Below are 143,350 nucleotides of genomic sequence, written 5' to 3'. Positions count from 1 at the left end.
AAGGGAGGGAGGAAGGAAGGAAGGAGGGAAGGAAGGAAAGGAGGAAGGAAGGAAACCCATAATCCATTGCATTTCCCATCTGGTCCAGTCAGGGGCAAGCATACATCCTGAAGTATTTCCTGCCTGTGTACCTCCCACTCACACGTGATCAAGCACAGCTGGTGCAGAAGGGTCAAACAAACTTGTTTAGGGGAGTGAACACATGTGGCTTGTTATCTCCCATAAACAATAGCCTTTAGCATTTCAGGAACTATCTGTGCTTGGGAAAGAGCTTTGCAGATCAGAGGCATTTTTGTTTCATGGGTCTCTAAAGCATGGTAATTAAAACTTAAAATGTAACTTTGGCTCTCACAGAAAGAGAATCTTAATTGAGAAAATACCTCAACAAAATTTGCCTATAAGCAAGTCTGAGGGCATTTTCTTCATTGATGATTACCATGGTGGGATCCAGCACACTGTGGACAGAGCCACCCTGGGTGGTATAAGAAAGCAGGCTGAGCAAGCCATGATGAAAAAGCCAGTAAGCAGCACTCCATGACCTGTTTCAGGTCCTGCCTCCAGGTTCATGCTTCCACAGAGCTTGAAGGGCTCAAGTAACATGGAGGCTGTATTGTGCCAAGTGAGAGACCTTCATTAGGATCAAGTCCTGCACACTGTCCTGCTAAAAGGAATAGTAGTGGTTCCTCCAAAATGGGCTTAACTTGAGCTCTCACTATTATACTTAAACTTATGGTGCTGTCATAGAACAGGAATTAAAAGTTAAAAATCTGGACTATCTTAATTGTCCTCATAGAACCTTCGTCCAGTAACTGATGGAAGCAGATGTAGAGATCCACAACTAACCACTGGGCTGAGCTCCCAGAGACCAGTCGAAGAGAGGGAGGAGCGATAATATGAGCATAGGGGTCAAGACTGTGATGGGGAAACCAATAAAAACAGCTGGCCTAAGCTAGTGGGAGCTCACTGACTCTGAATAAACAGCTGGGGAACCTGCATAGGACCCAACTGGGCCTCCTGAATGCAGGTGACAGCAGTTTGTGGGCCACTGGCAGTGGGACCAGGATCTATCCCTAATACATGAATTGGCTTTTTGGAGCACATTCCTTATGGTGAGATACCTTGCTCAGCCTAGACACAGGGAGGAGGGCCTTGGCCCTGCCTCAACACTGTGATGGGACAGACTTGGTTGACTCCCTGTAGGAGGCCTTACCCTTTCTGAGGAGCAGATGAGGGGTGGGATGGAGGAAGTAGAAGGGGAGGTAGGGCGAACTGGGATTAGTATGTTAAAAAAAAAAAAGATAATTAAAAAAAAAAGTTAAAAATCTGGGTATGGGCCAGTGAGATGCCTCATTGGGTAAAAACTAAGCACTTGAGTTAGTTCCTGGGAATCTATGTGAGGAGAGAATGAACTCCAGAGAGCTGTCCTCTTACATATACATGCTGTGACACACAGAGCCCCTCCACATGCACAATAAATAATGAATTGCTTTAAAAATTATGAGTGCTCTATATGAGAGTTCACTTATGTTGAGTTAAGGTCTTGCTATGTGTCTTTGGCTGGCCTGAAACTCACTCTGTAGATCAGGCTGGCCTGGAACTCACAGCAATCAACCTGCCTCTGTTTCCCAAGGGCTGGAATTCAACACCCAAATTGTGCAGATTTTAAATTTATCTAAAGCTTAACCAGATGTTACAGAGCCTGCTTTTGTAAGTAATATATGCTTTAAGAGTAGACTATGATTTGTTACTGAACCATACCACACACATGAAGAATTAAAGAATCTTTTAACTTGGTTGATTAAACCAAAAATTAAAGCAGTCTTTAGACTCTAACATATTAACTAATTAACTCTAGTATATTAATCAATTAATTGATTCTAATATGCTAATAATTAATGAAAATATAAAAAAGAGGGAGTTTCTTCACTGTTGACCTATCCTTTCCTTGCTCCAAAGTATTATTTGCCTCAAAGAAGCCTTCCAAATCTTTGTATCTCTTATCCTTCTTGCTGCCCTTGTATATGGCATTCTCTGATGTGTTCCCCTTGCTGCAAAAGAATCCCTATTGCCAAGAAGCTGCATTAACAGCTGACTTGATTTACAGCAGCAAGAAACTAGCTTCCATAAGAAAGAGCTGTTAAGGATACAAGGGTAATTCCTAACAGTGAGGGGTATGGGGACACTTTATAGTGTGTGTTAGAAGAACAAACCTGTACTTCATTTTGCAAAAGGGAATCTGCACATGCACAGTGGTAAGTAGCCCAGAACACACACAGTGTACACACTGCTAACAGTTTCTATGTTCTGAGTTAAAGTTTGATTTAGACGTAATCCAAAGGGTGACTCATGAGGAATTCAAGATTGGGTGGCCTTGATGTAAGAGACAACCCAATACACAAAGAGAGGAGGTGATATGAACAATACCATAACTCTCTGAGCCAACACTGACCTCCTTGCCCACAAGGGCAAGAGTAAACTCCCAAATCACTCACTGACTTTCTTTCCCTGCCCTATATAACCTGCTGGGAAGACAGATCTTTGGGATGTTAATCGGCTGTCTTCTCAGATTCCTGGCTCTCTGAATAAGATATCCTTTTAGGATTCAATTCCTAGCTATGTTCACTGGTTCCTAAAAGTGATGGGTAGCATAGACTTGTTTCCCAGTTCATTTTATCTTCCACTATACACACAAGAGGTTAAAGCAAAGAATCCACAACTCAAAAGCACACAAGTTTCAACCTTATACTAGTGTTGAATAAAGGGCAATATTAACTCGCTCAAAATTCAAAGAGGATAATATTCTACTTAGTGATAAACACACAGGAAAGCAAAATGGATTGTGCACGAGTACACACACACACACACACACACACACACACACACACACACACACACACACTCCACTCTGTGGTCCTATGGATGCAGACCCAAAGGAGATGAGGACATACAACAGACCCCAGCGCAGCCACTCTCCTGCCTGTCACTCCTCTGCTCTGCACCTGCACAATGAATTTTAGTGTGAAACAACGGTGTATTATAACCTATCTCTTGGCTTTCCGCAGGCCTCGTCATTCTAGCCACTCAGCTACAAACCACAACTGCTATCACCTCCTTAGTCATGAAAGAAAATTCTAAAACGTTTAAGTAAACCAGTATTTTATTTAAAGAAATTCTACAATAAGGGAAGAAACCAGGCAAAGCAGCTTGCTTTGCTCACAATTACAGAAAGAAACCCTCAATCAGAAAGTTAAATACTGGGGCTGGAGAGATGGCTCAGTGATCAAGAGTACTGGGTGCTCTTGCTGAGGACCAGGGTTCAATTCCCAGAACCTACAAGACAGCTCCACTCTAAGGGGCTAATGCCATATTCTAGACTCCACAACCACCAGCCACTCATGTGGTACACAGACACAGGCAGGCAAAACTTCCATACACATTAATAGAAAAAAAGTTAAATATTAAGCTTATTAAGTACATGCTCGTCCACCAACAGAAATTCAGACATTGCCTGAAAGGGGCTTATGAGACACAAAGATACTCCACTGCACAGGAACTTCTGAGAGTTCTTGCGGTTCTGTGCCAAAATACGAGACAAAGACCACATACTCCATTACACTGCACCCTCATATGAACCACAAATACTTAAGCCTTTATTTACACTATATTCCAAATAGAACAACACTGTAGGTACAAAATCGAGCACATGAAAAGGTTGATTTAGACCCAAATGCTGCAATCCTGGTTAAGGGCTCTATTCACATAACTTTACTCATTAGTATTATCATTGTGATTACTGCTATTATGATTATTACTGCGTGACCAGTTGTGCTCGTGATCGAGGGAACTACATTACTGGAAATACCCCTCTTAAATTTTAACTCCAATCAGGCCTTCAAAACTCCCACTTTTTGCCTCGGCACTGAACACCTGAATTTGTCAGTAGAAACATCTGGGTAGATTTTCCTTCAGTGTATCTCCTTGCTCTAGGCCTGTGATCACTGAGCCACCTCACAGCAGTTCCTGATTCTAACCCTAAAGGCACGATGACCTCAGAGAACAACTTTTCTCTAGTAGCTGACTGTGGAACCCTCCATTTCCCATTCCCCAGGTTCTCCTACCTTCCATTTGCTCCTGTTTGTCCTTATGCACCACTATTTTTAACTCCCCACAAGAGACACTCCTCTTTAGCCCAACCATCTGGAAGCTTGTGGACCTACCACACAGGGCTTTATCCTATTGCAATTCTCCATTCACACACAATCACAGCCTAACCCGATGAGGATTCTTCATGTTAAAACAATGTTTAGAGGGGCTGGAGAGATGGCTCAGAGGTTAAGAGCACTGGCTGCTCTTCCAGAGGGCCTGAGTTCAATTCCCAGCAACCACAAGGTGGCTCACAGCTATCGATAATGAGATCTGGTGCCCTCTTTTGGAGTGCAGGCATACATGCTGGCAGAACACTGTACACATAATAAATAAAATCTTCAACAACAAAAAAACAATGTTTAGAAACAACCCAAGGCCAATAACAATTATGGTAGGAATCCATCCAAGCCACCTATGCTCAGATCTGTGAATTTCCCTTTCGAGTGAGTCTAGCAATGTCAGAAGGACTTGGAAAACTGGGCATTTGATTCGAGTTACAAGAATCCTTAGGCCAAGGACAGAGGTCATAGAATTTAGAGGAAGCTGAGACTCATGGGAAAAGCAGATACCACTGAAATGAAAGAGACAGGGTACAGAAAACAGGGTGGGGCCGTTCTGAGTTACTGTGGGGACTATCAGCTTTCTGGCTACGCCAAGCCTACAGTGACTCTATTTTGTTAGGTGACAACTCTGCACTGATTTATTCTGAGTACCCATGTCAACAAAACACATAAGGCACAAATTAATAACTTATCTCAATAATGACACCCAAAAATATATCAAATTATAGAAAAGCCCCACCCAAACGAATTCATCAACATATTCAGATGTAGCCCTGCCTGAGACTACAGAAAGTGTTAACTGGCCTATAAAGTGATCACAGGATCAATGCCAAGTGACAAGTCACAGGGAACGACTCTGTCTTTGCTCCAGGACTCCAGATTCTGTGCAGTTTCTCCTGCCACAGACGTCAGCTGGCTTCCAACAGCCTGCGCTCGGGACCTGAGTGTAATGGACATCTCTGAATCCTCGCCGCTAAGTCTTCAGTTCTCTGCCTCCAACTCTCATACCTTCAGCCTCTTCAACCATTTCCTAGACATTCGGTAACCTGCACATGTGTACGCCATTGTGTGAAATGTTCGTGTGTAACCTAACTGCCCAGTGACATTAGTGGTTAAGACTGAGATAAAAGAGTCGTGGTTGCCCATGGCCAGCTCCCAAGGATAATCAGGTGTACTCGTCAGATGATTGCCAAAGAAACCGACAAAGACTGTGAAGTGATTGGCTATCGTGGAAACATAATGATATTCTGCTTCTCTGACAACCTGCACAGAACCCGGGATCACCACACCCCTCCTCACCCTCCACCGCCCACCGCTCCCCTCCGCACCAAGTATCCCCAGGACTCTCCACCTACACCGCCCAGGCTGCAAAGACCCGGGCACCCAGTTGACCCGAGACGCAGCAGCACTGGGTGCTCAGCGAGGGACCGGACCGCGACTCTGCCCGCAGACCCAGCTCCACCCAGCGGGACCAGAGCAGCGTTTGGCTCCTGGAGCAAGAAGCGACTCAGCTGCCCGAGGAGGCCGCGTCCCCAATGTCGCCTCCGCTTGCAGCAGCCTCCTCCTCACGCCCTGCGGCACGCACCATTTCCGGAGACTGGGAGTTCTGATGTCCTCCTGAGACTCTTGCAGTCTGTGGAGAGGACGCAGATACCGAGGGGAGAGATCTGGGGGCCTCAACCAAGACACAGAACGACAATATGGCGGGGCACACAATGGCACCCCAAATGTTGTGCAGCCTCCGTCACCAAAAAGCAAAACTCCTCATTGGACAGTTCACACAGTCACCAAACGTTCTCCCTGATTGGCCAAAAATCCGCGGGCCCGCCTCCTGGACCCTGAGTGACAGGGGAAGCATCTTCTGGCAGGTTAAAGTCATTGATGGAGTCCTGCAGAAGACTTCACAGCCGCCCTGCTTCCTACTCTGGAGAGCATCTGGCCCCACCTGGGAAAAGTGCATTTACAGCGCAGGTTATCCTGGCTTTGCAGATGCTTATTCGGTGGGGGAATTTCTGCCGCTTTTCCCTCAAAGTGAGGATGCCGGGGGTTCTTAGAGAATCTCACATTGTTTCTGGAGACAACTCATGTACTCAGAGAAGACTGCCTAAGGTAGTCCAGAAATCTCGGAAATGGCTTTCTTACAAATAATTTCTCAATCTGTTTTCAAATAATAACTACTAACAAAAGAATGAGATTATTCACCTGGAGGTGTTGGCGCACACTACTCTAATCGCTCCCAGGCAGGCAGGCAGGTGAAATATGAAATATGAATTATGGATTATGAAAAATGAATGGACCATGAATTATGGATTATGAATTATAAAATGTGAAATGTGAAGTATGAGTCATGAATTATGGAAAATAAAATGTGGGTTATGAAATATGAATTATGAATGATAAAATCTGAGTTATGAACTATAGAATATGAATTATGGATTATGAAATATGGATTATGACTATGGACTATGATTTATGGATTGAGTTATGGATCATGAATTATGAAATATGAATTATGAAATGAGTTATTTGTCATGGGATGTGAAATATGAGTCATTAATTATGGAATATGAATTATGGATCATGAAATGTGGATTATGAATTAAGGGTTTATGAATTATAGATTGTGGATTATTAAATATGAAATGTGTGAACTATGAATTATGGAGTATGGATTGTGAAATATTCATTATGAATTCTGGAATATAAAATGTGGATTATGAATTATGGAATGTGAATTATGGATTATGGGTTATGAATTATGGGATATGGATTATTAATTATGAATTATGAAATATGAATTGTGAAATATGAGCTATGGAAGATAAATTATGGATTATGAAATATGGGTTGTGAATTATGAACTATGAACTATGAGTTATGAATTATGGAATATGAAAGATGAAACATGAAATATGAAATATGAATTGTGAAATATAAATTGGGGAATATGAATTATAGAACATGAATTATAGATTATGAATTATGAAATATGGATTTGAAATATTGAATATGTGTTATGATTGAGTTATGAATTATTGAATATGAAATATGGAAATGTTTTATGAATTATGGGATTGAATTATGGAATATGAGTTATGGATCATTTATTATGGATTATGAATTACGGAATCATAATTCTATGACTCAGGCAAACTTGCTATCTCTTAATTTGGTGTTTCTCCTTAGATTTTTATTTTATTAAAAACAAAAACAAAAAATTTTATCTTTTTTTTGTGGATGTGCATGATACTTGTTTGTACTTGTGCATACTCTAGCATGTATGTGGAGGTCAGATGCTGGCTCTGTTAGTATTCAGACATCTGTACTGGCCTGCCCTTGGGGTCCTGTCAGGATATGTCCTCAACTGCAACCACTAAGACCACCTCCTGTGCTTATTCACTACATTCCCTTTTAAAAGGTGGGACACTTTCCCTCTCCCATCTCTCTCTCCCTTTCTCCCTTCCTCTCTGTCTCTTTCCTACACCCCCCCTTCCCCCTTTTCCCATTCCCTTCCCCCAATAAAAACTCTAAACTCTCCACATGAGTTCTGTAGCATGATGCTTTCTCTCCCCCCCCCTCTCTCTTTCTCTCTCAACATTTTTTTAAACAACACTCTCCTTCCACCTTCATGTGAGTTCCAGAGACCAAAGTCAAGTCATCAGACTTTATACCAATTGCTTTACCCTCTGAGCTTTTCATCAGACCCTTTGGTGCTTTAAAAAAATTTTTTTTTAAAAAAAAATAGAGTTCACTTAGAAAGCCCAGAGATAGAAAGGTTTTGTTTTTTTTTTTTCTCTAGTTTTTATTTAATGTGCATTGGTATTTTGCCTGTGCTTGAGTGTCCTGGAACTCGTTTTATACACTAGGCTGAGTTGGAACTCACAGAGATCCATCTGTCTCCACCTCCCCAGTATTGGGCTTAAAGGTGTGCCACCACCGCCCAGCTTTTTGTTATTATTATTTTTTTTTTAAACACTGAGTGTGTGCATGTAGGTTTGTGCATTAAGTACAGGAGGCCAGAGGCATCACCTTGCTGGGGACTCTGAGCTGTCCAATGTGGGTTCTGGGAGCTAAATTCAGGACTTCTGCAAGAGCAGCAATCACTTTTCACTGCCAAGGCGTCCCTTATCCCTCCTCACCCCATTTGTTTTGGAACACCCTCTGTAGAGCAGATTGGCCTTGATCTCCTCTGCCTCCCAACTGCTATGTTTAAAGGTGTGAGGTACTACACCCTGTCTCATTTGGGTTTTTGTTTGTTTGTTTTAATTCTGTTTTGGATCTTCTTTTCAATGACCGGACTCACAAAGGTAAACCTTACAGATAGGAGATTGGCAAACAATATATTGTAGGATACATGCCACAAGAAAAATGTCATGACATAATACATGGAGACACATCTACACAGAGAAAATTAGATTCCTCCAGCCCATTACAGAAAAACAAAAACAAACAAACAAACAAACAAACAAACCAAACACATACAGCAAACTCCCTCCAGACAGCACAGAGGGTACCCTCTGATCTCTCCGGGTTTCTTTGATTCCTGAAGCAGCAGTAAGGTTCCCCAAACTATGCAAGATGCAGAAGCCTTCCATTTCCCTCCATGACCTTTCTGAAGCAATAAAATAAAACAAAATCTACAGGACTTAAATGCTCAGAGTCGTTAGAACAGAAAGAGATGATCTGTCTGTCTCCAGTCTCTGGCAGCAGGGATGGAGAAGATGGGATCACAACCCACAGCCGCAGCCCCAATAAACAGGGCAAGACAATGGAATTAAAATCCACCATGCCAGTGGCTTGCATAAAAAGGAGTCCCGAGTCTTCAGCTTCTCCTTGCTGGGAACCTAAGCTACAAACCGGCATTTCTCTTCATCTTTCTTAACCTGGAATGTGTTTATGAAAACTTCTACTTTCCATTCCTCTCTCCAACATGCCAGGCAGTTGCACACACCGGACAATCAAATGTTCGACTGAACTCAGGCGGCGGATGCTTGGAGCTTGCTTGTGGTTTTCTGCGCCTGCCTCTGTGTTGGGGGTGGGGGTGGAGTGGGGGGGGCATCATAGTCTTTTGATGACTGCTCTCTGTTTGTGTGGCCAGTGCTTGTTCGCTCCTGCCACCTGCAGGCGCCTGTGGTCCCTTCCCCACTCCAGAGACAAGTGCCTCTATCCTTTAGCAGAACCGGAAGTGGGGGGTGGGAGTAGCGGGGCGGTGACTTGTGGCCAGCGTTTGCAGGCGGCGCCTGCAGCTTCCAGTGGTTACTACACTCTTTACGGTCAGAGTCTGGACCACTAATCCTCGGTAGGCCCGTTAAAGAGACAGGTAATAGTGAAAAGCAGAAAAAGGAGATTTTTTCCCCCTCAGCGTTACTATGAAGACTGAAACATCAATATTAACATAAAAAAGCATCTAGTTGGCAGAGAAAAGAGTGAAATTCCTTCCTCCACCTAGGCAACGTACAAACAATGGAACATGCACAGGACAGTTTGCAGAGAAAGACTGTGTCCTATTTAGCGTTGTCAACTCTTTACAGCCTAGGGTCATCTGTGAGGAAAGCCTCCACTGAGGAGTTGTCTACATCAGACTGGCCTGTGGGTAGGTAGACTTGGAGTCTTGATTATTAATTTATAGAGGAGTGACTGGTCCATATCCTGGGCTGTATAAAGCCAGGCAGTGGTGGCACATGCCTTCAATCTCAGCGCCCAGGAGGATCTCTGTGAGTTTGAGGTCAGATCTCTAGACAGCGAAACAGTGAACAAAGAAATTGTAGGCAAATGCTCAGAAAAAGAGGAAGGGAAAATTCTGCCCAGGAGAGGACATGGATCATTTACAGGAGGTGGGAGAAGTTACCTGCTTTGCCTCACGTGGTCCATGATACCTCTGTAAGGACTCAGGCATTATGCTGGACTGCCCCTGTCACCTGGCAGAATGCACTCAGGCAGTATCCTGGTCAGCCCAGGGTTCCATGATTGCATAGTCTGCATGCAGGTGCAAAGGACCCCTTTAAAAGACAGACACCCCACACACACTTATGCCCTCTTTCCCCCTATCTTTTCCGCTGTTCCCCTGGGGCAGACAGGACTAACAACGTCCCAATACTTGACTAGAGCAAAAGAAAGGGGCCTAGCCCTGAGGGAATAAATTTACAATGACACTTCTTTCCCCTCAGAATGTGAACTGAGGTAAGGGCTGTAGGAGCGAGGCACTAATTGCTTATAAGATATCATGGCACACACCTTTGATCCCAGAGCTTGGGAGGCAGAGACAAAAAAACAACGACCACACAACAAAAAGTTATCACCAACTAACTGCTGGATCAGCCTCCAAGCCCTTAGGACCTGTCTGCTGCCAAAAGGGAAAAATTGTTGCTTGGCCTTTTAAATCTTGGAACTTTTTATCTCTGTGTAAGTGTCCGTGTGTAGAACGTGAGTGGGAAGTAGGGACACAGGAAACTGGGGTACAGATGTGACCAAAGTAGTGGCTATTGGGGTGGTGGTATTTTCTGGACAGTGTTTTGATTTGAAATGCTCAGTTTCTGTGAAGGCCGGGCATAGGTGAAGTCTTCAGCAGTGTGGGTCTTGTGGAGAAAGGGTTTCTGGATCCTGAGTTTAGGTGAGAATGTTTAAAGGGAACCCCCACCCCAACCAGGGCCATTTGATAGGCCCAAGGCTTCAAGAAATGTGCTGCCCATGGAGTTCCTGGGAAGCAACCAGCCTGCAAGATGTACCTGGAGCCGGGAGGTTCAAAACCCCAAAATATGGTTTAAAAAAAAAATAAAAAAGCAGTTTGTGTGTCTGGTGAAACCAGGCCTTTTCCCTCCCTACTTTCCACCACAAACACTGATTCTCAGGCCCAGCTCGGCTCACTCTCCAGTACCCTGGGATACTGAGTCCTAGGTTTTCCAGATGCCATTTGTAACAGGGCCCCAGACCTCAGTAGGTCTCCAGACCTCAGTACAACTGACACTATGATGGAAGTATCATCCACCTGTAAAACTCATCACATAGACAACACCACTAGCAAAAACAAAAACAAAGACCAAACCATCAAAGTCCAACATTCTGGGAAAGTCTTGAAATATGCTAACAGGAGTCAGAGAAGCTGGGGGAAGGAAGGCCCAGCCCATTCCTTGAACTATAGTTTAGCAGGGCAGGTGGGTATGCTGGCAAGGATGACTGTAACAGCTACTCAGAGATGCTGGCAAAACCTGGCAGACAGTCACTGTTTTGATATGTTAATAGGTACCTAAGTTAGCCATTTGTTCTGGGTTTTTTAGCTAACAGGGATTTTTTTTTTTCAATAATTTGGGGCAGCTTTTCCACTATAAATTCAACTTTCTCCCTGACTAGAATAATTGTCATCACTTGTTTGTGTGTTTTTATGTTATTGGTTGAATATGGGGTTGAGAAAGCCTTGGGAACCTCCCTCATTCCAAATTCCGAGGTGAGAAAATTCCAGTGCAATTAGAAATAAGTCTGCAAAGGAAAATGAAAGAATAGACCCAGCATGACCTCAAAACAGCCAAGGCATACTTAAAGGCTGTGCTGCCACTGCCTGGCTCAGAGCAGACTTTTTATCAGTCTAAGAAACCGAGGCCTCCAACCCTGGTGCCAGCAGGGGCTTAGAATCAATTTTTGCAGTGGAGAGCAGGGAGGGTGCGGTCCTGGCTTCGACAGGCCCAGAAAGTGGTTTTCTGAGCAAGGTCATCTCCCCCCCCCACCCCGGCCCCCTGTCATGGAAATTGCAGGGTGAAAGGTAAACCAGATTGCCTATATTGTAAATTCCGTGGGCGGAAGGTCTTGGGCAGGTTGGTGCTGGGTGTGTGGGCTGTGGAGTGATGGGGGCAGGGAATTTCCTTAATGAGGCTCTCCCTCCTTATTCAATGGGACCAGTCTGTTCAAGGCAGCCCTTTGAATTGTTTCCATGGCTACCAAGTCTGGAATTCTCTAAACTCTTGATGTCACCCCACTCTGAGGAGGAAGAAGTAGGAATTGTTTGTTACCAGCAAGTGAAGGCCAGGACAAATTATATTTAGAGCACCCCCCTTCCCCCAGACACGGATAGAAAGCTAGGGCCTAGAGTATTTAATTTGCTCACTACTTGTCCTAGGAAAACTTGTGTCTCCTGTCACTAGAGCTCCAGGACCTGAGCCAAGGGCTCGCTGGCCTATCAGAAAATTATTTCAGTACATGAACTGGCCAATGAGGAGTGTGCGTCTAAGGTGCAGGAAGCTGCCTGACCTAGGTCTGTTAGGTCCCTCGTCCCCTACCTCATCCCCATTAGATGTGTTTGTTCTTTGTAAGTAGATCCTAGATCTCCAGCCTAGAAATCAAAGTCGCTCTCACCGACAGCAGGAGCAGCAACAGGACATCAGGACACTCATGCTGGAAATGGTACGTTCGGCCTGCATCTTGGATGTGGCGAGGAGGGATGCTGCATTCGGAGACCTCCTCAATGGGGCCCGGCCTTCCAAGGCAGCTAAGTCTGCAGCTGAGACTCATCTGGCTCCAGTGGGAGCGCCCCAGTTGGGTGGTGCTGGGTCAGCAGGCAGAGCTGCGTTCTTATCCCTTGTTGAGAGCTCAGTGCAGCAGCGTGTAGGGTCAGCTGGGCACCCGCAGCCCGGGATTCTGCAGTCTGGACCGTGTGGGCATAGGGTCGTAGGTACCTTGGGATTCGGACTGGGGCTCATGTGTAGGGTGTGTGTGGGGGGTGGTGGTTGTGGTCTTGCGTGGATGGTGAAGGTTAGGACACTAGGTCTGTAACTATTGTGCCCTTCCTAATATCTCGCCACACCCCTTTAGTGTCTCAGGACACAGCTACCCAGAGCACCTCTGAGTCCCAGTGTAAAAAAATGAGGCAGACACGATCTCAATGGACTGAGACCGATTTATTGGAACAGTGAAGAACCTTTCCAGTAGGAAGCTTGAGTGCCCTAGGGTCTGAGGGATATGCATATACACATAGGCAGCCACCAGACAGTACACCTACTTTTTTGTGGTTTGACTGAGACTGTGTGTCCCTGTGTCTGTGCGTGTGTGTGTAGGGGGTGGTGTTTTTAATACACGGACATATTTTTTTTTTCTGCATGTGAAGCAAAGCACATGGCCTCTCCAGAGGCTTACTTATTCTCAAGCAACTTAACTGATACTTTAGAGAATTCTGGTTTGTTTGTTTGTTTTTTGCTATGTTTTTTGTTTTTGTTTCTTTTTACAGGCACTTAGGAAATTTGTTAAAAGAATCCTTTCATATTGTGGGGACTCCCAACTGTAAAATTATTTTTGGTGCTACTTTGGAAGTGTAATTTTGCTACTGTTATGAATCGGAATATAAATATCTGATATTCATGATATCTGATGTGCTAAACCCCCCCCTCCCCCCCGTGAAAGGGTCGTTGGATCCACAGGTTGAGAACCATCGCAGAAGCTCAGGCACCCAGACAAGGAAGATTTACAACTACCCACTTTTCAGAATGGTTCCAAGGAGTGCAGTGTTTGCCTTTGTTCTTTCTGCCTCTGCTGAGCAAGCTTTCACAGTCAATGCTTTGGGCATTCCTCCCGATAATTGGGCTTCCCGATTCTTTCTCTAAAGCCGCCATCTCCATTATGTAGCTGATTGTCCTCCATGTGGGGGACCTCCTTGACAGTTTAGAATGGTGGCATAGCCTTCCCTCCTCCTCTCTTCTGTCCTCTGGGCAGCTGCTGGTCTTTTACAGCTTGCTTGTCCTGCAGTTTTTCACTTAAATCTAATAAAATTGTGCTTGAGCTTTAAAAACTTAATGGCAACACAAAACGCCACCTTTTCCTTTTGATTTGGAAGACAGCAAAAGCACACAGCATTGAGAGTCTATCTTGTCAGTGCTGTGGTTTCTTCCTTCCGGGAAGTTGAAAGCATGGAGTCCATGTGGTAAATCTGTTGCTTTTGCCATGCAGGGATAGTGGGGCCTCACAGAAACACCCCAGATCCGGCTTAGAGTTGTTGTGTGACAGAATTTTCCTGGGAAGACTCAGCACAATGCACACCTGTTCGCCCCAGGAAGGAGTCCAGAATATTCCAAAATACTATTAAACCAGAGTCCAGTTGCTGGACCAACTTGTGTTTATCTGGAGGCTACTAACAGGGTTATGGAGGGGGCTTACAAACAGCAGAGATAACTCAAAAGCCAGCTGTCTCAGCAGAAAGCCCATCCCAACGTGGGTAAAGACTCCTGGCCTCTGCCCCTGATCTCTTCTACTCAGCTTCCATGCAGCTACGGTACCAACATCTCTTTCAGCAGGTTGGCTGGAAGAGACTCCATCCCAATAGCTGTTTACTCCCTTTTATCCTGCTGGTAGGGATGCTCAACAGTCTTCAAATTTCTATGCTTTCTGGATATGTGACCTTTTGTTTACCTGCTTGGAGCAAACATTTGAATTTGAAGGCACATGCCCATGCAACAGCTAGTTTATTTATATTTTTAATAATAAGGATTTGTTTTGACCTTTTCATAGCATCAACACTAAGACAAGGACCAATGTGATAATGATCATAAAAGATACCACTCCATCAGGAATATACAAATATGTATACTACTTCTGTTTTAATTTTAAAATGTGAGCACTGTAGCATGAATTCTAGTTGGTTTTAGTAATAAAAACCCAGAGATAGATATTGGGATTAATGCTGAAGATCAGAGAGGCAAAGCAGCCAGCCACTAGAGAATTCCCACCTCTACCAATGCTCAGACTGAAGGGACGATCCTGTCCTCAGACTGTTCCCAACTGCACTGCTCCTCAGACTCCTTGAGCTCCTGTCTCCTCCCGCCTTATATTCCTCTCTAGTGCTGGGATTAAAGGCATGGGATCCCAAGTGCTGAGATCACTTTTGTGTGAGCTCTGTTCTCTTTTAGACCGGATCAATTTCGTGTAAGCCAGTGTGGCCTTGAACTAACAGATTCATCTGCCTCTGCCTCCCGAGTGCTGGGGTTAAAGGCGTGTGCCACAACCTCCTGACTCATTTATTTTAAACTACTGGTTTTTTTTTTTTATTTATGCTTTTAGAATTACATACAGGTAGAGATTATGTCTGAGCATATTAACACAAACCTCACATGCCTAACTTCTCCATCTCCTTATGCTTCACTAAACATTTTATCTTGTTTTTTTTTTTAAGTCTAATGTCCAGTTTTTGCTGCTCTTCTATGTATGGAAGCATAGTTGATTTACGAAGGGCCAGGCCTTTAAAGCAAACTGATTCTCCCTCTCCTGGTGGTCATTAACTGACAAGAGCCCCTCAAATAATGGTGAAGGGCTTGGCTTATCAGCCCTTCTCCCATCCTTGTTGGAATGTTGACCGACTTGATCTTGTGCAGACAAACACAAATGCTGTATTTATACTGTAGTCCTGTCATGTCCGGTAGATACCGTTTTACTCCAACCTCTGGCTTTTACAGTCATTCTGCCCTCTCCTCCTCGATGTGCCCTGGGCCTGGGGGGACCAGGTGGAGGATAGAGGTGTGATGTAGCGTCCCGTTCATGCCTGAGCACTCCATACACAGTTGCTCACTTCACATTGACAAGTTGTGGGTTCCTGCATTAAGCACTGTCCACTGTGCACAGAAACATCCCTCATGAGGCTAAGCCCTGTGCTTATGACTATAGAGATAGGTATTTTGAAAGTGCTACCATGCAGTAAAATAGTAGATTCATTTCTCAGACTTGTGACCTCTCCAGCTCTCTGTCAGATTTACAGGACCTGACATGTTTTTCCTTGTGTGGAGTGTGGCTTAAGTCCAGTCAAGAATGTTATCTGTTACCCCTTAGTTGACAGCCTGTGGCTTCTGGGAGAGAGCACAGTGCCATGTGGAGGGGGCTGGTTTTAGACATCTATTCTAGGCATTCATTGCCGTTAATAGCTTTGGTCACGTACTTTAAAATGTGTTTAAGGAATCATAGAGGTGTCTTGTTGGTGAATGAGAGCTCTGTCTATGAGCATGTGCCATCTTTGGATTGTTTTATTATCCAGTGACTCTATTGAATAAAAATGGTGGGATGGGCCAGTGAGATGGCACACTTGAGAAGAGGGAATCTCTGTTGAGGAATTGGCTCCACCAATTTGGCATGTGCACATGTCTTTGGGGCATTTCATTGATTGCTAATTGATATAGGATGGCCTAATCCAATGTGGGTGTTGCCATCCCAGGTCTTGGGGGCTTGGGCTTGTACAGGGCAGATAGCACAGCGAGTCTGTGGAATCAAGCCAGTGAGCAGTGTTCATCTCCACTGTCTGCTTCAGTCTTTATCTGCAAGTGCTTCCTTGAGTCTCCTGCCTTGGCTTCTTGTAATGATGGACTATGACCTGTAATCCATATGAACACTTTGCTGCCCAAGTTACATTTGGTCATGGTGATATAGCAACAGAAAGCAAAATAGGACACAAATAAAATAAATCACTTGTCATGAGTCCTCTTTGATGTTTGACTAAGGACAGACCAAAGAACCCAGCTATATACTCGGTAACACTGGCCTTTGGTGTAAAGACAGAACATGTATTCAGGTTCCTAACAAGTTGTAAGAGGAAGTATTAACTAGAGGCCTGCTAAGATGGCTCAGCAAGTAAAAGAACTTCCTGTGCAACCTGATGGTCTGAAGTCAATTTCTAGAACCCTTGTTAAGTTAAAAAGGGAGACCCCAATCCCATAAGTTGTCTCTGACCTCCACTAAAGCTCTGTGGTATGCTCACACTCTCCACACACAATATACACTAAATCAAGGTTTTAGAAAGATGTACAAATACTGTCTAACAAGTAGTTAGACTTATCAAGTAGAGAATATGTTGGGCTCTACCCAGATTGCACACCTGTGATGACCATGTAAAATTATTGCAAGGATTCTTAGGGAGAACAGATGTTGATATTTTTAACTTAGGGTATAGTTGTCTTCAAATATTTGTGAAATGCAACTCACTCTTTAGAGCTATAGGGGGAAGGAATCACTCTAGATCTCATTTCCCAGATAGCAGGAGACCTGTTTTGTCCAGCATTCCTAAGCACAAACATTCTAGAGACAGCTGATATTGACTCCCTTGTGGGTATTAGACAATCAGAATTTATGATGAGAGTTGTTAGAAATGTGCAGTACAGAAAGAGAAACTGGCACAATTATGTGCACAAGAGCTCATCTTATTTAGATGTTTCTTTCCCAGAAAGCATAAATTTTTGTGTTTGGGGGAATCTTAGTCTACAGGAGTGGTAGAGTGTGGTGACCAAGACAACCTGAACACTTGTAGAACATAGTGTCATGTCAACTTCTTATTAATTCTGTGCACATCTCCAGTGACATGAGGCTGACCTTCCTGGAAATATGTGTGTGTGCTTTTAGGAGTCAGTGAGCTTTGAGGATGTGGCTGTGAAGTTCACCCAGAAGGAGTGGGCTATGCTGGATCCATCCCAGAAGAAGCTGTACAAGGATGTGATGCAGGAAACCTTGAGGAACCTGGCTTTTATAGGTACACACGAGCATTGCCTTTTTAGTCCATCACAGGACAAGTGTTTCTACCTTGTCAGAGTCGATGTATGAATTGGAATATGGGAAGGGGGAATGGGGTGAATATGTCAGATGGAATCACACCATGAATCTAGCTGGCATGCAATATTTTCTCTATAATTAATAATTGGTAATTTTTTCTGGGTCTGCATTTTAGGAAAGAAGTTGGGCAAACAGAAGGTTGTAACTAAGTATGAAAATCTCTGGAGAAAACTAAGGTAATTTGTTTCCCAGGAGACAGCCATATTCCAGACTGCTGGTGGTCCAGGAGAACATTTTTACTAGGAAGTAAAAGAAGTATTTTATCTACTGCATCAAACTAATTTCATCTCAAGAAAATTTCTCCCAAAATTTGTGTCTTAAACAACAGCACTCGAAGATGCCAAATATTTCTATGTTGAAAACAACTTGAATGACTAGAATGTGATGTTTTCATAGTTCATTATGCAAACGTTATGCCACAGAGTGTTTGCCTTTGTATTGCTGTGCTGAAGACCATGAGCCAGAGCAATATGGGGAAGAAAGGGTTAATAACACCCTGTAGTTTGCAGTCCATGATCAAGAGAAGTCAGGTCATGAACTCAAGCAGGAGCCTATAGGTGTGAACTCAAGGCAGAGGCTGTAGACGAATTCTGTTTACTATCTTGCTCCCCTTGGCTTGTTCAGTTTGCTTTCTTATATATCACATGACCACCAACCCCAGAATGGTGTTGTAGGCTGGACATGTCCACATCAATCATCCATTAAGAAAATCTGCTCAGGCTTCTCTGCAAGTCAATCTGGTGGGTCACTTTGTCAACTGAAGTTTACTCTGATGATTCTACATTTCATCTAGCTGACAAAATACAAACCAATACTATTGGCCCACAAACATATCACTACTAAACCATAAAATTTCCTATTTGTTTGTCCCCAGGATGTCCTGTTAATATCTATACCACAGTTTAAAATATTAGAAACAGTCTTAAGAAATTTCAACAGTTTAAAAGTCTAAGTTCTCCTTCAAAACCAAATGTGTCTTTAAAACGTTAGAAAATCTCTGATGTGTGGGCTCCTGCAATAATAATAATAATAAAAGTTGCCTCATTTCTTATTCTAAAAGGGAAGCAACAGGGCAGAGTCATAATCAAAGCAAACAAAAACAACCTTCTGCAGTATCAGTAACTCAATGTCCCATGTCTGAAATGAACACACTATCTCCTGGGCTCCCAAGGTCTTGGATGGCTCCACTTTCCCAGTTCTGCTACCAGCAGCACACAGATTGTCTTCTGCTGTATGGCCCATACTTTACCACATTGGCTACTGTTCCGGGTGCTTCTTCCACCTTACTGGTATTGCCAGTATGCTGTGGTGTCCACTGTAACTGAGGCTCCACATCCTTCTATATAATAGAGGGAAAGGTTTATTTGACTTAAATGTCCTGGTCACAATCCATCATTAAGGGAAGCCAAAGCAGGAACTCAAGGCAGGGCAGGGACCCAGACACAGGGGCCCAGACAGAGACCCATGGAGGAAACTACTGATTTACCCTCCAAGGCTTGCTCAGACTGCTTTCTTATATAATCAGGACCACCTGGTGCCTAGGGGCAATACCACCCCCAGTTGGCTAGTCTCTCCCACAGTGATGGTTGATAACAAAAATGCCTCCACAGATTTCCCTAAAGACAATCTAATGGAGACATTTTCTCAGCTGAGATTACTCATCGAAGATGATTCTACATTGTGTTAAGTTGACAGCAAACCAACCAGGGAACACCTCAGCATTTCAAATGGTGTACGGGGAACCAAAAGATTGCCTAGCCAGTAGTAGGGCTGGCCTTGCCATTGTAACAGCCTGAGTTCAATTCCCAGAACCCACATAAAATGACACATCTCTGTAATCCCTTGTTCTTGTAAGAGAGACCCTGCTTCACTGACATGGAAGGAAACACTACTCCTGAAAGCTGTCCTGAGCTCCTCCCATGTGCCATAGCACACATGCATAACCACATTTTAAAAACTTAATGTGGCATTGATTTATCCACAAGCCATGGGGACAAGTTGAGAATGAAAAGAAGATAGAACATCCTAATTGGGACTGTCAGTTTATTTCACAGATATGCATGCATTTAAAAATTGAAGAATGATTGGGTGGTGGTGGTGGTGCATTCCTTTAATCCCAGCACTCTGGAGACAGAGGCAAGTGGATCTCTGTGAGTTCAAGTTAAGCCTTGACTACAGAGTGAGTTCCAGGACAGTCAGGGTTAGGGTTACACAATGAATAAGCAAAAAAAAAATCATCATTTTAATTGATACCATTGCACATCCAAAATATGTATAAGATGTGGATTGAGATTTGTGTTGAGATGCTTGTGCATATTGAATGCTCTCAAAGAGACACACTCCACCATTCATGAACACCAATGTTTCTATTATAGCTGGCCTCATAGTCTTGAAGAGCATGTAGTCTAAACATGTTACAAACTTTTCCCAGCATGAAATCAACATTTTTTTCTTCAATCATGATAAAGAAAGTCTCAGCTATGTACTCTTCATTTGTTTTGCAGCAGCCAACTGGTAGAGAAATTCTGTGAATATAAAGAAAGTCTTCAGTGTACAGAAATCTGCAGCCAGATTCCAGAGCCTTCTGTGAACCTAAAATCTTGTCCAGAACTTACTACATCTCTAGGTGTGCCCCTGAACCATAAGATGGGACACAAACCTCATGAAGACCAGGAATATGGACAGAAGTTGTGTAAACATAAGGAGTTTGGGGGTAGCTCCAGTTCTCCTCTGTCCCTTCAGATGCATAAAAGTGCTCACCCTGGAAAGAAATCTTCTAAAAATAAAGCCTGCAAAGAAGACCTATGTATCCAATCTGGTCAAAAGAATGAAGAACAGGACCATGCAAAAAAATCTTACATTTGCAAGCAGTGTGGGGAAGGCTTCCCCCATCGCATTTCTCTAAAAAGACATGAAAAGAGTCACAGTGTTAAGAAGCCCAACGTGTGTGAACTGTGTGGGAAAGGCTTTGCTCGGTTGGGTAACCTTTTAAGACATAAGATGAATCCAAATTGTGAGAAGGCCTTTCTGTGCAGTCACTGTGGGAAAACTTTTTCTCGCTCTGCTTGCCTTCGGAGACATGCAAGAATTCACAGTGGTGAGAAACCCTATGTGTGTGAGCAGTGTGGGAAAACCTTCCTTCATTCCGTTTACTTTCAAATTCATAGAAGAACTCACACCGGAGAGAAACCGTATGTGTGTAAGCAGTGTGGGAAAGCCTTCACTGCCTCTCGTTACCTTCATATACACGAACAAAATCACGCTGGGGAAAAACGTTATGTGTGTAAGCAGTGTGGGAATGCCTTCTCATTTTGGAATCAATTTCAAAAGCATAAAGTAATTCACAGTGGTGTGAATCCCTTTGTTTGTAAGCAATGTGGCAAAGCCTTCACTTGTTCCGGTTCTTTAAAAGCACATGAAAGAATTCACTCTGGTGAGAAGCCCTACACGTGTAAGCACTGTGGGAAAGCTTTTGCTCATTTTGGTAACCATAAAAGACACGAAAGAATTCACACTGGATAGAGAGCCTCTGTATGGAAGTCATGTGGGAAAACTTTCAATGACTACAGTTCCTTTCAATTCCATAATAGAATGCATACTGGAGAGAAAACCTGTAAGTGTAAGCAGTGTGTGAAGCCTTTTGCTTGTTCTTCCTCCATTTTGGAACCACGAATGGAATCACTATGGAGAGAAGCCCTGTGTGTGTTTGCAACATGAGGAAGCTTTCAGTTGTGACAGTTGTCTTTGAAAATAGAAAACAATTCTTACTGTAGCAAAATGCTATGAATGTAAGCAACCGGGGAAAGCCTATCTGAAACTCAAGAGTGTGAAGGAATCCACAGAAGCAAAAGAACCTACGGAAGTAAGACATGTGGGAGAGGCTATTTGAGGTCATCTCGTGTGACACTAACTCATTGTAGAACTAATAAGTTGTTTGTAAATAATGTGAGAATATCTTCTCTCTATAGCTCTCACAGAAATCAAACAATGAGAGAGTGAAACAGCTTATGCCAGCCATTTGGAGAAGTGTCAAAGGAATATTAATAGAGAGAAGTTATTCTTTTGAATCAATATAGCTTTTAGTACTAGAAGATCCCTTCAAATACAAGGGAATAGATACACTGGAGGAAACCCCTTTGAAGAAAAGCTACAAGTAACATGATAAAGTCTTCTATATTTTTTTCATTGTGGAGAAGATAGGAAATAGCTTAGACTGGAGAGAAGCCTTATGCACACAATGCGGAAAGCCACTTGTTCTTAGGGGCCCTCAAAAGACATTGTAGTAGTCATTTATAAGGAATCTTAGAAATCTTTGTTATCCCAAGTTCTTTTATAGACATGAAAGAACGCACTGAGGGTAGCCTAAAGTACAGAATTGTCACGTCTCCGTTTTCATATTGGCAGCACTTAAAAGAATGTATCGAAAGAACTGCTGATATTGAAAAGTATGGGAACATTTCTTGGTTCATTTCAAAAATTAAGAAATAGCAAGGTTTGGGAAACAAGTTCATTAAAGGAGAGATGTGATTTTAATCAAACAATCTCACCCACTGACGTCTATGTGCCTTCTCTCCCTTTCTTTGTGTGTGTGTGTGTGTGTGTGTGTGTGTGTGTGTGTGTGTGTGTGTGTCTTTCTTTTCTCAATTTTTAATTTTTGAAAATTTATTTCATGAATGGGTGCTTTGCCTGCATCTGTGTCTGTGCTACATATGTGTACCTGATGCCCGAGGAGGCCGGAAGAAGGCATTGGAAACCTTGGACTGGAGTTACAGATGATTTTGAGCCTTCATGTTGGGCTGCCAGGAATTAAGTCCAGGTTCTCTAAACTGCAGCCTGTGCTCCCAACCAGTGAACCGTTTCCCCAGCATCTCCTTCGGCTTCTTTGAAGCAGGGACCAGCTTGGAAGACACTGCTAGCTACCTTGATACTTACGATGTAGCCTCAAGCTCACTATAACCCTCCCGTCTTCTCCTATCATAACATGTTTAAGTAGGATTTTGACCGCAAATGTGTGTGCATGTGTGTGTGTATAAAATAAAAAAAAATAAAATAAAATTGTTTAAAATAATACACAGAAAAAATAGTTATTCTTCACTTGAACATTCATTTTAAGCAAGCACCTTTTCTCTTTATCCTTTTCTAGTTTACTCAGGAAAACATGTAAATACAATCACCTTTTGCTCCACCCTAATATTATATTTAGATTTTAAAATTTTTCTGATTTTAGTTTTTATTGAAAATTCATTTTTATATATTATATTCTGATCATGTTTTCCCTTCCTCTTCTCTTCCTAGATCATCTCCTCATCAAACATCCTGCTTACCTTCTCTCTCTATTTAGAAAACAAGGAGTCAAATAAAACAAACAAGAATAAAGCAAAATAGTCAAAAATGTACAAGAAAATCATACACAAGGAGACACACATAGTCTCAAACAATACCCATCAAAACCTAAAATTTGAAAGCATGCAATAGAAGCAAAAGACCAGTAAGATAAAAATTATCCTAAACAATACAAGTTTCCAGAACAATCATTGGGTTAATTCTATTTGGCCATCTATTCATGGGCATTGGCCTATACCTAAGTGTGGTTTGCATGCTCAGTGCAACTCCATTGGGGAAACTAATTTTTCCCTAGCAAGTGGCTGTCAATTGGACATAGCTTCTTTTTTGTTTGTTTATTTGTTTTTTTTGAGACAGGGTTTCTCTGTATTGCTTTGGAGCCTGTCCTGGAATTCGCTCTGTAGACCAGGTTGGCCTCCAACTCACAGAGATCTGCCTGCCTCTGCCTCTGCCTCCCGAGTGCTGGGATTAAAGGTGTGAACCACCAACGCCTGGCAAAGTAGAAAAATAATTTTATGGTTGGGGTCATCACAACATGATGAACTGTGTTAGAGGGTCACAGCATGAGAACCACTTCTGCAGAAAGAGTTAACTGTGAGCGTGTCTCCAGACTTACCAGGTTTTGACCTGGGAGGAGTGACAAACTCAGCTAGTTGGTTGTGAGTATGAATTGGAATATGGGAAGGGGGAATGGGGTGAATATGTCAGATGGAATCACTTCAATTTACCTATTAACTATTTTTTCTATTTCTTTTTTGAGACAGGGTTTCTCTGTAGCTTAGGAGCCTGTCCTGAACTCACTGTGTAAACCAGGCTGGCCTCGAACCTGTTATTAATTCTTAACTGTTTCTCTGGTTCTACATTTTAGGAAACAAGTTAGAAAACAGAAGGTTGTAAATGAGTATGAAAATCTCTGCAGAAAATTAAGGTGATTTGTTTCCAAAGCCACATTCTATAGTGCTGTTGTGTTAGGACATTTTTACAAAGAAGTAAAAGATATATTTGATATCCATTGCCCCGACCTGCGGGGTACCATGTGAGCTCACACCCCAATGTGCTGCAGTCACCAAAGAAGCTAGAACGATATGGTCAGGGAGAACAAGGAACAGCAAGACAGGTTTCTGATCAAACTGCAAATTTTTATTTTTCATAGGGACCTTACATAGGGGTGCCTAGAGGGGAGCTTGGCAGGAAGGGAGAGGTCGTTTGAGGCTGCTTGCCTGATAACCAGGCTGAGGAATGCCCCTGTTTGTGAGTCCTTGAGAGTGCAGGAGGTTACCAAGGTCACAGGGTTCAGGTGTTAGATAGTGGGTTAGAAGGGGAGAAGGGTTGCTAGGTAACCTGACCATGAAATGTATCTTTCCTTCTATAAGCTACTTCATGAGCCCAGATGTTATGTATCAGAGAGGAAAGGATTGAAGGCAGCTATTCTTCTAATAATAGTGTGTTTATACTGGCAGCTTCTGCCCAAGTCTCTTACAGGTCCAAGGTTACTTTTGTCATGGCCCCCAACAATCCATCACCAAACTAAGTTCATCTCAGGAAATATTCTCCTAAAACTCATGTGTTAAGCATCAATAGTAGGACATCCCAAACATTTCAATTTTGAGAACAACTAAAATATGAAGATGTCAAATGTGATATGTTGTCATAGTTCATATATACAAACTTTATGCCATACAGAGTGTCTTAGTTTGGTTTTGTATTGCTGGGATGAATTACAATGAGCCAAAGCAACTTGGAGTGGGAAGGGTTCATTTCACCTTGCACTTTGAAGTCCATGATCAAAGGAAGTCAGGGAATGAACTCAAGAAGGAATCTCTGGGCATGACCTGACGACAGAGACCATGGAGGAATGCTGCTTACTGTCTTGCTCCCCATGGCTTGCTCAGTTTGTTTGCTTATACACCTCATGAGCTGCCTTTGAATGGGGCTGCTCACAGAGAACTAAACACTTCCCCATTGCCTATCAATCAAGAAAAACTCCACAGGCTTGCTTACAGGTCAAGGTAATGGGGACATTTTCTCAATTGAAGTTCCCTTTGATGACTCCAGGTTTTGTTAAGTTGACAAAATACCAGCACAATTGACTAGTTGTCAATGTAGGACACAACCCAGTATTAAATTATAATCTGTCCTTTTTGTTTATCTCCAAGATGTCATGTTACTATTAATACTGCCTGGCCTACAAAGTAAGTTCCAGGACTATGCAGAGAAACCCTGTCTCAAAACAACAACAACAACAACAACAATAATAATAATAATGCCATTTAAAAAGAAGAAGCAGTCTTAAGAAATCTCAGTACTGAAGAGTCTTTGAAGTGTAGGCTCCTGAAAGGTACAAAAAGTTAGTTACATAATTTTGTATTCTGAGAGGGAAGAACCAGGGCTTAGCAATAATCAAATCAAGGCAAACTCAGCATCCAACAATGTAAATAATCCAGTGTCCCATGTCTGGTGTGGGCTCACCTTTTCTGGGCTCCCAAGATCTTAGTCAACTCCACTTCTCCAGCTCTGCCAGTGGGAGCACACATAAATTTTTTCCTAGGCTCAGGCGACCATCACACCACATCTGTGACTGTCCCCAGTAGTTATTCCACTCTGCTGGTATCTCCAACATGCTGGTGGATCCACTGTGTTTGAAGCACATCCAGAATATTGTGGATTCAAATTTGTGTTGAAATACTGTGGGGATATTTCATGATCTCAAGGAGACATACCCCACCATTCATGAATACCATTATTTCTGTTGTAGCTGTCCTCAAGTGGTCTTGGAAAGCATTCAGTCCAAACATGTTACAAACTGTTTCCCAGCAGAAAACCAGCATTTCTTTTGTTCATTTATTAATAAACAAAGTCTCAGCCATTACTCTTCATTTGTTTTGCAGCAGCCAACTCGTACAGCAATTCTGTGAATATAAAGAAAGTCTTCAGTGTACAGAAATCTGCAGCTGGATTCCAGAGCCTTCTGTGAACCTGAAATCTTGCCCAGGATTTTCCCCATGTGAAAAGCATGTGTGTGGAGAAGGGAGCATTGGCCATTCATCTCTGGGTGTGCCCCGAACCATCAGGTAGGACACAAACCTCATGAAGACCAGGAATATGGACAGAAGTTGTGTAAACATAAGGAGTTTGAGGACAGCTCCAGTTCTCCTCTATCCCTTTAGATGCTTAAAGTGCTCACCCTGGAGAGAAACCTTCTAAATAAAGAAACCTTCTAAATTTAGAAACCTTCTAAACCAAATAAAACCTGCAAAGAAGATCTTCTATGTGTCGGATCTGGTCAGAGGAATGAAGAACACGACTATGCACAGAAGTCTTACATGTGCAAGCAATGTGGGAAAGGCTTCTCCTATCTTGATTTCTTAAAAACACATGAGGAGAGTCACTGTGGTAAAAATACCTATGTGTGTGAACTGTGTGGGAAAGGATTTGCTAGGTCAGGTTAGCTTATAAGACAAAATAACTCACACTACTGAGAAATCTTTAGGATGTAATCGTGGTTCGAAGCCCTATGCATGTAATCATTGTGGAAAAAGTTTTTGTTGTTCTGCTTCCCTTCGAAGACATACAGGATTCATACCAGAGAGAAACCCTATGTATGTAAACAATGTGGGAAAGCCTTCATTACTTCTAGTAACCTTCAAGTCCATGAAGAAACTCACACTGGGGAAAAACCCTTATGTAAGTAAAGATTGTGGGAATGCCTTTAGGCTTTTGATTCAACTGCAAAAGCATGAAGTAATTCTCAGTGGGGTGAATCCCTTTGTTTGTAAGCAATGTGGGAAAAGCTTTACTTGTTCCAGTTTCCTAAAAACACACGAAAGAATTCACACTGGTCAGAAGCCCTATGTATGTGAGCACTGTGGGAAAACCTTTGGTTATTCCAGTACCCTTAAAACACATGAAAGAATTCATACTGGAGAGAGGCTGTATGTGTGCAAGCAATGTGGGAAAACTTTCAAAGACATGAACAAATCCACAAGTGAGAGAGACCCTATGAATGTAAGCAGTGTGGAAAAGCCTTTCGTTATGCTTTTTATGTTTAAATACATGAATGTATCCACAGCAGCAAGAGACCCTATGAAAGTAAGAAGTGTGGGAAAGGCTTTGTATCTTTTAATGGACTGGAAATACATGAAAGAACTCATACTGGAGAGAGACCTTATGTATGTAAGCAGTGTGGGAAAGGCTTTTTTGACATCACGCCATTTGGGAAGACATGCACTAATTCATACTAGAACAAATAAAGATGTTTGTAAGTAACATGAGAAAATCTTCTCTTGCTTATCTCTCACAGAAATCAAACCTCCTGAGAGTGAAAGTTTATGCTTAAAATGTAGGAAAATGTCACAGTGGAGAAAAAGTAGCTTTCCTTTTTTTTTTTTTTTTTTTTTTTTTTCTGAGACAGGGTTTCTCTGTGGCTTTGGAGGCTGTCCTGGAACTAGCTCTTGTAGACCAGGCTGGTCTTGAACTCACAGAGATCTGCCTGCCTCTGCCTCCCGAGTGCTGGGATTAAAGGCCTGCGCCACCACTGCCCATCTTGACACAGGGTTTCACTGTGTAACCCTGGATATCCTGGAACTCACTCTGCAGGCCAGGCTGGCCTTGAACGAAAAGAGATATGCCTGCCTCTTCCTCCTGAGTGCTGGGACTAAAGGCATGCGCCACCACTGCCTGGCAGGTGTGTTGTTGTTATTTTTAAGCAATGTGGCCTTTAGTATTAGTAGTTGCATTCAAATACGTGGAAGCGGTCACATTGGAGGAAAACTGCAAGCAATGAGAGACAGTGATCTGCCTTCTTTTCACTATTCACACTGGAGAGAAACTTTGTGCATGCAGCGTAAATAGCGTTTAGTTCTCTGGGGCCCTCAAAAGCCATTGAAGTTAAAATGTGGGAGAGAAATTTTTCATACATGGGAAATCTTCCAAATTTTTCAATGATCCCAGGTTCCTTTTTTCAGACATGAATATATACTCGCTGTGAGTTAATTCTAAAATAGAGAATTGGTGACATTTCATTACCACTTTCATAGCATTTAAAATAATATATCTCGAGAACTCATCATTGGGAAACATGTGGGAACATTTCTTGGTTCAGCTCAAAAATTAAGAAATAAGGTTTTGGAAACAAGTTTGGTTCAAAGACATAACTGGGCTGGAGAGATGGCTCAGAGGTTAAGAGCACTGACTGCTCTTCCAGAGGTCCTGAGTTCAATTCCCAGCAACCACATGATGGCTCACAACCATCTATAATGAGATCTGGTGCCCTCTTCTGGCATGTAGGTAGAACAGTGTATATGTAATAAATAAATCTTTTTAAAAAGTACTTTAAAAAATAAATAAAAAAATAAAAATAAAAAACACAACTGTGGTGGGGGACAGTGACAATGGTCTTTAATCTCAGCACTCAGGAGGCAGAGGCAGGCAGATCTCCAGGATAGCCAGGACTCCACAGTGAAACCCTGGCTTTTAAAACCGAGTCAGGCAGATCTCTATGAGTTCAAGACCAGCCTGGTCTACAAGAGCTAGTTCCAGGACAGCCTCCAAAGCCACAGAAAAACCTGTCTCAAAACTCCTCCCTCCAAACCCTCCACATCTAAATTTCTGCTACAAAAATAACACAAAGCAGTAACAAATCAAGTGTAGGAGCAAATACTGAAGAAGTAAGTCCCTTGAGAATTCCCCAGGCTCATTCTGATAAATGCCAGCAATATAAAGAATTGGACACTGGGGTCTTTTTGTTTGTTTGCATTATCCAGAAAATACACATTGTGAATGAAATGCCGTATTTTGCTCTTCCCAGTTGGCCCTGACTTGGTAATCCCCTGGCTGTAGCCTTCTCAGTGTTGCCATGTGTCTCCCTCTACATCCCGCATCAGTAGCTCATTTTTAAAGATGCATCTCTGGGCTCCAGACTTCTAATTTTTATCTTAGAAAGAAGTTAGCACTAATTCATGTAGGCGAAGTGGAATGATCAGTTACTCCCAGGAAGCGAAACCTTCATCTCAAAAGAAAATCGTGAGAATAAAGGAAAGTATAATGAAATAATTTTGTCAATTTGCTCAAGAACTAGTGTATAAGCTGGGCGTTGGTGGTGCACGCCTTTAATCCCAGCACTCGGGAGGCAGAGGCAGGCAGATCTCTGTGAGTTCGAGGCCAGCCTGGTCTACAGAGTGAGTTCCAGGACAGCCAGGACTGTTACACAGAGAAACCCTGTGTCAAAAAGAAAGAAAGAAAGAAAAAAAAAGAACTAGAGTATAAATTTCATGAATGATGTGTTTTTATCAATGAGTTAGTTTTATCTTTCATTTGATTCTGTGTTCTATTTAGCATCCCATTGAGATTTTAATATGAAAGTGTTCATTAATAGTATTTTGTTAGGCCGGGCAGTGATGGCATGTGGTGATAAATTGTTAATGACCTCATAAAGACACTGGAGATGAGTTTGCAAAGCCAGCTGCACTAGTTAGTTATAGAAACTAGGTGGTGTGAACCTTTAATCTCAGGATTTAGGAAGAAGCAGATGAATCTAAGTCCAAGACCACACTGGGCTATGGGAGAGTGAATCAGATCTCATGCCTTTAATCCCAGGATCTGAGAGGTATAAAAGGCAGAGGCATTCAGTCTGAGAGTGAGGCTCTAGCCACGCTGAGGAGATCATAACATCTGAGTGAATCTGAGAAGCAGTGAAGTCAGGAGCAGTCCGAGGATGGCCCCTTGGTCTGGGCTGAGGAAGAAGTAAGAGCTAGCGGCTGGCTGCTTTGCTTTTCTGATCTACAGCTTGAAACTTGAACCCTAATATCACTCTCTGGGTCTTTTATTTATCATGCTACAAAGACATGTGATTTTAATCCCAGCACTATGGAGGCAGAAGCAAGTTCATCTCTGTGAGTTCAAGGCCAACCTGATCTACAGAACAAGTTTTAGGACAGCCAGAGTTACATAGAAAAACCTTGCTTCAAAAGCCAAACAAAAAGAGAGAGAGGGAGCGGGAAGGAGGGAGGGAGGGAGGGAAAAAAGAAAAGTATTTTGTTCCATCACTGTGATTAATGGACCATTGATTTTTTTTTTTACACAGGTTTCAAAGGACAGGGTCTAGCAGTCTTGGCTATAGTTTCATTCCTTTTTGCTTTTGATGGTGTTAGGGTTTGTTGTTTTTTGAGACAGGCTATCTCAGTATAGTGCAAGATGACCTAAAATTCACAATGTAGAGCAGGCTGGCCTTGACCTTCCAGAGATCCATCTACCTTGTGAATGACTAACTCACTGTTTTTCATAAATAAACTGTTTAAAAATCATGTGTGGTGTATGTGTTAATAACTAATGGCCATGTTTGCTCACTCTATCACACTAGTTTTCTCCCTTGAATCAGGGTCTTAGCTTAGAGCTGGGCTGGCAGTCAGGAAAAAGTGGTCTATCACCTATCTGTACCTTCTATATCTCTGAGGGTAAAAGCAGGCTTGTGATGAAACTCTGCCTTTTATGTAGGTACTAGGGATTCAGGCTCAGTTCCTCATGCTTGCACAGAAAATTCTCTTAACCCACTGAGTCATCTTCCCAGCCCCAAACCACTTTTGTTTCTGTATTGACTGATATCCACTCTTTTACGTGTATGATTATTTTTCCCTTGGTGGGTTTGATGTTTTCTTCTATTTTCCTGTCTGTCTTCAGTTTTGAATGATTTTCCAGTCGCCTTTAGATATAATAGATATATATTAGATGATATAATTAGATGATAGGCTTAAATATGTATGCATATACATTTGGGGGATTATTTTTGTTTTGTTTTGTTTTGTTTTTGAATTTAGCAATAGGATCTTTCTTTTATGTAGCCATGGCTCTCCTGGAACTTGCTCTGTAGACCAGACTGAATTCAAACTCAGAGAAATTCACCTGTCTCTTCCTCCCAAGTGCTAAGATTAAAGGTAGACACCACCAAGCTAAGCCATAAATCAGATCACGTTTACAAGTTTGTTAATTTTCTTTCTTTTACGTGGCTAGATATTTGTAATATTTCCTTCTCCTAGAGCACACTTGATATTTGCTATCTTTGTATATAGTTTTGTATGAAGCCTAAATCTTTTTTTTTTTTTAGAGTAAAAGGGGAATTGTAGTGAGAAATTCACCCTACCCCACACCTCATCCCTGAATCTGTAGTACTGACCACACCCATTTAGGCATGGTCACAGGTGCAGACTGGGAGAGTAGGCTTAGGTCTGGGGTCCTGTGTGGAGCCTTAGAGTGGGAACTTGCAGCAGCCATCTGTTTCTTGTGTAAGTGACTTTTCCCCAAATAAAATTATATTAAACTAAATTGAGCCAAGTCTGGTGAATCTCATCCACACATTTACAGAGTCATGTCTCCTCAGTAGCATTATAGTGTTTCTGGCAGAATTGATATTTGGTTCAGGAAGACTTACAGGAGTGAGTCAGTGTAGAATATAATTCTGTATTTGTGAAATCATAGCAGTTAATTGCATGGAAGGCTACAATAATGGAGCAAAGAGAAATTTAGGTTTTTAGAAATAATAGATTAGTAAAGAAAGGGGACTTATTATTAATTATAAATGTTTGGCTGATAGCTCAGGCTTATTACTAACTAGCTCTTACAATTTAAATTAACCCATTTCTATTCATCTATGTGCTGCCCCAGGGCTTGTGGCTTTTACCTCTCCTGCATGTCCTACTTCCTTTCCATCTGCCTGGTGACTCCTCTCACTCTGCCCTTCTTCCTAGCATTCTCTCCACCCCCCCCAAAATCCTGCCTACCTATCAGCCAATCAGCTTTTTATTAACAATGACAACAACACATTTTCACTGTGTACAGAAGGATTAGTTCACAGCACATCATGGAGTCATTTGTGCTACAGTCTAGTCTCTTGCTAGGGCAAGATTAATTTTCCTCACTAGGTATGCAAACCACACTTAAGAGCAGGCCATAGGCCCAGCAATTGATGTTATTACTGGAGAGTGTTGTCTCATATTGCTTTGGACATTTTTTATCTTTACTGGTCTTCTGTTTCTACTTTGTTTTCCAATTTTATATTTTTATGGGTATTTAAGTCTGTGGGAGTCTGCATGTGTATGTATTTCTCATACTAGTTCATTTGTTTATTTCATTCTGGTTTGTTTTATCTAGTTGTTTGTTTTCTACAGAAAGAAAGGAGGAGTGGTGTTGGATAGGGGAGGGAAATCTAGGAAGAGATGAGGGAAGGGTGACTATGATCCACATATATTGTATGAAAGATTATTTCAATAAAAAATAAAATCAATGAAAAATAAGAAAATTTAAATTTAGGGTGGAACAAAAGGTGACTATATTTACATATTTTCTTAAGTAGACAAGACAAAGATATAATGGGAAAGGGTTTAAATTTTAAATGAAGGAATGGACAAGTGGTGAATACTTATTTTTCTCTGTATTTTATTTCTGATGAGGACATATATGTTTCCCCATCAAAACACTACTTAAACATGTTAAAACAGGAGAAGACAGGATGGTTGTAGTGAGCTTGAGGCCAGCCTGGGCTAATAATAAGTATCAAGGTAGCTAGCAGTGATTTCCTGACTAGATGCTTCAAAGAAGCAGAAATAGGTGCTGGAGAGATGGCTCAGTGGTTAGGAGCACACAGACTCAGTGGATCAGATTGTCAGATTAAAATCAAATATCTCTTTTAATCAAACTTGTTCCCCAAACCTTACTAATTTTTCTCTTTTGGTTTTTCAAGACAAGACTTCTCTGTGTAGCCCTGGCTATCCTGGAACTAGCTCTATAGATCAGGGTAGCCAAGAGGTAAAGAGCAGTTGTTGCTTTTGCAGAGGACCTGGGTTCAATTCCCAATACCCACATAGTGAGTCACAACCATCTGTAACTCCACTTCTAGGGTATCCAATACTCTCTTCTGACTTCCTGAACACCAGGAACACATGTGGTACACATAGATATATTAGCAAAACACTCATACACAAAAGATAAAATAAATGAATCATAAAAGAAAAAAGACAAAACAATAGAAACATGGAAGACTGTTGAGCATCCCTACCAGTAGTATAAAAAAAAAAAGTGAGCAGCTGCTGGGGATGGAGCCTTTGTCCAGTCAAACTGCTAGAAGAGATGATGGGACTGTGGCTCATGGAAGCTGAGTAGAAGAGATCAATGGGCAGAGGCCAGGAGTCTTCACCCACGCTGGGATGGGCTTTCTGCTCATACAGCTGGTTTTTGAGTTATCTCTGCTGTTTGTAAGCCCCCTCCATAACTTTGTTAGTAGCCCCCAAATAAACACGAATTGGTCCAGCAACTGGACTCTGGTTTAATAATATTTTGGACTATTCTGGGCTCCTTCCTGGGGTGAATAGACATGTGTTTTGTTGTGTTTCCCAGTGAAGCTTTGTCATACACAACAGCTCTAAGCCTGATCTGGGGTGGTTCTGTGTGGCCTCACTACCCCTACATTGCAAGACAGAGATAGATTTGACAAATGGACTCTGGGATTTCAACTTTGCACCTCCATCACCTGTTTACCCATATTTGGCTCTGTTTTCTCCTCTCTAAGAGAGAACAACCTTCTTCAGCTAAACTCTAGAGAAGCTTGAGGACCTACCACTAGGGGCTTATTGCAACACTCCTTTCACAAATAGTCATGGCCTAGCTCTATCACAAATTTGCTTTAAAAAAAAAAAAAAACATTTGGAAAAACTTCAAGGACGGTGACAACTATGACAGAGGCCAAGTCCACTCACCCATCCCTTTTCAGTAAGTTTGACAATATCAGAAACACTTAGAATGTTAGAGATTTGTTCCTAGTCCTAAGAATTCTGGGCTCAAGGGAAAAGATCATAGAATTTAGAGGAAACTCTGTGACACTCCCAGAGACAATGTGGGGAAAGTGGGCAGGGACTGCTCTCATGCAGAATATCACCTTTGTACAGAGCCTAGCCTACAATCTTGACCTGATTTGTACACACAGAGTATCAGGACCAGGAAAAGGGGACTATTTACAGAAGAACAGCTTGTTTACCTGAGTAAACACCCACCATCTGCCTGCACACCAAGAGCCATTAACTATACCAGTAAGTAACAACACCTGAAAATATACCAAATCATACTAGACCCGCCAGACATGGGAGCTTTTGATCCACAACAGATGGAAACCCCCTTAACTGAGACTGTAAAAGACCAAAGTGTGGCCAGCATGAGTTATGACAGGATTATGTCATATATGTCAAGGCCACCTTTCTCAACTCCTTGTTAACCATGTCCATGCCAACCTTGCTCCAGAAGTTTCTTCATGGCCTGTGGGGGTCCACAATGTGGTTCTGTTCCATCTTGGCTTAAGGTCAGAGAGTTCAAACCTATTCTTGCTCCTCCAAGGTTAAAGAACAGGATGTTTGGCCAAAGATGTGGCTATTGGATGTCTTGACCCTCAAGACCTAATAACAGGATGTTCAGCTTAGGGTATAGATGCTTGATGTTTTGGATATTAAGGAGGTAATTATGGTTGTTTGTTACTTGAATCCTGGCAAGGAAGTCTTTTGCCCGCCCCTTTTGATTGGGGTATATAAGAACCATGAGTAATAAACTTGGGGCTTTTGTTACAGTTTTCATCAGAAGCTCTGCCAAATCTATTGTCTGCTCTTGTCTATTTCTTTCCTCACTCCTCATTCCCCTTTTTAGAACATACAGACAAGTCAGCCGGACCTGACAATGGCCAAACACTGAGCCTACTTCAAACTCACCATCCAACAGCCTGACCTCCCGACAGGTATTTGGCATCTGACACCTACAGTGCTGGGACTGGACTCATCTGGTCCCTCCAGACTTCACCTTAGGCCCTCCCCAGCTCTCTGCCTGTGACTTCAGGACAGACTCTGATCTCTGTGGCCTCTTTAACCATTTCCCGGCCATCCTGTGACCTGAGCTGTCTGTCATTGTGTGACATGTCGATGTGTGATCTGCTGGTTAATGCTGGGGATTCAAACTGGGATCAAAGGGCCAGGTGTGGTTGTGCTCATCGTTCATCCCAGTACCTGGGAGGCAGAGCCAGGCAGCTCTATGAGTTCAATGCCAGCCTTCTCCACCTACATAAGGAGTTGCAACCAGCCAGTACTAAATAGTATGAGCCTGTCTCAAAAAACAAACAACAAAATTGGGACAAAAAGCCAAACAAGTGGCACATAAATTTTAGTACCAGCACCTGGAGGCCAGGCAGGCAGATCCATGTGAGTTCCAAGCCAGGCAGGACTACATATAAGACTATCTCAAAACACAAAAAAGTAAGTCAAAAGATTGGAATTTAAAGAAAAAAAAAAACTGGATAGCCACTGCCTGGGTAGAAAGCAAAGTCAGGCTTATTTGAACAATTATCACAACCACCACCAATGCTGGTAAATTTGCGTAGTCAATAAATTGTGACACTGTGACGTGCCTGGCAGAAAGGAAGACATTCTAAAGACACTGCAGCAATGGACCACAAAGAAATAGGAATTTCCTCAGGAATCTCATGCTGAAAGAAGGAAAAGGTGCCAATCAGAGGGGGCAGCTTGTCTCTCAGAAAGGGATTTCACACCCTTCCAGCAACACCTTGTCAGGTCACCTGCAGGGAAGACTCAAGGCCCACAGTGACTGGTCAGTGGAGGTGGGACCACACCTTCACCTGCACACCTTGCATGTGCATGTCCTTGTCTTCTTTAGACTGCCTCACTTCAGGGCCCTGAAGACAGACTTACCCCCCCCCCCTCAGACCTCTCTGTCCCACTTTCCAGTGTGCATCCTGACTGCCCTGGAGACATTCATTTCCCCAAAGCTTGGTATGTAGACAAAAGCCAGTATTCCCCCAGGAACTTGAGAAAATAGTTCCTATCTGCTAACAGTTGTCTTCCTCATTTTCTCTGGCAACAGGGACCTGTGGCTTTTCCACTAACATATATTTGCCTTTGCTGTCTACTTGGATAGTGAGGTCTATGCTAGCCTCTAGGCTCCTCAATCCCTACTTACAAGTTATATACACTTCAAACCCTAGCTCAAAGGCTCCCCTCTTTCCCAAGTACCTGTTACCTGTGAAAGGTTCAGGCATCATGCTGGCCTGCCCCAGTTACCTGACAGAATGCACTCAGGCAGTACCCTGGTCAGTCCAGGGTTCCATGAGAACCAGTCTGCAGGCAGGTGTAAAGGACCCCTTCAAGGGCCGAGAGGTAGTCGCGCACCCCTCTAGTCCCAGCACTAAGGAGGCAGAGGCAGGTGGGTCTCTGTGAGTTCGAGAGACCAGCCTGGTCTATAAGAGCTCATTCCAGGACAGCCTCCAAAGCCACAGAGAAACCCTGTCCCGAAAAAACAAAACAAAACAAAACAAAAAACCAACCAATCAAACAAACAAACAAAAGGACCACTTTAAAAAACACTTTTTCTTACTCTCTTGCTCTCTTACCTTCCTCTTCTTCTCTCTCTCTCTCTCCCCCTCCCCCACCTGGAATAAACTCTATGATTAATGTACTCTTTGGTTCGTGCTCCATCTTTTGCCTTCTAATTTTAAACTTAAAAAAGAACAACAACCTGAAAATCCCAGAAAATTATCTCCCTTAGGTTCTCTGCTTTTAAACTTGTATTAATTTTAATTTTTAGTCCCTCAACCTAAGCACTGGCAGTGTGAAAAAGGAATGGAGAAGGAACTGATAAAGACTAGGGAGCTATGACTCTCAGCCATCCAGCATCCAGACATTAGAGGAGTTGGTTCTTCCCATCTCCAAGGCAGCTGATCCTAGTGGCCAGAAAAAGCCTTAGGTCAGGAGGAACTGTCAAGTCCTGCAGGACAATAGCTCCTAGTCATAAAGCCTTGCACAACTCCAGGTTGATCATTCCACAGATTCACCTGCACAAACAATATATCCAAGTGTGAAAAACAACCCTCCCTGCTTCCAGTCGAAGCACACACACACACACACACACACACACACACACACACACACACACACACTAGCGAGCACAAACACGCACACATGCGTGTATATATGTATGTATATATCTCCCAGCCCCATAAGTGCACTCACTCAGCCTTCATCCGGGACAGGTTGGGGTCCCTCACTGTTCCAATAAAATGGTCTCAGCCTGTTGACACCGAATCTGGCTGTTTCTCTGCCTCATTTTCTTTTACGTGTAAAGTCACAGGTGCTCTGCTGAAACCCTTCATTGGGTGCAGCGAGGTTTTAGGGCGAGAGCGGGACAGTGACCTAATGGTCGCTGTCCATGCAGATTCCATTCCCCAAATTCGCATATATGAGCCCCACTTATTTTTAAGGTTCCCCAGGACCCTCAGCCGACACTGCCCAGAATGCACAGACTTGGGCTGTCAGCAGCTGCCCAGAGGCGCTTCGGCACCAAGAGGAGAGGACCACTGCTCTGCCTGCAGGCCCCGCTGCACCCATGCCAGGTCACAAGCACCATTTCCAACCTCCGGGTGTCCCGGTGTCCGCCTGCCATACCTGTAGTCAGCGAAGGACTGCTCTGGATGGACTTCCAAAGAACACACACTTGCCTAATGTCCAGGGAAAGAAAGAAATAGAACTGGTAGCAGCAAATTCCCTCCCCTGGGGAGCAAACTTCTGGTTGGGCAGTCCATGCATTCAATTAAAACTGAGATAGGTCAGAGAATCTCAGCCCACCTCCTGGAGCCCAGGGGACAGGAGAAGCAACTTTTGCTAGGCAAGGTAAACATCAAGTCATAGACTCTAGGCCTCTCCAGATCCCAGGATCCTGCTGTCACCCATGCCTGAGCCCCATGGTGGGCTAGTGCTGGGTGCTGAAGAAAGCTCGAGGGTGTGAAGGCAATTGTAGACCTTGGGGTTGGGTGGAAAACTCTTTCAGAACTATAATCAGAGGCTGTATCTGCCTTTCTGCTCTGTGGCTGTTGTGGTCTCCCTCAAAGACCAAGTCCCTTCCAGGAAGAGCACAGGGCTAGATAGGTATCTTAGTGGTAAAACCTTTGCTGAGCATATTCTAAGGCAGGCCCAGCCCTCCACCCCACCACTCCTGCATTCAAAACAAGACAAGGGTAAAACTAAAAACAAAATAAACAAATACTTAGTTTTTAATTATGTTCAGTGTGCAGGGCAGGGGGGGGTGGGTGGGTATGAGCATGTGAGCACAGTGCCCCCAGAGGCTATTGTCTGTCTTCCATGCTGTTGTACAAAATGGTGCTCTTGATTGTAGTGAAACCAAATGTTAGGGTTACGATGAATGTTAAGATGTTGGTTGAGGAGCTGGGAAGACAGCGGAGTGACTAAGAGCACCTGCTGCTCTTGAGCAGGTCCAGACTTCTGTTCCCAGCTCCCACCCCAGCAGCTCACAGCTAACTCTCTCTGCTGCAGTGGTTCTCAGCCTTCCTAATGCTGTGACCCCCTAACACAGTTTATCATGTTGTGGTGACTCCAAGCATAAAATGATTTTTCTACTTCATAACGGTAATCTTGGTGTTATGAATCATAATGTAAATATTTTTGGAGATAGAGGTCTGTCAAACCCACAGAATGAGAATCACTGCTCTAAGGCATCTACTACCCTCTTCTGGCCTCTGAGGGTACCTCCACACACATGTCCATACTCACACATATACATAAATACATGTAAAAGGATAAAAAATTCATTACACCTATACATAATATGTAAAAATAAAAAATTTAAATGTTATATCGAAAATGGTGAGGTTGGGGACACTGGAAAAATAACTTGGGAGGCTTGCTTCTGGATATGAGGTTGCCAAGCTAACCTCACTAAGAAATCTTAGTGAGGCATTTTCTAAGCTGATTGTGGCAGTCTCTGACTGGCATGTTTGGAGCTCACCCCACCTGGGAGGTACACACAGGCCCTGTTGTTCTTCTACAGGTTCTTGCACTATTCTAATTTTTTTTTAAAGATTTTATTTTATTCTGCTTCCATGTATATCTGCACACCAGAAAAGGGCACCAGATCTCATCATGGATGGTTGTGAGCCACCATGTGGTTGCTGGGAATTGAACTCAGGACCTCTGGAAGAGCAGTCGGTGCTCCTAACCACTGAGCCATCTCTCCAGCCCCCAGCCCTATTCTAATTTTTATGTTGACAAGAGCTAGTCATCTGAGAGGAGGGAACCAAAATTGAGAAAATACCTCCATAAAAGATGGGCTGTAAGGCATTTTCTAAGTGATTGATGGGGGAGGGCCCAGCCCATGGTGGGTGTGGCCATCCCTGGGCTGATGGTCCTGGGTTCTCTAAGAAAGCAGGCTGAGCAAGCCATGGGGAGCAAGCCAGTAAGCAGCACCCCTCCATGGCCTCTGCGACAGCTCCTGTCTCCAGGACCCTGTCCCATTTGAGTTCCTGTGCTGACTTCTTTTGATGATGAGCAGTGATGTGGAAGTGTAAGCTGAGGTAATTCTTTCTTCCCCAAGTTATTTGGCTTACGGTGTTTCACCACAGCCGTACTCACCCACTAAGTCATGCACCTAATGCATCTAACTGCAACCGACTAAATAGTGGGAATGGACGGCTTTGAAAAGCTTCTACCTTTCCAGGAAGGAGAACACCCAGACAAACCAATAGGCAAGGAGGTAACCAAGTCAAACTGCAGCAGTATCCTTACAGTTGAATGCCTATTTGTGGCTGATAAAGTTGAAGGTGTACTTAGGTATTTCCACTACCAGAAACTAATAAAATGTGTGTTATAGGGTAGAACAAAAGGCTACTATATTCACAATAGACTAGACAATAATATAGGGGGGAAATGTTTGCTTAAAATGAAGTAACGGGCACTCGGGAGACAGAAGCAGGCGGATCTCTGTGAGTTCGAGGCCAGCCTGGTCTCCTGAGAGAGTGCCAGGATAGGCTCCAAAGCTACACAGAGAAACCCTGTCTCAAAAAAAAAAAAAAAAAAAAAAAAGAAGAAGAATTAGAATTAGAAGAAGAAGAAGAATTAGAAGAAGAATTAGAAGAATTAGAATTAGAAGAAGAAGAAGAAGAAGAAGAAGAAGAAGAAGAAGAAGAAGAAGAAGAAGAAGAAGAGAAGAAGAAGAAAGAAGAAGTAGTAGTAGTAGTAGTAGTAGTAGTAGTAGTAGTAGTAATGGGAAAATGAGTAATTTTTTTGCTGTGTATTTTTAAGGAGGACACATACCACTTCAAAATGTGAATATAGAATAAGATAGGGCGGGGTAGTGGTGGCACACGCCTTTAATCCTAACACTCTCGAGGCAGACGGATCTCTATGAGTTCGAGACCAGCCTGGTCTACAAAAGCAAGTTCCAGGACAGCCTCCAAAGCCACAGAGAAACCCTGTCTCAACCCCCCCCCCCCGCCAGAAAAAACAGAGTAAGATAGGAATGCTATAGTGAATTTGAGGTCACCCTGTACTATATAACAATCAAGTTAGCAGCTATTACCTAGCATTTCAAAGAAGCCAAGAGGGGCTGGAGAGATGGCTCAGTGGTTAGGAGCACAGGCTCCTCTCTAGAGGATCCAGGTTTAATTACATCACCTCAACATGAAGGCTCAAAACCCCCTGCAACTCCAGCTCCAGGGGGCCCAATGTCCTCTTCCAGCCTCATCAGGCATCGCATAACATATGTAGCAGATATAGAAGTACGAAAAACACCACTCATGCAATAAATGGGTAAAAGGCAGTGTGTGTGTGTGTGTGTGTGTGTGTGTGTGTGTGTGTGTGTGTGTGTGTGTGTGTGTGTGAGACAGACAGAGAGAGAGAGAGAGAGAGAGAGAGAGAGAGAGAGAGAGAGAGAGAAATATGCAGAGGCAGAGATGGGAAGACAGTATAATATAACCACCTTCTGAGACCTATAGCTTGTTATTCACTCAAACTTTATTAAAGTAGTCCTTGAGATTTCTCCTATGTTCAACTGTTAAAAGTCTATGATTAACAAGACATAATCCCCAAAAGGGGAACCCAGTTTCCTTGAGAATACCAGGAACTCAATATATCATCCAGAGAGTTCTGGAAACTTGGGATCCTTCTCACTAGCTTCCCAAGTAGGATTACATGGTATTCATAGCCCAGTGCGTGACTGATCACACAAGACAGCATAGATTCAGTGAGTGAGATTGGCACATTAAAATCAAGTATCTCCTTTAATGAAACTTATTTCCCAAACTTTGCTATTTCTTAAATTTCCAGTTGAACGAAGAAATGTTCCCTCAAGCCTCCCAATGCCAGGAGTTCTCTCAATACATTCTTCTAAGTGTTCCCAAAGTGATAATGGAGACCTCACAAATTCTATACATTAGGTTTCCCTCAGTGGGTTCTTTCATTTCTACAAAAGGATGACTGAAAGATTTTTTAAGATTCCCTGAATGTCAGCTCTTTCCATGTCTTTCAGTTGGGTTTCATTCCTGTAATAACACTCATCCAATTTTGTGTGGCTTTTGTACAAATGTGTTTCTAAGTGTGGGGTATATTTTGGTTTGGTTTTTGATTTGTTGTTTTCTTGTTTCTAAATGAAGGAAGGGAATTTTGAGAGTTTGGGGGAAAATGAATGAAAGTGGCAAAACTTCCCTCATTTTCTTTGAATGATATACCATTTATGAAAAAAAAAAAAAAAGATTCCCTACATGTCTTAGTCACTGTTCAATTGCTGTGAAGAGACATCACGACAAGGGCAGCTCTTATAAGACAAATCATTTAATTGGGGGCTTTCTTACAGTTTCAGAGACTTAGTCCATTATTGCATGGCTGGGACCATGGTGCTTGAACAGTAGCTGAGAGCTACATCCTGAACTATAAGCACTGACAGAGAAAGAGTGACTGGATCTGCACAGGCTTTTGAAACCTCGAAGTCCACCCCCAGTGTCACACTTCTAAGAAGTTCACATCTACTCCATCAAGGCCACGCCTTCTAATTCTTACATTCTTCCCAACACTTCCATTTCCTGGTAACTGAGCATTCAAATATATTAACACATTTGGAACATTTTTATTCAAACCACCAAATTAGATTTGAAGGGTTTCTCCTCAAAATGACTACCACAATATCTTTTGAGGGCCCCTAAGAACTAAAGGCTATCTACACTGTGTGCATAGCATCTTCTCCACAATGAAAAGAACTCAGAAGCAACTCATGTTGCTTGCAGCTTTTCTCTGGTGTGTCTACTTTCATGTAGTTGAAGGGAACTTCTAGTGCTAAAAGCCACATTGATTCAAAGGAATAGTTTCTCTACAAATTGTTTGACATTTTCCCACATGGATAGCATAAGCTGTTCTGTGTTGTTTGATTTCTGTGAGAAGTACACAAGAGACTTTCTCATGTTATTTGCAAACATCCTTATTTGCTCTACCGTGAACTGGTGCATGTCTTCGTAAATGAGTTGAACTGGAAAAGCCTCTCCCACACGTCTTACACTGATAGGGTCTCTCGCTGTTGTGGATTCGTTCATGGACTCGGACCTCAAAAAAGCGACGAAAAGCTTTCCCACATTGCTTGCATTCATAGGGTTTTTCTTCACTGTGCATTATTTTATGTTTTCGAAGGGAACTGTCAGAACTAAAAGCCTTCCCACATTGCAAACACACATAGGGCTTCTCTCCAGAGTGATTCCTTTCATGGCTCTGAAGGGAGGAAGAAGAAGCTAAATCCTTCCCACACTGCTTACACTTGTAGGGGTTCTCTCCAGTGTGCATTCTTTTGTGGAACTGAAATGAACTGTGATTATTAAAAGATTTCCCACATTGTTTGCATACATAGAGTCTCTCTCCAGTGTGAGTACTTCCATGTCTTTTAAGGTTACCAGAACTACCAAAGGTTTTCCCACAGTGCTTACACACATAGGGCTTCTGACCAGTGTGAATTCTTTCATGTGTTTTTAGGGAACTGGAGTAAGTAAAGCCTTTCCCACATTGCTTACAAACATAGGGATTCACGCCACTGTGAATTACTTTGTGCTTCTGAAACTGATACCAAAACGTGAAGGAATTCCCACATTGCTTACATACATAAGATTTTTCCCGAGTGTGAGTTAGTTCATGTGATTTAAGGTAACGAGAAGCGGTGAAGGCTTTCCCACATTGCTTACACACATACGGTTTCACACCAGTGTGAATCCTTCTATGTATTCGGAAGTAAGTAGAATCAAGGAAAGTTTTCCCACACTGCTCACACACATAGGGTTTCTCACCACTGTGAATTCCCATACGTCTTCGAAGGCAAGCAGAACGAGAAAAAGTTTTCCCATAATGATTAGGCAGAAAAGGATTCTCACCCCTGTCAGCTGCCTGATGTCTTAAGAGGTTACCAAACCGAGCAAAGCCTTTCCCACACAGTTCACAAACATAGGGCTTCTTAACACTGTGACCTTTTTCATGTCTTTGTAAAGGACTGGGATGCGTGAAGCCTTTCCCACATTGCTTGCAAATGTAAGATTTTTTTGCATGGTCGTGTTCTTCATTCCTCTGACCAGATCCGACACATAGAAGATCTTCTTTGAACGCTTTATTTTCAGAAGGTTTCTCTCCAGGGTGAGCACTTTTATGCATCTGAAGGGACAGAAGAGAACTGGAGCTACCCCCAAACTCCTTATGTTCACACAACTTCTGTCCATATTCCTGGTCTTCATGAGGTTTGTGTCCTACCTGATGGTTCAGGGGCACACCCAGCGATGAACAGCCAATGCTCCCTTCTCCACACACATGCTTTTCACATGGGGCAAGTCCTGGACAAGATTTCAGGTTCACAGAAGGCTCTGGAATCCAGCTGCAGATTTCTGTACACTGAAAGCTTTCTTTATATTCATAGAATTGCTCTACCAGTTGGCTGCTGCAAAACAAATGAAGAGTACATGGCTGTGACTTTGTTTATTAATGATTGAACAAAAGAAATGCTGGGAAAAGGTTTGTAACATGACTGGACTGTTGTGTTTTCCAAGACCATTTGAGGCCAGCTATAATAGAAACAACCGTATTCATGAATAGTGGGGTGTGTCTCTTTGAGATCATGAAATATTCACAAGCATCTCAACACAAATTTGAATCCACAATCTTATGTGGATGTGCAATGGTATCAATCAAAATAATCTAGTTATTTTTATTTTTTTTTGTTTTTGTAAATGCTTACATGTCCATGAAATAAACTGACAACTTCCAACTTGTCCCCATGGCTTGTGGATAAATCAATGCCACATTAAGTTTTAAAAACATGCTTATTTACTGTGTTTGTGGTTATGCATGTGTGCTATGGTACATGGGAGGAGCTCAGGACAGCTTTCAGGAGTACTGTTTCCTTCCATGTCAGTGAAGCAGGGTCTCTCTTACAAGAACAGGGATTACAGAGATGTGTCATTTTATGTGGGTTCTGGAAATTGAACTCAGGCCATTATGATCACAAGGCCAGCCCTACTACTGGCTAGGCAATCTTTTGGTCCCCTATATAACTCGTGGTTAGTTTTCTGTCAGCTTGAAATGATGTAGAATCATCTTCGAGGAGTAATCTCAGCTGAGAAAATGTCTCCATTAGATTGTCTTTAGGGAAATCTGTGGAGGCATTTTTGTTATCAATCATCACTGTGGGAGAGACCAGGGGTAGTATTGCCCCCAGGCACCAGATGGTTCTGATTACACAAGAAAACAGTCTGAGCAAGTCCTGGAGAGCAAGTCAGTAAGGAGTTTCCTCCACAGTCTTTGTTACAGTCCTTGTCTCTGGGCCCCTGCCATGCCTTGAGTTTCCCTTAATGATGGACTGTGACCAGGACATTTAAGTCAAATAAAGTCTTAGCTCTGTCTATATAGAAGAAGGTGGAGCCTCAGTTACAGTGGACACCACAGCATATTGGTGATAGCAGTAGGGTAGGACAACCACCCAGGACAGTACATGATGATGTGGAACTGGCCTGACCTGGGAGACTGTGTGCTGCCAGTAACAGACTTGGGGAAGTGGAGCTCCCAAGAACCTGGGAGCCCAGGAGATGGTGTTTCAGTTCCCGATGTGGCACACCCATATTTATACTACTGGAAATTGGCTTTGATTGGCTTTGATTTTGACTATGCCTGGTTCTTCCCTCCTAGAATAAGAAAGTACGTACTTTTTTTTTTTTTTTAAATATTGTAGGGGCCCACAGTTTGGTAACTATTGACTTGGAAACATTAGTAAGGAAAACTTGGACTTTTTGTTTGTTTTGGTTTTTTGGGTTTTTTGTTTTGTTTTGTTTTGTTTTGAAACATGATTTCTCTGTGGCTTTGGAGGCTGTCCTAGCTCTTGTAGACCAGGCTGGTCTTGAACTCACAGAGATCCACCTGGCTCTGCCTCCCGAGTGCTGGGATTAAAGGCATGCGCCACCACCGCCTGGCTGAGAACTTGGACTTTTAAAGTGTTGAAATTTTTAAAAACTGTGTTTTCTTTTAAATTGTGATACCAATACTAATAAAATGATATCTTTTAGACAACCAGAAAGGGCAGGTTATGGTTAATACTGAGGTGTTTGTGTGTAATGAAAACAAGGAGTCAGTTTTGCTGGCTAGTATTTTGTCAGCTTGACACAATCTTAACAAAACTTGAGAAAATGTCCCCATTGAACTGGCCTGTAAGCAAGCATGTGGAGCTTTTTCTTGATTGATAATCAATGTGAAGTGTCTAGTCCACTTCGGGCAGTACCATTCCTAGGAAGGGGGTCATGAGGTATAGAAGAAAACAAGGTGTGCAAGTCATGGGGAGCAAGACCATAGCAATCCTCTACAGCCTCTGCCTTCAGGTCATGCCCAGAGCTTCCTGCCTGAGTTCATGTCCCGACTTCCCTTGATCATGGACTTCAAACTGCAAGGGGAAATTAACCCTTTCCACTCCAAGTTGCTTTGGCTCATGGCCCAGAAATACAAAACCAAACTAAAGACCATCTGTAGGGCATGAAGTTTGTATATATGAACTATGACAACACATCACATGTGACATCACCATATTCTAGTTGTTCTCAGGATTGCAACGTTTGGCATCTTCTAGTGCTGATGGTTAAGACTTAAATTTTGGAAGAAGTTTTCTTGAGATGAAAGAGGTTTGATGCTGGATATCAAATGCATCTTTTACTACTTTGTAAAATGTTCTATTACACCAGCACTCTGGAATATGGCTATCTCTTGGGAATCAAATTACCTTAGTTTTCTCCAGAGATTTTCATACTCACTTACAATCTTCTGGTTTTTCAACTTGTTTCCTAAAATGTAGAACAATAAAAATAGTTAAGACATATTAATAATAGAAAAATATTAGATACAGCTAAATTGAAGGTATAAGTGATCCCATCTGATATATTCACCCCATCCCCCTTCCCATATTCCAATTCATACATCGACACTGACAAGGTAGAAACACTTGTCCTGTGATGGACTAAAAGGGCAATGCTCGTGTGTACCTATAAAAGCCAGGTTCCTCAGGGTTTCCTGCATCACATCCTTGTACAGCTTCTTCTGGGATGGATCCAGCATAGCCCACTCTTCCTGGGTGAACTTCACAGCCACATCCTCAAAGCTCACTGACTCCTAAAAGCACACACACATATTTGTTGTGGAATATTATTTTAAAGTGTGTTACATTCGTTTATGCTGTGGAACATTTGTTGAATGATGCAAAGATGTGTTGCATTCCTTTATGTTGCATTTGTTTAACTCTCTGAAGCTGTGATTCTTTGCCTTTCTAAAACACCTGATGGTCTAATAAAGAGCTGAACAGCCAATATTGAGGTAGGAGAAAAAGGCTAGGTGGGGCTGGCAAGCAGAGAGAAGGAAAAGAAAAAGGAGAAGGAGCAAGACTGAACAAGGAGAGGAGGATGTCAGGGGCCAGGCACACAGCCACACAGCCAGACATGGAATAAAAAGAAAAGATATACAGAAACAGAGAAAGGTGAAAGCCTAGAGGCAAAAGATAGATGAGATATTTTAAGTTAAGCAAAGCTTAAGTCATGTGCTGCGTGGTTATCTCATACGTTTTGTGGCTCTATCATGGGTTGTGTGGCTGCATAAGGCTCTGTACGAATACTCAAGGGTCCCCTTTTAAGCCAGCTCCCCCTGCCCCTCACTCTCTTCAATTCCTTTCTCAGTTGATTGCCACAGTTCCCTCTTTCACCCCCACTTCCTAATAAACTCCCACCTGGTTTGTTGTACTCTGTGATTCACTTATCAACACCGCTGCTAAACAACTACACTTATGGCACCAAACTCCAGCTCCCATGCTCTTTTCTGGTCCCCAGGGGATTGCACACACATGGTGCAAAGGCATTCATGCAGGTAAAGTACCCATAAACAAAACAAAATATTTTAAAGAAGTTTTAAAGGTTTAAAAGACAAATAGGAGCTGGAGAAAGCCCGGTGCATACGAACCCTTTCACTCTACTGAAGGACCTGGGATCAATTCCTGCATCCATATTAGGCAGCTCACAGCTGCCTGTAACTCCAGCTCCAGAGGGATAAGATACCTCTTACCTCTCTGGGCACCCACGCTCATGTGCACATGCTTACACAAAGACACAAACATACATGTCATTAAAAATTAAAATAGCTGCTGGGCTTTGGTGGCACACGCCTTTAATCCCAGCACTTGGGAGGCAAAGGCAGGCGGATCTCAGTGAGTTCGAGGCCAGCCTGGTCTCCAGAGTGAGTGCCAGGATAGGCTCCAAAGCTACACAGAGAAACCCTGCCTCGAAAAACCAAAAAAAAAAAAAAAAAAAAAAAAAAAAAAATTAAAATAGAGAGTCACCACATGAGCCCGGGAAGACAGGATGCTTGCTGCTGGCATCCGATAATATAAGTCTTATAAAAATATAGATTTATGATAATTAAGACTGAGCTAGCACATGAGAAATCCTAGTCATTGGCCAACCAGCTTTTGTACTAATATAAGTCTCTCTGTGTTACTTGGGACCTTAATGTGGTGGCGGGCGGAACTTGGGTGGCCTGTCGGAAAGCTCACATGACAGCAGGGCTCTGGCGGCTTGGCGGAAAGACTTATTGTTATACTCCTCCATTGCCAGTGGGAGTGCAAACTTGTAAGACCACTTTGGAAATCAGTATGGCAGTTGCTCAGGAAAATGGGAATCAGTCTACCTCAAGATCCAGCAATTCCTCTCGGGCATATACCCAAATAATACACATTCATACAACAGGACATAAGTTCAGCCATGTTCATAGCAGCGTTGTTTGTAATAGCCAGAACCTGGAAGCAACCTAGATGCCCCTCAACTGAAGAATGGATAGAGAAAATGTGGTACATTTACACAATGGAGTACTACTCAGTGGAAAAAAGCAATGGAATCTTGAAATCCTCAGGCAAATGGATGGAATTAGAAGAAACCATCCTGAGTGAGGTAACCCAGTCACAAAAAGACAAACATGGTATGTACTCACTCATATATGAATTTTAGACATAGAGCAAAGGATTACCAATCCCTTCTCCCTCTCCCTCCCCTCCCCCCAATGCCCCACCTGCCCGCCACCCCATTCCGAAACTAGGAAGCAAGAAGGACTCTTAGGGAAAAATGCATGGACCCCAGAGAATGGGAAGGGCCAGGATCTCCTGAGCTAATTGGGAGCATGAGAGTAGAGGAGAGGGAGCTAACAGAATGAAAGGAGGAGAAGAGGAGGGGAGAGGAGGAAATGGAGGAGCAGGAAGGTTGAATTGGGGATGAGGAGAGCAGGGTTAGAGATACCATAACAGAGGGAGCCATTATAGGTCCAAGGAGAGATCTGGCAATAGGGAGATTTCCAGAGATCTATAAGGATGACACGAACTGACAATCTAGGCAATGGTGAAGAGGATACCCTAAATGCCCTTCCCCTATAATGAGACTGATGACTACTTTTTATGCCATCTTAGAGCCCTCATCCAGTGGCTGATGGAAGCAGAGGCAGACACCCACAGATATACACTGAACTGAACTCTGGAATCCAGTTGCAGAGAGGGAGGAATGAAAATCAAAGGGGTTGGGACCAGGCTGGTGAATCCCACAGAAACAGCTGGCTTGAACAAGGGGGAGCACATGGACCCCAGACTGCTGTCTGGGAGGTCAGCACAGGACTGATCCAGACCCCTGAATGTGGATGTCAACGAGGTGGCCTCGGTACTCTATGGGGCCCCTGGTAGTGGATCAGTATTTTTCCCTGGTGTAAGAAGGGACTTTGAGAGCCCATCCCACGTGAAGGGACGCTCTCTGGGCCTGGACACATGGGGAAGGGCCTAGGCCCCGCCCAGGATAATGTGGTGGACTTTGGGGAGCACCCATGGAGGGCCCTACCCTCCCTGGGGAGTGGAAGGGGAATGGGGTAGAGGGCAGGTGAGGCATTGGGGGGAGGGGAGGGAGAGGGAGAAGGGATTGATATGTGAAGCAAGTTTGTTCCTAATTTGAACTAATAAAAACAAAATGTGGATCCTAAAATAAAAAAATTAAACTGCTGGGTGTGGTGGCACATACTTTTAAGCCCAGCAGGCAGGAGGAGCTCTATGAGTTCATCTCGAAAAACCACACACACATACACACACACACACACACACACACACACACAATAAATCCATCTTTAAGAAAAATAAGGATATTTCAGGGACAGGAGAGATGGCTCATTGGCTAAAAGGGCTTGCTGCTTTTCTAACTGACCAGACTTAGTTTCTCAGCACCCATAAAGAGTGGTTTAACTGTCCATAACTCTAATGACAGCCATCTAACACCCTCTTCTGGACTTCTTGGGAACCCACATACGTACACACACACACACACACACACACACACACATCGCACAAACATACACATAAATAAATCCTTTAATTTTTCATACAATATATTCTGATCATATTCTTTTCCCCCCAACCACTCCTCTCAGATCCTTTCCACCTCCCTATCTATCCAACTTTGTCTCTTTCTTTCTCTCTTTAACAAAACGTGGTGCAGGGTGGGGGTGGGGTGTAGAATCAAAATAAAACAATAATAAAAAAAAAAAAAACAGAAAACATGGATTCAAGCCCCCTCCTTCTCAAGGCTCCGGGATCTATGAGAAGAGGAGGTGGAAAAACATTTTTTAAAGAGCCAAAGGTAGTGGACATCAAGGAACTGATGTCTTCCAGACACAACAGGACTGATGCACACATGAACTCAGAGAGGCTGTGATCACATGCACGCAATCTGCAAAGGTCTAAGCCAGTAAAGATCACAACATGGGGAAGAAGTATGCACAGTGTCCCACTTCTAACCCAGCAGCTATTTGCCAGTGACACCTACAAGGAGAGAGAAAATCACTTCTCTGCAATGGAGTGACTCTGGGTGGAAGAACTACACTCCAGGGCATCCTCCTGTTCAGGAATAGCTGGACAATGGTGCAGTGAGTGAGAGACTCTGGAGCATTCAGCCTTAAAATGAAAAAGAATTGTTACAAGAGAAGAAGAAGAAAAGGATATTCCAAAAGGTACAGGGGAAGTGATTATAGACACAAGAACAAAGCTATCTCTAAAGCTGGATGTAAGTTGCTTCCCTGAAAGCATCTGTGAACTCAGAGAAAGCAGCAGGGAAAGAGAAAGCGGGGGTGGGAGGGTGGGGGGGATAGGGGGGTTCTCTTGCTCTCCCCTCAATGTTGGTGGGAAAGACAAAGGGCTTTGCAAGCTTAACCAACACTGAAATCACTGTTGTAAGAGATCCATCTTTGGGCTGCAGAAATGGCTCTGACTCAGGGTAAAATCTCAGTACCTCCTACAGATGGCAACTCCATGTTTTATTATTTGCTGATTCATTGTGTCTCTAATGTGGGACACCATGTACTGCAAGCATCCTTCCTAATACGATGTTTTCACTCACAACAGGGCTTTGCAAATCCAACCTTCTAGCTTCATCAATAAACACCTAAGCTGATGGGAAGACAGACAATACTTAACTAAGTAGATTTCATTTTTTGTTCTCTTCATGCTGTAGGCTAGTGACCACTAACTAACACCCAGCCTGATCCTAAAACTGCCCACTCCTTATCGTAACCCCACAGGCAGGATGGCCTCAGAGAAAACTGCTTTCTGATCTAGCAACTTTCGGGAAGACACCCTCCCTCTCACTGGATCCCCACCATCTCTTTCCTTCCGTTCTCCCATATTTTCTGTTTCTAAGAGAGGACAACCCTCTTCAGCTAAACACTGGAGAAACTTGAGGACTTACCACTAGGGGCTTATTGCAACACTCCCGGACCAAGCTCTATCACAAATTTGCATTTTAAAACAACATTTAGAAAAACATCTAGGCAGGTTTAGTGGTGCTCACTTTAAGTCTCAGTAAAGGCAGGTGATCTCTGTGAGTTCAAGGCCAGCCTGGTCTACACAGTGAGTTCCAGGAGGGCTGTTACATAGAGAAACCTTGTTTCAAACAACAAAACAAAGCAAACTAAAACTAAACCCAAACTAAACAAACAAAAACCAAGAACAGTGACAATTCTGAAAGAGGCCAAGTCCACTCACCCATCCCTTTTCAGTGAGTTTGACAATATCAGAAACACTTGGAATGTTAGAGATTTGTTCCTAGTCCTAAGAATTCTGGGCTCAAGGGAAAAGATCATAGAATTTAGAGGAAACTCTGTGACACTCCCAGAGACAATGTGGGGAAAGTGGGCGGGGGGAGGGGGGCTGCCCTCAGTTACTCTTGTGCAGAATATCACCTTTGAGCAGAGCCTAGCCTACAATCTTGACCTGATTTGTACACACAGAGTATCAGGACCAGGAAAAGGGGACTATTTACAGAAGAACAGCTTGTTTACCTGAGTAAACACCCACCATCTGCCCGCACACCAAGAGCCATTAACTATACCAGTAAGTAACAACACCTGAAAATATACCAAATCATACTAGACACGCCAGACTTGGGAGCTTTTAATCCACACAGATGGAACCCTCTTAACTGAGACCAAAAAAAAAGACCAAAAAGACCAAAAAAGACCAAAGTGTGGCCAGCATGAGTCATGACAGGGTCTCAGGGTCAAAGCCAGGAATCTTCTCAACTCTTTGCTAACCATGTCCCACCTTAACCTTTCTCCAGCAGTTTCTTCATGGCAGTTTCTTCATGGCCAAACACTCAGCCCACTTCAAACTCAGCATCCAACAGCCAGACCTCCCGACAGGCATTTGGCATCTCTCACCTGCACTGCTGAGACTGGTCTCATCTGGTCCCTCCCGATTTCCCCTTAGGCCCTCCCCAGCTCTCTGCCTGTGACTTCAGGACAGACTCTGATCTCTGTGGCTTCTTTAACCATTTCCTAGCCATCTTGAGCTGTCTATCATTGTGTGACATGTGGATGTGTGATCTGCTGGCTAATGCTGGTGATTCAAACTGGGATCAAAGGGCCAGGTGTGGTTGTGCACATCGTTCATCCCAGTACCTGGGAGGCAGAGCCAGGCAGCTCTATGAGTTCAATGCCAGCCTTCTCTAACTACATAGGTGCAGGCCAGCCAGTGCCAAATAGTGAGATACTGTCTTACAACAACAAATTGGGGATGAAAGGCCACGCTTAGTAGCACATAACCTTTTAGCCCCAGTACTCTGGTCAAGCAGGCAGGCAGATGTTTTATCAAGTCAGTCTATATAGTGAGTTCCAGACAGGCAAGACTACATTGTGAGACTCAGTCTCACAACACAAACAAGTTAAAAGACTGGAATAAAGCATTTGCATTGCCACTGCCCAGAGAAAAAGCAAAGTCAGGCTTATTTGGCAAATCACTACCACCACCACCAATGCTGGTGAGTTTGTGTAGTCAATAAATTGTGACACTGTGACGTGCCTGGCAGAACTGAGGATAGTCTAAAGACACTGCAGCAACAGAACTGAGGATAGTCTAAAGACACTGCAGCAACGGACGCCCCACTCCACCCTCCCCAGTGTTCCAACCTCGATTGAGCTCGAAACACACACACACACACACACACACACACACACACACACACACGCGCGCGCGCGTGCGCGCGCGCGAATTTCTTCAGAAATCTCATGCTGAAAGAAGGAAAAGGTGCCAATCAGAGGGGGCAGCTTGTCTCTCAGAAAGGGATTTCACACTTTCCCAACACCTTGTCAGGTCACCTTCAGGGAAGACTCAAGCCCCACAGTGACTGGTCAGTGGAGACGGGACCACACCTTCACCTGCACGCCTTGCATGTGCATGTCCTTGTCTTCTTTAGACTGCCTCACTTCAGGGCACTGAAGACAGACTTAGGGCCCACCTAGATCTCTCTGTCCCCCTTTCCAGTGTGCCCCGGAGACATTCATTTCCCCAAAGCTTGGCATGTAGTCAAAAGCCAGTATTCCCTCAGGAAGGGAAGGCAAAAATAAGTGTTCACAAAAGCTTTGTTTTCCCCATCTTAAATGCAGCTCCAACTTGCGTTGTTTAAAAGCCTCAGGAGTTCAGTCTGGCTGTGATGGGCAGTAGTCTAGCCATAAAGAATTGCTCAACCTGAGCCTGCCCATTCCTCTTCTCCTGCAGATACAATAGATCTTTGTAGAAAACTCTGCTCCCAGTCAAACCAGAAAAAATACCTGTAACTTCCTGGCAGCTACCTTTCTGTATATACAAGTTCCTCACATCCTCTCATGCAGTTTCCTGAGCTGAGTCGCATGGCCCGTCAGGGCAGAAAGGGCTCCGGGGTCCCCTTTCAGATATCCTGTAAATTATCCTGCATATCAGACTTTAGAAGTCACAACAGCAGCAAAATTACAGTTATGACGTAGCAACGAAAATACTTTTATGGTTGGAGGGAGTCACCACACGAAGAACTGCATACAAGGGTGGGAGCATTAGCAAGGTTGAGACCCAGGGCTGGTGCCACTCCCTCGCTGCTCCAATAAATCCGTCTCAGTCTATTGAAGTAAGAATTTGCCTCATTTTATTCTTCTTTCTTTACATTGAGAGTCACAGGTGCTCTGGAATACTGCATGTAGTGTGACGAGATTTTTGGGGAAAGACGAGGCAGTTATAGAACCAGAGTCCTAACCTTCACCGTCTAAGCAGCTCCACCCCCATCCACCCTCATTTGAGCGCCTGCCCAGGGCTTCTGGTTCCCCACAGCTTCTGGGCGACACAGCCCAGGCTACAGAGACGCGGGCTGCGGGCTCCCACAAACCCGACAGCACTGCGCACTTGGCGACGGACAGGACGGCGGCTCTGCCTGCTGAGCCGCATCGGACCCGGAGCCAGGGGAGACTCGGCTGCCTCAGAAGGCCGGTTCCCACTGCAGGCTCCGTGCGCAGCATCCCTCCTCCCCACATTCTCCATGCGGGCCGAACATACCATTTCCAGCACCAGTGTCCTGTGTCCTCTGGCCGCTCCTGCTGTCAGTGAAGGGGATTTTGGTTTCTAGGACTGGAATCTAGGACATACTTCCTACGAGCGCAACATGCCTAACGTTGGGGGTTAAGGAAACAGACCTAGGTCAGGCAAATTCCCTCACTTAAGAAGCGTACTCCTCATTGGACAATTCAGACACTAAAGTAATAACCTTTGTCCTGATAGGCCAGCGAGCCCTTGGCTCAGGTCCTGGAGCTCTAGTGACAGGAGACACAAGTTTTCCTAGGACAAGTAGTGAGCAAATTACACACTCTAGGCCCTAGCTTTCTATCTGTGTCTGGGGGAAAGTGCTCTAAATATAATTTGTCCTGGCCTTCACTTGCTCGTAACAAACAATTCCTACTTCCTCCTCAGAGTGGGGTGACATCAAGAGTTTAGAGAATTCCAGACTCAGTGGCCATGGAAACAACTCAAAGGGCTGCCTTGAACAGACTGGTCCCATTGGATAAGGAGGGAGAGCCTCATTAAAGGAAATTTCCTTCCCCCATCACTCCACAGCCCACACACCCAGCACCAACCTGCCCAAGATTTCGGGAAACCTACCCACGGAATTTACAAAAACAGGCAATCTGGTTTACCTTTGACCCTGCCAGTTACGGGTGGGGGTGGGGGGAAGACAGACAGACAGACAGACAGGAAGAAAAAGAAAAGAAAAAAGAAAACCAGTTTCTGGGCCTGTGGAAGCCAGGACCTCCTCCTCCTCCCCGCTCTCCACTGCAAAAATTGATCCTCAGCTCTAGCTTGGTACGTTCAGGTTTGGAAGCCTTACTTTGTCAGACCAATAAAAATCTGCTCTCGATCTATGTTAGTCAGGGTTCTGTGGTGTAACAGAACACACACACACACACACACACACACACACACACACACACACACACACACACACACACACGTTTATGGATATATGTGTGTGTATACATTTGTGTATATATACATATATATGTTTTTAGGGGATTTATTTAAATGATTTACAGGCTGTGGTCTAGCTAATCCAACAATGGCTAGCTATAAACAGAAAATCCAGTAGTTGCTCAATAAGTATATCTGCACACCAGAAGAGGGCACCAGATCTCATAACAGATGGTTGTCAGCCACCATGTGGTTGCTGGGAATTGAACTCAGGACCTCAGGAAGAGCAGTCAGTGCTCTTAACCTCTGAGCCATCTCTCCAGCCCCACCTCAAGATCTGTATTTAAGGCTTGTCTTTTCTCAGCTTAAAACAAAAAAAAGCAAACCGACAACCAAAAACCCACATTATAAGTGTGCATTCTTACCCAAAAGACCCGGATTGAATGTAGTCAAGTTGACAGCCAAGGGTAGCAATCACACATTGTTTCACAGTCAAACCAAGTCTATTCTTTCATTTTCTTTTGCTGACTTATTTTTTATTACACTGGAATTTTCTCACCTTGGAATTTGGAATGAGGGAGGTTCTCAAGGCTTTCTCAATCCCATATTCAGCCAATAACATAAAAATACACAAACAAGTGATGACAATTATTCCAGTCAGGGAGAAAGTGGAATTTATAGTGAAAAACTGGTTCAAAATAATAGCAAAATTTACCACACATTAAAAATTAGATTCTTAGATGTGGTGGTGCAGGCCTTTGTCCAATGCACTTGTGAGGACTTGGGATAGTCCTGAGTTCTGTGAGTTCAAGGCCAACCTGGTCTATCTAGATAGAGCTACCTAGTTGACCTTGTCTCAAAAAAATAACAATAAAAAATTAGACCCTGACTCTCAGTTTCACGGCATGATTCATGATGTTGTAACAGGGTCCTAGATTTTTCTTCATCTCCAGAACTTTGCACAACTAAGTCCATGATGGAAGTCTCATTCAAGCTGTAAAAAGTCAGCATATACACAGAACCACCAAGTCCATAGTTCTCATAAAGTCTGTAAATATACTTCCTTCTTTTTGGCTAACTGTTCTTATTAACTGAAGTATGTCAACACTGGACATGGGGTTCATGCATAAAAGCTCACACTGAGAAAAGCTTGGGACTACACTGGGATCCCACTGGCTGGCTAATAAAGATGCTCTGTTAGCTTAAACCCATGTTTGAGCATTCTTCTCTGGTGGATACCCCACAACAGTGTTTCCTACAAACATTTACAACTGACCTTCCAATGAATGGCACATGGCACCTAATCCTATATGGCTAGTGTAAACAAACTAATGGGTGCTAGAAAAATCCAGCCTCTTCCTCTCAAATACAGTTCCTAGCTGGAGAGATGGCTCAGTGGTTAAGATCACTGGCTGTTCTCCCAGAGAACCTGAGTTCGATTCCCAGCACCCATATGGTGGCTCACAACCATCTCAGAGGGAAATGATGCCCTTTTTCTGGCATAAAGGACCACATGCATATAGAACACTCATACATAAAATAAATAAATACTAAAAAATAGATCCTATTTAGGACAAATGGTCCAGCAGTAAGACTAAATACCATCTCTCTCAACAGCTATAAAAGCCTCCCATATCCTCTCACTAATGCAATGAATTCTGTTCTCTGGCAGTCAGTTGGTTTGCACAGCGGTGTATTTAATAAATTGTCTAATATTTTACTTTTATCTTTGTTAGGTCCAAAGCAGTCTTCCAAAATGGCAGTGTTGGTCACAATGTTCTAAACAGAAGGGTGTTTATTGGGAGCAGATCTCCTAAGGCAGGTTTCTGTTTGTCAGGAACATCTCTTAATCCATCCCAAAGATCAACTCCCATGGGCAGGGACATCAAGTTCCTAATCAATCATAATAACTCAAAGACCCTCACCTGTTGGCTGTCGTGTAACATCTGCTTGCTTTAACTCAATTTTGCTTCTGTCTTCCCCCAACCCTGAGAGACAGCCTTAGTTGTGTAATCAGTGTTGTAACTTAGAAATTGGTGTGAGAGAGAAAAATGCCATGTGACAGCTCATGTGGAGGGGCTTTTTATTTGGGGAAGGGAATGGGAAAGGGGGGAGTTGAGGGGGGAGTCCAGCATCTGGGGACAGGGGTGGCAGAAGAGGGAAGAGAGAGGGAGAGTGGGAGAGAGAGAGGGAGAGAGGGGGAGGGAGAGAGAAGGGGAGAGGAAGAGAGGGAGAGGGAGGGAGAGAGAAGGAAAGAGGGGGAAAGAGTGGGAGAGGGGAAGAGGGAAAGGGAGGGAGAGACAGGAAAAGAGGGGGAGAGGGAGAAAGGGAGAGAGAAAGAGATGGGAGGTGGATAAGGCCACCTTTTAAAAAGGAATGTAGTGAATAAGCACAGGAGGTGCTCTTAGTGGCTGCAGTTGAGGACATATCCTGACAGGACCCCAAGGGCAGGCCAATACAGATGCCTGAACACTAACAATCACCAATAAACCTTTCTTTCTATCCAGGGAGTGGTCCAGTTTGGTGATTTCACTGAACCCAGGCTTACAATCTTTTGGCTAAACTCAAAACAGTCTGCATGTTCCTGGCCTATTGTGATATTTTGTTTGTGTTCTGACAAAGCTTGCCTGGAGATTAGAGGGTGGAGCTAGCCACTAGTTAATCATAAAGGTCTGGAGGTTTGTACAGAGAGGGGACAAGAAGTGACAACATGGAGTGGAGACAGGAAGTGATAAGGCAGGGTGTAGACAAGATCTTGGCCTTTTAGGTCTGAGGATAAGAGATAAGAAGTGACTGTGGGGCTGGAGAGATGGCTCAGAGGTTAAGAGCACTGACTGCTCTTCCAGAGGTCCTGAATTAAATTCCCAGAAACCACATGGTGGCTCACAACCATCTGTTATGAGATCTGGTGCCCTCTTCTGGTGTGCAGATATACATGGAAACAGAATGTTGTATGCATAATAAATAAATAAAATCTAAAACAAAAAGATTTAAAAGAAAAGAAGAAGTGACTGTGACTACTCCTTTGCTTCTCTGATCTTTTAGCATTTACCTTGATATCTGACTCAGGGTTTTTATTGATAAGACTAATTAGAATCACACTTTACTGGCCCGTCAGAATTGTCCATCACTGGCCAAATATAAGGTGCCAACATTAAAAAAGGGACCAACAGAGAAAAAGAAGGAAATACCTGATGTCATCCAGATAAGTAGGCTATTAAGAAAAAAGGAAAACCCATACTCACAAGGTCTTCTTTCCAAGCTGAAGGGCCAGACTGACACTGAAATGAAGCCCTAGAGAGGATCACTGGGGAATGGCCAAGGGCAATCAAGGATGGGACTCTAAAAGCCTACAACCCACTCCTGTCACAGTACCATCGGTGCATCTCTGTTTATCCAAACCTACATAATTATCAGTGGGACTTCTCACTGTAAGAAGTCAGCAAAGCTGGGCATGGCCGTGCACACCATTAATCTCAGCTCTCAGGAGGCAGAGACTGGTGGACCTCTGAGTTTGAGGCCAGCCTGATCTATAGAGCTAGTTCCAGGACAGCCAGAACTACACAGAAACCCTGTCTCTAAAACAACAACAAAACAAACGAAAAAGAAAGAAAGAAACAGTCAGCAGAGAAAAAACAAAGAATAGACCGAGCTCAACCTCAAATCAAAGAGAGCAGGCTTTTATGAGTCTGAGAGAGTGGCCTCCCCAAGCCCTGGACTCAGTATCCCAGGGTACCAGAGAGTGAGCTGAGCTGGGCCTGAGAATCAGTGTTTGTGGTGGAGAGTAGGGAGGGAAAAGGCCTGGTTTCACCAGACACACAAACTGCTTTATTATTATTTTTAACCATATTTTGGGGTTTTGAACCTCCCGCCTCCAAGCACATCTTGCAGGCTGGCTGCTCTCTAGGAACTCCATGGGCAGCACATTTCTTGAAGCCTTGGGTCTGTTAAATGGCCCTGGTTTGTGGTGGGGGTTTACTTTAAGCAGTCTCACCTAAACTCAGGATCCAGAAACCCTTTCTCCACAAGACCCACACTTGCTGAAGACTTCACCTAAGCCCGGCCTTCACAGAAACTGAGCATTTCAAATCAAGACACTGTCCAGAAAATGCCACCACCCCAATAGCCATCTCTTCAGTCACATCTGTACCCCAGTTTCCTGTGTCCCTACTTCCCACTCATCTGTCTTTTTCCCCAAAGACTTCAGCTGGCTGCTGGAGGTCCACCTGTACAGCAGGCTTAATGTTTGTAGCATCTCCAAAGGCTTCATGGGCACAGGCATAGCTTTGTCTGACATTATATCCTCTATCTGTCATTCCAGTTACATGTGACATTCCATTTATTTATTTATTTATTTTTATTTATTTATTTATTTTTGGTTTTTTTGAGACAGGGTTTCTCTATGGCTTTGGAGGCTGTCCTGGAACTAGCTCTTATAGACCAGGCTGGTCTTGAACTCACAGAGATTTGCCTGCTTCTGCCTCCTGAATGCTGGGATTAAAGGCAGGTGCCACCACTGCCTGGCTTATTCTGTCACTTCTACACATGGACACTTGTATAGAAATAAAAAGTTCAAAACAACAAAAAACAAAAACAAAAAAACAACCACAACAACAACAAAAAACAAGCAGCAAATTTTCCTTCTTAACAGCACACAGATCCTAAGGGCTTGGAGGCTGGTCCAGCAGTTGGTAATAACTTATATAAACAATTGGTGCCTAATTCCTAAGGCCCTGGCCTCGTTTTGAATACTGGAAGACACCAGTCTCTCCTCGGGTGTGAAAACTGTGTGCCTGTGGTGTACGGGCTTGGAGTTTCATGGGGTGGGAAGGGCTGCAATGGAAGGTTACATTTGCAGTCAGCTCCCCTACAGCTCAAAGAGACAGATACCAGCATGGGCAGCAGAAGCTCCACAGGTGTTATCAGTTGGTTCAACTTTCTCAGTGCACCTGAGGCTTTCAGGTTTTTTGTTTTTTGTTTTTAATTTTGTTTTGTTTTGTTTTTGAGAGGGTGGGGGTGGAGTGTGATGGTAGTTGAAATGTTCTCTCTCCACAGTCCTGGCTGACCTGGAACTCACTGTGCAGGTCAGGCTGGTCTTGACCTCACAGAGATCCACCTCCTTCTGTGAGCCATCATGGCCCAGCCCAAGAGCCATTGTTATTCAAATCTCCACACCCTGCTTCTCTTCTCCATCATCTTCCTTTGAGTATCTGCCCAGATTGAGAGCTTCCCTGCTTGAGGTTCTTCTGCTAAACTTTATTCAAATTATCCCCCACCTCATTTTGCATGCATTCTTTATATTCTTTTATTAATGAGACTAAGAACCCTGAGAAAGGAGCCCAATCCTCAGTGATGGACTCAGATCTCCCTGAGATCACAAACTAAAATGAAGCCTCACTTCTGCCTTAGATGGCTTCAGTCACCTGTCTGCTCAGGGGCTGCCTTGAACATTCGTGTGCATATTTGTGTCCAAAAACTTGTTTTCTTTGTGTTGAGTACCCACCCACTAGAGCTTCAGGATAAAACGGAAATTCTGTTTCTCTCCTTGAACTGGCAAGCTGTTTCCATAGCAGTTGCAATAATCCACAATCTCTCCAGAAAGGTATAAGGGTCCAAATTATTCCACATTCACCCCAATCAACACTTGTTGCTTCCCCTTTCTGAATGTTTCCTGGTGGGTGTAAATTGGCCTTGTGTCATGGTTTTCTCTACATTTTTCCAATTATTAATGACATTGAACATCATTCCAGATACTCTGTAGCCCATGAAATAACATCTTAAAAGGACATTGTACTGTATGATTGCATTGTGTTGTATTATAATTGTATGTGTGTCATATTATTAGAGGAAAATAAAAATAAACACAAAAATATGGTGATAGGGGCTGGAGAGATGGCTCAGCAGTTAAGAACACTAACTTCTCTTCCAAGGACCCAGGATCAATTCCCAGCCCCCACACCCAATTCTAGTACACTTGACACTCTCTTCTGGACAGATATGGTGTACAGACAGACAGACAGACAGACATGCAGGCAAAACACCCATACAACACAATAACAATAAAATAATTTAAAATATTGTTATAAATAAACATAAAAGACATGTCTGAGAGAATATTGACAATGATTACCTAGTATATTAGACTCATGGGTGATACATTTCTGTTTTGTATTTTCCTTCTTTTATGGTATGTATTTGAATAACAAAGTATTTGACATGAGAAGGGTAGAGGCAAAACCCCCAGATGTGACTTTCACAAGAGAAAAACACACTTTTCTTCATTTCTTTTTGAGGTCAGAAGTTAAACTCCACAAGGCAGTCAGGATGGATCTCATAACCTGGAAAGCTTCCCTTGGATGACAACCCTTTGCCTACTATAGTTGGTTCTTGGAAAACCCACAGAGATGCCAGGTGTGGTGGTACACTTTAATTTCAGCTCTCAGGAGGCAGAAGAAGGCAGATCTTTGAGTTCAAGGCCAGCCTGATCTACAGAGCTAGGGCTGTTATACAGAGAAACCCTACCTCAAAACAAACAAACAAAAACCAACCAACCAACAAAGAAAGAAAAAGGAAAACCACAGAGTTGGGTAACCAGTTGCTCTTGGCACTTTATTTCTGTTTCTGCTAGGGTCCCCTAGTGGACAATGGAAAGCATGCTAATTGGCAGCTGATGGCTATACCCCCTAAAGTCATTCTCAGTTTACAACATTTCTTTTAAAACCCTAAGCAGGATCCAGATGGCTGCAACATCCTTACAGATTTCATTCCTGGAACTCAAGCCATCTTAGCCTTGGCCTCTGGGGTCACTATTGATTGTTCTCCAAACCCATTTGAATCTCTTTAACAGACTCCTTTGCACTCAAGGAGACCATCTGCATCGAATTTTAAAGTTATATTGCTATTTAAATTACGTGTATATGTGTGTGGGGGGGTGTTGGGAGTTTTGGGGGTACATGTGTATCTGTGGAGAGGTTTTGGGTGTGTGTATGTGTGCACATGTGAGCACAGTTGCTCACTGAAGTCAGAAGAGGGCATCAGATCCCCTGGAGTTGGAGTCAAACCTGACATAGGTGCTCAGAACCAAACCTGGATCCTCTGAAAAGGCAGCTAGTGCTCTTTACCACTAAGTGATCTTCCTAGCCCCTACATCTCAGTATTTATTTATTTATTTATTTATTTATTTATTTATTTTTCAAAACAGGGTTTGTCTGTGTAACAGTCCTGGCTGTCCTGTGGACCAGGCTGGCTTGAACTCACAGCCTCCCAAGTGCTGGGATTAAAGGTGTGCCACCACCACTTGGCCTGCATCTCACTTTTTATTTGTTTCTTTGTGTTGGTTTGTTTTAAATGCAGGGCCTTTGGAGTGTGGAGATGAAACACAGGGCTTCCCACACTCTCAGCAAGGACTTTATCGTTAAGCTACCTCCACTGTGAGGGGCATCTCCCAGATACAGCCCTTGTCCATAGTGCTAAAGGAGTGGTTTCCAATGCCTCCAGTACCCATCACCCCCAACCCTTTGGTGTCTTTCTTACTAGGGAAAAACCTGAAGACATCACTACATAACACCCAGGAAGAGCGTAACTCGGTGACCCACAGGTTTGTAGTGCCAGCTCGCAAAGTCAAAGCAGAGCTTAAAACCAGGAGTTTGAGACTGCTCATGGAGACATCATGAGACCCTAACTTAAAAAACAAAAAGACAATAAAAAATGCCAGGCTTTAGGTTTAATAAGCACAGTAATTGAGTGTCCCCTTCCGGAAAAATAATTCCAAGGTGAGAGAAGACAGGTCTATCAAGTGATTAGAGTGGGGGTCAAAACAGGGGAAACCGAACTGAAATAAAGGATTTGCTGCGAGAATCAGAGCTCAAACCTGCCCTTCTTCCTGGACCCTCTCTCTTGCACAGACACCTCCCCTTGGCTTCCTATGTCCAGAGAGTAGTCCAGCTTGGCTAGAGAATGCACCTTCACTGTAAAGGCCTGTGGTTAATTAGAGGAAGTCACCGGTCTTTGGCTCAAATACCAGCTGGCCTCCCTCACCCATGCAATGTCCCTTGATGGCATTCTGTAAGGGATGGGTGACAGCTCTGTTTAATCTGGGATCCAAAGAGATAGCTGGGTGAGCAGGATGGACCCAGGCCAGGTGTGGAGTCACTTCGAGTCCGTGCTCAGCGGCTCCACCCGCAACCACAACCCGCCCTCTGCACGCAGGATCAGCTCCGGCTGCCTGCGGGGCTCCTTGTCGTCGGGCAGGACGCGGAAACGCAGCAGTGTCAGCGCCAGCGCCACCTTCATCTCGTTCATGGCGAAAGTCTGTCCTATGCAGTTCCTGCGGGAGGGCGGGGACTCTTACTGTGCCGGGACCCAGCCAGGCACCGTAGGACTCAACCTGACAGGTTCCCTACCACTCTTGGACGAAACTTGCAGCCTCAGCGCCCAGTTAAGACCAGGAAGGGGCTCTGAGCACAGAGCAGCAGCCCTTCACCCAGAACCAAACCATCCCGACTCCTCCCTATTCCCACTGTCAGCCCCAGACCCCACACCATTAACCCAAGCCGCTGCCCTCACCTGGGCCCCGCTGAGAAGGGAATAAATGCCAGAGGTGACCTGTCTTTGATGTTTTCAGGGTCAAAGCGGAAGGGATCATAGACCTGCAGAAGACATTGAGCCAAGGTGGACAAGTGACCTCCCAGGACAATCAGGGACAGAGTCCTGAGTGTTCTGGGAGAGGTGAGGTCTGATTTCCTAGTTCAAACCCACACCTCCTCCCCTAGGATCCCTACTACATGATGTAGGAAAATAGGGGCTAAGACAGGCAGCACCTCAGGGTCGGGCCACACAGATGGGTTGTGATGGATGCCAAAGATGCTGATGAGGCAGATGACACCTGAGGGAGAAGAGGGGGTTGTAAAGATCAGACTGAGCTGCCTACCCAGGACCCACTTCCCCTGTCCTATGAGCACCTTTAGGGATGACCCGGCCATCTGGGAGCCCAACGTCCTGGGTGCAGCAGCGGGAGATGACAGGGACTGGGGGATGCAGCCGCAGACTCTCCTTGATGCACATGGTCAGGAAGGGCAGCTGGTTGAGGTCGTCCCTACAGAAACCCTTTGAACTATTACTCAAGGAGCCAAAGAGAGGCTGGAAGCCCATGTGGATCAGTGCAATGTTTTCCCACAGTGATAAAATAAGCCCAAGTGGGACCAAATATGCGGTAAATGGAGCAGCAGAGCATTAGGAAGTGTTCTAAATTAGGACTGCTCTCCTGCCAAGTTGGAACTTTCTGACCAGTCCTTGGCCTGCTCCCTTCTGGGTGTCTGGAACCAAAGTGGAGCTGAACACAAAACTGGGGTGGGGAAGTCATTGTAGGAGGATTTTTTTTGTTTTTGTTTTTGTTTTTGTTTTTTTTGGGAAGACTGGATGGATCAATGACCCAGGGGCCCTGGGCAGCACATAGACTGCTAGTTTATTTTACTGAGACAGAGACTCTTCACATAGCCTTGGCTATCTTGGAACTTGCTATGTAGACCAGGCTGACCAGGAACTCAGAGAGGGCCTCCTGCCTCTGCCTCTCAAGTGCTGGGGTTAAAGGTGTGTGCCACTACATCTGGCTATTTTATTTGTAGTGTGTGTGTGGGGGGGTGTGGGTGTGGGTGTGGGTGTGTGTCTTAGGGCTTCAGATCTACTGGAACTGAGTTCCTGGTGGTTGTGAGCTACCAGATGTGGATGCTGGGAACCAAACTGTACAAGAGCAGGAAGTGCTCTTAACAGCTGAGCTGTCTCTCTAGCTCCAGCACATTTTAATATCCAAATATCACCTATGAGTCCCTGAACATAGCACTACAGTAAGATCTAGGGTAGAGGAAAAGAGTGAACAGTCATGAAAGAAAACATCTATTGGAGAGAAAGGAGACTAGGGGAAGTGCTTTTACTGAACACGTGCAAAATGTCACCATCTTTTCCTTATGATTACCTGTTCTCTCAGCAACACATACGTTTCTATTCCAAAGCCAACAGCCGTTTCCTTGCTAGTCAGGCTTAGTAGCACTCACACTCTGTGCCCATGAGCAAATATAGGAGAACCAGCAAAAAGATCGACTCTTCCAGGCTTGAAGAGGAGAGCCAGGAAAGAGAAATGTGCCAGGAAGACCTACGCTCACCACTCAATCTCCTGAGGCTCTCGGTCTCTCAGCAGCTCCTGCACCTCCTGCCGGCAGCGCTCCTGGTACTCCAGGTGCTTCGCCAGGTTGTACAGGATCCAGGAGAGCCCACTGGCTGTGGTGTCATGGCCTGAGGGACAGACAGGCATAGGGACAGACTGTGCACTGCTTCAGCACTGCTGAATGGACAGCACCCAGGTAATGAAGTCCAGGAAAAGATGGGAAAGGCAAAGAAGGGTAGCATGGAAAGATTCCAGGTCCACCCAACACGGAGAAACTTCTGCCCCCTCCCTAGTGGGACCCTCACCCTCAAACATGAAGGTGTCAGCCTCCGCTCTGATGTCCTCATCTGACAGCTCCTTTCCATCTTCATCCTGAAGACAAAGCAAAACCCACTCCCATCACAGCAGTTCTGAAAATTTCTGTGTTCAAACTATGACATTCTCAAAAGATCCATTGTTCAGGCAGAAACCATCACTGCATATCTCATGGCTATTACTACTGGTCCAATCTGAACTTCCCAGACCTTTTTTTTTTTTTTCTTTCTAGTTATCCTGTCCCCTGTATTGTCCACAGTTGGAGGAGTCAGAAACCCACACATAAATGTCACCATGTTTCCACTTGACAAGGAATTTCTGAGACTTGATGAGGATGAGTGTATGGCTACTTGCCTTGGAAATTAGAAGTAAAGCTTTACTCCAAACTTTTACCCAGATTCAAAAGTGCTGGTTCCAGTGAATCTTATCTTACCTGTCGAAACATTTGGTTTGCAAATCTATAGACTTTGCCCTGGAGAGAAGCTGTTCAACTCTAGAACAAAGTTTTCTCTCTCTCCTTCCTCCCTCCCTTTCTCTTTGTTCACTATTTACCACCTGGAGGGGAACTAGACTCATGTACTCCTGTTATTCTACACGAACCACAGATAGTAATGCACTTTCTCTGTGGGGGAAGCCCTGGTGCACATGCTGGTAAACACTTTATCTCCTGAAAAGGGGAAAATGGAAAGGCCATTGCTACATCCTATTCTGGCCTGTTGCCATGACTGATTAAGGGCTGCTGTAATCATTAATTTGGGGTAGTTGCCAGCGTGTGTGTGTGTGTGTGTGTGTGTGTGTGTGTGTGTGTGTGTGTACAGATATAAATGCCATACAATGATGTATTAACATGTAAAATGCCAGGCTCTTCAAAGTTACAATCTTGGCAGCCTCCCAAAGTCTGCATTCCAGAATTATCTCTAAAATCTGCCAGTGTATGCCATGTCTCTCCCAACCCCACACCCCTGTATGACTCCACAGTGCCCCCTGTATCAAGATCATGTTATTTCACTTGACGTTTGGCTTAGATACCCATCCTATCTATGCTTCTTGAGAGGCCCACCTTGATCAGCAGCAGCACATCGATGAAATCCAACGTCTTGGACTCAGCCTTGGTCTTAAGGAAGTCATCTAAACCTTGATCTGGGAGGGTGCGGCGCCGCTCCTGGATGACAGCGTCAGTGAATTCATGCACCAAGCTGCAGGCCTTACGGAAGCGCATCCCATCAGGGGTGAGATGGTACAGCAGGTCCATGTACAGCAGAGGCTGCTGGTGCCTTTTAGCTACTAGAGCACTGAGCTCCAAGATGGCAGCAATATATTCACTGGACTTCCTGCAGGATTTGGACAAAGACAGCAATATAATATATGTGAATCTTATGCCTCTTACCCGCAGTCAGAAGCCATTGGGAATGGAATAGCCAGGAACAATTGGCCACAGAGGCAGAATGGAATGAGCCCTGAGATTCAGACCAGCTAAGGCTACATAGCAAGACCTTGTCTCAAAAATGTTTTATTTATTTATTTTCATTGTATGTGTTTTTCCTGATGTATGTATGTACACTGGTGCCCTCGAAGGGCAGAAGAGTGTGTTGGGTCACCTGAAACTGGAATTACAGATAGTTGTAAACTTCCTCGTGGTGCTAAGAATCAAACCCAGGCAGGCTACAAGTACTATCTCTCTAGCCCAATATAAAAAATATTCAAGACCATAGAACTTCAAGATGTCAGGTCTAGGGAGGAATTTTAGGACATTAGGTATGCTCTCGATGGGGATATTCTATCTGCCTCTTTGTCTGTCTGTCTGTTTCTGCATGGCATGGGGCGTCAGACTCTTTTAACAGGTGCTCCTGGCTGTGATGTGGTGTTGCATAGGCTCAGAAGCAATGGGGTCCACCAAACGATCATTGCCTAAGGCTTTTGAAACCACAAGCCAGAGCAAGTCTTCCCTCATTTCAGGCTCTTTCAAGCACTTGGCCACATTGTTGGAAATACGACTAACACTAACACCTTCATAGTTTCCCTGAAACCACAGGCTAAAAGTACATCACTGACAAAGCAGGGAGACAGTTTAAAATTTCCTGCTTCAGTGAGAAGTCTGCCTGACACTCTATGCCCCATAGGCTAAAGATGAATATCCCAATATTACAGAGGAACTTTGGGTGACTGTCCAGGCAGCAAGATGTCTCTGTCAATACTAGAGTTTATATATTGCCCTTCTGAGGTCTTTGATGGAGTCAAAGACAAATAGTTATGGTTTTCATTAGTTACGACAAAAAAATAAGTTACATATAAAAGTTTAGACTCACAAAGATAGGATAGATAATAGAATATTTTCTTTAAATTTTGCCAAATGTTAATGGACTAAATATTGTTAACTATAGTTCTTACTTGATAACTGTTTTGTTATATATAATCTTACTATGTTAAAGTTAAAACCTTTCTTTTTATTTAGACAGAAAAGAGGAAATGATGGGGAATGTCCTTCTGTATATATGTTTCTCTTTTTGATTGATGAATAAAACACTCTTTGGCCAATGAGGCAGGAAGATAGGCAGGACTAGGAAATGAGGAGAATTCTGAGAGAGGTAGGCAGAGAGAGCCCATCAAAGACAGAGGCCATGGAGGGACTGAGAGGATAGAATGCACCAGGTGTTCTCAGGTAAGCCAAGACAACATGGAAATACATAGACTAATAGAATGGGTTAATAATTAAGACAGAGCTAGCCAATAAGAAGCCCTAGCCATCAGGCAACAGTTTATAATTAATATAGCATCTTTGTCTGTTCATTTGGGGCTGAAATGGCTGTGAACCTGGTGGAAAAGAGACCTTTGCAACACCCTGGCCTGCTGATTCCTTAAATTTTATTTCCAAGATGCCTCCCCACTTCCTGTCCTACAAGATATGCTTATCACCATCTTTGTGGCTTTACTGAAACAATTCCACCTCCTGGAAGGAAGACACACTTTCTTCTTTCCCAGGTCTTTCAGGGTTGGTTCCGAACCATCTCCTCTAGGGAGGCCACTCTGATCGCCCTGATCAGTCCTCCCTCCTTTTGGTTCACAACCCAGGTTCTGAGGCCCAGAACAAGAACTCACTCCTGACAGTTGCTGTTAACGCTGAAGACGCATTTCTGTAGACTGTCCAGAGTCATGAGGCTGACGTGCTCAAACATGTCCAGACGGGTGCTGCCTTTGGAGATCAAGTGCTGCCACTTGGCCTGGCAGAAGGAGAGAAGACGGGGATTGGACCTTGGCTCTTTGAGACCCTGCCTAATCTCAACCCCTGACCCAGTACCAGTTTCCTCATCTTATGCTCCAGTCGCACAAACCCAGAAATAGCCAGCATTTGGGAAAGAGGGGAAGTTGTGACTCAGGGATCCGGGCACTCACATGCATGATGTTGGTGCTGTCATTGAAAATCTTCACATAGGGCTTCAGGATGTTGAAATGGAAGGCGGGTGTCAGCATGCGACGGTGACGGCTCCACTTGTCACCAGCACTCACCAAGAGCCCGTCCCCTGATGGAGCAGCCACCATATCAGGCAAGAGTAGCACCTTTCCCTCACCCCCCAAGGGTGTCCTTTGCCCCTCACCTGCAGACACTCACCCAGCCAAGGTTTCAGAAAGCTGTAGAATATCACATCCTTGAGCGCAACTGCAGCTGCCATGAACAAGGACAGTCACGAGTCATGGAGTGGGTGAGGACAGACTATGGAAGGTGGGTGAGAGTCCCTTCCAGAAGTCTGCACTTCCCTCCAAAGTCCACATGCCATGAAAAGAAGCAATGACAGAGGAAGAAAGGCGGAGTTGAAAGTCAGAAAAGTGAAGGCTAGACCAGGCGACAGCAGTGTCCGCAGGGAAGGCAAAGGCACCGCTTGACATGCTGCAGTATGCTGCAGCACCACTTCACATGGCTTGTACATAGTCTAACATGTCTGCCATACCTGAGCCCATCGCAGCACTCTGTGGCATTTACTAGAACCTAGGTCCTTGTCATCTAGGCCCCCTAGGTATCTGACATTTCCTGAACAGATATGTGACACATATGGACACATAAGGGTTAATGTGACATGGCATGGCCTTAGCACGTTTAACTACCCTGACATCATGACCCCTCGTGCTATAACATGGACCAGAAATTATCTGACAGACCTCTGTGTATACCCTAGACAAGCCACTGACAAAATCTGACAATGGTTGTGTATGGTGGTTTGAATAAGAATGTGTCCCACTGGGGCTGGAGAGATGGCTCAGAGGTTAAGAGCACTGACTGCTCTTCCAGAGGTCCTGAGTTCAATTCCCAGCAACCACATGGTGGCTCACAACCATCTGTTATGAGTTCTGGTGCCCTCTTCTGGTGTGCAGATATACATGGAAGCAGAATGTTGTATACATAATAAATAAATAAATAAAATCTTTAAAAAAACAAAAAAAAAGAATGTGTCCCAGATTTTGGAAACTTTAGGTGTGCTGTCAACTTTGGAAAAAAGTATCCCAGTTTACCGCGTTCAGTTGGCATTGTACAAAAATTAACAGCCATATTGTTCTAGAAATGTTGAACTTATTTTTTTTCCATTTGTACAGGGGTAAGGCACTGTATTAAATATGTAAGGTCTTAAAAAAAAAAGAAGGGATTTTGAGAGCCCATCCCATATGAAGGGATGCTCTCTTTACCTGGACACATGGGGAAGGGCCTAGGCCTGGCCCAGGATGATGTGGTAGACTTTGGAGAGCCCCTTTTGAGGGCCTTACCTTGCCTGGGGAGCGGAGGGGGGATGGCTAGGGGCAGGTGGGATGTTGTGGGGGAAGGGAGGGAGAAGGGATTGACATGTGAAGCAAGCTTGTTCCTAATTTGAACTAATAAAATAAAATTTAAATTTAAAAATAAAGAATGTGTCCCAGAGGCTAATATACGGAATACCTGTTCCCCAGCTGATAGCACTGTTTAAGGAGGTTTAGCAGGTGCTGCTTTCCTGGACGAAATGCCTCCCTTGCGTCGGGTCTTTGGGAGTTCAGACTCTAACTACTTCTAGATTGCTCTTTCTTCTTTGTGTTTATGGCTGAATATGTGACCTCTTGGTTTCCTACTCCTGTCACAATGCCTCCATCACCATTATGGACTTTTTCTTCTGAAACCACAATCTAAAATAAACTCTTCCCGCTATGAGTTCCCTTAGTCATGGTGTTTTATTACAGCAACAGAAAAGTAATGAAGGCATTGTGGGTTTTGTAATTTCCTACACTCAAGAGGTTAAAGCAAGAAGATCCAGAGTTTGGGGATAGCCTGGACTGAGCAGCAAAACAGTATCTCTAAAACCAACCAACAAACAAACAAAACTCAAAAGCTCCATTAGTTTACCAGGTGTGACCCACATTGTGATCTCACCTGGAGGTTCTTACAGTCTTGCCTTGGATTCAACATGGATAAGGCATCCATCATTTCTCAGAAGGACCATGGGTCCCAGATAGCCCCAAAGACGGCCCAGAGATGAAAAACAAGATAAGAAGGTCATCTCCAATAGCTTCTCAGAACCTGCCATGCCTCAAATATTCAGATCCAAAGGTAAGCCCAGACATGACCATTATCATGTATCCCAGTTGCAACAAATACAAATGCAAACAAAAAAAAGAGGGATGGATATGTAAATGTAAACTTGCAACAGCTATGGCCACACAGATGAGATCACATAATTATGTTCACAGTGTGATCAGACTTGAGAAAGGGCATGCACAGGTCAGAAAGATTTAAGAGCATCAGTGCCACCACTCAGCCTGTCTGCCTGATACACATTACATTATCAGCCAGAGGGATCACAGAGTCCCCAGTTACGGGTAAGCTGGAGCCAGTGCAGTGTCCACCTGGAGTGAAGAGCATGGGCTTCATGGAAGTGGGGTGGTCTGGACTGGGAAGGTGACTCAGTGGATAAAAGCACTCACCCTAAGTCTGAAGACCAGAGCCTGTGTCCCCCAAACCAGATGTGGTGGCACATGTCCATAATCACGGTGTTCATATGGTAAGAGAGGAGCCAGAATCAAAAGGGTTCTCCACCTGCCCCTGAAGCTTGAGGGCTATCCAGCTAGGATGTATATACAGGAGCAAACAATGAGGGACCCTGTCTCAAACAAGGTGGAAGTCAAGGATCAACACCCAGTGTGCCCTCTAACCTTCACACGTGTCCCACGGCGTATGTATGCCTGCACCACACACACAAACATGCCCTCCCACAAATATTTTTTATGTCTTTTTTAAAAGATTTATTTTTTATGGATACAACCTCCAGCCTCCATGTCTGTCTGCATGCCAGGAGAGGACACCAGATCTCATTGTAGATGGTTGTGAGCCACCATGTGGTTGCGGGGAATTGAACTCAGGACCTCTGGAAGAGCAGTCAGTGCTCTTAACCTCTGAACTATCTCTTCAGCCCTCCCACAAATATTTTAAAAACTAAAGTGGGGTGGTCAGTTTAGATGCTCAAATTCCAGGGCATAACTGAAATAATTTGGCAGCCAGAAAGTGTCAGGCCCACGTGCCTGGCAAGAGACAGAGCTGTAGCCATGCTTCTCTTTCCCTTCTTAGCTTGTCCTGTCCCAAGATGGGAAGATGAAAATGCAGGAGAAGGGGACTAGGCTGTGATGGATGTCCTGGAGGAGACTTCTGAGCCCTGACAAGACACCAATCAAAATAAGGTGATCAACCAACTGGGCGGGGTGGAAGGATCAACTCAGCAGAGTTGGTGGTGTGGAAAGCACAGACCACATTCTCTAGCCGTCACAGTCTTCTCATTGCTCTGAGCCTAGAGAGGTTTTTTTTCTGGTTCTAGGCCTTGGCCTCAGATGTTTCCGATACCTACTGAGCCACCTGGCCATGGCTTCAACATTCCTGCTCATGCCCACAAACAGCTTGAACAACTCCTCCTACAGGAAGCCTTTGCACATATTCTAGCAGAGACCACTCCTTTCCACATAGCTGTCAGGGACCCTCTCCTACTGACAACACATGCTTAAGGATGTCCCTGTTCTATCTCAAGAATTGACTTTCTCTAGGGCAAGACCTTGGGTTGAAGACAACTGGGGATCCGGAAAAGTCCAGAACACCAAGATCCAGGTGGGCACAGAAAGTAGAGCATTTGGGAGCTGGTGAAACCATGAAGAGAAGAGAGAGGCTGTCAGAGAAGAAAGGAGGAACTGGACCACTGCAGGAACCTCACAGAAGTATGTGGGTAGGGACTGAGGAAACCCTCAGATTCCCACCACCAGTTCCCATGGGTACCTGAGGCATTGAGGATAGATCTGACGATGTCAGAGTGGCACAGAGTGATAATGGGGAACATTGGGCCCATCCACATCATAAAGCCCTGGGGGTAGGTGACCACCAACTGTGTCAGTTTCTTCATGCCCTGCTCTGTAGGAGTTACCTGCAAGCAAGCAATACAGGAACAGTCACCTCCTGAGGTGGTTTATAGCAGGGATCAAGTTGTCTGGGTTAAGGGATACCCAGGTGTGTTTGAGATGGTATTTTGAAAATAATTATTATTTGCATCAATAGACAGCATGGACAACACCATCCAACCTACTGAAGATCCAGAGAGACTGGCAGAGAAGGGGAATATTTAATCCCTTTTCCAGAGCTGGGACACCTTTCTTCTTCTGCCATCAGATATCTAAATTCAGGTCCTTGAGATGTTGAGCTCCAGTTTTGTGAGTCTTTCTCTGTCCCACCTGCCAGCTCCCAAATTACGACACAGAAACTTACTATTAATTATGAAAGCTCAGCCAATAGCTTAGGCTTGTTTCTAACTAGCTCTTATTTTTTTTAAAGATTTTATTTATTTATTATGTATACAACATTCTGCTTCCATGTATATCTGCACACCAGAAGAGGGCACCAGATCTCATTACAGATGGTTGTGAGCCACCATGTGGTTGCTGGGAATTGAACTCAGGACCTCTGGAAGAGCAGTCACTGCTCTTAACCTTTGAACCATCTCGCCAGCCCTCTAACTAGCTCTTATAACTTAAATCAATCTCTTTCTTTCTTTCTCCTTCTTCTTCTCCTCCTCCTCCTCCTCTTTCTTTTCTGAGACAGGGTTTCCCTGTGTAGCTTTGGAGTCTATCCTAGAACTAGCTCTTGTAGACCAGGCTGGTCTTGAACTCACAGAAATCTGCCTGCCTCTGCCTCCTGAGTGCTGGAATTAAAGGCGTGTGTCACCACTGCCTGGCTAATTAACCTATTTCTATTCATTTACCTTCTGCCTCATGGTTTTATTGCCTCATATCCATTGTGCTCATCCTACTTGCTCGGTGTCTCCCAGCATCTCTACCTTCTTCTTCACAGAATTCTCTCTGTCCTCAAAATCCTGCCTAACTATTGGTCATTCAGCTTTTTGTTTGTTTGTTTTTTTGAGACAGGATTTCTCTGTGTTGGAGCTCTGGCTGTCCTGGAACTTCCTTTGTAGACCAGGCTGGCTTCAAACTTAAAGAGATCTGCCTGCCTTTGCCTCCTACATGCTGGGGGATTAAAGGTGTGAGCTACCACTACCCAGTGTCATTCAGTTTTTTATTAAGCCAATCTGAGTGACACATCTTCACAGTGTACAAAGATTATTCCAAAACTCTGGAATTCCACAACCTGAGCCCCTACATGCCCTTGGGTTCTCACACTGTTGTTCCAAGACCGAGTTGGTGACAGCCCAGATTTCTGTTTGCAGATGGCTTACTGAGGTACTCCTTCATCTCCACAAAGACATAAGTCAATTCCCATAATGTAATGTGCCCCCTCTCTCTTCTACCTTGCTTTACATGTGTATAGTTATGTATGTGAGTATACATGACTGTATATACATGGTTATACGCTGCATAATGATGCTTTTGTCAAAGACAGACTGCACAGATGAGCTTGTCTCTATGACTTCAATGAAACTAAAGAATCTCTGTAGCCTATAATATTCCCTGTCCATTTCTATGTTTAGATACATTCAGATGCATAAATACCATGATATGACGAATTATATACAGTGTTCAGGATGCACCATGATGTACAGATCTGAACAACAATTGGTACCAAAGAAACTAGGTGTACAGTAAACTACACTGAGTAGGTTTGTGACAATACCGCTTTTGGAAAAATTTCTCAGAATGTCCTCATCACTCCTTGATCTCTCTCTCTCTCTCTCTCTCTCTCTCTCTCTCTCTCTCTCTCTCTCTCTCTCTCTCTCTTTGTGTGTGTGTGTGTGTGTGTGTGTGTGTGTGTGTGTGTGTGTACTATTTGTTCTCCAGAAAACCATAATTAAGTTACTTTCCCTTCTGCAGCTGGAAGTGACACAACTTCTGTCATAAGTGAACTTATGTCTAGATTTTTCTCCTTCTGTTTTGTTCCTCCCAGAGCCATGTCAAAGGCCCAAGTGTCCATTCTAGGCCCAGTGGACAAGTTAAGTTATGTACCCATGACCTTCCATGTCCTGGCTGGTCCACAAAGTCTCTAGTTCTTCCCCTGGACAAAGGGCCACACATCAGGCACCTCCATTGGCAGGTTCCAGGGGAGCAGGAGTGACCTCTATGTCTCCATTAGGATAACAGCACCCACCCACCAGCACCAGCTGCCCACCAGCCTCAGAGCATCTCCAACCTCTGTTCACAGCCCATACTGAGCCATTTACTAGTGTAGCGACTACAGCTAAGCCACCTAAATAGGAGAACAGATAGGAGTCCAAAGTGTGGGGTAAAGAGTGGGGTCAAGGAAGGTCCACGGGAGGGTGAGTGGGTAAAGGGTGGGGCCAAGGAAGGTTCATGGGAGGGTGAGCAGATGGACAGCTTTTCTCCAGGTCTATCTTAGGGAGAAGAGCATGATAATGAGGAAGTGGCCCAGGGTGTGAGGTGGGGAGTGAGCCTGCAATTCTGCTGTAGCCCAGCTGTGCCCCACCTGTGTGTGGTTAGGGAGAGAGATCAAAGATCAATAGTAGAGAACTGTAGGACATAGATGGGCTCACACAAAGAAACTGTCTCAGTCCCCCAGGAGGGCTAGAATCCAACAAGCAGACACTGAGGAAATGTCAGGGGTCTTCACTCTGTACATCCCATCCTGAGACCTTCTCAGCACCCTCCAGTGTGAAGAAGATAGTTGAAATGCCAGGGCAGACTGGCGCAGGAGAACAGGGAAGTGAGAAGGGAGGGCATACCCAAGATCACCAGCTAACCCACTCCGTCAGTCTGAGCCCCATTCCTGGACCCTTAAAAGACCCTCCACTCCATCACCACCACCAATCCTGATGCTACACTTACCATGCCCACATGACCCATAAGCCAGTTCTGTTTGGGGGGCTGAGGGAAACCACGGAGGCGATGATAGTTCCCATGGGCAGCATAGATCTGGGTCAGAATTCTGGCCAGGAGCCAGAGGGCCCCAACCAGCATCATGAGCTGCCATGGGGAAGCCACCTCAGGCGCCAGTCCCAGCCAGGACAGGCTCAGCTGTGACATCCTGCTGGGTAGGTAAACACACAGTGAATAATTGAGGTCCAGGAAAGGGGCAGGAATCTCCAGAGACACTGGATAGAGGACAGAGCAGGAAGGAGGAGTGAGATCCAGGGAAATGCAGGGGAAGAGGCTATAAGAGTGGAGAAGAAAATAAGGAAGAGGAGGAGGAGCATGGTGATGAGGGGGTGGTTAGCAAAATGTAGAGGAGGAGAGAGATTGATCGGAGCTAAGACCTCCCTAAATTATGCAAAACTAACCATGGGTTTAGTTATTCAGAAACTACCATCCCCAAGGCCAGCTGGCTCCCTGCAGCATTTGTGCTTGGCCAGCTGGCTTTCTGCCATGCCCTGGCCTTGGGTTGTACCCTCTCTCTCCCAGACTAGGTCACTACAATATCACCACCCCCAGCCTACATGTCTTCTCAGAAACAGCAATCTAACATACCTTCCCTCTCCTCTTCTGGGACTCTTGTCCCTGGCTTCTGGATGCTGGGAGGCTGGGCTGTTCTAAAGCAGCCAATCCCTGCCAAGCCTGCATGCCTCCTCCTTGCCTGGGAAAGTGGCCAAGATGGGGGTAGAATCAGCCTGATGCAGAGAGGGATCATCACAGGCTGGCAAACCGTGGACACCTGAATCTGAGGACTACTGTGGGACAAGGTTGACTCTGAGTTATGTATTTCCAGCATCCCTGCTCCTCCATGGACATGGTACACTAAGTAAAAGGGTGAACTTGGGAATCCAGAAGCTGGGAGACAGAATCTGGCCAGCCTGTCCTGACCATCTCCGGAGCTGCTGTCCAATGGGTTGTGAGGATCTCAGGTAGCCCTTTTCAGTACCATATGAGAAGGTTATGGGACTGAAGAGTCTGCCCACTTGCTGCTCAGCCTGGTGGAGTTCAAGTCCTATCTTCTTAGTGGAAACAAGACTTTCCAGCGCAGAAACAAAAAATGAACCCCAATTGGGGTTTACAGGTCTAAAACCAGGGATCAAGAGTCCAGCTGAGACTGAGATGGGTTGAGCTGGGAAGTGCAGAGCAGAGTAGTCATGTGGGGTGAGAGAGACCTTGAACAGATGGGATCCAGGGGAAGGTAAACATGTTCATGTATGTGCGTGTGCGTGTGCGTGTGCGTGTGTGTGTGTGTGTGTGTGTGTGTGTGTGTGTGTGTGTGTGTGATATGAAGGTGCGGATGTAAAGATTTCACTAGACCCAAGATAAATGATAAATGAGTGTTTATTGGAACACTTACAAGAAAAAATAAAGAACCACAGGAGTGATTCTCTGCCCTTCATGTGTGTGCCAGCAGAAGCCAGAAGAAGATATCTGCTCCCCTATAGCTGGAGTTACAGGTGCCTGTGGACCACTTGACATGGGTGTTAGGAAATGATCTCTGGACGAGCCGCAGACATTCTTAACTGCTGAGCCATCTCTCTAGTTCCCTTCCTTCCTTCCTTCCTTCCTTCCTTCCTTCCTTCCTTCCTTCCTTCCTTCCTCCCTTCCTTTTCTTTCTTTCTTTTTTTTTTTTTTCCAGACGGGGTTTCTCTGTGTATTCATGGCTGTCCTGGAACTTGTTCTATAGACCACGCTGGCCTTGAACCCACAAAGATCCATCGGCTTCTGTTTCCCAAATGCTGGGATTAAAGCTATGCACCATCACTCCCAGCCCACCTCCTTCCTTTTCTAAAATGGAGCCCAAATAATGCTTTAGTTAATATTCACTCTTCTGAATGATCATAATTTGTGTATTTTGCTGTTTTGAGACAGTGTTTTATGCTAACTTAAGCTTCTAAACCTCTCAGCTCTAACCCTGAGTAGAATTACAGGTGTGCTCCAGAATTCTCAGTTGATACAGACTAGGAAATCAAACCTAGGAGCTTCACAGAACTTTAGTTCCACACCAAGAAATGTTAGATACCATCCTTCCACCTTGTGCTGCCCTGGGGCGGGGATGACCTAGTCCTGGTCTCCTGGCCTCTGAAATTCTCATCTTTTGCCTATTGTATCCTGTCCTTACAAGAGGACAGGAGCTCGGGAGCTCAACATGTGGTAACTCAGAATCACCATTGTCCTTCATTCTTGTCCCTCATCCCAGAAGGGAGTGCCCAGGTTCTAAGGATCAAGTGCTTTAGAGCCCTGATTGCTTTACCTTTAAACAAGGCGGGCCCTGCCTCCACATCTTGGCCACCTTCCCAGGCTAGGAGCAGGCAACTAGGTCTGTAATACATTGGCTGCTCCAGTTCAACCCAGCCCCTCATAAAGTGCCCTCCACCCCAGGTCAGGATCCAGAAACAGAGATATCCCAAAAGAGGGGGCTGTGGGTTACACATGAGAAGGTACCAAGCTGATGCTGGTGGGGCTATAAGGTCCTGGCTCAGGATGGGGTGAACACTGCCAACGGGTAATGTAGCTGCAGGGAGCGGGCAGTCCAGGAGATGGGGATTTCTAGGCAACTGAGTCACGGGTCATGCCCATACAATTTAGACAGGTCTGAACTTATCCCATCTCTCTTTTCCATGTCTTCATAGTCTAATATCCTCTTCCTCATCTTCTGCCCCCTTCTCATCTCTTGTCATGCATTTCCTTGAATATCCCTCTTATTTGCTCTGTCCCTAGCCCAAGTAGTAACCGTTCCCGTCCACTGTTCCTGAAGGTCCTTGCTCCTCTCCTGAGCTTTTGTAAAATTATAAATTAGAATCCTAGGGTTATGTTCCAGTTTGTAGAGTACAACATGCCTAGCATCAAAGAGGATAGGGGTGGAGAGATAGCTCAGCAGTTAAGAACACTGCTCTTCCAGAGGACTCAGGTTCAACTCCCAGCACCCACATGGCCCCTCACATGTGTCTGTGAGTCCTGTTCCGGCACTTCTGGCATCCTCACACATACATGCAGGCAAAATACCAATGAACATAAAATGAAAATAAAATCAAAATAATATAATAAAAAAAAGACCAGGTCATCCCTGCCCCAGAACAGCACAAGGTGGAAGGATGGTATCCAACATTTCTTGGTGTGGAACTAAGGTTCTGTGATGCTCCTGCCAGACAGCCCCACAGCCTGGGAAAATTCACGGACTTCCTTTAAGGCTTAGCTTCTAATCAGACAAGGGCCCAGGTGAAAAGGATCAGGAATAAAGAACCCAGCCCTGCTGGAGATTACCCAGGTCAGGTTGCAAAGATAAAGAGCCCAGCTGCCAGAACATGGCTAAGGCAGGGCCAGCTCCAGGGCAAGGGGTAGCAGGATGAGAGAGAGCTCACATGGGGCAGGACTGAAAAGGTTTCTGAGAAGATGGGGTCCACAAGGGGAGGATAGAACAAGGGGGCACCGGGTGAATCCTCTTTCTACCCCATCTTTCTCTGACTGTGGGGACGGCCAGCTCTCTTGACTGCAGTTCTCATGGCTGGGGAGTGAGATGTCCATTGAGCCTTCCAGGAGGAAAAGGGGGGGGCAAAAAGGAGTGAAGGAAGAGTAATTACTAGGGGAGCTGCCATGAGCAAGTACTGTATGCCGAGAGCATGTGTAGGGGAATGTCCTGGTCAGGGTTTCTATTGTTGCGATGGAATACCATGACCAAAAAGCAAGTTGGGGGGAAAGGTGTTCATTTGGTTTATACTTCCATATTGTTCTTCATTATTGAAGGAAGTCAGGACAGGAACTCAAGCAGGGCAGGAACCTGGAGGCAGGAGCTGATGCAGAGGCCATGGAAGGTGCTGCTTACTGGCTTTTTCCTCATGACTTGCTCACCTGCTTTCTTAGAGAACCCAGGACCACCAGCCCTGGGATGGCACCTCCCACCAAGGACTGGGCCCTCCCCCGTTGATCACTAATTGAGAAAATGCCTTCCAGCTGGATCTCATGAAGGCATTTCCTCAGCTGAGGCTCCTTCCTTTCTGATGACTCTAGCTTGAGTCAAGTTGACACATCTAAACCAGCCAGTACAGGAAAGTACTACATTGCCCAGCATCTTCTCCTTAAAGTGTGCTTACTGCACACTGGGTGTCTGTGGTCTTAATCTTGGTTGTCAGCCTCTGGACAGGCTTATGAGGCTATTTCCTGGAAAGATGAACCAGAGAGGAAAACCCTCCCCTAGAAGGCAGGACCTTCCGACTGCAGCCCTGATATAAAGAGGTCTGAAGGAAAAACGGTTGTTTTTTCCTGCCCACTTTCACCATTGTTGGTGAGCAGATCTACTTTGAATCTGCCGCCATTTGCCGACACTGGAATCTAGATGTGTCATTCTTCCAATGTCATTCTTCCAATGTGGACTGGAGACCAACGGTTCTTCAGGTACCCTCCAAGTTTCGAACTGCTAAGGCGAGGCATCTGGCTTCAAGGACTGAACAAGCATAAGGTTCTCAACTTCACCATACAGACATCTCAACCTCTCCACTATACAGACCCAGCCAGAATTGTGTAAGGCATGCTAATACACCCCCTAGTACTGTATTGTCATTGTATCGGCTCTGTTCCTTTAAAGGACTGTGACGACCATGATGATATGTCTATTCTTGCATGCTGGCAACATCAAGTTTTCCTACCATGCACTCCTCAGCAGTCCGGGCCAGAGTCCTGGATGCCACGTGGGGAGACACAAGTGACGACATCCAAAGGAGAGAAGATGCCCACTTAATAGAAGAGCTAACTGCTGCTCAGGAAGGACAAGTCCCTAGCCCAGATCACATGATCCCCCCTTAACCTACTGGAGCCTGTCCCAGGCTCTGTGATTGGTCCCAAAGAGCAAGGGCTCAAAGAGTCAGACTCCTAGCAGAACTGCCATAAGGGAAAGGGACGGGGTGAGAGTCAGGGCTCCTGATACTGTAGAATGTTAGGAACCGCCTCGCCTCCCTCTACCTGCCTCATTGCCATCTCAGTTCAGTCAACAAGAACAGCAGGAGTGTCTCTAGAGTCCTCAAAGGGGTGGTATGTGCCCTTCCCAGAATCCCCACTGCAGCCAAGGACGCACGCATTGAACCCATGAAGATGTCTCCTTCGTGTCTGCTGTTCTCAAACTGTTCTGTAGAGGGAGCAGTCTCTCACTAGCCCAGCAGAAGCAGGCACTAGTCTCTTTGAGGAATTGCAGTCACCTGTAGCAGTTCCAGAGACCCACAAACCCCCATCCCCCAACTCATCCCGAGCTCTGTGATCCTAGGCAGAATCTTCAAAGCCTGTTCAGAGCAGGAAATGAAACAATGTGGCACATACGTTACTCTATGAAATAATTTACTTCATCATAAAGGAAAAAATGGAGTATTTCCTGGTAAAACGAATCTTTGGTTTGGTTTTTTGTTGTTGTAGTTGTTGTTTGTGTTTTTTTTCTAGACAGGGTTTCTCTGTGTGTCCTTGGCTGTCCTGAAACACACTCTGTAGACCAGTCTGGTCCTGAACTCACAGAGATCCACCTGACTCTGCCTCGAAAGTGCTGGGATTAAAGGTGTGCACCACCACCACCTAGCAAAAAGAATCATTTTTTAAAGCTGATGGGAACCATAAAAAGTGTACTCAGTTGTACAAAATATGTGTAAGACATCTGTGATGAAGCCGGGCGTTGGTGGCACACGCCTTTAATCCCAGTACTCGGGAGGCAGAGGCAGGCGGATCTCTGTGAATTTGAGACCAGCCTGGTCTACAAGAGATAGTTCCAGGACAGCCTCCAAAGCCACAGAGAAACCCTGTCTCGAAAAACCAAAAAAAAAACAAAAAAAAAAAAAAAAAAAAAAAAAAAAAAAAAAAAAAAAGGTCTCCAGCATCCCTCTGTTTCAGCCTCTCGAATAGGCCCGTGCCACCATGCCTAACTGAAACTCTGGTTTTGATTTTGTTTTTCTTTTTTAAACTAAGCATGTCAGTTAGCCTAGAGCAAAAGCCATGATTTAACTTTTTTCTAAGATTTATTTATTTATTATGTATACAGGCACCAGATCTCATTACAGATGGTTGTGAGCCACCATGTGGTTGCTGGGAATTGAACTCAGGACCTCTGGAAGAGCAGCCAGGGCTCTTAACCTCTGAGCCATCTCTCCAGCCCCTGAAACTCAGTTCTAATGGTTTTTCGATGGGAGAAGAAAAGTCACAGCCGGGAAGTGATTCGGTAAGGTAACTTTGATAGAGCTCCTGCAGGTAGTGCGAAGAAGCACTGAAGCTGGGGAGCCTGTCAGTATAACTTCATGTAAATTTTTGCTATTTTAGCCATCACAAGCCCTGAAAGTTATTCAACACTACCCTCCAGGGTTCCAAGAGTCCCCAGACTTGAGGAACAGTCTTCAGATTCCACAACTATCCCTTAACAGGACAAGTCTGATGTAGTGGTCCACTCCTTTAAGTGCAGCACCGGGAGGACAGAAGCAGGGGGTGGCTCTAAGTTTGACGAAAAGAGAATAAAGGTGGAAACCTAGTGAATTTAAGAGTTTGCCTTAATGACCATAGAGAATAAGTTCTGCTGGAAAGCCTGCTTCCGTCTCCTGCTCAAAACACCACCGGTGGCGCTCACGGGATGGTAGTCTAGGCTTGAACTCTAGGAGAACACTCATCAGCCTGGAGGCACAGATTCTGGGTTTATGCTCGCTCCCGCTCAGGCACAGGAGACAACTCTACTTGTTCAGAAATTCAAAGAGGTAGGCAGGTGGGTGGGGTGGTCCCAAGCCAGGCTTGGTGGTCACTGTGCACCCGAGCTCAGGGGCTCCACCCGCAGCCACAGCCCACCCTCTGCACGCAGGATCAGCTCCGGCTGCCTGCGGGGCTCCTTGTCATCCAGCAGGACGCGGAAACGCAGCAGTGTCAGCGCCAGCGCCACCTTCATCTCGTTCATGGCGAAAGTCTGTCCTATGCAGTTCCTGCGGAAGGACGAAGGACGGGGTGGGGACTGCACTGGGACCCAGTCAGGCACTCTAGGACCCAAGCTGACCGGACCCCCCTTCCTGGTCAGTCTGAGAGGCAGGGGGTCTCTGATGTGCCTGGGGCTTTACACTGTGGTCCCTATTATTGGGGCCTGCCAGGGCGGGATGAGTACAAAGCCTATGAACTTGCAACCTGGGTTTTGCAGACTTTTTTTTTTTTTTTTTTTTTTTTTTTTTTGGTTTTTCGAGACACGGTTTCTCTGTGTAGCTTTGGAGGCCGTCCTGACACTCGCTCTGGAGACCAGGCTGGCCTTGAACTCAGAGATTCTCCTGCCTCTTCCTCCCGAGTGCTGGGATTAAAGGCATGCTCCACCACCGCCCGGCCGGGTTTTTGCAGACTTTTGCACACAACCGAAGCAAAGGTGGGTAAGGATCCCCAAAATCCTCAACCATGCAATTGTCCCACCTTCACCGTCAGACCCAGATTTCGCCCCCTCATCCCAAGACCACTGGCCTCACCTGGGCCCCGCTGAGAAAGGAATAAAAGCCAGAGGTGACCTCTTCTGTGGAGTTTCTGGGTCAAATCTGAAGGGGTCATAGACCTGCAAGCCAGGCAAGATATGCTAACGGGTCGTTTCTCTCCCCACATTCAGCTGGCCACAGAAAAGACAGGCAGAGAAAGGGGGATGATAGCTCTGGTTTCCCAGGTAGGCCTCTTCCCCAGGTCGCAGAGGTAGGGAAAGAGCAGGGTCGAACCTCAGGGTCTGGCCAGACTGAAGGATTGTGGTGAACCCCGAAGATGCTGATGGCGCAGACATTCCCTGTTGAGTAAGGAGACAATGAGGAAAAGGTCCACGTTGTTTCTGGGGACCACCGTCCTACCTAGACCCCTCTCCCACTGATACTGAGGCACCTTTGGGGATGACCCGGCCATCTGGCAGCACAATGTCCTGGGTGCAGCAGCGTAAGATCATTGTGACCGGGGGATGCAGCCGCAGACTCTCCTTGATGCACATGGTGAGGAAGGGCAGCTGGGCCAGGTCGTCCCTGAGGAACAAGCCACACAGTTATCCAGGAGCAAACCAAAGTCTTGCCCTGTCCCTCTGCCACTCAGTGAGACTGATCAATACAAAGTTCTGTACCAAAACTATTGTTTTTAAAATACTAAAATTTTGAGTGTGCATGTGTCTCTCTCTGTGTGTATATGTACCACATATGTCTGTGGAGGCCAAAAGAGGGTGTCAGATTCCCTGGATGTGGAATTATAGGTGGTTGTGAGCTGTGTGATGTTGGTGTTGGGGTCTAACCTAGATTGTCTCTGGATTTTTGTTTTGTTTTGTTTTGTTTTTGTTTTTTGAGACAGAGTTTGGAGACTGTCCTGGAATTTTCTTTGAAGACCAGGCTGGCCTCGAACTCACAGAGATCTGCCTGCCTCTGCCTCCCAAGTGCTGGGATTAAAGGTGTGCACCACCACCTCGTGGCCAGTAAGTGCTCTTAACTGTTGAGCCATCTCTCCAGCCCTTTGCTTTGGTTAGTTGGCCTTGAACTAGCTATGTAATTAAGGATGAACTTTAACCTTGATTCTCTTGCTTCTACTTCCTAAGTGCTGGATGAAAGGAATATTAGTAGATCCCAGATATGTTCATGAATACATGAGAAGTTAATTTCTGGTAAAACAAAGAGGGTATACACACAGACACACACACACACACACACACACACACACACACACACACACACACACAGAGGAAATCTCAACAAATAAGGAACACATGACCCAGCAGAAAAATAAAGAAAGGTTATAAACTAAGAATTCACAGAAGGGCAAGCATAAGACATTTTAAAAGAGATGTCCAAGTTGTGTCTATAATTTCTGGAAACAAAAGGAGGAAGATGGTAAATTCCAGGCCAGCCTGGGCTACATAGACAAGTCCATAAAAACCAAAGGAAGACTGGCTTAGTGCCACACATTTTTAATCCCAGCATTTGGGAAGCAGGGACAGATGGATCTCTGTAAGTTCCAAGCCAGCCTGATCTACACAAAGAGTACCAGGACAGCAAGGGCTATAGAGAGAATCTGTCTCAAAAAAACAAAAGAAAACAAAAAAGAAAGAAAGAAAGAAAGGAAGGAAGGAAGGAAGGAAGGAAGAAAGAAAGAGATCAAAGGGCATCCCAGGTATGGTGGCTGGTGGTAGAATATTATTTCTGAGGTGGGTGACTTTTGTTTATGCTGCCTTTGTTTAACTCTGTGAAGCAGTGACTTTTTTACCTGGCTAAAACACCTGATGGTCCCAATAAAGATCTGAATGTCCAATAGCAAGACAGGAGCAAGGATAGGCAGGGACAGAATACAAAGAAGGAGAAATGAGGAAGTAGGGGAGCAGCAAGAGAACAAGGAGAGGAGGATGTCAAGGGCTAGCCACCCAGCCACCCGGCCACCCACCCAGCCATAGAGTAAAAAGGAAAGTAAGATATATAGAAGTAAAGATAAAAGCTCAGGGCCAAAAGGTAGATGGGATAATTTAAGAAAAGCTGGCAAGCCACAAGCCAATGAGACTCTGAGTGTGATTTATTTGGGAGCTGGGTGGTGGGCCCCTGACAAAGCCAAAAGAGTAAAAAAAAAAAACAACAAAAAACAAACAAACAAACAATATATATATATATATATATATATATATATATAAAACACCAGATTATGAGTTAACAGAGAGATGAAAGATTTTTGTCAATGGGAGGGATGTTATGTCACATCTATTCCAGGCAAGAATTACCAAGGTATGGAGACTGGCTGAAGTGCGAGGCAATAGAAGGGATCCATGCACTGATACTTCGGATGCAGCCAGGTATAGCGGCTACCTGTAGTGAACAGATGGTCTCTCAGGGACCCAACGCTAGGGTACTTGAAAAGGAAAGTCTATATGCTGAGCAGCAATAAGCTACGGCTGGGGATGAAGCCCAAGCAGCAGCAGCTCCTACTGTGTCCAAGGCTCGGGTTTCCATCCTTAAAACCGAAAAACCAGAATAATCTTTCCATTCCTGATAAAGAAGAACCAGGGTGAGGCTTTGAATATGTAATGAGTTCTTAGGGCTGGGGAAATGGCAAAGTAGATAAAATTCTTGCCATGCAAGCAAGAAGAGCAGAGTTTAGATCTCCAACCAGGAGGTCATAGCAGACCCAGAGCCAAATCAGACAAGCTGTGAGACCCACCACAGCAGCAAGCTCTGTTCAGAGAGGGACCCTGACTCAGTAAAGGAAGTGGAGAAAAACCATGACATCTGATGTCAACATCTAGCCTCCACACACATGCATGCATACAAACACCCTTATACACATGCTCATCCCCCTACATACATCATACACATGTATTTTTTAAAGTTCTCAAGCTGGAAAGAGTAATGGCACTCAGGTATCCCCCAGAGGACCTGAGTTTGATTCCCAGAACCCATGTTAACTGGTTCACAGCTGCCTGTAACTCAAGTTCCAACCTCTCTGATGCCCTCTTCTGTCATCTGTGACACACCCACACACACGGTAGACACTCACACAGTCACACACATACATGGAAATACATAAAAATTAAAAGTTAATTGCTGGGCGTTGGTGACGCACGCCTTTAATCCAGCACTCGGGAGGCAGAGGCAGGCAGATCTCTGTGAGTTCGAGGCCAGCCTGGTCTCCAGAGTGAGTGCCAGAACAGGTTCCAAAGCAACACAGAGAAACCCTGTCTCGAAAAACCAAAAAAATTTTTTTTAATTGCTAGATGTATTGATAAGTGCCTTTACTCTTGCACAGAGGCAGGCAAGTCTGTCTAAGCTAGAGGCCAGCCTGGTTTAAAAGTCAGTTCTAGGACAGTCAAAGCTACATAGTGAGACCCTGTCTCAAAACAAAAGTTAAAAACACTTAAGAAATTTACAGATAAGTAAGGAAAAAACATAAATTCCAAAGATAGGAAAACAAAGTAATTTGACATGTCAAAGAAAAAGCCATATGCATGGCTGATCAAAAGATGAACGTCATGTTCAGCACCATCAGTACATACAGTGGTGTTCATTCCTGTAGCAGAGTGTGCTACAACTATTCAGATTGGTGAACACTTTCAAGTTCCACACATATACTGATGAAGACACAAAGAACTGGGCACTCTCTAGATGTATGTGTGGATGTGGATTTTCAAAGAGCCACTAAATTACTGAACTCATGAGTGATGTTTTAAAATGTGTGTGTGTGTGTGTGTGTGTGTGTGTGTGTGTGTGTGTGTGTGTGTGTGTGTGTGTGTGTGTGGTTGCAGAGGCTAGAGAAGGCATCAGATTCCCTGGAGTTGGAGTTACAGGCAGTTGCTAGTCAGCCAGTGTGGGTACTAGGAACCAAAATCTGGTCCTCTGCAAGAACAGCAAGTGCTCTTAACTGCTGAGCTACTTCTCCAATCCCAAAGTCATTTTCAAATATACAATTTGCCAGCATATATTCAAAAGGTCTTACTTCAGCAACTGCAGTCTTGGAATTTGTCCTGCACAAGTATCATACGTGATACAAAGGGTTGAAGTACACAGATACTCCCTACATTGTGTTTGCTAGAAGAAAAGGCTGGAGAGCCAGAATGATGGCTCAGATGGTAAAGGCACAGCACATAAACACACAGTAATAAATGAATATGAAATTTAAAAAGGAGAAAAAGATTGGAAGCTAGGCAAATGTCCAATAAGGTGGGAATGTTTTGATAAATCAAGATACATCCTGGCTGCCCTAAAGGCAGCACACCACATATCTTTCTTTTGTTAATTTTGAGAAAAGGTCTTGCTTTGTAACCCAGGCTACCTAGACCTCACTGTCATCTGCATCAGTCTCCCTGGTGTTGAGAGCACAGCCTGAATCACCACATCTGGCTTTCCTGCTCGTGTTTACCTTTGATTTTACATTGGCTTCCAAAGGTCTTCAGTGGACACACCTCTGGTTAAAACTCAAGTTATTTCTTTAATTATTTATTGAGACAGGGTTTCTCTGTGTAGCCCTGGCTGTGCTGCAACTCCCTCTGTAGACCAGGCTGGCCTAAAACTCACAGAGATCCGCCTGCCTCTGCCTCTCGAGTGCTGAGGAGTAAAGGTGTACGCCAGCTCCAGTCTCATGAGGAGCCTCTCTGGTCCTCACATGTGTATTTACCAAGCATCTAGGCATATTACTCTCCCTGACCCCTAAGCATGTCAAACTGCTTCCCTTCTGCTATAGCAGAGACGTCTCCTTGACCTGAAGAACTTCTTACTGCCTTGTTTGTTCACTGTGCCATCAAGCAGCTTGGCTCTCCACCCCTCCTTTTTTCTGACTTGACTTTGATCAGTGATTCTGTAGACTAAAGCAGGTGATCACTTGAGTCCATCAGTTTGATACCAGCCTGGGCTGTATAGCAAATATTCCATCACAAACTGGCCAACTTACAAATGCATCTAGGAAGGGGCATGGTGACATGGTTTTATAAAACCAGAAATCAAGAAGGGTATTCAGATTGATTTGAAGCCTCCCTAGTATTTTAGTTAGGGTTTCTATTGCTGTGAAGAGAGACCATGACCATGGCAACTCTTATAAAGGAAAACATTTTATTGGGGTCAGTTTACAGTTTCAGAGGTCTAGTCCATTATTGTCATGACAGGAAGCCATGGTGCTGGAGAAGAAGCTGAGAGTTCTACATCACGATCGGCAGGCAGCAAGAAATGAGCTAGCTTGAGCTTCTGAGACCTCAAAGTCTACCCCTTAGTGACACATTTCCTCCCACAAAGCCACACCTACTCTAACAGGGCCTTACCTCTTAGTAGTGCCACTCCCTATGGACCACGTATCCAAACATGAATCAATGGGGGCCATTCCTATTGAAACCACTCCACTAGGCTACATAAAGATATCCTTCCTCAAAAAATTACAATTAAAATTTTGCTAATTTTAACTAGCAAATTAGTGAAGTGGTAAACATGGGCTTTGAGATCCCTCTGTCCCTAAGCATACAGCCTTTCTCTTGCTGGTCAGGTATCTCACTCTGAGCTCAACTTCTATGCACACCAAGTAATAGTGGAAGAATCAACAAAAAGAGCTTCTCTTCCCCATCTGGGGAGCAGAGCCAATAAGAAGGGCTATAGAATACACAAGAAGGACCTGTGCTCACCATTCAATCTCCTGAGGCTCTCGGTCCCTCAGCAGCTCCCGCACCTCCTGCCGGCAGCGCTCCTGGTATTCTGGGTGCCTCGCCAGGTTGTACAGGATCCAGGAGAGCCCACTGGCTGTGGTGTCATGGCCTGAAGGATAAGAAGGTGTGTCTTTGGACTGCTTCTGCACCACAGGCTGGACGGTGTCTAGACATCGAGGTCCCCAGGAAGGACAGGGAAGGGATGGATGGGAGGAAGGGAGAGACCCTGGGTGTCCCCCTGACAGATGACCCCGGAACTGACAGATCCTACCCTTTCTGTAGTCTTACACAGGGACCCTCACCTCCAAACATGAAGGTGTCAGCCTCTGCCCGGACGTCCTCATCTGACAGCTCCTTTCCATGTTCGTCCTGAAGACGAAGCACGATCACAATTCACAGTGTCTGGACACTCCTGAGTCTATTTTGAGACAAGCCCCGACACCCACAGGATGCTCCTGTATTATCTCCAGATCCTTCCATACAATTTCCTCCTTGGCTTCTTGCTGTTCTTTGCTGCTTCTACACAGCATTCAACAGGCACCTCTAACCTTTTCCTCCTTTTTACAACCACAGTTGATGCCTCCCTAGTACTCTCTAGATTGAGCTCTCAACCTCTAGCTAACATTGAACATCAAGATCCATGCAACTCAGATCCCCCCAAAAAGCCCACCTTGGCCATCAAGAGCACATCGATGAAGTCTAAAGTCTTAGACTTAGCCTTGGCCTTCACGAATTCATCAACACCCTGGCTATTGAGGGTGCGGCGTCTCTCCCTGATGACAGCATCTGTGAAGTCATGCACCAGGTCGCAGGCCTTGCGGAAGCGCCGCCCATCAGGAGTGAGGTAGTACAGGAAGTCCATATGCAGGAAGAGCTGGCGGTGCCGTTTCATTATGAGGGAGCTGAGCTCCAAAATGGCAGCAATGTATTTACTGGGAGACCTGCGGGGCAGGCCAGAGAGAAAGCAAACTCTTAGGACACACGAATCCTCCCTCCCCAGGCAGAGACCAAGGACTAAATCCACCCCCCAAAGGTGCTTTCCAGCCATATTTCCCTCAGCCTCTCCTTATGAGCTGCCGTGTCCCCGGGATTCCAGGGTGGGCGTGGGCATTGCCCTCATCTTTCTTTCTTCTGCTGTTCCTCCTTGATTTGTTGCAGATCTGCCCTGTTTTCCACACTACGCTCAGATCTTTCCCTCTCTAAATCCTACATTGTGTATCTACCTGTTTGTTCTCTAAAGCGCTGGTATTCAAATTCAACTGTGACTTAAACTCTCATCTTGAATACCTATGGATGCCTGGGAAACTCATGATGAAGTTCGCATCCTTCTGGCTGATTGTTTAACATCATTAACGCCTAGTTGCCAGCTGCACCTGGTGTTCATGCTGCAAGCCTAACATTTAGGAAAAAGAGGCAGAAGGATTGTGAGCTCCAGGACAATCTGGGTTGTGTAGTAAGACCCTTTCTGAAAATGAAAAGTTTCATTTTTTTTGTTTTTTATTTTTTATAAAAGTTTCTCTATGTAGCCCAGCCTGACCTCAAACTTACAAAAATTAAAAGAAAAGTAGAAAAAAAGAAGGCAATTTCCACTGTCTAATCCTGAGTGACAGTTAATCTTTTTTGTGACAGAGCTTCTCTGTGTAGACCTGTCCATCCTGGAACTCAGAGATCTGCCTGCCTCTGCCTTCCAAGTGCTGGGATTAAAGGAATTGGTTACCACTGTCTAGGGACAGTTAATCTTTTTTAAAATACTTTTTAAACCTTTGATCATATTCTTTCTCTTCTGACAATTCCTTCTTGAATTTTCCCACCCATCCAACTTTGTTTTTTCTCTCTCTTAAAACAAAACAAAACAAAAATCCAAATGAAACAAAAGGACACACACACACACACACACACACACACACACACACACACACACACACACACACACACAAATGGTGTCTGATTTGTGCTGAGCAGGAGGTCTGCCTCGGAGTGTGGTAGATATATCCGGTGTTACTCCCATTCCCAGAATGGCAATAGCTTCTTAGGTGGGGATAGGACTTTGTGCCCACTATCCTGCTTCTACTGGGACCTTGATCATCATCTTTCTTGGCTTAAGACCCATTGAGGAGTTTAGTGAAGCATATTTCTGTGTGTGTCTGTAGGGGTATTTTAGAGAATACTTAGTGGTTAAAAGTCAGCTCAGTATGTGGGCAGACAAAAGGAGGAGAAGGGTTGGTTGCAAACACAAGCAACCTGCACTCTCTACTTCTTGGCCATTATGATGGGAGGGGCTCTGCCATCCTCTTTCCTACCAAAACGGACTTAAGCCTCTGACACCAGGAACTCAAACATATCTTTTCTCCTTTAAGCTGTCTAGCTCATGTATTATGTCACAACAGAAAAAAAAATCCAACACCCCCCCCAACCTAATTTCCACATGTCTTGTTTCAAACTGCCTGTTAATGACAGTCCTCATCTCCAACTCCCTGCCTTTATCTAAACAATCCCACCCACCCAAAAGTACTGCTGTTTCTCCTTTCACTGTCCTCAAATGTCAGTTATAGCCCACCTTTCTCCCTTTCCAGCTCCTCCTTCCCTAACCTCCTCCCTTGGTCCATCGCTCAGGTTCCCAGGCAAAGACAAGTGACTCACTCCTGACAGTTGCTGTCAAAGCTGAAGATGCACTTCTGCAGACTGTCCAAGGTCATGAGGCTGATGTGTTCAAACATGTCCAGACGAGCGATGCCCTTGGCGGTCAGGCGCTGCCACTTGGCCTGGCCAGAGAAGTAGACTGAGATGGGCTAAATCTTGCCTTCTTGAGCCACGGCACACCTCCAAACACTGGAATAGAGTCCCCTATCCTTCTCTGAGCCAGCCTTCTGGTCCTCTGCCCCAGGCACACCATCCCAGGGTAGGCCAGATGTGGATGAGGACAGAGGTGTTAGTCTATGACACAAATGTGTTTTGTTTTGTTTTGTTTTGTTTTTTTTGGCTCCACAAACTATATTTAATTATCTTGCTTCACTGCTTATACTTTCTTACTGCTGGTAAACTTTGACATGCTCCCTGACCTCTCTGGTCCCCAGTTTCACCATCCATAATATAGGAGTCATAATCATCTCCATCTTAGAATAATGTGGAAATTATATCAGATGACTTAGAGCATGGAAGTGTCACAATATTTCTGTACATAGTAGGTGATCAATAGATGTCTGTTGTCATTCCGTCCTTCCCATCCCTCCCACCACTAGCACAGTGGTAGGAGACTTCAGTAATGGCCCCAGTTTTTCATAATTCCTCTACCCTCAGCCTCTGCAACAAGTCCTTGAGGCTCTCTCCACTGGGAGGTAGGCCTGTTTCTCCAAGTCTTGAATCTGAGTTGAACTAGGGACTTATTTGTTCTGACCCAAAGAGTGTTGTAAAAATGCTGGCGTGCTATCTCTGAAGCTATTGGAGAGATACTAAGCTTTTCCGAATTTTCTCTCTTTCAGAACCCAGTCTCTCTGTGCTGGAAACCAGGCTCTTTTAAGGAACATAAGGAAAAGGTAAGATGGATATAGCTGGCCCACCAAAGCCAGTGCTGCTGTTATGCTTTTCCTTTTTTTTTTTTTTACTAAACCTGTTTTAGTTAGGCATGTTGGTGCACTCCTTCCATCCCAGCACTTGGGAGGCAGAGGCAGGCAGTTCTCAGCCAGTTCGAGGCCATCCTGCTCTAAATAGTGAGTTCCTGGATAGCCAGAGATACATAGTGAGATCCTGTTTCAAACTGCCCCCCCCATCGAAAATCAAAACAAAAACAACCCACTCCAAAACACACACACACACACACACACACACACACACACACACACACACACCAAGCTCTGTTTTTATTGTTGTTTATGCTGGGATGGAAAGCACAGCTTTGTGCATGCTAAGCACACCGACTAGCACTGAGCTACACACAAGACCTTTCTTCTTTTGAGACAGGGTCTTGCTATACAGCCATCCATGAACTCACTATACTTCTGCCCCAGTCTCCCAAGTGCTGGGATCAAAGGTATGTATCACCCTTCAGAGTTTAAAGCCAGTGAGTTTAGAGTGGTGTATTGTTATTTTAACCAGGCAAAGCTGTGTTACATTTGTTTCTGCTGCATTTGTATAATGATGTAAGGAAGTGTTACACTTGTTTGTGCTGCATTTGTTTGGGTATGAAAAGATATGCAGCATTTGTTTCACCATGCCTGCCTAAGGTATCTGATTGATTTAAAATAAAGAGCTGCATGACTAATAGTTAGGAAGGAGAAAGGGACTGGTGAGGTTGGCAGGGAGAGAGAATAAATAGGAAGAGAAATCTAGGCTCTAAAGGAACAAGAGAAATAGTAGGAGGAGAGACCAATGGAGATACTCAGGGCAAGAAGCCAGGAAGATGCCAGTCAACCAGACACAGAGAAGCAGTGAAATACAGAAGATACACAGAAGATAGGTGACAAGTCCAGAGACAAAAGGTAGATAAAGAGAAACAGGTGAATTTATGTTAAAAGAGGTAGCCAGAAATGTGCCTAAATTACACCTAGCATTTAAAACTAGTAAGTCTCTGGGTCATGATCCAGGAGCTGGTTGATGACCTAAAATAAAAGGCCTGGTACAGTGTGGTATGTAGAAAGACCAACTATGCAATAGTCAGCATGAATGTGTCAACTTGCCGAAGCATCTGTGACCATATTCCTTCTGAGCCCCTTTCCGAAGCTAGGAGCATGACCCCATGAGGTCATCTTGACTACCCTTTAAGAATGGATTATTATTCCCACTTTACAGGAAGAAAATTGTCAGGTGGTGGTGGCTCGCATCTTTAATTCTAGCACTCAGGAAGCAGAGGCCAAGTGGATATCTGAGTTCCAGATCAGCTTGGTCTGCAGAGCAAGTTCTTGGATAGCCAAGGCTACACAAAGAAACCCTGTCTCAAAAATCAAAAAAGAAAGAAAAAGAAAGCTAAGGTTTGGAGAGGGAAATTTGTGATCTCAAAGGGATCCAGCAGACCCCAACCTGCAGATTACATTTGAAACTACAGCGCTTTCTACAAGGTTCCAATGGGACCCCGTGTTCAGGAACTCACATGCATGATGTTCACGCTCTTGTTAAAAATCTTCACATAGGGCTTCAGGATGTCGAAGTGAAAGGCGGGTGTCAGCATGCGGCGGTGGTGGCTCCACTTGCCACCTGAACTCAGCAGGAGCCCGTCCCCTGGTAGCATAGCCATGACAATATGCAAGGGTAGCCTCCCCCCCCCTTAGCCCTCAAGGGAATCAGTCCTCTGACCCTCAGATACTCACCTAGCCAGGGCTTCAGGAGGCCATAGAGAGTCATTTCCTTGGGTGCAACAGCAGCTAACACAAAGGAGGACAATTAGGGGTCATCAGGGGAAAAGGTAGGCAGTGGACTTTAGGAGGGGTGGGGACTCTCAGCCAGGGCTGTGCATTTTCCCTTTAAGCTCAGCATGACAAGAAGGGGATGAAAGCAAAGAAAACAGGGGTAAAGGCAAGCAACAAGTAGAGCAAAGGTCAGGTTAACATGGCACACACGCCCCATCATGCCTTCATGTGGCTCCTACTTTGTCTAACACATCTTCCACATCTGAACACAGCACAGAACTCTCCAAGCCTTCCCAAAGACCCAGGACACAGTGTCTATTGCAACTCTCTGATCTCACCTGACATCCTCAGACATATGGCATGTGTTATCATAACCTGTCATGGACACAACACACATGGTCTTCCTTGACATGGCACAAAATAGTCTGGCAGGATCAAATTGTGCCCTTTAGATACATCTCAGACGAGATTTAAATACAGTCCTATTAATGTCTCAAATGTGACTTAGATATATCCCAGACATTTCCTGTCTCCTATCACATTCAATAGCATTCTAGCATTCTGGCAAGATGGATAATTTTTTGAGACAGGGTTTCTTTGTGTAGCTTTGGAGCCTGTCCTGGAACTCTCTTTGTAGACCAGGGTAACCTCAAACTCACAGAGATCCCCCTGCCCCTGCCCTGCCCCTGCCCCTGCCCTGCCCCTGCCCCTGCCCCTGCCCCTGCCCCTGCCCCTGCCTCTGCCTCCCCTCCCAAGTGCTGGGTTTAAAGGCGTGCTCCCCCACTGCCCAGCTAAGACGGACAATTCTTGAGGGAAGAGGGATGCTAAGGGAAGCATACGAAGGACTCCCCATTATTCAGAAACCTCTCATTGTCCCAAACAGTTTAGATGGAAGGGACTCCAAGCTGGAAGGTGATATGGGAAGGAGCTGGTGTGTAGAGCATTACAGGGGAAGCTCCACTATAGCCCAGATGAATCCAGCTGTGTCTCATTGACCCAGGGGCTGGAGAAGGAAGTAGCAGCTCTAAGTGGTGCACATAGGCGCTGCACCCCATGCTGTCTTTGAGGATGGAGGAGTCCCTAAGCGCTTGTCACATCCTTGGGAATGTCTGAGCCCAGCTGTACAATGAGGGGGAAGTGTAGGGTGTGATTAGGAAAGCAGCATCAACATCCTGAAACCCAGGAGTACAGCTGACCAAGTGGCCAGAGGGGAAAGGCTGAGCTCTGAAATGACAGTCTGTTGTTCCTCCACCATCTCCACACCCCTGCTATATAATGTGATGGTCAGAGACGAGATGTTTTTAGTATGTTAGAACTCTCTGCCCTCTGGCATTGCAGGCTCTTCATAAAGTACAATTTAAAGATTACATTATAATTTCCAATCATTTGAATAAAGTACAGTTTAAAGATTGCATTTTAATTTCTAATCATTGGCATTCACCTTGATAGGAAGTATAAGCCTCAGGGTTCTGGTTACCTGCTCTGCTCCCTCTGCCTGGATGGCTTTAGACTCTCCATCTAGTCACTGACTTAGTGAGGAGGCTCAACCATGCCTGGACAAGGGATCCTAAGCTCTTGTGAAGACTCCCTGCCCCAGCTCCTGGCACTCCTTGTCACTTTCACTTAGTGAATTGAATTGTTATGCTCCCAGTTTTGTTCCTGGGTTTCAGCTTGCTTTGCTTCTGGTTTAACAAAGTTATGGCGCATGAGGCGTCTGGTTTAAAGGCACTGCTCTGTCCTGCTGTTTGGATCTCCTTCACAATTCTGGCTGTTCTAATGGGTGTCATAGATCCCATTCCTGGGGACAACACTTAGGGAAGAGCATCCCGACAACTGGCCTGATTATGTTTACTATCTTATAAGAAAAAGAAAATGATATACTATTGTAAAAGTTCTGGCCAGTGTATGTATTAAATCCTGGGGTGGTGGTGGCCATTAGATGTTTCTCTAATTATCATACTACTTTGTAATTATAGTTGTTTAGCCAATGAAAGGAAAGATATTATCTTAAGTATACATAATGAGTATACTTACAATCTCACTATTTTGATTTCATTTCAGGAAGTTCTGTTCAAGAGATGTAAATTTGCTACCTTGTTTCTATTTAAGGGTGCACCCTGAATTGGTAGAATTGCTTTCAAAATACATTTTCTTTATTTTTATTGTGAGTGTGTGTATGTGTGTAATGTGTGATGTGCGGGTGTGTGCATGCGTGGCAGTCGTGTGGCGGTCAGAGGACAAATCTGTAGATTGAACTCTGTCATTTTACTCCTAGTGGTTGCCAGGGATCAAGCTAGGTCATTAGGATTGTGCAATAAGTACTTTAGTCACCAAGCCATCCCATCGATGCTAACGCAATTGTTTTTATGTAACATTTTATATCTATAACAGTTTGTAACAAAATTTAATCTGGCCTTAGAGATCCTGACTGTGAACGAATGGAAGATTTACAGCTTCTATTTTGTATGTTATATTTTAAAATGAATACACAAACTGAGTCCAACCAATTATTGGTAGGCCCAATAGCCCAGTCTGTACTACTGGATACCCACTGCCTTTTATTTCTTCAGTAAAAAGCCAGATACTTGCTGTCTCCCACAGTTTTCTGGGTAACAAATGCCTTTTGTATCTCATACTATAATTACAGGGTTGGCATAAAGATTTTTGGCCTCCTCCCTTATGCTTTCTTGCTTATACGATATAGTTCCTTATCCAAGATCATTGAAGACTTTGTTAGCTTGCCAGCCTCTGCTGGAATGTAAGATTCTGCAACACTCAGATATTAGTAAGACAAAGAAAAATGTGGAAAACATATTTTAAAAAAAACTAAGCAGCAACGGAGTCTGCTTAGGTCTTGCACAGACGGGAACTTTATAGCTCAATAAATGTGGGTGAGAAATCTTAATCTGTTACACTATGTCATAAATGTAATTTGGATTGACTACTTTCTTAAGAAGCTGATAGATATGTTTGCTATATTGCTGGGTCTCATGATATCAAGAAAGGAAATAAAGCCAAAACCCAAACCAAACCAACAACAAAATAGTTTAGTGGGACAGAGAGAAATGCAGGAGAAAATAGAAATGTGTATTTTTGATAAGAAAATTTAAGAAGTATTTTTTAAGAAAGGTTTTTTTTTTTGGCATGGTAAAATAAGAATTTGCTCTAAGATAAAACGACTGGAGTTTTCCAAAATGGTAAAAGATAAAGCCAGGGGACTTAAGCACATCCCAGAAGATCCAAAGCAAACCACACAGGGGTTGTAGACAGAATCTTCTTTAGCGGTAGTACCGTATGGTGACTGAAGGCTATCAAAATTCCTGAAGTTAAAATCAAGTACATGAATAAAACGAAGGTCTAGCTCTCTCATTAAATTTGGAGTGATATGTAAGTTAAGCCTTTATATCTGGCTTTAAGTGAAATATATAGTAAAGCCTTTGTGTCTGACTTTGTGTCTGACTTTGTGTCTGACCTTTGTGTCTGACTTTGAGAGAAATGTTTCAGCAAAGCCTTTGCTATTTTTGGGTTAATCAAAAGTAATTGTTTTGAGACTGTTTGAACCTTAAAGAAATGTTGTTTCTAGACTTGGTGCTACGCAAGAGCTTGCAGCTACATGGGCCTTGGTCCTAAGATACTCCTGGCAGACCTGGAGTTCTTACTTTTGTTTATGGATGGCCATAATCAAAAGGGATTGAGATTTGTGCTCTCATGGGCAGCAAGAGCAAGATGACTTTGGTAGTTGGAACCTTTCCAAGCCCTTATTAGCCTTGTATATGTTTGAATAAAGTAACTGGAGTGACTAGCTGGGTATCAGTCTTTTCCAAGAAGGTAGAACCCCTCTGCTGCCTTGGAAAATGGAGGCTTAGCATCTTGGTGAGCTTCTGTCTCTATTGTCACTCCTATAACGCAACATCAAACAATATAAACCAATGAGCTTCTCTAAAGATATCGATTTGTTCTTGGTAACATTTACAAAACCAAATTAAAAAAAATTATCTTTGATCAAGGTATGCTTTCTTTCAACTTTGTCAGCCTCTAAACTGCTTAGAAAACTGAGTCTTAAAGGCTTATTTAAGTATCTATTTACAACTTCTAAAAAAAGAGCATTTGTTGTTATCTTTATTTTTGTGTGCATGAGTGAGTGTGTGTGTGTGTGTGGTGCCACATGTGTGCAGGTGCTCACAGAGGCCAGAAGAAGGCATCAGATCCCTTGGGTCTGGAGTTACAGGCAGTTGTGAGCTGCCTGATGAGAGTGCTGAGAATTGAACTCAGGTCCTCTGCAAGCAGTGAGTGCTCTTTACCCCTGAGCCATCTCTCCAACTTCATTTTCAACTTTATAAGCAAGGTTATTTTAAGATGGTGCTACTTATTTCCAAATGGTTCTAGCAGAAAATAACTAGATTACTTTTGCTGATTGTGAAGCTTTTTGCAAAAACTCTAACCAGGACTATTCTAATTGTTTTGTTTCCCACAGTTCTAGTCTTTATAAAATTTATAATTTAGATAGCTGGTTCCAGAGGGATGAGTCTGTTACTGTAAGCCCAAAATAAAGCCTTCTTCTATAAGTTGTCTTGGTCATAGTATATTAAATCCCAGCATATTAAACTAGTGCCTTCTCAGGTCACCAGGTGTTTGAGTAAAGTACAACTTAAACCTGCAACTGTTGTCTGCTCACTGTGGTCGTTTGTACTGATAGACAGAAATGGCTTCAACATTCCAGTAACACATTGATGACTCATGGTGTCTGCTTCTACATTTCTATTCTCTCTGATCAAGCACCTCATCAAACCTTCCCCCATCTCAATCCCAGTATTTCGAAAGGTGGCCATTGATGGGGGATGTCCTTCTGTATATGTTTCTCATACTGGTTGGTGAATAAAACATTGTTTGGCCCATAGAGGCAGGAAGATAGGCGGGGCTAGGAGATGAGGAGAATTCTGGGAAAGGTAGGCAGAGGGAGATTGTGAAGAGATGTCACGTAGAGACCAGGAGGGTAGGAAACACCAGGCTTTCCTGGTAAGATAAGGCCATGTAGAAGTACATAGATTAGTAGTTATGGGTTAATGATTGAGACAGTCCATAAGAAGCCCTAGCTATCGGCCAAAAGATTAATAATGAATATAGTGTCTCTGTGTGTTTATTTGGAGCTGAGAAGGGTGGTGGGACCTGGAGGGACAAGAAAATCCAGCAACATGCCATGCTGCCTAGAGCCTCAGCGATAAAGCCTCACTGATTAGAGGAAGTAGCCAGTCCTCTCACCAAAATTAATTGAAGGAACCTTAGAACACTCCCCAGTACTACATGGAATTTTCAGAGGATGCTGAGCTCCTAGGAGTCATCTGTGAAACCACCACAAAAACAGAACTAAGAAATGAGGGTTCCTGGAGCTTTTGTTTACAACCTTTATCCAGTTGTGCTTGAAGACCTCCCTTCCCTGACCTCTAACAATAGGTTCCCTTTTTTCTTTTTTTCCTCTGTTACTTGTGTATGGTTTTGTACATGGCAGGTAAGTGGTCTCTCTCTGAGCTACACCCCCAGACAATAGAGTCCCTTTCTTTTTTTTTTTTTTTTTTTTTTTTTTTTTTTGGTTTTTCGAGACAGGGTTTCTCTGTGGCTTTAGAGGCCGTCCTGGAACTAGGTCTTGTAGACCAGGCTGGTCTCGAACTCACATAGATCCGCCTGCCTCTGCCTCCCAAGTGCTGGGATTAAAGGCATGCGCCACCACGCCCGGCTAGATTCGCTTTCTTGGGTAAGATTGGGCTTCCGTCACTCACAACTCTAACAGACCTCAGCAGCCTGGGACCAGAAGTCATGGCTTCTGTTCCACAGGGCTTCATCTCCTTCTCTGTTTGGTCTTATAGGTGTGAGGAGGACTGGGAGAAGAAGAAACAGAGAAGAGGCCAAGCTTGAGATCCTGGGAGACATACCTGGGGCCTGGAGCAGGAGAGCAATGGTATCCGGGTGGATGAGCCGCAGGACAGGGTAGACAGGTCCAACCCAACAGAGGTGGATATCACGGAAGTAGTGGCCCAAATGTGCTGCAAACTGCATGCCTTCCTCGTTGCTCTTCATCTAGGAAATGAGAAATCTGAGGCTAGTCCTGGAAAGGTATCCTCCCGCTCTGCCAATCACCCCGCCATCTCTCTCAACCCTTCTGCTTGCATCATTAATCTATGGTTCTTGCTGAGCCACCGCAGGTTCATCCATATGTGTCTCTTACTATATTCAACTTTCAATCTACCTGCCTCTCTTTGACACCTCACTTTCTTTAATTTTATGTTCCTTACTTTAAACAGTGGTTTGATGACTTAATAGGAAAATATACACAAATGGTTTATAAATGGGACACTTGATAGACAACACAGATGATACAAGGACGTGCTAGATAAATGGTAAAGGGCCAAAAAATGTTAACTAGAGCTGAACTTTAGATAATGTAGGTATGGGAAATTTCTGAATGGAGCCCCAAAAGTACAAGAAACATCCCCAAGAATTGAAAAATTAGATTACAAGAAGTTAAAAACCACCATAGAGCAAAAGAAACTATCAACATAGTGGACAAATGTCTCACAGAACTTGAGAAAACAGCTGTCAGCTATATACGAGACAAGGAATTAATATCTAGAATGCATAAACTGAAAAAATTAAACACTCCATACATTGCCGATCAGTAAATGGGCCAACAAACTGGACAGTTCACAAAATAAGAAATGCAAATTACCAGTAAATATTTTAAAGTATTTTTTAATGTTTCTATTGACCAAGGAAAAACTAATTAAATCTTATCATGGACAGTGGGGGTCTAGCACCACCCCGAGATCCACTCCAGCATAATGAAGAGAAAGCCTCAGAGCAGTGGGAAAGATTCTTATGTGAGGGTCACCAGACTTTTCTATCTGAGGGGGGAAACGAACAAGCACACACTTTCTGCTAGTAATCTAAGAAAAAAAAAGGACTAAGCACACACTTTCCTGATGGTGACCTCTTCTTTTACTTCATTCTTTGGTAGTCTCTCTTTCTTGACAATCTCTCTTTAGATATAAACATTTCTCTCCTTCCCAGCACATCCTTTGATATTCAGTTACAGTCACAAATCTCCACGGTCACAGCTACACATCTCATTACACACCCTCTCATCACACAGCACTTTACACAGTTCCTAGGCACGGCTTCTCTCTGGCAGCAGCTCTTTCACACAGCTTTCTCTCACACTCACTCACTAATCCATACTGCTACATCATTCATTCATTCTTTGCTCACTCATTCATTCTCTCACACTTTTCTCACGCTTCTTCAGCTCTCACACTTCTCTCTCCCGTGGCTGCCTTCTTTCTCTTCTCTGGCATATCTCTCCCCTCTGCCTCTGCTGCCCTTTCATCGCTGCTCCTTCACTTTCTGCCTCACCACCCCCTCTCTGGCCTCCCTTCTGCTCTCTTTGTCTTTTTGCTCTGTTTCACTGCCCTCTGCCTCTTCTTTGCTGTCTCTCTCTCTTTTTTTTACACAGCCAAACTCAGGACAATTATAGGTTGTTTTACTGGACCCTACCCAAATTCAAAACAAGTTACATAGTTTCTCTCAGTCCAGGAATGTCACAATGCCCCATGTACATAGCTCGAAGCTGGTGTGGGTTCCCTGACAGAAAATGACATTGAAAATCAAGACTTAACAATTAGTTAGCTGGACCTTGAGCCAGAGCTGGGACTACATGAAGACTAAAGTTGTTTCAAGCTCTGGCTTTAAATCAGCAATACAACACCTGGAAAAATGACCTTGCGTATGTGTCTCCAGGGGCAACCAGATATTGTCTCCAGGGGCAAACAGATATGCTTTGAATTCACTCTGAAGTCTAAAGTTAGCTTGTCTGTGTGAAAGGCTGTCTTTGTGACTGAGACTTATTTCTACTCATCAGAATTATGCAGCCTAAGCATCATGTTTTTGACCATCACAGCTGTATGTGTGCCCAACAAGTATAACACACACCGCCAAAGGGCTGTGGAGAGAACCCACAGCTGTTTTTATTAGGGAGATAAGTAAAGGCACTTGAGAACATAATGGACAGGAACAGCCAGTCATTCATAGTCAATAACCCTATGCTTTGCCAGGTAGGGCTCCCCACAACATCTAGTGACTGAGCTTTGCAGAGTGGCTGCCCAACAACATCTAGTGGGTAGACTTGTTAAACACTAGTTGTCACTGCTGTGCATTCCCACGGCTCTTTGCAAAGTCTACTTTGAGATTCTCCCTCAACCTCATCAGAATGACTACCACCAAGAAAACAAAGTAACTGGAGCTGGAGAGATGGCTCAGTGGTTTAGAGTGCTGGCTACCCTCCCAAAGCAACTGGGTTCAATACCCAGTACCTGCATGGCAACTCACAAATGTCTGCAACTCCAGTTCCAGGGGGATTGAATGCCCTGTTCTGGCTTCTGGAGGTACTGCACACATGTGGTGCAGAGACAAAACAGCATTAATAAAAAAAGAGAGAGAGAGGATAAATGTCGGTGACAATGTAGGAGAGTACGAACCCTTACCCACTGGCACAATTATAAACGGATGTATCCACTGTGTAAATCACTGTGGGGGCTTCTCAAAAAAACTAAAAATAGAAGCGCCACATGGCAAAGCTGTATCACTCCTGGGAATGCACCCAAAGGACTCTACATTCCATTACAAAGTTACTAGCTCATCCACGTTTACCTCCGACCTTCTTCACAATAGCAAGGGAATGGAATCAGCTTAGATTGTTCATCAACAGATGACTGGCTGATGAAAATGTGGGAAATAAAACAACCAAATTTTATTCAGCTATACAACTTGCCAGGAAATGGATGGAACTGAGAAACTGTATTAGGTGAAGTAGCCCAGGCTACTTCATACAAATACAGTATGTTCTCTGTGGACCCTACCCTCTATTAAATACGTCTGCTTAGGTGGAAGTAAATGCAAGTAAAGGCTTGGAAACCAAAAAAAGTCCTATGAGACTGAAAAACAAAAAGGTTTTAATGAAGGGGATGGCGAAGACAACAGACCAAAATAAAAGAGGGTAAAAGAGTATCATGGGGGAAGTGGGAGAGAATCAACCGAAATGAAGTATGTATGAAAATGTTATTAGTAATCTAATCTTCAAAAATCATGTATGTATGTATTGCTGTACTACTTGACTGTTTTTTTTTCTTTCCTTCTCCCCTGTGCATAATGTGTATCTCTTGTTTTGTTTCTATTGGATTCTTCCCAACTCCAGTATTCATTCATCTCTCTTCCCCACCCCATTCAACACCTCATCACTCATTATCATTTGGAGTGCTCTTGCAGCCAATTTTACTTCAACCCCAGCACACCTTCCTGCCACCAGGTGCCTCCCTGTACTGCAGTTAAAAACCCGGAGGCAGCTCCATTCCTAATCCTTAGCTCAGAAAGAATGTAGACCTCTTGTTTCAAGAGGGAATCGATGGCCAACTTAGGAGTTGGACCCCTGGGGGAAAGAGGCAGCCTTGGGAAAGTGAGAAGAGGGAGGAGAGGTTAGGGCTTCAGAGAATTCTATATGAAAATATCAGTGGAAGGAGGAGCCAGCAGTAGATACAGGGACCACAGAGAGGTCAGGGTAAAACAGTGTGGGTATCATCTTGGAACCAAGAAAAGATAAGTCATTGCCATGGAGAGCTTCGGGGAGATAGATGATGTGGAGCTGCTGTTCAGGAACCTAGACATCACAAGAGTGATTAGGACGAGAGAGAAACAGGGAGGGGATAAGAGGCAACCAGTGAAGGTGACTCTGTCCACAAGGAGACGGCAGAGCAAGCAGATGGCAGGTGTCATAGAGAAGGGAACATGCTGGAGGTGAGGCAGGGAGTGGGGAGTGTCCATGTTTATCACCTTGTCCAGCATTGCCGTGGAGAAGACATGAAAACTATGGCTGGCTGAGTTCATCCAAGGTGAAGATTTCTAAATATCTATAAAGGAAAATCTAATGGGCATGAGTCCTGCTGGGAATTTAAGTTATATATGCCCAAGAAATGGGGCACAATAGTTAATCTTGTCTTCCTCCTCCTAACAAGACACCTACATTGTGCCCCTCAATCCCTCTGTAACTCTGACTCTAGGAGATCTGACACTCTCTGCTGGACTCTGCAGACACCTTCATGCATGTATGCATGGATATTCCTTCCCACATATAATTAAAAATAAATCTTTTAATATATAGCTAATGCTGTGTGACAAGTAAAAGAAAAAACAAGGATTGCAATTGTTATGAGTAAGTCTTTCCTATTTTGTTAAGAATAGATTTGTAGCCAGGTAGTGGAGGCCCCACGCCTTTAATCTTTAATCCCAACACTCAGGAGGAAGAGGCAGGTGGATCTTTGTGAGTTTGAGGCCAGCCTGGTCCACAGAGCAATTCCAGGACAGCTAGGGCTCCATAAAGAGAAACCCTGTCTCAAAAAAACACAAACAAATAAATATCAGTAATTAAGTATTGTAAACCTGTTCTGTCATTTTTACCTTAAGGACTACTAAAAGGTTAAGTATTCCTCAGGAGGCTTTGGCATCTATTTGGGGCAGGAGAAAGAATTAACATATTATTGGCTGTGTGTAGGATAGTTACATCAGGTGGAATTATGACTTTATTTTTTGGGGGTGAGTTGGTTTTTTTGAGACAGAGTTTCTCTGTATTGCTTTAGAAGTTGCCCTGGAACTATTTCTGTAGACCAGGCTGGCCTCAAACTCAGAGAGATCGGCTTGTCTCTGCCTCCTGAGTGCTGGGATTAAAGGCATGTGCCACCAATGATGGGCTTTGGCTTTATTTTTGTATTGATTTAGATAAATTAACCGTGACACAAGGAAATGTGTGTGGGGTCAAGCTGACAATGTGTGGACTTGTGGTAGTTAATTTTCATCATAAATATGACAAGATCTGGAACTAAGGGATAAACCTCAAGGTGAGTCTGTGAGGATGTTTCCAGAAAAGGGGAGAATATCTTGAGTGGGTAGCACTTTCTGATGGATAGCCCAGATACAAAAATACTTGAGGAGGGACTAGAGGGAAGGCTCAGTGGTTAACATCACTGACTGGCTCACAACTGTCTGTAACTCCACTTCTAGGGGAACCAACCTCCTCACACAGACATACATGCAGGCAAAATACCAATGCACATAAAATAAAAATAAACATTAAAAAATATTTGAGGCAAAAAGTGTTGCTTGCCTGCCTGCCTTTTGAGCATCTATCTTTAATGACATTAACTTCTTCTTCAGCCTTCCATTGTGGACTGAAGACCAGAAATTTTCTGAGACTTCCAGACCTCTGAGCACCAGACTGGAACTGTGAGGCATCCAGTGTCATAGACACATAACTACTGTGTTCTAGCCAGCTGCAAATGGCCGCTGTTGAACTATCCAGGCCCTGTTGATTGTAAACCACTCTAACAAATCGTGTGTGTGTGTGTGTGTGTGTGTGTGTGTGTGTGTGTGTGTGTGTGTGTATGTGTGTGTGTGTGTGTGTACACATATTTCTGCTTTTCTTCTCTTAGGGGACTCTACCTGATCAGGAGGACTGGAAGCAAGCAGCTGGACTGTAATGTAGAGAGGAAGGGGGTCCTTCGGGGACTTGGAATGACAAGGGTGAATAAGGATTTCGGAAGGAAAAAGGACCATGTAGAGAGAAAGCAGTACTTGAGTCAATGGCTTTGGAGGTGGTGCCCTTACAAATGACACTGAAATGTAAAGCATGACTCTGCAACAGTCACAGTGCAGCACAGAGCAAGGCATGCTGGGAATGAGGGGAGACCCTGAGGGAGGAACCCATCCAGGGAAGTGTGTCTATCATGGGTGAGGCCAAAGTGGTCCCTAATGGAAAAGAACAAAGTCAGGCTGTGGTGCAGCTCAGAGGCAGAGAGCGTGCTTCATCCCAGGACCACAAATAAAAACGCAATGCTCTAGTGGGACAATTGAGCCACTGATACACCTTGAGAGGGGCGGATAAGATGGGAAAGAATAAGACCTGAGGAGTTGAAGATGGATTACATCTCTCTTCTTCTCCCTCAGTGTTCCTGGAGGGGGACATAGGGGGATCATAGCTCATCTCTAAATGGCAAATGGCAGCCCAGAGAGGTACAGACACTGACCCAAGGGCAAGGATGGGCCAGGCAGGGGCCAGATCTTCAGCGTGCTGCAGCGAGGCCTCAAATCCATCAGTGGGTGCTGGATGGACCAGGGATGTCCGTGCTCTGTGCTTCCCTCCCCAGGAGCTCATGTGTAGGGCACATTTGCATAAATGAGGGGAAGAGACCTTAGACCATGAGTCCTGGTCATAATGTGACCTAAAGCAGGGAAGGGAGAGACAGAGAAAGGCCTCAGAGCTTGGAGTGGACAGATAAGAGCAAAGTGGATGCAGGGACTGAGGAGAGAGGCCTTCCCTAGGTTCTCCCTCACTTCTCTATGTCCTATGTTCCAGGCCTCTCCTGATCCGAGTTCTATGAGCATCCTTCCTCACCCCTTGGGAACACATCTACTGCGACACCCCGAGACCCACCTACTGCCACACTCACCATGGCCAAATGACCCCAAAACCAGTTCGGTTTAGGGGGCTGAGGGAAGCAACGAAGGCGGCAGCAGTTGTCATAAAAGACATAGCTCCAGGCCAGAATTCGGGCCAGAATCCAGGAGGCCCCACCCAGCAACAAGAGATGCCACAGGGAGGCAGCCATGGGCCCCAGTCCCAGCCAGGACAGGCTCAGCTGTAGCATCCTGCGGGGCAGATGGGCAGAGGGTGAGATTCTGAGGCCCGGGAGAGGGATGGGGATGTGCGGGTTACTGGATAGGGTTATAGCCATATAGACTGGGATGACTTGGAGGCAGAGAAGTAGGAAGGGCAAGGACCACACAATGAGAGAGGAGGAACAACAGGAGAGGAAGGGACTGCAGACAGGAGCTGTTTGCATTCTAGAATGACTCAGCCTGAAGCACAGGCCCTATGTGCAATTACCAGGAAACCACAAGTCTCCAAGGCCAGAAGACACCCTGGAGCCCTCCCAGCCCTGGGCAGACACCCTGCAGCCCTCCCAGCCGTGGGCAGGGTTCTCCCTGTTCAGGGCCAGAATCCTCCTTCCTGCCTCCCAGTCTGGCACCTTCTCTCAGATGCAGCAAATCTTCCAGGACCTCTCGTCTTCTTGGAAACGTCTTTGTCGCTGGCTTCTGACCTGCCGGAAGCTGGAAGCCGCGTGGGGAGTAGGACTGAGCTGAACCAGCCAATCCCTCCCAGGCCCAACTGCAACCTCCCTGCCTTGGCAAGCGGCCAAGGGGAAGGGAGAGGTAGGGCCCAGCCTTAAACAGACTGGAACAGGCTGGGAGCCACAGGTTTCGGCAGCCCCGGGGATCCTCAGGATTCAACACCTTCTGTCTGAACCAGGGACAGAGGTGCCTTGAGACTCCAAGTTTACAGCTGCATCTGCCCTCCCAAGGCCAAGGGTTGGCAGATAAAAACATGAACACTAGAGTTCAGGTGTCGGGGTGCCAGGTTCAAGCCACGCCTATTGCAGGACTTCTAGCTCTTCTGCACAGCAGACTGGGGGACAGCACGCAGCGTTTCTCCGTGTAGAACTGGGAGGCTCTGAAATGTCCCTGCTCATCAGCTACACTGCCTGACAGAGATCAATTTCTTCCGTTTTGCACCACAGCTCCTAGGTTGACAGAAGACTCCCAAATCAAGAACAAATACTGCAACTCTGCTGGAACCAACGGGGTCAGAGTCTATAGATTAAGTCCATCTGGAGGCTGAGGTGTCAGAGGTCCAAGGGAAAGCGTAGGGGTAGAGGAGCCATGACCAGAGGAGATACAGGCAGTGGAGGGCAGAGCTGGCCATGGGCTGGTGTCATAGATGCTCGTTAAGTATCGGGGCTCAGACAACTCCTGTAGCCAAGAGGAGGATCACAATTTCAAGACCAGCCTTAAGTATGTGGGAGAACTTGTCTCTAAATAAATAAATAAAGGTGGCTGTCCACACAGAACCCTGAGGGCATATTGAGGGCAAGATTGGGGGTTGTGCCAAATTCCTTAACCAGTTTGACAAACATAAATCGTCTCAAGCTAGAAAAGGTACTTTTTTTTTTTTTGATGGTGCATGTCTTTTTTTATTTTAATTTTAATTTTTTTTTTTTTTTTGGTTTTTCGAGACAGGGTTTCTCACAGAGATCTGCCTGCCTATGCCTCCCGAGTGCTGGGATTAAAGGCTTGTGCCCCCAACGCCCGGCTTTATTTTAATTTTTTTTATTAATTTACTTTTTACATTCCAAACCCAGTTCCCCCTCCCTCCTCTCCTCCTGCTTCCCCCATCCCCCTCCTCCCATCTGCTCCTCAGAGAGGGTAGGGCCTCCCCTAGGAAGTCTACTAAGTCTGTCCCATCATCTCATTGAGGCAGGACCAAGGCAGCTCTTCACCTCCACTCTCATTGTCTAGGCTGAGCAAGATATCTCCCCATATAGAACAGGCTCCACCAAGTCTGTCTGTGCTTTAATATTAGGTCTTGGACCCACTGCCAGTGGCCTCATATATTGTCCCAGTCACACCATTGTCACCTATATTAAGGGAGTCTAGTTCGGTTTTATGTAGGTTCCCCGTTTGTCAGATCTGAGTCAGTGATCTCTCACTAGTTCGGGTCAACTGTTTCTGTGGGTTTCCCCAACATGGTCTTGACTCATTTGTTCAGATTATGGCTCTTCCCTCACTTTGTCTAGTTCTGTCCATTTGCCTGTGAATTTTAGGATGTCATTCTTTCTTTCTTTCTTTTTTTTTTTTTTTTTTTGATTTTTTTCAAGACAGAGTTTCTCTGTGGCTTGGAGGTTGTCCTGGAACTAGCTCTGTAGACCAGGCTGGTCTCTAACTCAGAGATCCGCCTGCCTCTGCCTCCTGAGTGCTGGGACTAAAGGCGTGTGCCACCACCGCCAGTCGATGTCATTGTTTCTTACCACTGATTAGGACTCCAATGTGTAAATGTACCACATATTCTTTATCCATTCTTCAGTTGAGGGGCATCTAGGCTGTTTCCAAGATCTGGCTATTACAAATAATGCTGCTATAAACATAGTTGAGCGAAAAGGGACTCTTAAAGAAGGGGTCCTTTCACATATCTGTTGGTGTAAGGAATTCGGATCGAGGTGAATGCACCAGATGGTGGTACCTTGAGTCAGGCCCCACAGCAGGTGAGAGATGGTGTTAGGTGACGGGTGTGGGGAGGATGGCAAACAGAGACATGCAGATGTGGCATATGTGGAAAGTTTTATTGAGGGGGAAGTAAGGGAATGGAGAAAGGGAAGGGAGAAGGAGAAAGAAGAGAAACGGAGGCGGGGAGAGACAGGAAAAGTCCCTTCAGAGGAACAGTGGGAAAGAGAGAGTGTACAAGTGGGTGGAGTTTTCCTCTTACAGGAATCTTTGCATCTAAGACTAGCAGCCATAGGCTACTATGAAATTGTGATCCTCCTCTTGGCTACAGGAGTTGTCTGAGCCCCGATACTTAACGAGCATCTATGACACCAGCCCATGGCCATGGACTTCAGGGTACTGCCTGAGTGCATGCTGTCAGGTGACAGAAGGCAGGCCAGCATAATGCCTGATCACTACAGTTGACCCTACAGTGGTGTTGGAAGCTGCAGTGTGTCACTCAGTATACTCTTCTGCCCAAACAGCTTTACTTGTAAATGTTCATTCAATGGGTCATTGGTCTCTTTCAGGGCCTTTGACAACTGCTACACCATCATCACTGGACCGTTGCCGAGACTCCTCTTAAATATCCTGCTGTTGTGCTGAGTCGTGGAAATCCTTAGGCTATGATGGAGAGGCGGGAAAGGCTGAGGAGGGGAATGATACAAGTGCCCTGGAACCCTGGAAGCCTGGAAGTGGTGTTGTGACAGCTGGGATGGGAGTGAGAGGAGACTGTGGCTGATAGAGGAGCAGGGGGTCCCCAGAGGGGTTGTCGAGATATTTTATTTATTTTATTACTTTCTTTTGGAGAGAAAGTTACAAGAGGGGAGGGCAGATATGGAATGACCAGGAAATAAGTGGGATTGGGGTGCATGATGTGAAATTCCCAAAGAATCAATAAAAAATTATGTTAAAAAAAGAAGAGTCTCTTGGGAAATGTAGCCTTGTAAAAGTCAGCCTCCATCCTACTATGGTGGCAAACCATGCTTCCTCTCCCACTGAAAGGTGATTGTGTGTCTTCTGTGCCAACTTGGTTGGATGACATCACCCAGTTATTTAATGAAAAAGACATCTAGGTATGGCTGGGGGGTGTAGTTTGTATTTAATTTTCTTTATTGTATTTTCTCATGTGTGTGTGTGTGTGTGTGTGTGTGTGTGTGTGTGTGTATGTGTGCATACATGTGTGCCATGACACACATGCCAGAGGAAAATTTATAGGAGTCAGTTCTCTCTTTCCATTACATGGATGCAGAACATTTATTTTGCACAGCACAGGGGGAGGGGTTAGCTGGTCGAGGCCTGGAATTTTCTGTTGGGGAGCAGTTTGGGATGGTAAGCATCCACATCAGGGAGGGAGGAGGAAGCTGTGATTGGCAGTTTCTGCACCCTCCATGAAGGGCCTAGGTCATCACCCAGCCCCCTGCTTTGGCAGCCATGACAGGCTGCAGAAAAGACCCAGCAAGATGGAGGCCCCTGACTCAGCAGGATGTGCTGAGCCCCCAACCTTGGCCAACCTTGGCCAACCTTGCCCTAGTCATCAGGAAGCCAGATACCCTCCATGTGGCAAGGAACCAATCAGAAGTTAACTGGTGGACTCCGGATGTGCCTTACCGATGACAGTGGAGTGCAGAGTGTGTAGCAACTGCCTCTAGGCATAGCAGCTGCAGCTGCAGCTGCAGCTGACCAATCAACACAGGATAGGGTTCCCAAGCCCAGAGGTGCACCAATCCTAAGAATGTTGCTATGCTACTAGCGGACCCCCAGACACTCCCCTTGCTCTACCCCAATATATTCCCTGCCCCACTGCTGCTCGAGGTCCCTCCTGCTTCAAGGGCTGTGTTGGATGGACCAGAAACCCGAGTAAACTCGTGAAATTAAAGACATTTTGCTTTTGCATTGGATAGGGTCTCTTGGTGATTTGGGGTTAGGTTGGTGATAGGTTCAGAGTTTGGGCATAGCAATGGTTTTAGCTAAAGTTTAATAGTTAGTCAGTACTCGTAGTTGGAGCAAGGGAAGACTTTGCCATCCTTCTGAGTCTCACCATTTCCATAGGTCTGCTTCCTCTGGGTCCTTGATGAGTCTGTGCTCTATCAATAACCACAGGCATTCAGGATGGCATTGGCTCCCTGCAGCCCCGCCCCCAAGGCATTCTTTCCTTAAGTTTTTTGTTTTTGTTTTTCAACAGGGTTTCTCTGTGTAGCTTTGGAGCCTGTCCTGGCACTCACTCTGTAGACCAGGCTGGCCTTAAATTCACAGAGATCCGCCTGCACCTGCCTCTGCCTCCCGAGTGCTGGATTAAAGGCTTACGCCACCAACGCTGGGGCTCCTTAAGTTCTTTTCAACATCTTTTTGTTGTTGTTATTATGAGGAAAGTAACTAATACAGTCAGCCTTCTGTTACTGTGGTAAAGTATATGAAATGAACAATTTATATGAATAAATGTTTATTTTGGTTCACTCTTTCAGAAGTGTTAGGCCGTAGTGAGCTGCTTTGATCGGTGAAGCAAACTTTTCATGGTGGCTGAAAGAAAGGAGAACAAAAGCCGAGGCCTCTAGGGCATACCACTAAACTCTAAGCTCCACACACTGGGCCCCAGCCCTGGCATCTTCCATCCTCTATATAACACTTCTGGCCAGGACCAGGCTTGAATCCAATACAGGAACCTTTGAGGAATGTGCTGGCTAGTGTTTGTCGACTTAACATAATAGAGTCACCTGGTAGGAGAAAGGCTGAACCAAGGAGATGTCTCCAGCACGGTAGGCAATGTCTCTGTGGCACCTTCTCGATTGTGGATTGATTTGAGAGGTCCCAGCCCATAGTTGGATGGTGGAATGAGCCAGGTGCAGTGGTATTTATCACTCAGGATGTACAGGTAGGAGGGTTAGGAATTAAAGGTCAATTTAGATACACACAGAGTTCAAAGTCAACCTTGGCCACACGAATCCTTGAGTCAGAAAAGAGGATTACACAAGAAGACAACAAAAGCAGAATAGATAATTGTAAAGGGCTTACACATTTATTTGAATAAATAGCTGTTTTCTATACTTCAAGGTGGAACGACCTATTTTTATGAGATATAAATTTGCCGGCTGTGGTGTTCCCATGCTCTTAGTCCTAGCACTTGGGAAGCAGATCTCTGAGTTTGAAGCCAGCCTGGTATTGATTTCCAGGAGAGCCAGGACTATACAGAGAAACCTTGCCTTGAAAAAAAGGAAAAGCAAAAACAACAACAACAACAAAACAACAAGTAAATTCTTTCTATGCTAATAAATAAATTCAATGCAACCTAATAAAATTCTACCTGGGAAGCATCTTCAACAACTGTTGCTAGCATAACTGGCTGTCAACATGTAGAAGAATGGGAATAGATCCATATCTATTGCCATGCACAAAACTCAAGTCAAATGGATCAAAGACCTCAACATAAAATCAACCACAATGAACCTCATGGAAGAGAAAGTGGGAAGTAGCCTTGAACACATTGGCTCAAGAGAACACTTCCTAAATATAACACCAGTAGCACAGAAACTGAGAGCAACAATGAATAAATGGGACCTCCTGAAACTGAGAAGCTTCCTTCTGTAAAGCAAAGGACATGGTCAACAAGACAAAATGGCAGCCTATAGAATGGGAAAAGACCTTTACCAACCCCCTCCCCCGCCCCCCATGCATCTGACAGAGGACTAATCTCCAAAATATACAAAAAACTCAAGAAACTAGACCTCAAAATACCAAATAACCCACTATAAAATGGGGCATAGATATAAAAAGAGAACTCTCAATAGAGTTCAAATGGTTGAATGACACATAAGGAAATGTTCAACATCGTTAGTCATCAGGGAAATGCAAATCAAAACAACTCTGAGATACCATCTTACACCTGTCAGAATGGCCAAGATCAAAAACTGATGACAGCTTATACTGGACAGGATGTGGAGTAAGGGCAACACTCCTCTATTGGTAGTGGGAGTGCAAACTTGTACAGTCACTTTGGAAATCACTATGTCAGTTTCTCAGACAACTGGGAATCAGTCTACCTCAAGACCCTGAAATACCACTGTTTGGCATATACCCAAGGGATGCACACTCACACAACAAGGACATTTGCTCAACTATGCTCGTAGCAACATTATTCGTAACAGCCAGAACCTGGAATCAACCTAGTTGTCCCTCAACCGAAGAATGGAAAAGAAAATGTGGTACATTTACACAATGGAGTACTACTCAGAATTAACAAACAATGACATCTTGAAATTTGCCAGCAAATGGATTGAACTAAAAAAGGCCATCTTGAGTGAGGTAACCCAGACCCAGAAAGACAAATATAATATGCATTCATTCCTGAGTGGATATTAGACATAAAGCAAAGGACAACCAGCCTATAGGCCACCACCCCAGAGAACCTAAGTAACTAAGAGGACCCAAAAAACATACATGGATCTGCCTAAGAAGGGACAAAAGACAAGATCTCCTGAGTACATTGGGAGCATGGGGGCAGTGGGGAGAATGAAAGGGGAGAGGGGAGGAAGGAAGAGAAGTGGGAAAAAATGTATAGCTCAATAAAAACAAATTCTAGCTGGAATATGCTTTAGAATCTTACTATAGTTGTTCCTTTCCAGCACTAGGATAGAGACAGCCTTGTGCATCCAGGTAAGCCATCTCCACTGCTGAGCTGTGTCCCAAGCCTACAAAACTTCTTCTGTTAAGAATTGAAGCTCATTAAGAGATACATTAAATTTAAGATAGAAAAGGTATGGTGAGATGGTTCAGTGGGTAGGGATGCTTACACTAAGCTTCTCTTGGTGAGCTATTGTTTATGATTTATTAAAGCTTGCCTAAGGATTCTGAAAGCAAAGTCAGCCACAAGCTGTAGAAGCCAGGCACACACCTTTAATACGAGCAGTCAGAAGCTAGGAGGTGTGGTACACACCTTTAATCCTAGGACTCAGAATTAAAGAGGTAGACAGATCTCTGTGAGTCCAAGGCCAACCAGATCTACACAAGAGTGAATCAGTCTAAAAGGGAATTAGAGCTCACACCTTTAATCCCAACAGTAGGGAAGTATATAAGACAGAAAGAAGCAAGGTCTCAGAGAGGCATTCATTCTCCAGCCACACTGAGGAGAGGTAGCAGTTTGACACTTGGTGAAGAGCTCATGTGTGTATCAGCAGCCCTTTCAGCCTGGGCTAGAGGTGACAGCTAGTGGCTGGCTGTTTTGCTTTTCTGTATTCAGCTTGAAACTTGAACCCCAATACCAGTCTCCGGGTCTTTTATTATTCATGTTATAGTTTATGTTCTGAATTCAATACCCAGAGACCATATTGTGGGAGGAGATATGTAGTCAGACTTTCTTTTGTGGGACCACCAGCTCCAAATAATGACATGGAGACTTACTATTAATTATGAAAGCTTGGCCTTTAGCTTAAGCATGTTTGAGACTAGCTCTCATAACTTAACCTGGTTTTATTAATCTTCATTCTGTCACATGGCTTTTACCTCGCTCCCATTCTGTACATGTGATTTGCTCCACATCTCATTGGTGTCTCTCACACACCTAGATTCATCTCCAGTACCCCTCGCTCTTTGGAAGTCCTGCCTATTATCTTCTGCCTCAATACTGGCCATTCGGCTCTTTATTAAACAGATCAGAAGGCATCTTTCACATAGTGTGGTCAAGTGTCCCGCAGCAGAGCTAACCTTACAAGTTCTCCTCTCACCTGCACACGCAAACTAAGGGACGTGTGCACGCACATGCACACACCAACAGATAAAGAAGTAGATGGATGGGTACAATGAAGGAAACCCAATCTGCCAAGTGCTAAAATCTATTACAAAAGTATAGTAATAAAAATAAAAATAATTTAGAAAAAAACTTTGTTATTGCACAACAAAAACAGGAAAGGAAACCTGTGTAATCCAGATCAAGGAAGGCAGAGAGCCTGAAAATTTAGTATCCTGTGCAGACAGTCATGTGTTCTCAGGATAATGGTTTGGAGGAAGGTAGGAAACCTAACAATGTAGAAACAAAAAGAATAAAATGAAGTCAGGTGTGGAATCCCAGCACCAGGGAGGCAGGCCAGTGAGATCGAGGCTAACCTCAGCTACACTGCAACTTGGAGGCCACTTTGATGTTTATGAGAAGCTGGCTCAAAATAAATAAATGAATAAATAAATAAACACCAGCCAGGCAGTGGTGGTACATGCCTTTAATACCAGTTCTTGAGAGGCAGAGGTAGGCAGATCTCTGTGAGTTCGAGGCCAGCCTGGTCTACCGAGTGAGCTCCAGGACAGCCAAGGCTGCAGAGAAACCCTGTCTCAAAAAACCAAACAAACAAACAAATGAACAAACAAAGAAACAAGAGAAAAAAAAAACTAAAAACCATTCTTGTCTGTCCCAAATACAGGGCAGAATCTCCCTTTGCATCTCAAACACCGAAGGCTACAACGTTAACTAAGAACACAGCTATCACTCCACAGACTCCCTTTTTAAAATTGAGTTCCATTATTATTGTATGATTTTGTGTGAGTGCCTGCATGCTTAGCAAAGGGATGCACGTGAAGGCTGGGGACAACTTTGTGGAGTCAGCTCACTTCTTCCACCTGAGCCATCTTTGGTTTGGGGTTGGGGGTCGAGACAGGGTTTCTCTGTGTAACAGCTATGGCTCCACCACCGTCTGGCCCTTTTTTTTTTCTTTTAAAGATTTATTTGTTTATTATGTATACAGTGTTCTGCCTGCATGAATGACTGTACACCAGAAAAGGGTGCCACACCAGAAGAGGGCACCAGATCTCATAACAGATGGTTGTGAGCCACCATGTGGTTGCTGGGAATTGAACTCAGGACCTATGAAAGAAGAGCCAGAGCTCTTTACCTCTGAGCCACCTCTCCAGCACCAGCCATCCGAGTCATCTTGCAGACCCAAAATTTGCCATTTCTTTTTGGTACAATACCTGAACTCTTCTAGCCATTTCAAAATGTACAAAATAGTATTCTTTTTTAAAAAAGATATATTTATTTTGTTTTCTGTGCATATGTGTTTTATCCACATCGATGTCTGCACATCATGGGAGTGCAGTGCCTTGAGGGGTGGAGGAGGGCGTCAGCTCCCCTGAAGCTGGAGTTACAGCCAGTTGTTAGGCACTGTTTGGGTGCTGAGAACTGAAACCAGGAACTCTGCAAGAGCCACAAGTGCTCTTAATCTCCGAAGCATCTCTTCAGTCCCCAACACTTTATTCTTCATTATAATGGTGCCAGTGTGCAGAACACCAGAACCATTCCTCCTGACCAACTGTATTTCCGAACCCACTCTTCAGCCACTCGACTGACTCCCAGACTGATAAAGAAAAAAAAAGAAAATATAATGTTCAAAGAAAACGATGTAAGAAACATTTTTGTGCCAGGCAGCCAGAGCTTAAGTGAGAAGTTTTATTAGAAACAGAATTGGGGGTGGGGAAAGAAAAGAGATAAAGAGACACAGAGACAGACAACAGAAGAGAAGAGGGAGACAGGAAAAGTCCTGTCTGCTCCAGGGGAACAGCAGGAAAGAGAAAGGAGTGTGAAAGAGAGCATAAGTAGGCAGGGTCTGTCTTTTAAAGGGTCCTTTGCACGCTCCCCCACCCCACCCCGGGCAGTCTATACAACCATGGAACCCTGGGCTGACCAGGGTACTGTCTGAGTGCATTCTGCCAGGTGACAGGACAGGCCAGCTTAATGCCTGAATCCTTAGAGGCAGTAAGAATTGTTATTATTATTTTTATTATTATTAGTTTTTAAAGACATGGCTTCTGTGTATAACAACCCTGGCTGTCCTGGAACTCACTCTGTAGTCCAGGTTGGCCTTGAACTCATAGATCCTCCTGCCTCTGCCTCCCAGAGTACGGAGACTAAAAAGGTGCACTGCCACCATCACTGCCCAGCTAAGAATTCTTAAAACTCCAAAAACAGGAACTGTAAAATTGAAGAAGAGAGGATAGAAGAGGGAATATGTGTTAGCCCACAGCCTGTGGAAGCTTGACATTGCATTTGACTTCCTTGTCCTGAACACTGTAAAATGTCCCCTGCGGCTGGAGAGATGGCTCAGAGATTAAGAACACTGGCTGCTCTTCCAGAGATCCTGAGTTCAAGTCCCCCAACCACATGGCGGCTCACAACCATCTCTAAGGAGATCTAGTGCCCTCTTCTGGTGTGTAGGTACACATGCAGGCAGAACACTATACATAACAATTTTTTTAATGTTATAAAATAAATAAATAAATAAATAAATAAATAAATAAAATATCTTTAAAAAGTGTTCTCTGGCTGGGCGTTGGTGGCACACGTCTTTAATCCCAGCACTCGGGAGGCAGAGGCAGCAGATCTCTGTGAGTTCGAGGCCATCCTGGTCTACAGAGTGAGTTCCAGGGCAGGCTCCAAAGCTACACAGAGAAACCCTGTCTTGGAAAAAAAATGTTCTCTGACCTTCGCATGCATGCCCTGATATCCACATACCACACCACAGCTCTAATCCCACCAAAATCAATAAAGTAAATGTAATTACAAAGGAGTCTTCCTTGTCATGCTTGAAAAAGTATTTGTCCTGGAGATTTAGCTGAGTAGTAGAGGACTTGTCCAGTGTGGTTCCCAGCACTTAAAAAGGAAAAATAAAAATCATGCTCCATAGTCGGTCCCATGTATTTTTTTTTTTCCTTTTCTTTTCTTCTTTCTAAGATTTTTGGTTGAGTTCTTGCTTTTTTGGAACCAATTTGGTTTTGTTGTGCCCAAGTCTCGAAGACCCCAAGAGACTACCAAGGAGACAGACTCACCAAACCGCAAACGCAAGGCTTAATTGTTTAATACTACCGGTAGGGACTCCATGTAGCAGGCTGACACAGCAGTCTCAGAGGGAGCGAAGTCTCTTGTCTATTGCCAGAATTTAAAGGACAAAAGTCACAGAATTACATCAGTAGGCACAGGTTGGATCCTGATTGGTTGACATTTGGAGAACAATTAGGGGAATTTCCCAGAGTCAGGGCAACTGGTTTATTAGTATTTTTGAATGGTTGGCTACAGAAGGGAGCATTAGTGGTTTCTATGGCTTTGTCTGTAACTTGCAGGTAGCCTGATCTCATTGGTTGGTGCTGGGAGGGAACATTCTGTGGTTCCTCTGTCTCTTGGAGGTGGTTTGTTGTCAATCACAATCTCCAGGAAGGTTGTCTTGGAGTTTTATTCACAACACAAGAACTAGAGGCCAGGGGACTGGATTTGTTTTGAAGGCTTTTCCACAACCTTTACATTTATATGGTTTATCCCCAGTATGAATGCTAAGAGTTGAATGGGAACTTAAGGCTTTGTCACATTGATACAATTTCTCCCCAGTGTGAATTATTAGAAGTGAAGCCTTTGAGTTTAGTTTACCTCTTTCAGGTTTGTTTTAATAATGCTGTTGATATATTTTTTAAGTACTTGAGACTGAACTCATTCCCTCAAGCAAGAACTGTACTACTGAGTTACGCTTCTCTCATTAAATGTTTTTAATGATTTATTTATTTAATGTGCATGTGTGTTTACCTGCATGAGATTATGTACAGCATGTCCATACAGGAGCCAGAAGAGGCCAGAGAACATTGGATTCCCAGGAACTGAGATACTGGCAGTTGTAAGGTACCATTAGGATTCTGGGACCCAAACCCCAAGTCCTCTGTAAGAGCAGTATTATTCTTACCACAGAGCCCTTTCTCCAGCCCCTGATGTTTTCTTTTAAAATTTCATTTTTATTCATGTGTATTTGTGAAGGGGCTGTGAACATGCCTACTGAGGCCAGAACATGGTGTTGTATTCCCCAGTGCTGGAGTTCCAGACAATTGTGAAAACCTGGGTTCTGGGAACCAAACTCTCAGGTTCTCTAGAAGAGCAGGAAGAATTCTCAAGCCCAGCTCTCCAGCTGATATTTAAGACATGGTCTCATATAGGCCCAGGCTGGCATTGAACATCAGTTTACAATTCTTGTGTTTTAACTTTGCAAGTGTTGGAATTACAGGTAGTTTGACCTCATATAGTCTATGGGGTGCTAGGCTTGGGCTTATGGTTTCATGCATGCCAGTCAAGCAATCTACCAATGGAACTACATACATCTCCAGTCCCCATGCCTTTTTACATCGATAGATTGTTTCTGGGTACCATATCACATGTGCAGAGGTCAGATGATGACTGGCAGGAAATCAAATTTAGGTTACCTGGCTTGACAGTAAGCACCTTTACCCACTGAGACACTTTAATGGTGCCTCCAGCCTCTTATTTGTGCAGTCTGGTAGCTATGTGGCCCAGTCCATCTTGGAACTCACTATCCTGTCTCTGCCTCCTGGGATTATATTCTCATTCTGGCAATCCTTTCTCAAATCCCTTGTGCTTTCTGGATGTGGTAGCACATGCCTTTTGTCTCAGCCCTCAGGAGACAGATGCAGGTTATTTGTGAGTTTGAGGTCAACCTGGTTATATAGTATGTAGACAAAACCTTTTCTTAACAAAACAAAACAAAACACAAAACTCTTGTGCTTAAATCTTGTGACTTCCTAGATCAGTGGTTCTCAACCTTCCTAATGCAGTGACTCTTTAAAACACTTCTTCATGTTGTGTTGATCCCACAAACATAAGACAATAAAATTATTTGTTGCTACTTCATAACTGTAATTTTGCTACTGCTAGGAATTGTAAAGTAAATATCTGTGTTTTCTGAAAGGTTGAGAAATGCTGGCCTATATTATATCTTTTGCTTACTCTTCTCTTGGGCCACATGTCCATTGCTTGTTGATTGTCAGAAATTATTTGTATAGTCTAGATGTATATGTGTTGAGTTTATACATCTCTCAGTCTGTCATCTGAATTCTCACTTGGTCCATGGTATATTATTGGCAATAATTCTTCGTTTTTATGTGTACCTATTCTCTCCTCCTCCCCCTCTTCCTCCTCAGAACATCAGGCTTCCAAAAGCTTTGGGCTCACACTTGTTAAACTTCAAACTTTGTTATTTGGTTTTTTGAGACAGCATTTTTCTGTGTAGCCCCGTTTATCCTGGAATTTGCTTTGTAGACAAGGCTGACCTTGAACTCAAAGATCTGCCTGCTTCTGCCTCCCAAGTGCTAGGATTAAAGGCATGTGCCACCACTGCTCAGCAAAGCTCAAACTCTTAACATTTTCAAAACATTGAAAACAGGGCTTCCACCCCCAGCTCCATCCTCTCTGGAATGTTCCCTGGTCACTCCATTGAACATTCTGAAAGTACCTGGCACTGGGACTCCCTGTGACCCTTTAGGAAGGCCATGCTTCCTTCCTGTCATAGCAGAGCTGTTCCTTTGACCTGAAGAACTGACACCCTCACACACTGTGCCATCAACCAGCCTGGCCTCCTTGTCTCTTTGCCTGAGTTATGCCCAGTTAAGATTAAAACAGGACAGAATACTAGCGGATGGTCACTTGAACCCATCCATTTGGTACCAGTCTGGACAATAAAACAAGATTCTATCACAAACTAATCAACCTAAAATTGGAAATAAGGGTGGACATGATGCCATGCCTATAATCCCAGAGGTCAGGAGAGGTAGAGAAAATAAGCCTGAGGCTAGCCTAGGCTATAAAAAGATATTCTTACTCAAAAAACAATTGTAATTTTGAGGCAGTGCCCAGGCTGGCTTTGCAATGATTTTTGCAGCTGTTTTCATTGGGAGGTGGGGGCCATTGCTCCAAGTGGTGAACCTGAACTGAATGGAGACTTATTTGCTCTGGCCTGAGGAGTGTTGTAAAAATGCTAATTCTGAAGCTTGGAGAGATCCTAAATGTTCTGCCTCTTCTCTCTTGGAGCCTACATTTCCTTGCTAGAAAATCCAGACTCCCATCAAGGAAGGAAGGGGACAAATGAAGGGTCCAGCAATGACAGAAAGTTGTTTTTCTATTTGTTTTGTTCTAACTCTTCTTTATTTTTCTAGTGTTGGATATAGAGCTCAAGAATTTGTGCATGCTAAGTGAGTCCTCTAGCACCAAACTACACCCAAGACCTTTATTTGAGAGGCGACGTTGTTTGCTGCAGCTGAGGGCAATGAAGCACAAACCACAAAACTCAACAAAACCTCTGTGGAGTTTATTGGGGAAAGGGAGCAAAGGGAGCTAAGGGAGGGGCAGGTGTTGGCCAACCGGGAACAGAGATGGAAGGGGGAGGGGGAGGGGCAAACAGGGGGGAGGCACTCACTTAAAAGGGAAAGCTTGCACATGCATACAGAGTTCTTACACAGCCATGTATCTATGTAGCTACACAAAGCAGGGCCCTTTGAGCTGTCTTTAAGTATCTGCCTGAATGCCGGTGTGTGTACCCTGCCATTTGTCAGGGGACGGGTTCAGCATAATGCCAGGATAGCAACAGAAGGTATTGTTATGTAGCTCAGTGGCCTGAAACTCACAAATCTGGAGCAGTCACCTAAAATCTGAGATTACAGGTATGTGTTGTCACCCTGCTCAATTTAAAGCTAGTGACTTTAAATGGTGTGACAATTAGAAAGAGTTGGCATTAATGTAGTGATTTGAATGAGATGTCCCGCATATCTCAGGCACTTGAATGCTCAGTCCCCAGTGGTGCTATTTGGGGAGGATTAGCTGTGGCCTTTTTGGAGGAGGTATGTCACAGAAGGTGGGCTTTGAGAGTTTAAAAGCCATTTTGTGTTTGCTCTGTTGGCTTCCTACATGCAGTTCCAGATGTTAACTCTGTTTTTGCTCCAGCCTCTGTGTCTGGTGCCTGCTGTCATGTTTACCTGCCATGATGGACTCATAGCCCTCTGTAACTATAAGCCAAATAAACCCTTCCTTTCATAAGTTGCCTTGGTCTTGTTTTTTTTTTTTTTTTTTTTTTTTTTTTTTTTTTTTTTTTTTTTCAGCAGTAAAACAATGCACTAAAACAAACATAGTGACTTTCCAGGACTACTGTGTGGCAGAGTAGAAAATGTTCTTGGCTGATCTTGGTGTCCTAGGAACGTGACTCCATGGCATCATACTTATGAACTTTTAAGTGCAAAGTATTAATCCCATTTCATAGATGAGGAAACTGGAGCATGAGAGGGAAACTCTTAGACTCCAAGGCACACACCAGACCCATGTCTGAAGACTACCTCTGTCTGAAGCCACAAGGGGCCGGGGATTGGCTCAGTACAGAAAGTCCTTGCTGTACAAATTTAGGAATGAAGTCTGGATTTCCAACACCTACATAAATGCAATCTGTAATGGCAACCTCCTCCTCCACTTCCTCCTCCTTCTTCTCTAATCCCAGTGTAAGACAGAGACAGAGGATTTCCACAGCAAGATAGCAAGTCTAGCCAAATCGGTGAGCTCTGGGTTCACTTGAAATCTTACTCCACCATACAAGGTGGAAGGCAGTGGAGGAAGACACCTGCCATCAAATCCAGGCTTCCACAACCTGCACACACTCATATATAAAGGGCCCAGACCCTCACCCAGCCCCTGCTTTGGCAGTCATGACAGGCTGCAGAAAAGACCCAGCAAGATGTAGCCCCCCCCCCAACTCAGCAGCATGTGCTGAGACCCCAACCTTGCCTGACCTTGCCCTAATCACTAGGAAGCAACTGCCAGACACCATCCATGTGGCAAGGAACCAATCATAAGTTAGCTGGCAGGTTTCGGATGTGCTTTACTGATGATAATAGTGGGATGCAGTAGATAGCAATGCCCAGGCCCTTGGATGGCCTCAAGGCATAGCAACCTTTCTGCAGCTGCAGCTGACCAGTTTAGGGGTGTGCTATGTTCCTAATTTGGGTTGCAAGAGACCTAGTAAACTGCTCAGGAAGGGAGAAGAACAAGAATTTTTTTTTTTTTTTTTTTTTTTTTTATGAGAGGATGAATAACATTGAGGACCAAGAATGCATGTGACTCATTGGTTCTTTTTATCCTTCCTCTTTTTTCTTTTTTTTTTTTTTTTTTTTTTTTGGTCTTTTCCTCCTCCTATGTCTCTCTTTTCTTAGCTGCCCCCATGTACGGATGACAAAACTTAATTAGAATACCACCAACCATTTCAGGCCATGGAGATAAGGGAAGTCCCTTAAGATGTGTAGTGTGGGGCTGGAGAGATGACTCAGCGGTTAAGAGCACTGACTGTTCTTCCAGAGGTCCTGAGTTCAATTCCCAGTAACCACATGGTGCCTCACAACCACCTTGAATGAGATCTGGTGCCCTCTACTGGCATGTAGGTAGAAGACTGTATACATAATAAAAAACAAATTAAAAAAATTAAAAAAAAAAAGATGTGTAGTGTTATAAGAAGTGACCATTTGTCCTCCCTTTCCTGATAGTGTCAGGAAACCTGTTACCTCTCCCACTGAGGTGACAGGTTATTTTGTCAATTTAGATGGACTAAAGCACCCAATGATTTAATCAGATGCATCTGTATGTGGCTGTCAAGTGCTTTGTGGCCCTCTGTGGGAGAGGCCATGCCTGGAATGCAAGGGGCCCTGGATTCCTTTCCGGGTACTACAAAAAAGGAATGAAAGGCTGTAAGAGCAAAAACTGACTTTCTTAGTAAAGACAAACTTCTGCTGTATCTATAGACTCAGCATCTGCCTGCGTTTGTGCCTGGAGACAGAGGCTCTACAGATTTTGGACTTTGTCAAATAACCATATGGAACAACTCCTTAAAATAAACCTGCTAAGATAGAAAGAAGCTAGGCGCGGCACATGTGTGTAATACATCTGGGTGGCTGAGGCATAAGGAGTATAAATTTAAAGTGAACCTGGGCTATATATCTCAAGATAAACGTGATACAGATCTTCAGATAAATAGAATGTATTTTAGTCAGAAATCAGTTGCTTAAACAAAATGCCCAGGACAAACAGTTTATAAGGTGGAGGACCTTATTTTGGCTCATGGTTTTAGGTTATCGTCGGCTGGTTCCATTGGTTTAGGTCTGTGGGAAAGCAGAGGATCTTGGTGGGAAGCCCAAAGAGCCAAGCTGCTCAGCTCATGGTAGCTGGGAGGCAGAGAGATAAAAGCTAATGCTCGGGTCTTTAGGAAAGGTCTAGAGTTCCAATACTGGCTTCAAGGTCAGACCCCCACCTCCCAAGTTCCCATCACCTCCAAACAGCACCATTATCTATAGACAAAGCCTTCAACACATGACCTTGGGGGGGGGGCATTTAACATCCAACTCCAAACTAAAAATCAAATTATTTCATTATCAGCTATACCCTCCTATATATACACAAATAAAAGTCACCACATAACCAAGATTCCTGCACACATGTTTACTGTGGCATCAAGTACAACAACCAAGTGATGGAATCAGCCTAGGTCAGTGGGTGAATAAATGGACCCCCCAAAAATATGTGGTAATTATGTGAAGTATTCATCCACAAAGAATGTCGTTTGCAGAAAAATGTATGGGAACTGGAGGAAGCCAACAGATATTACATGCCTGCTCTTTTATGATGAGTCTAAATAGGAGACAATATGAAAATAGGAGGAAGTTTATTAAGGAAGAGAAAAACATCAGGTGGAGGGATTTTTTAAAACGCCAGTCAGAGGGAACATGATCAGAGTTATTTAGTAGAGGAATTTTAAAAGAATCAGTGTAGTTTTGCTATATCGTGACTCTTTCTGGCTTACTCCGACTGAGTAGCAAACGATTTAAGATGAGATTTATTCCGGAGGGATGTTGTGACACTATTTCTATGTGGAAAAAAACGGTAAGACCCCACTGAGCACAAGGGCAGCAAAGGGGTTGGAGAGTTGTTAGTGGTCAAGATGAGGACTGGAGTTTGAATCCCAGCACTCAAGGTAGAGTTCGCCTGTACGTGCCTGAAACCCTGTCTATGAAGGCGCCTCACACAAGAGGATCGCTGTGGCTAAGCTTCCCAGTTTAGCCAAGGTAAAGTAATGAAACAAATAAACAAACAAACAAATAAATAAATAAACAAAAGCCTAAAGGAAAAGCAGGAGGACGTCTGACGCCCTCTTCCGGCCTCCGTGAGCAATCGCGCGCGCGCACGTAGATCTATCCACTCAAAAACAAAAGTAAAAATAAAAATTAATAAATCTTTCAGAAACTCAGTCTCGAAAAACCAAACCAAGACAAACAGAAGCCTTGGATGTGTGTGGGGAGGGGGGCAGCCTCACTATATAGCTCTGGCTGGCTTGGAGCTCACTGCGTAGACAAAGCTAGAGAGAACTTACGGACTTCCGCGGCTTACCGAATGCTGGCATTAAAAGGATGCACCGCCACAACCGGCCTGGGACGTGTTTTTAAATGGGATAGCCCTTCAGGATGAACCAGGTTTGTTCCAGAGAAAAAGTCTGAGCCAAGACTGGATTGTTCGTTGCAACTTAAACTTAGAGATCCATTCGGATGGTAGATGCTGCCGGACCTGTAAACTCAGTTCTTAAAGAGTTGGGCTCGGTATTATTCACCAATCAGGGACCCCGTTACTCCCCGGAGCCAGCCAACTAGCAGCACAGATAGTGGAAGGTGGCGCCCTTGCCGCCATATTTGAGTTCCGGGTAGCAGAAGGGAGGAGAGTTGTTTCCGTGCTTCCTGACTGCCGGCTCCTTAGTGGCGGACACCTGGGTGCATCGGAAGCCGGAGATGGTGAGTGCGCCCCGGGCCCCTGGGGTGGCTGGGCTTGTGACACCTCTGCGGGCGGCTCTGCTGCAATGTGGCTCTAGCGCCCCTGTTCTCTGGCGCTGCCGGTGCCCCCATCCCCAGTGCACGCGAAGTGCGTGCAAAGCAGGCAGCCGGGAGTCTGGCATCCAGTCCAGTCGTGTCCCTTTCCTGCCAAGCTGTTTCGTTCCCAGTCCTAGCCCTCCCGTGGCGAGTCTGCGCCCCGAACCCGCGCCTCCGCAGACCCTGCTGTGAAGGCACGAGGGTGCTGCGCACTGTTCTGCACTGTTTCATCTCCTCGTTCCCTGCTTTAGTTGTACACTGTGATCACCCCGGAGAGTGTTTCTTTTTCTATAAACTTCGTCTTTTTCTTCTTTTTAAATACTAGGGATCGAACCTCAGATCTGACTCAGGCTAGGCTTGTACTGCCACCCCTCGTCCCGGGTTTGTTTTATGCGAACACAGCCGGATTTGTGTAGCTGTAACTGGCGCCGTGTAGGCAAAATTCCCTAACTTGGAGAAAGGAGAGAAATTTAGACTTGCTTTAAAATTTAATCTGTTTATACTGATCAGTTAAGCTGACCATTTCTGAGGCGGAATGTGAGGTTTGAGAAGCCTTTCCAGCCTTGGTGGCGCTGAAAGGAAAGGAGGGATTATGTAATTCTTTTTTATGCAGAGTTTTCCTGTGTAGCGCTGGCTGGTCTGCAAGTAGCTTATGTCAACCAAGCTATCTCTAGGCCATTTCATCAAATGTAGTGTGAGTGGAGAGGTTTCTTTGATCCCGATGGAGGTGGAGACAGGCCTATCTCAGAGCTCGTGGCTAGCCAGGGCTACACAGTTTCATATAACCAAAAACGAACGAACAACAACAAAAGCCAAACAAAGCTCCCCCAGGGTTATAGTCCTTGGGGAAAATGTTAATATCTTCAGTTCCTTCCTATTGTTTTCAGATAGTCTTTGTAGACAGTGTAATTTCTTTGTTATTTTTTTAAATTAAAAACATTTTTAGGACTGGAGAGATGGCTCAGTGGTTAAGAACACTAGCTGGTCTTCTAGAGGTCCTGAGTTCAATTCCCAGCAACCATAGTATGCCTCACAACCATCTGTAATGAGATTTGGTGCCCTCTTCTGGCCTGCAGACATACGTGCAGACAGAACACTATACATAATAAATAAACCTTAAAAAAAAAAAAAAAGTAGAAGATATTTGGCTGGAGAGATGGTTTAGCGGTTAAGAGCTGACTGTTCCTCCAAAGGTCCTGAGCTCAATTCCTAGCAACCATATGATACCTCAAAACCATCTGTAATGAGATTTAGTGCCCTCTTCTGGCCTGCAAACATGCAGACAGAACACTATACATAATAAATAAATCAATTAAAAAACATTTTAATGTATGCATATAAATATGTATGTCTGTGTGTGTGAGTGTATGCTGTCTGTGTGTTTGCTGCCTGTGTGGGGGTACCTGCTACGCCTGAAGAGGGTGTGGATCTCCTAGCACTTGTATTACAGCTCTTGTGGATTCTGGGAACTGAACTTGGGTCCTCTAGAAGGACAATATGTACTCATAACTGCTAAGTGATCTCTCCAAATCTGGACAGTGTCATTTCTGACCATTGAGAAAATCTGGGTTGGTCAGTCAGAAAAAAAGATGTGTTTGTTTTCTACCTGCTACAGAAAACATTTTGAAAGTTGATTTTAGTGTTTAGAGCAATTTTGATTTTCCAGTTAAGTTCTGATGCATCCTACACTGTCTGAGTGTTAGTGTCCCAGAGGACACCCCCTCCCCCCCCAAAAAAGACCCACAGTCACGTATGCAATAAACAAGAGCACTTTATTTCAATATGTTGGGGTGGCACATGGCAACCCTCAAAGAAGGTCACAAGCTTTTAATTGGAGTTAAGGAAATTCCGGGGAGGAGGGATTAATCTAGCCTGGTTGGGAGGCTTAGTGGTTAGGGACTTGTCAGTGGCGGGGTTCGGAAAGATAGCTTTAGTTATCAGGAGACTGTGGTCATCTACTGAGCCAGCAGAAGATCACGGGGTGCCTGTTGATTGGTTGCCTGAGTTGTGGCTCACTGGAGAACTGTTTGCTTCGATCCAGACACCTCCAATCAACTGAAACCAATGCCTGGTCCTGGCAGGGCCATTAGAAACCTGTTATGGCTCTGATCTCGTTCCCTGGCCCTCTCACTGAACTTCCTGCCTCCGCCTCCTAAGTGTTGGGAATACAGGAGTGTGCCAACAAGGCAGGCACTAGGCAACATCTGGAACCCAGGACTTCGTACATACTAGGCAAGCACTATACCAGTTGAGCTACATCTGCAGCCTTGCAGTACAATTTTAAAAGTTGGACCTTTTCCCAGATTCTGACAGGGAATCAGGTGTGCGCATGGGTTAAAGCTGATTTGTGGGAGGAAAGTTTTGTGAATTTTTCCCCCCTACCACTGTATAAACAAATGCCTAAAGTCTCCCCAGATGGGAGTACCAGCCACAGACCAAATAAACGATTCCAAGTGGAATAATTTAGTGAACTAATTAGTTTAAAAAGGTTACTTACAGGGTTGTGGGTAAGGTTTTACCAACAAGAACATGAGTAACTCAACAGCAGCAGATACACCAAAAAGTCCACCCTAGCCTGGTAATGGATCATGAAAGCTATATTCCTAAACTTTCTGAAGAACATTTAGGAAATTACTTGTTGGAGTGCCTCAACTCCCCAATAATTATTTCTGCTTATTGGATGACCCCGGGGAAGAGTATTATGGGTCTTGTAAGTTTTAGGAGCTTTCTGAAACTTACAGGCATCCCTTCTCTCTGCAGGAGGCACTTTTAAAAATAGGAAATGGCTGCCCAAGAAATGTTAGGAGAATTTAATGGTGCTGGCTAGAGAATCCCTGAAATGCTGCAAGAAGTGTTTAGTGGGGCCATCTGGTGGGAGTATAGAATACTAAAGTGCCAGGAAAAATGAGGACACCAAGAGACCCAGCTCAGAGGGAACAGGGACTCTTAGGAAGTAGGCCAGAGGCTGTTCATGTGGCTGTGCTTTAAACAAACAAACAAACAAACAGAGTAGCTATATTGCTGTGTTCTGATAAATTGATTGGGAGCTGACTTTTAAAGTAATAAACCAGTTTGTGTGCAAGAGGAAATTTGAAGATAGGATGGTAGTATTCAGATTGCCATGGTCATTGCTTCTTGTATAGTGGGAGTCAAGGTAATGCTGGCTTTGTAGAATGATTTTAGTTCCTTTCTGTTTTATGCAATGGTTTGAAGAACATTACAATTAGATCTTTAAAGCTTTTGTAGAATTTGGCAGCTACTCTGTATGGTACTGGACTTTTTCTCAGACATACTAGTGTAACTGTTGCAGTCTTATTGCTTGTGGACATGTTTAGAGTAGTGTTTTCTTGATTCTACTTGGTATGTCATCTGTGCCTAAGAAGTTGTTCATCTCGTCTGTATTTTTCAGGTTTTTTTTAATATAGTTTTCAGAGTATTATCTGATGTTCCTGTGAATTTTACTGCAATTTTTGTAACCTCCCCTATTCTCCCTTTTTTGTTATTAATTGGTGCCCTTTCTCTATATTTGATTTTGCTAAGTGCTTGCAAATCTATCTTTCTTTCTTTCCTTCTTTCTTTCTTCCTTTGTTTCTTTCTTTCTTTCTTTCTTCCTTTCTTTCTTTCTATAAAACAGCTGTTTGGTTTGTAATATTCTTTTGGTGTCCATTTCATACTTTCTCACTTGATATTTTTTTATTTCTTGTTGTTGTGTACCTTTGGATTTGGCTTATTCTCATTTTTCTAAGGTCATGTGTTTGCATCATAAGTCTATTTAAAACCCCTCTTTCCCTTTCTCTCTCTTTTTGAGACATGACTTCTCTGTCTAGCTGTCCTGGAACTCATTCTATGGACCAGTCTTCTCAACTCACAGAGATCCACCTACTTCTGCTTCCCAAGTGCTGGACTTCAAGGCGTGCACCACCACTGCCCGTCTTTGTTGCTGTGGTTATTTTTAATATAAGCACTCATAACTGTAACCTTTCCTCTTATATTGTGGTTGGGTGTAGCCCAAAGATCATGGCAGGTTTTACTTTTACATTCATTTTATTCTAACAATTTAAAAATTTACTCTCTGATACTAATTTTCAGTTTTATTTCTTTGTGATTTATTTTATATTATGCTGTTTATTATTATATATAATATATAAATATCATATAAATGTGATATTATAAATACTATTATTTATTAATAATAAATGCTAAATTTTATATTATGAAATATTATACATCATTTCAATTTTTTTGTATCCTTGCATATGGTCTACTTTAGAGCAGGTTCCATGGACTGTTGGAAAGAATACATTCTGTACCTCTTAGATGAGATGTTGTTATATCAGTTACATCCATTTAATCTGTGGTGTAGTTTAACTGCTATGTATATTTGTAAATTTTTAGTTTGGATGTTCTAAGGATGAGAGGCTACTAAGGCTACTGAATTTCCCTCCTATTACTGTACAAAGATATAGCTGACCTATATCAGTTAGTATTTGTTTTTGAAATTGGGAGTTTGAACAATTGGTATATGTATGTTTACAACCTTAAAAATTATTCATTCATTCATTTATTGTACATTGTTGTTTTGCCTGTGTAAGGGTGTTGGGTTCCCTGGAACTGTAGTTACAGACAGTTGTGAGCTGGGTGGGTGCTGGGAATTGAGCCTGGATCCTCTGGAAGAAAAGTCAGTGCTGGGCCATATCTACCACTGCCCAGCTAGATTTAATTTTTTAAATCCAAATCTGCATGTATTCATGGAGGAATTGAATCTATTTACATTTAAGTTCATAATTGAGATGTTTACTAATTCCTGTGATTTTTATTGGTTGATTTTCCATTTAATTGGATTGAACATATTGTACTTATTAGCCACCAACCCCAAAAAGTCCATGACAGAATTAGAAAACCAGTTAGCTTTCTATCCTCATTCTTGTCTTATTACCTGCATTCAGTCCTTCCTCATCTCTACTTAGCTTTCCTGCTGTTTTCTGTTTTCCTTCTGTTATACTGCACCCATGTAACACTTGTTTACACAGTTACATATGTTATTGGCTTCTTCAGTATATCCTATAGTTTGTACTTTCCTGGTTTAGAGGGTGTATGTTTATTGGTGAGAAACCACATCTCAAAAAACCAATAATAATAATAATTTTACTTCTCTTTTTTGGGGGGAGAAGTCTCAAGGGTTGGGGGACAGCCCTGGAAGCGCAGTAGGCAATGAGGGTGCTTGGAGTTCATGATGTGAAATTCCCAAATAATTATTATTATTGGTTTTATTTGGGAATTATTATTCCCAAATAATCATTATTATTGGTTTTTCAAGATGGGGTTTCTCTGTGTCGCTTTGGAGCCTGTTCTGGAACTTGCTTGGTAGACCAGGCTGGCCTCGAATTCAAAAGAGTGCTGGGATTAAAGGCCACCACCGCCCGACTATAAACATACTTTTGAAGTTCAAGTGACCAGCAAAGGCATGACAGTCTATTTAAGATCTTTAATCACTGTGCAAACCCCAGAACTACATTGAGAATCAGCCTCAGCTTTTTCATGGCAGATGCCATTGAGAGAAAAGGAATGCACATGGAAACACACAGATAAAGAAACTTGTAACACAGTTGATGTAATGTAAATTTGTCCAGCAGGATGAAATTTCCTCACAGATCTAAAATTATAGTTACCTCATAATCTGTCTATATGATTGGGGAGTGTAAAGGAAGTGCTCACATTGGCATACACTAAAAATACCTTCATATCCAAATTTATGATCTCATAGTTTAGAATAGCTGAGTGCTAGTCAGAAAATCATTTATTTTAATTCTTTGAAAAATGTATACATTTATTTCACATACCCTTAATGACTCTCATTTCTTTTTCTGCTGAAGTCTTTCTTCCTAACAAGTCCTCTTTGTGACCTAATGAATTTAATTAGAATTGCTTGAATGAACATGTGGGGATTTTTAAATACATATATTTTTTGAGACAGGGCCTCACTTTCTAGCTCTAGTTGGCCTGTAACTTGAGAGTTCTGTCTGCCTTTGCCTCCAGCTTTTGGGGTTTAAATATGAGTGCCACTACAGCCAGTTACTGGCTTGTTTTTACTGGAGTGTGGACAACTATAGCACTGTACAAAACCGATACCTTCTCCAGCAACCACTAACAACCAGTATCTCCTTAGAAAGGGGTGAGCCCTCAAGAACCCCTCCCTTGTTCATGATGGAATGTTGGTGGGCACCATCTTGTAAGCACAGCCTCTATGGATTCAGAAATATGTTGGTTATGCAATGTCCAAAAGACAGCATTTCACACCCCTCCTTGATGTCCCATTTAAGGCTGAGCACTCAACAGTCACTTACTCTTAGTGCTTTGACCAGCTGAATAGTCTCTGCATTCACTGAGCTACTGCAAATAAATGCTTCCTCCCCAAGAGAGCAGTGCATGTCTGTGGGTATGTTTATAAATACCTAGAGAACAGTGTTGACAGCATGTTGATTTAGAAAGGCAGCAGTAGCTGGTTCCCCCTTAAGGCCTGTAACTTCCTAGTGATGGACATCTGACTAGGTTTAGAGCACCAAGCATGTCTTTTTTCCTGTGGAGAATACCTCAGATCCAATCAGAAAGCTGTTGGTTACCCTGTGTCTTGTTTAAGGTTCCTGTTGCTGTGCTAAAACATCATTACCAAAAGCAACACGGGGAGGAAATGGTTTACTTTTCTTACATTTTGTCACTGAGGGAAGTCAATGCAGAACCTGGAGGCAGGAACTGAAGCAGAAGCCATGGAGGAGTGCTCCTTCCTGGTATGTGCTCCGTGGCTCTCCTTATGCCATTCAGGACCATCTGTCTAGAGATAGCATTACCCCTAATGAGCTGGGCCCTCACACATCAAATCAGCAATCAAGAAAATGCAATACAGGGTTGTCCACAGGTCAATATAGTAGAGGCATTTTTTTTTTCAATTGAATTTTCCTCTTCCCAAATGACTCCAGCTTCTGTCAAGTTGATATAAAACTGGCTACCACATCTCAATAACCTTCATGCTGCTATTGTACTTGTGGCTTGGGTTGCCTGGAAGTTTTTCATGTCTTGATTTTTGACTTTCATCTCTTAAACTGCTTCTAAAATAGCCATGTAATTGGCCTAGCTCTCTATCAGTGAATAAATTGGTAAATTATGATCTATATGTTTATTAAATTGTTTGTGTAAATGTGTGATCTATGTATATGACTGTGTGTACAACATATACACGCATATAAACACTGTGGTGAATTGTATGCCTATAAAGAAGAAAGGTACCAGGGGCTGGGGAGAAGTCTCAATGGCTAAGAGAACTACTACTACTACTACTACTACTTCTTCTTCTCCTCCTCCTCCTCCTCCTCCTTCTCCTCCTCCTCCTCCTCCTCCTCCCAAGTTTGGTTCCCAGCATATATGCTCTGTAGCTCATAAGTTTTAGCTGAGGGGGGGTGGTAATGTCCTGTTGCCATCTTCTGGCCTCTGCATGCATACACATACACACACCCACACACGGCATTCTAACTCATAAATACATAAATACATCTCAAAAGAAATAGATCATGTCATTTTCAGTAAATGTTTTGAACTCCAACACCATCATTATAACCAGAGTGAGAAAGGATAAGTACTGTATGTTGTATACTGCATATAGAAAACACACTTGAAAGAATGGGAAAAGTAGCTGGGCATTGGTGGCGCACACCTTTAATCCCAGCACTCGGGAGGCAGAGGCAGGAGGATCTCTGTGAGTTCAAGACCAGCCTGGTCTCCAGAGCGAGTGCCAGGATAGGCTCCAAAACTACACAGAGAAACCCTGTCTCGGAAAAAAAAAAAAAAAAAAATGGGAAAAGGTTAGAAGATGGGAAACTAATTATGTGACTATGTATCCCCTGTGTTTTTCCGCTATTCTTCCTGTAAATGTTTGTGGATTATTTTAGGAGCCCGTGACCTTTGAGGATGTGGCTGTGAACTTCACCCTAGGAGAGTGGACTATGTTGGATTCAAGTCAAAAGAAGCTCTACAGAGATGTGATGAAGGAGACATTTTTGAACCTGATCTCCATAGGTAAAAACAAAACCACTTGGATTCCTTTACTTTAATAACAGTTGTTTCTTGTTCATCTATGTAGTTGCATGATTCTAAAAAGTGAAAGAAGAATGTTGTCCAATGTCACATGCTTGGTCATGTTATAACAGAAAAATGCAATTTTGAGTAAGTCTTTATGTAATTTCTTTGGGTGCACTTGTAGGGAAAACAGAAGAAGAAGATACTGAAGAGGAATACCAGAAGCCCAAGGGAAATCTGAGGTAATTTACTGTCACAAAAAGATACAAATTAAGTATCTGGCGATGATGGGAAATCTGAGAACCTCTTGAGCACTTAGAATATTGATAGATCTATAACGTTATATGACATTTTCCGTGATGCACAAAACTTTTCTTTATGTGCAAAATTTCAGAATATTAATCAATTATACTTAGGCTCGACTAAAAGGGGTCTGTGATGTAAAGTGAATTTTGGGTTTAGATTGAGACCCGTCTTTATTAAATCATATGAACAATTACTCATTTATTTCAAATGCCATAATGAAAGCCATTTTGCATTATGAATGCATATATGGCTGAGTGCCATATGTGATTAATGGTACTACCTTTTCACTTTTTGCAGAACTCTGGTGGTTGAGAGACTCTGTAAATTTGATCATGGTGGTCAGAGTGGAGAAACCCATCGACAGAGTCCAGAGCATGTTGTGAATGAAAAAATGCCTCCTGCAATAACTGAGTGGGAAAGAGACATGATTGCTCATTTACCCTCAGATACATGCGTCAGAGGTCAAACTGGAGAGAAGCCATACCAGTACCAGGAACATATGGAGAAGGCTTTTAAATATAAGAAATGTTGGAAGGACTTCAGTTATTCTGAGTTGCTTTGGATGCATAAAAGCCCTCCTATGAAACAGAAACTCCATGAAAACAAACAGTCTAATGAAGTCTGTAGGAGTTTCACTTCTGATCACGATTATGAGGGAACTTATACTGAAGAGAAATCGTATGTTTGTAAACAATGTGGGAAAGCATGGAGTGATTCCTGTAGCCTTCTCTGGCATGAAAAAAGTCACATTCAAGAGAAACGTCACACATGTAAGCAATGTGGAAAAGCATTTAGTCGTCCTTCACAGCTTCACAAACATGAAAGAATCCACACTGGTGAAAAACCCTATGTATGTACACATTGTGGAAAAGCCTTCATTGATCGCAGAACCTGTTACAATCATGAGAGAACTCACACTGGCGTGAAACCGTATGCTTGTAAACAATGTGGGAAAGCCTTTCTTCGTTCCTGCCAACTTCTCATCCATGAAAGAATTCACACTGGAGAGAGACCTTTTGTATGTAAACATTGTGGGAAAGCCTTCACCTACTCCAGTGCTTGTTATTATCATGAAAGAATTCACACTGGAGAGAAACCCTGTGTTTGTAAGCAATGTGGGAAAGCATTTAAATGTTCTGCCTACCTTCACATACATGAAAGATCTCACAGTGGAGAAAAACCATATGTATGTAAGCATTGTGGAAAGGCCTTTGCTTATGCCACTGGATGTCACAAGCATGAAAGAATCCACTCTGGAGAGAAACCATATATGTGTGTGCAGTGTGGGAAGCTATTCAGTTTCCCCAGATCCCTTCACATACATGAAAGATCTCACAGTGGAGAAAAGCCCTATGTATGTAAGCAGTGTGGGAAGTCTTTCAGTCAGGGAACTTCTTTGAAAAGACACGAACGAATTCACACTGGAGAAAAACCGTATGTATGTAGGCAGTGTGGGAAAGCCTTCATCCAACGTGATGATTGTTACAGTCATGAACGAACTCACACTGGAGAGAAACCATATATGTGTGTTCAATGTGGGAAAACGTTCACCTTTTCCAAATCCCTTCAAATACATGAAAAAAATCACACGGGAGAAAAACCCTATATATGTAAGCAGTGTGGGAAAGCATTTACCTGTTCCACATACCTTCTCAGACATGAAAGAACTCACAGTGAAAAACTCAGTGGATAATATTTCTACCAATGTAAATCATGGGAATGTCTGGTGTCAACTTTTGAGGTATGAAAGAAGAAAGTGGAGAGATACTAGATTCTTAGAACTTCAGAAGTATAATTTTGGTTCTTGTATGCAGGTTTCTGTAAGATGTGAACCTGAATACCAGGTGTGTTGCTGCATGCCTTTCATCCCAGCAGTGAGAAAGTAGAGGCTAGACAATTACAGTATTAAATGACGCTTATACTATTTACTGGGCTTGAACACAGCTTGGGAGGTTTAAGAACCAACTCCAATTAAATGAAATTGTCTGTAAATATAAGAAAGTTGTGTATTTACCAATAAGATAAAATTTATGAAAATTTCTCTTGTGGTTGAGTCCTAAAGAAATGTGAAGATATTGAAGATTAATTTGTGTTGACTATTTCTTAAAATAAACCACATGAAAGAGATATAGTAAGTTCTGAGTATTTTTTAAAAACTTGATTATTGACGTAAGTATGTTCTATTTTGCTGAGCTTATGACATCAGTGTGTCTCATAACACAGAGAACATAAATGTATACCAAAGTAACTCACCAAAATACCTATTAAAATGTTCATCTAGCTGGGCATTGGTGGCGCATGCCATTAATCCCAGCACTTGGGAGGCAGGGGCAGGTGGATCTCTGTGAGTTCCAGGCCAGCCTGGTCTCCAGAGTGAGTGCCAGGATAGGCTCCAAAGCTACACAGAGAAACCCTGTCTCAAAAAACAAAAACAAACAAACAAAAAATGTTCTTCTATTGGCTGGAGAGATGGCTCAGAGGTTAAGAGCACTTACTCCTCTGCCAGAGGTCCTGAGTTCAATTCCCAGCAACCACATGGTGGCTCACAGCCATCCATTATGAGGTCTGGGCCCTCTTCTGGTGTGCAGATGTACATGGAAGCAGAATGTTGTATACATAATAAATAAATAAAATCTTTAAAAATAAATGTTCATCTAATTCATGATATTGCCTGTGCCTTTGCATAATTTTCCTTATTACGTGAAATTAGTAATAAACATTTGGAAAAGGTAAGCCACAATAAATTCCTCATATGAAAAGTCAGTTGTCATAGGCAGCCCATGTGTCTGTTGTGTTTAGACCTCCCTAAGCCAGGCCCAGTTTGCAGTTTAGTGCCATTGGGACAAATTACTCAATGCTCTATCCTGGGATCCCCCTTTAATTATCAATTGGACAAACATTCTGGACCTGAACAAGGAAAGTATTTTTGTGTATGGGTGTTTTGGCTGCACCACGTTTGTGCAGTGGCCATGGAGTTCATTAAATGTGCTTGGAGTAAAACAAGTGAATCTAATAACATTACAGCTGTATTATTTTTAATCATTGGTCTATTCTCAATACATCTTGACCTTTCACCTTTGTTATTATTTTGCTTTTTAAAATATGGTTGGCAAGTAACTTTAGCCTGATTTTGCCTGCCTGTCATCCCTACTCTCCATAGAATACCGAAGCAGAATAGCTTGAGCGCACAATTGAAGACCAGTAAGACACTTCCTGAAAGTATCAATAGACGATGTTTAAAGAAACAATTTGCACTGAGGTGATGTAAGTCTAAGGTTGGTAATGTATTCATACAGACATCTATAAGTAAATTATATAAGCAGATACTGGGTAGTCTATTATGTTTTATGTCAATAGAAATACATAAGCCATTTCATGTCAATTGCTTATAATCTTTTATCTCTAAGATAGCTATTAATGACAATTATGTTAAGTTTTCTTAGTGCAAGGCTAGTAGTGGACAGAATCAGCACCAGTTTTCAATAAAGCTTATGTTTCTCAGAAAACATGCATTATGTGGGCTAGCAAGAAGGCTTAGCAGAGGGCCCAAGTTGAGTTCCCAACTCTTATCAGTCTACTCACAACTGCATGTAACTCCACTGTCTTTGGGCATCTACAGTTAATTGTATACACCCAGATACACATAATTAAAAATAAAATGTTAGTATGTGTATGTATATGTACACACACAGACACACACACACACACACACACACACACACACACACACACATGCATGTGTTAAATGATAGTTTTCTAGCATCCTCCACATGCCAGAACTCAGAATTAAGCATACAGAGTTGAAGGATTCTCTGTCTGTATTGTTACAAGAAGATTAATTGTGGCAATTTGGTGAGAAAATAGTGGGGGGGGGGGTGAGGAAACCCTGGGCAAATTATTTGTGAGATGGAAATGAAGCCACTATTGAAAGTTAGTTTCAGAATATTTCTCCAATGTGGTTGAACTTGGCTTTGATACCCAGTACTGTCAAACAAGAAGATCAAAATAAAGGTTAATGAAATAGTGTACAGATGATTTACTCAGCAAACAAGCTTCTTTTTTTTAAGCCGGGTTTCTCTGTGTAGCTTTGGAGCCCATCTTGACACACACTCTGTAGACCAGGCTGGCCTGGAACTCACAGAGAGCCTCCTGCCTCTGCCTTCCAAGTGCTGGGATTAAAGGCGTGCACCACCAATACCCAGCCAAACAAGCTTCATTTAAAGGCTAAAAATATTCCAAATAGGCAGTGACAAGTGATAGCATGAAATGTGTTATTTCTCATTTCTGGAGGTTGCTCTGAATTCTGGGGGCCTTTTGAAGCTTTATTATACTATGTATAATACATTTGGTAGAGTAATTACTAAAAACTGGAGTCAAGGGGGCTGGAGAGATGGCTCGGCAGGTAAGAGCACTGGCTACTCTTCCCGAGGTTCTGAGTTCAATTTCCAGCAACCACATGGTGCCTCACAACCATCCATAGTGGGATCCGATGCCCTCTTCTGGCATAAGGTCATACATGCAGATAGAGCATTCATACATGAAATAAATAAATAAATCTTTAAAACAACAACAACAAAACAACTAAATCCAATAAAGGTTTGACCACCACCCTAGAAATAATTATTTCAGATGGGTCTGAGGAGGAAGGAACTGCAGTGGCCATTTGTAGTCCATCCTTTGAGAATTCTGGTCACTTAATTGGCCCATTCGTATATTAGGTTGCATGATTTATTTGTTATTTTTTGTCTGTATATTTTACATGCTAATCCTGCCATTGCATGGTTGGCAGTAATGATGTTTTCCTATTCTGTAGGTTGTCAGCTGTCAGTTGTCTTTTGCTATGCTGCAGCTTTGTCATTTCACTCAATCCTGCCTGTCAACACTTGGCATTATTTCCTAAGTGCTCCCCCACCTCAAATGTCCTTGTTCATAAACTTACCTTGAATTTTTTTTATTGTTTTCCCTCTAAAGCTTTTGGAATTTCAGGTTTTATATTAAGATGTTCAACCCATTTCAAATTAATTATTTTATGAAGAGAAGTTCTAATTTTATTCATTCTAAATGTGACTATCCAGTTTGGTAGCATCAGCTTTTGGAGTAGATTGCCTTTTCTCTATTGTATGTTTGCAGCATCCTTGCTAAAGATGGGTGGCTCTAGCTGCATAGACTTACATCTGGGTCCTCTTCTATGGATTCACATGTTTCTATTTGTGGTGTTTTTGTCACTGGCTCAGTGGTAAAACAGTAAGTCATATGGAAATAACATGAACATTTTTTGTTGTTGTTGCTCAGAGTTGCTTTGGTTAGCTATGTTCCTTAATGCTTCCATATACACTTTAGAATTTTTTGTTTTCTAATTTTTTAATCTTATTTTGTTTTGTTTTTTTGAGACAGGATTTCTTTGTGTTACAGCCCTGGTTGTCCTGGAATTCAATTTGTAGACTAGGTTGGCCTTGATCAACCTGCCTCCGCCCCTTGAATGCTGGGATTAAAGTCATGCACCACCACCACCACCTGGCTGAATTTTTGGTTTTCCATGTAAAGAATGTTACTGAAATTTCATGTGTATTGCATGGAACCTAAAAGTTTGCTTTTGGAACTATGGCTGTCTTCACATTAATTATTCCAGCTGATAGCACAGAAGGTCTTTCCATTTTGAAGTGTTGTCTTTAATTTGTTTTTCTTTACTATTACACTTTTCAGAATAACTGCCTTTCACTTCCTTATTTATTCTTATTCCAGGTCATTTTTGTTGTTTGTTTTTTTTGGTTTTTGGTTTTTGGTTTTTCGAGACAGGGTTTCTCTGTGGCTTTGGAGGCTGTCCTGGAACTAGCTCTTGTAGAGATCCGCCTGCCTCTGCCTTCTGAGTGCTGGGATTAAATGAGTGCGCCACCATCACCTGGCTATTCCAGGAGTTTTTGATTGCCTTTCTGCATGTATCTGTTTTGAATGCAATTGTTTTCCTGATTTCTTTTCTAGTATGATTGCTATTGTTGACATCAGAAAGCCTCCAACTTTTGTGTGTGTGTGTGTGGGGGTGTTGTATATATGTGTTGTGTAAGGGTGGGTTTGCATGTGGAGGTCAGTGAACAAATTTTAGGTGTTCCTTGCTTCTCTCTCTCTCTCTCTCTCTCTCTCTCTCTCTCTCTCTCTCTCTGTGTGTGTGTGTGTCTTTCTCTCCCTCCCTCCTTTCCTTCCTCTCCTCTCTCCCTCCCTTTCTCTCTCCCTCTCTCCACTGTCTCTTAACCAGACCAGCTAGCCTTTGAACTTTGCTAGATTCTTCCGGCTCTGTGTCATTTTCCATAGTTATGAAAGAATTATAGATTCTTGAATTACTACATCATGCTTTTATGTGGGTTGTGAGTTCTAGGAGTCTGAAATCAGGTCACCTGGCTTGCACAGAAAGTGCATTTACCCACTGAGCCATTTCCCCAGCTGTGCTTTTGATTTTGTATTTTTTATTTTTGTATTTTAGGATGTTGCTGATTTTTTTTTTCTAAATCACTTTTAACTTTTCTGGTGTAGTCTTTAGGGTTTTTTTTTATCTGATTGTGTGGAATTCAGGATATATTGACGTTTCCTTATTGTATTCATTTATTTTCCTCCCCTTTATTATTGATCTACACAAGATGTCTTGCACCACATTGAATTAACGGTGGAGAAAATGGACACCCTTGTGTTTTTCTTGACTTCAATGAAAATTCTTTGAGGGTTTCCTTATTTACTATATGCTTGCTAATTGCTTTATGTTGCTTTTGTTATATGAGGGATGTTCTTTCTATTTCTGCTTTCTTTGGGATTTTAATCATGGATGATGGATTATGGGAAACATTTGTCAATGGGAAAAATAAAAACCTCTGCTTCTATTGATGTGACCTTGTGATTTCTATATTTACATAATTTATGTGATGTATCACATTTTATTTGTGTATGTTGAATATAAATTCCTGATGGTTTTTATGTGCCATTGAATTATGTTTTCAAGTATCTTACAATTTTTATGTTTGTCTTTCAAAGTTGGTCCAGTCTTCTACTTGATCTATATTATTTTTGTAGGTTTTTAAATTTTCCTTAATTAGGTTTGTTTCCTTTTTTTTAAAGCCATACAGAGATAATCTTACTTTATTCCTGTTACATACCAACCACAGTTCCCCCTCCCTCCCCTCCTTCTGCTCCCCCCATCTCCCTCCCCCAAAACCTCCCCATCCACTCCAAACAAAAGGTAATATGTCCCTTGGAGAGTCAACAAAATTGAGGCAGGACCAAGCCCCTTCCACCTCCATCAAGGGTGAGCAAGATATCCCACCATAGGGTTGCTTCTTTCTTTTTTTTAAAAGCATATATTTGTTTATTTTATGTATGTGAATGTTCTATTTGCAAACAGAGCCTGCGTGTCAGAATATGGCATCAAATCCCAGTATAGAAGGTTGTGAGCTGACATGTGGTTGCTGGGAATTGAACTCAAGACCCCTGGAAAAGCAGCCAGTCTTCTTAATGGCTGAGCCATCTCTCCAGCCTCTAACTTCGTTTCTTTATTTGTACTTATATGTGGGTGTGAGTGTGTACTATGGATTTGTGGAAGTCAGAGGAACCGGTTCTTTCCTTCTAAACCCTGTGGGTCTTAGGGTTCGACTCAGGTCACCAGGCTTGGTGGTAAATGCCCTTACCCACTGAGCCTCTTGCTAGCCCTTGTGGCTTTTTACTGAGTTTTTCACTTAATGACCTCTTCATTCATAAGATTTCAAGTTGATGTTCTTGGCTTTTCTACAGCTATTAATCCCTTTCTCATACCTTGAAACAAGCCTCTAGTTTTATTGGGGGTACATTTACTTGTATTCTCTATTATTTTATTCAGGATTTTATTTGTTTGTATCTGTTTGTTTTTGGTTAAGTGTTGTTATGATTGTCTTTTGGAGTACTTAAATTTCATCTGATTCACTCATTGGAATCCAGTGCCTTGGATTTGGCATTGTCCAAGAGGGTCATTCTACCATGATTCCTCCTGTGACTAAATTTACATCACACGTCTCATCCTATTATTAGACCATAATACATAATTAGGGATTGAAAATATAGGAACTTAACGATGCTTCATTACACCATCCTCAACATTCTACTTAGAATGGTTGAAGTTTACACTTCCATCTTATGTTGGTCTAACCTTAAATGGTTTTGTTTTCATTTTATCATGAAAAGCAGCATGTCTTCTTAGGGTGTTTTCAAAGTCAGACACTGTTAAGACTTTTGCCACATTTAGGTTTTGTTTGTTTTTTTTTGTGAGGTGAGAGGTAAGGGTCTAGAGTCACATTTCTGTTTGTGACTATTTTAAACAAAAGTTCCTAGGAAGATAAACCTTCTACTGGACCTTCTGCCGGGTTGACCAACTGTGTAGAATTTCAGTAATTATAGAGAGTTTGGAAAGCTATAAGTCCAGTACCAAATTGTCATCTTTAGCCCCTGCAATAGTAATTTGTTCTACTTTAGCTGACATCTTTGTGATCATTAGATAAATCCATTTTAATGTGCAAATAGCAGTGATTTCTAACCAACCAAAAAGCTAAAAATG

At 43.8% G+C, this 143,350-nt stretch overlaps 5 protein-coding genes and 2 pseudogenes across 11 annotated transcripts in view; 3 read left to right on the top strand and 4 right to left on the bottom strand.

Moving 5' to 3' along the window:
- The window catches only part of LOC100755972 (zinc finger protein 124-like), an 11,959-nt gene extending 6,002 nt beyond the window's left edge, over window positions 1-5,957 (bottom strand). Inside the window, exon 1 of one of the 2 annotated variants that reach the window (XM_027419531.2) lies at window positions 5,794-5,957. In XM_027419531.2, the coding sequence (XP_027275332.1) occupies window positions 5,794-5,796 (3 nt within the window). In that variant the 5' untranslated portion in view covers window positions 5,797-5,957. The remainder of the gene's footprint in view (window positions 1-5,793) is intronic. The other variant, XM_027419530.2, reaches the window with a different exon arrangement.
- A 6,639-nt stretch (window positions 5,958-12,596) lies between these two features.
- Window positions 12,597-21,759, top strand: LOC100756255 (annotated as a pseudogene).
- Window positions 21,760-22,106: 347 nt separating this feature from the next.
- LOC113839296 lies at window positions 22,107-37,594 on the top strand (annotated as a pseudogene).
- A 4,152-nt stretch (window positions 37,595-41,746) lies between these two features.
- Window positions 41,747-54,514, bottom strand: LOC100756545 (zinc finger protein 878). Of its 2 annotated transcripts, XM_027419533.1 has the most exons (5): window positions 54,351-54,514; window positions 46,474-46,600; window positions 46,215-46,275; window positions 43,709-43,892; window positions 41,747-43,612 (listed from the first exon to the last, which is right to left on the bottom strand). In XM_027419533.1, the coding sequence occupies exons 1-5, from the start codon at window positions 54,351-54,353 to the stop codon at window positions 42,389-42,391; spliced, it is 1,599 nt and encodes a 532-aa protein (XP_027275334.1). In that variant the 5' UTR covers window positions 54,354-54,514; the 3' UTR covers window positions 41,747-42,388. The 2 variants fall into 2 exon arrangements, with proteins under 2 accessions (XP_027275334.1, XP_027275333.1); XM_027419532.1 differs by having other exon boundaries at window positions 41,747-43,892.
- An 8,890-nt stretch (window positions 54,515-63,404) lies between these two features.
- LOC100774306 (cytochrome P450 4F1) lies at window positions 63,405-76,206 on the bottom strand. The gene is made up of 12 exons (XM_027419534.2): window positions 76,009-76,206; window positions 73,001-73,145; window positions 69,338-69,391; window positions 69,121-69,248; window positions 68,827-68,948; window positions 66,791-67,061; window positions 65,721-65,787; window positions 65,414-65,543; window positions 64,217-64,350; window positions 64,076-64,140; window positions 63,822-63,904; window positions 63,405-63,582 (listed from the first exon to the last, which is right to left on the bottom strand). Exons 1-12 carry the CDS (start codon window positions 76,204-76,206, stop codon window positions 63,405-63,407), a joined length of 1,575 nt encoding a protein of 524 aa, XP_027275335.1.
- A 6,288-nt stretch (window positions 76,207-82,494) lies between these two features.
- On the bottom strand, window positions 82,495-126,145 carry LOC100774594 (cytochrome P450 4F6). 5 transcript variants are annotated; one of them, XM_027419537.2, is made up of 13 exons: window positions 107,658-107,785; window positions 107,079-107,277; window positions 100,464-100,608; window positions 94,498-94,551; window positions 94,281-94,408; window positions 91,838-91,959; window positions 89,868-90,138; window positions 89,500-89,566; window positions 89,177-89,306; window positions 83,941-84,074; window positions 83,784-83,848; window positions 83,547-83,629; window positions 82,495-83,024 (listed from the first exon to the last, which is right to left on the bottom strand). In XM_027419537.2, the coding sequence occupies exons 2-13, from the start codon at window positions 107,274-107,276 to the stop codon at window positions 82,847-82,849; spliced, it is 1,575 nt and encodes a 524-aa protein (XP_027275338.1). In that variant the 5' UTR covers window position 107,277; window positions 107,658-107,785; the 3' UTR covers window positions 82,495-82,846. The 5 variants fall into 5 exon arrangements, with proteins under 5 accessions (XP_027275338.1, XP_027275341.1, XP_027275340.1 ...); XM_027419540.2 differs by lacking the exons at window positions 107,079-107,277; window positions 107,658-107,785 and adding an exon at window positions 125,942-126,145; XM_027419539.2 differs by lacking the exon at window positions 107,079-107,277 and having other exon boundaries at window positions 107,658-107,759.
- A 30-nt stretch (window positions 126,146-126,175) lies between these two features.
- On the top strand, window positions 126,176-136,911 carry LOC100774889 (zinc finger protein OZF). The gene is made up of 4 exons (XM_027419536.2): window positions 126,176-126,336; window positions 134,352-134,478; window positions 134,663-134,720; window positions 135,082-136,911. Exons 1-4 carry the CDS (start codon window positions 126,334-126,336, stop codon window positions 136,475-136,477), a joined length of 1,584 nt encoding a protein of 527 aa, XP_027275337.1. The 5' UTR covers window positions 126,176-126,333; the 3' UTR covers window positions 136,478-136,911.
- Window positions 136,912-143,350: the final 6,439 nt, after the last annotated feature.

Source organism: Cricetulus griseus, chromosome 5 (genome assembly GCF_003668045.3).
Source record: "Cricetulus griseus strain 17A/GY chromosome 5, alternate assembly CriGri-PICRH-1.0, whole genome shotgun sequence".
In the NCBI taxonomy this organism is placed as follows: Eukaryota; Metazoa; Chordata; class Mammalia; order Rodentia; family Cricetidae; genus Cricetulus; species Cricetulus griseus.
Note: the sequence above shows the minus strand (reverse complement) of the source record. Positions and strands in the feature narration are given on the sequence as shown.

What these genes read in the sequence shown, in the direction of transcription:
- LOC100756545 (XM_027419532.1), bottom strand. An exon ending in GAGGAACCTGGCTTTTATAG is followed by an intron (nt 46,276 to 46,473) that starts GTACACACGAGC and finishes TCTACATTTTAG; the next exon opens with GAAACAAGTTGAAAAACCAG. An exon ending in AATCTCTGGAGAAAACTAAG is followed by an intron (nt 43,893 to 46,214) that starts GTAATTTGATTC and finishes TTTGTTTTGCAG; the next exon opens with CAGCCAACTGGTAGAGCAAT.
- LOC100774306 (XM_027419534.2), bottom strand. Translation starts at nt 76,206, where the DNA reads ATGTCACAGCTGAGCCTGTCCTGGCTGGGACTGGCGCCTGAGGTGGCT. An exon ending in ACAGCACCAACATCATGCAT is followed by an intron (nt 68,949 to 69,120) that starts GTGAGTGCCCGG and finishes TCCTTCTGCCAG; the next exon opens with GCCAAGTGGCAGCACTTGAT. An exon ending in TGACACCTTCATGTTTGAGG is followed by an intron (nt 65,544 to 65,720) that starts GTGAGGGTCCCA and finishes TCTGTCCCTCAG; the next exon opens with GCCATGACACCACAGCCAGT.
- LOC100774594 (XM_035445067.1), bottom strand. Translation starts at nt 107,471, where the DNA reads ATGCAAACAGCTCCTGTCTGCAGTCCCTTCCTCTCCTGTTGTTCCTCC. An exon ending in TTTGGGGTCATTTGGCCATG is followed by an intron (nt 100,609 to 107,078) that starts GTGAGTGTGGCA and finishes CTCATTTCCTAG; the next exon opens with ATGAAGAGCAACGAGGAAGG. An exon ending in TCTCCTGCTCCAGGCCCCAG is followed by an intron (nt 94,552 to 100,463) that starts GTATGTCTCCCA and finishes CCTTTGTGTTAG; the next exon opens with CTGCTGTTGCACCCAAGGAA.
- LOC100774889 (XM_027419536.2), top strand. An exon ending in TTTGAACCTGATCTCCATAG is followed by an intron (nt 134,479 to 134,662) that starts GTAAAAACAAAA and finishes GTGCACTTGTAG; the next exon opens with GGAAAACAGAAGAAGAAGAT. An exon ending in AAGCCCAAGGGAAATCTGAG is followed by an intron (nt 134,721 to 135,081) that starts GTAATTTACTGT and finishes CACTTTTTGCAG; the next exon opens with AACTCTGGTGGTTGAGAGAC.